The sequence below is a fragment of the Eublepharis macularius genome, chromosome 18 (genome assembly GCF_028583425.1).
Source record: "Eublepharis macularius isolate TG4126 chromosome 18, MPM_Emac_v1.0, whole genome shotgun sequence".
Classification (NCBI taxonomy): Eukaryota; Metazoa; Chordata; class Lepidosauria; order Squamata; family Eublepharidae; genus Eublepharis; species Eublepharis macularius.
The window spans coordinates 36,527,221-36,671,399 of record NC_072807.1 but is presented as its reverse complement, the minus strand read 5'-3'; the positions used below and the strand labels follow the sequence as shown (position 1 = coordinate 36,671,399).

The 144,179-nt window shown below is 44.8% G+C and overlaps 1 protein-coding gene across 1 annotated transcript; it reads right to left on the bottom strand.

Annotated features, from left to right (window-relative positions):
- Positions 1 to 77,047: 77,047 nt before the first annotated feature.
- On the bottom strand, positions 77,048 to 142,359 carry CHRFAM7A (CHRNA7 (exons 5-10) and FAM7A (exons A-E) fusion). Its single transcript, XM_055002825.1, has 10 exons — positions 142,305 to 142,359; positions 134,053 to 134,192; positions 110,639 to 110,683; positions 102,229 to 102,338; positions 87,244 to 87,323; positions 85,332 to 85,499; positions 82,785 to 82,979; positions 80,152 to 80,238; positions 78,664 to 78,773; positions 77,048 to 77,643 (listed from the first exon to the last, which is right to left on the bottom strand). Exons 1-10 carry the CDS (start codon positions 142,357 to 142,359, stop codon positions 77,128 to 77,130), a joined length of 1,506 nt encoding a protein of 501 aa, XP_054858800.1. The 3' UTR covers positions 77,048 to 77,127.
- Between the last annotated feature and the right edge of the window lie 1,820 nt (positions 142,360 to 144,179).

Sequence of the window (144,179 nt, the reverse complement as noted above, 5' to 3'; positions counted from 1 at the left end):
ACTTATCTCTGTGTTCCACTGGAACAAATCATTTCTGGTGCCCTTGTGAAGCCGCAATTTAAGGCCCATAGCAGGCGTCCCTCATCAATTAAATATCATAAAGGACGACAAGGTTTAATTTGTTGTAAAGTATTCTTTGACTTCCTATTTCTGCTTAGGACACTCTGGCTGCCTTCCAAGTGCGTAAAGCGTCTCTGTCTCGGAGACAGTTCCCATGGCAACATGAATCAAATCTAACATGCAGTGGTCATTTGACAGGAGGGATGCCTGAAAAGGGGGTAACGGATTGGCTACCCTGGAATCAGGTGGCTCGGAGCTCTCTGATCACACAAATGCACTCCGTGTCAGCGGTGGGGTAAGCCTGTCATTTGACAACCAGCTCTTCAGTGGAGCGTGTGAACTAATTGGAGAAGGGGGCTATTTAACAAATGCCAACCTACATTCTTCTTGGTTGGATGGAAAGTTAAACCCACTAATCAGGGATGCAGGAAAGAAGAGTATCAGCCTACCTCTGAGTGCTGGATGCTGTGAATAGCTGCCCTATAGATCGTAAGCCAAACACAAGACAAGCTGCAGGCTTTAATAAGCCGTGGGGCACAAAACAGTCACCGCTATTCCCTTCCACCTCTACCCTTAATTTGCAGTTACATTAAATGAGAATAGAGCATGCTTATTTTTATTCCCACTTGGTCTGAACCAGCATTAGAATGGGATGGGATCTCCTTTAAAAGGAGATAGATCCAGAGGAGTTAGCCGTGTTAGTCTGTAGTAGCAAAATAAAAAAAGAGTCCAGTAGCACCTTTAAGATTAACCAATTTTATTGTAGCATAAGCTTTTGAGAATCACAGTTCTCTTCGTCAGATCATGCATGGAGGGCAAAAAGAAACTGGTCAGATATAGAGGAGGAGAGGGGAGGGCGGAGTAGATGCAAACAACTCCTTCTGATACGGAGATGCAAACAGCTCCTTCTGATATGGAGATCAGTTTGCTTCTGTTAAGGAAATCAGTTACCTCTGATAATGAGATAACCATTCATAGTCCCTATTCAGTCCCAGCTTGACAGAGTCAAATTTACATATGAATTCCAATTCAGCAGCTTCCCCTTGGATTTTGTTTTTGAAAGGTTTCTGTTGAACTACAGTGACCTTTAAGTCTTTGATGGAATGTCCTGGTAGATTGAAGTGTTCTCCCACTGGTTTCTGGACGTTGCCATTTCTAATGTCAGATTTGTGTCCATTTATTCTTTTGCGTAGAGGTTGGCTGGTTTGTCCAATGTACAGAGCAGATGGATATTGTTGGCACATGAGGGCATATATCACATTGGAGGATGAGCAGCTGTAAGAGCCAGAGACAGTGTAGTTGATGCCATTGGGTCCTGTAATTGTATTCCCTGGGCAGATATAAGGGCAGAGCTGGCATCTGGGTCTGTGGCAGGGCCTGGTACCTGTGCTGGTGACTCTGCTAGCCGATTCATGATTGTAAGTGAGAAGTTGTTTAAGGTTGGGGGGGCTGTCTGTAGGCAAGGAGAGGTCTTCCACCCAGGGCTTCTGAGAGAGAGGTATCATTTTCCAGGATGGGTTGTAGCTCCCTGATGAAAAGGAAGATCTTCATGCAGCCTAGAGGTTCAAATCAACCATTCCTAATTGAGAGCAGTGAAACTGACGTCTGACACTTGGACATATCTGGGCTCCCATACAGGTGATAGGAAGATCCAAATGCATGAACACAGCACCTGGTTCTTTGTTCTTTGGTTCTTTGCGGGACCATCTCTCACCCTATATATTCCCCGGAGGTTGCTTCAATCAACAGACAAACATCTACAGGTGATCCCTGGCCCCAAGGGGGTTTGCCTTGTCTCAACCAGGACCAGGGCTTTCTCCCCACCTACCTGGTGGAACTCTCTGTCCACGGAGGCCCAGTCTCAACAAGACTTATCATTTTGCTGGGCCTGTAAGATAGAGATGTTCTTCCAGGCTTATAGGGGTTGAGGCAGGCAAATATCCAACCAACCCTTCCCATGCGGGGGGGATACGTGCCCTGACCCTGTATTTATTCAATGTCAGCCACCCTGCCCCACAGATCCTGAGGATGTTGAGATGTAGGCTGCCATGTGGGCTGTCTTAGTGTGTTTTTATTGCTGAATTTATATGATTGCTACCAGTGTTTTATTATAGGAATTTCTATGCTCTTACTCCACTCTGAGCCTGCTTGTGGGGAGAGCGGACTACAAATTAAATTAAATAAATAACTAAAATTTGTGTGGCAAAAAGATCTGGTTTGGAGGACCTCCTCCTTCCATATGTAACCTGCCTGTGCAAAGAGGTCCTTCTTGGGAGCCCCCCCCCCTCCACAGGTGAGGCAGGAGGCAACTGGGCACATTGGCCACGCCCCCTACCTGTGATTGAGCACACTGGCTCCACCTCCAGCCTGTGTGTGTTTGCCGGGTATGTGCACAGTGCCAGCCTAGCTAAAAACTCTACAGTTTGATGCTCATAGCTGATGGATCCAACACATATATGTGGCAGGGGGCTTTTACTTAGGAGGGACGTGGCCAGCAGGTTTGGTCCTCCTTTCCTGCCACTCATGCTGACGTTGTAGACAGAAAGGCCATGTATGCGAGGTTAACGTTTATCTACGTGCAGCACAAATTTGATTGTCAGCCCTGTACAGAGTTCCTGAGACACACTAGTAAGCTCAGAGACATCTCGGTTCCCCAGCCGAAGCATAAAATATGAGCATCTTAGATTTAGAGGAAGAAAAATGGAGTTCTTTGTGCTCCGTTAGAGCTGAATCATAAAATATGACTCTGCAGCAGAGGTGAAGGAAGACTTTATGGGGGATAGACTCATTCCTTTTGTTGACGTCTCACCACGCGCAAATCCAACCCCGGTATCATTTAAATGCACCTCACAATAAGCAGAATATTTGTTTGTCAGTGAGTCGGCTGTCAGCAGGAGTAATCTCTGATCTTATTAGATCAAACTTCTGTTATGCTAATTAGTACAAAACGACATCCCAGCTTGGCGGTTAGAGCTTCAATTGTATTTTACTATTAGCAGAGGCTGCAAAATATGCCTGAAAAGCATATTTCTTTTTCTCCTCTGCAAGAAAGAGAAGAAAAATGTAGCACTGACTCCAGCTGAAGGAGCAATAGAATATTAAAGAGTTTTGCTTTATGTCAAAGAGAGAGAATACATCTGATTCCAGAGCGCATTGTTCCCTTTCAGGGGCAGGAAATCAACCGTATTTAAGGTGTGCAACTAGCAAAGGAATCAAGCTTCTTATCTGCTTGCAAACACCCTTTTAAATAAAAATCCCGCTAACAAGTCCAGTTGGATGTTCGCTTTCCAGGAAGATGGTGAATAATCTTCTTAGCAGCACCTTGCCGAGAGGGTTTTTACATGTGAGTGCATTCTCCTACACAATAGTTTTGGTAACCTTTTCCTGCTCACCTGAATGAACCTGCAACCCTTTCCATGATATTTTGCATTTAATCACTGTTATTACGATGTCAACCCTGTTATTTTTTTTTAAGTTGAGCTTAGTACTTACAAAGTGATAGTTTAGAGGCAAGAAGAAGAGAGAGGGTCTCAGACCTACCTGCTCTGTCGCAAATCCTCCCTCACCGCAAAGGCCATATGTGACTAAATGCCCTACTGAGAGAATGCCCTACCCAAGAAAAGTCACCTGTTATGAAATGAATTGATCATTGCCACGTCTCTTGCCCTATGTTATAAGGGAAAAAAGGGACACCTTTTGGATATGCAAAGACAACGTCCATGTAGCCAGGTCTGGGACATCTTAACTCAATTTCTTGAACTAGATCAAAACCACTTAAGGTTCCAAAATAGATACTAGACAAGAACTCAGGCACAGGACCAGAAGTTAGGGAATGTGAGGTCCATGTTGTCCTATATAGGATGAGAAGACACCTCCAAAGGTGATGCCTAGGGAAAGGAAGCAGGTATAAAATACTGATTTTTAAAAAAAATTATTGATTGAGACAATGTATATGCCACCTTTCTAGAGACCTGCTAGATAATAACCCAACACATCAGGGGCATAAAAACACCCAGCAGCTTAACATAATCTCCACAAAACAGTTCTCAGGCTAGAAGGAGACATTTTTAAAAGGTGGGATCCTCCAGTTAAAAGCCTGGGGGGAAGAGTATAGAGAACCCCAGGCAACCTCCAAGAGGAGGACATTGTAAAGGGTGAGATGCCACCACTGAAAAGGCCCTGTCTCAGATCGTCATCTGCATCACCTCTGCTGGGAGAGTCACAGAGAGCTAGGGTAGGGAAGAGAATCTTAACTGGTGGGCTGGACAATATGAGGGGATGAGGTCTTTTGAGTACCCCTGCCCCAAACTTTTCAGGGCCTTAAAGATACGATCCAGGACTTCCAAAGCAGAATAGAACACACCAAAGTAAACTCTACCATGAAGTAAAAGGAGACCAGATTTTGAAAACCATCTGGTTGGGTCTGAATTCCTCATTTCTGATTTTCCTTCTCCCTTGTGAGAAAAGAACTTGTGAGTCTGTTTTCGCACCCGTTTCTCTTTCCCCGCTCCAAATGTTTCCTGTTAAGACCGAGCACATTTCTCGATGTTCTTTTTGGGGTTTTTTGCATCGGTGGTGTAAGAATGGAGAGTAGCCGATTGACAGCATAAAAAAATCATCAACCATGATGAATATGGAGAGATTGAAACGGTGTACGAAATCCAGAAAAAGGGGGGGGGGACACTCCAGCTCATTTCTTAGAGAAACTGAGAGCCAAAAGAAACAAGAGGCTGGAAGATCTATGGATAAAAGGCTAACAGGGCTGGGTGGTGGGCACTGTGTGGGGAAAGAACCCTTCTTCCCCTGCGTATTTTGCTAATTGAAACTGGCTCCTCCCTTAAGCTTCCATTTGCCCTGGAAAGAAAGAAAAAGACAGGCATCCTGTCTTGGCCCATCTTTTCCCCTCCTTGGAGCTCATAACATTGGTTGATCTTACCACTCTACTGAGAAAAATTTGGAGCCTTCCTTTAATGGAAGAGCCACTTAAATTAAGGCTGGAGCGACTTCCTCCAGCCCGTGGCTGGATCATGAAGAAGTCATTTTGGTGAGTGTGGAGATATTCCTCCCCTTCACACTGCAACATGGCCCCAATCTGAATTGAAGTCCATCGCAGTAGCAATTCATTGGGATCATCTGGTCATGAATCAGTCCCATGCGCACTTCCATATTGTCTCTGTTTTCCATTTGCGTGAGCGAGGCCATTTCCGCAAGACATGGAATGGAACCCTCATTCTGGAAAATGGTCAACTCTCCCAATTGTGTTGTCCATCGCTCTGTTTGTGTGGCATGAAACTTTCAGTGAATGCATGAAGGGGAAAGTCAGCATCACAACCAGTAGCTTGTCCATGAGATATGTCCCCTGCATTTATGGAGGGTACCGACCATGTGTACACAAAGGTGATCTGTATATGGTCTGTTCACAGCTTATGTTGAGAGAGGGCCAGAGAGCCACTGGGCACAATCCTCACTCTACAAGATGCATGACGTGACACATGAACAGGGTGTTCATGCTTTACAGGTCATCCCACTAATAAGTTACATAGCCTGTTTGTTAAAGTCTCTTGTCATTTTCTCAGCAGCTAGTAACTCTGCTGAAATAACAGAGTGTAGGTGTTCAGTTTCTCAAATGCCTTCCCTTTAGCCATGTCTCTCTTTGTGTGTGTGTGTGTGTTTATTTTTGCCATAATTCATAGGAGTTCCTCTTCATCATCATGGAATGAAACAATGAGCCAAGTTCAAAGGCGACTCTGTTCCATTCATTAATCCAATTAAAATGAGCGAATTGCATTTCCTGCCTAACCAGTGAACAGCAATGCACCAAGCCCAGCTAGATTTTTTGTGCATCACCATGTGGCTTGTGATTGGCCACCTGTAAGGTGGAAGGAATCTTCAGCGAGCGTCAGGCAACTTCCGGGTGCATGCAACGCTATTGATGTACGCAGGCTAGAAAGAGAAAAAATTGAAAAACTGGAAGCGACCCAACAGAGATGTGGATGGAAATAAGAAATAAGCAAGAAGGTCCCACCCATTGTACAACGGAAAGGAAACTTCTCTAGAAATAAAATGAGGCAGCTTGTCGGATCTCAAAAGCTAAACAGGGTCAGCCTTAGTTAGTATTTGGATGGGAGACCTCCAAAGAAGACCAAGGTTGCAGAGGCAGGCAATGACAAACCACCTCTGTTTGCCTCTTGCCATGAAAACTCCATTCGAGGTCGCCATAGGTCAGCTATGACTTGACAGCACTCTCCACCACCACATTAGAAAGATACTGAGCACCTGTATTTAGATATTATGGGGAGAGAGGGGTAGCCCCCTAGAAGTTGCCATAGAAACACTTGCCATTCGTTCCTGTAAGAACCAACCTTCTCTGTATAAGCAGGATGAGATGGTCAAATTCTGGACTGTACGACTTTGAACCATGAAGGAAGTTATATTTTTGAATGGTTCCAAAAAACCTTCTACATTGGGTGTGGGGGGAGGCCCTAGGATAGTCCCCTTTCTAGTGCACTAATTTATATGTTAATGATCACCTTCTTGACAAGGGAGGAGTCAGAGATAAATGCCACAAACAAACATTCAAGGCCATGGAATTTCTAGCTCTTGTGGGATATTTGTTTGTTTGTTTGTTCGATTTCTAGCAAATGGGCTCAGGGCAGGTTACAGTAAAATGCTCAATAAGCATTGAAACATATAAAAACATTAAAACCAAAAAAACTCCCACCACAAATACATACAGACAGCCTTTTGGATGGCCAGCCCCCTCCAATTTCCCCAATTGTGGTATAAACCAAAGCAGAGGGGCGGGGCCACAGTTTATAATAATCTGGTGACTGCGCTTATAGGGGGGCAGATGATTACATTGCCCCCCCCCCCGGTAGGAGACCAGTAGGGAGGCTCCTAAAACGATCAAAGACTGGCCTCAACCGTATGCCTGGCAGAACATCTCTTTCTTACAGGCCTGCCGAAAAGATATAAGATCTTGCCAGGCCTGGGTGTCCTCCGACAGAGAGCTCCACCAGGTTGGGGCCAGGACTGAAAAGGCCCTGGCCCTCGTCGAGGCCAGCTGGGCCTACCTGGGGCCACGGACCACCAGTAAGTTCTTATTTGCTGATAGATGCTCACCTGGATAGAGTAACCTGCTGATCCTAACACCAAAGGTAGCCTTGGAAAGCAGATGAAAGCAAACTTTCCTTCGTAGTCTTCCCTTCCAAAGTGCTTTCCTCTCCCTATCCCACTCTAGGATGGCTTCCAGTGGAGCAAATTTAAGATTTGGGATGTGGCACTTGGCGATCACACCCTCCATGCGGGAAATGCTGATGCTTTGGGGTCATCTGAGCGAATACGTTGGCAATTGGGATTTAACAAGGATTTTTCCTGCTGTGGTTTATAAGAAATTCAGGGCAAGCAGACATCGATGATTTGTCAGGAAGGTGATGTACTGCAGAGTCCTGGAAAAGGAGGAACTGCCACCACAGAAAGAGTGATAGTTCTTCAAACTATTCTTCACCCAATCCGGGGGAAATTTTCAGGCAGTCATACCAAAAAAGGCATGCAGGCTTTTAATCATCTTAGCAATAGCTTCCCTGGTGCTAGCCAAGATGGAAAAGAGAAACCTGCATACCCTTGGCACAACAGTGACGCAGAAAAATCTGCCTGTTCCTGAATCCAGAGGTTTTAACACATCTCTGCATCAGTTTGGAAGGGAACCAGACCCATTTATCACTCTGTAACCCATAAGTTAATCATAAAACTTTGCATTTATATTGCACTCGTTGAGAGTTTACCTTATTTCATACACACAGTATCTCAATGAGACTTTCAGCAATCCTGTAAGCAAAGTGGTATTTTTAGTCCCCTTTTGGGGGGTAGACTTGAGTGTTTTTAAATCTCAGCAGAGGGATGAAGCATTTGGACGGTCTCCGTAGCAACAGTTGCCGGATGGCTCATCCAGCTGTACTCTTCTTATCTTCTTGGCTGAACTGTTCGTAGAAGAAGACAAAGTCTCAAATCCTCACTGCTTCATCCAACAGAGTCTACTCTTCCATGTGAATAAGCTATTATCAGCTCCCTTTCTGCAAACAAGTTTCTGGAAAATCGATGGTCCTATAATGTGAGTCACTTAGTGTATAATACCTCGAGAGTCATAGAACGAAATGCCCGTTACCGCTGATATCAGAATTAATTAATGCTGCACCATAACTTTTACAGTCTGCCATTATTCTTAACCATGTTCAAGGACTGAGTTCTGCAAAAAAAGATTTTTGGTCTCCTTCCTCCTTGGCCTCGGGACGCAGCAAATTGACATGAGAAAAGTTGTTCTTCTTTCATAATGAACTGTGCAATAAAATGTCACTGAAATGCTACTCTGTGATCAGCCAGCTTTATGGAGTCCCATAACCAAAGTCATAATATAGATTAAATTTGTGAGGTTTTTTTAAAAAAATGCAAACAAATCTCTGAGTATTAAAAAACTGAAAAGGAATCGGAAAAGTAGAAGCAGACAGCTTTTTAATGTATATCCAATGGTCTTCGTTTCCTGTGCTGGCTTGACTAATTGTGGTAGCCTAGAAATTCCATAAAAATAATTTTTTTCAGTGGTTGGTAGAAGACAAGTTATGAAGCTACTGCCACGTAGCAGTAGCCATGAAATCAGACAGCCTAGCATTTATACACCACCAATTCTGCAGTGGTTTACAACTCCAAATTACTCCAATTTACTCTCCAGTTATAAAAGGACCAGGTTAATAGGTGATGTGGATGACTTGGACCTGAAACCCTGAAAACCAGATGGCAGTCTGAGGGCCAAGCTACAAGTGATGAATGAAACTTGAAGAGCAAGTGGATTGAGTGGAGGGCAAGTGAACAGGGAGAAATACACTTGCCGTTCAAGTGTCATTCATCACTTGTAGCTTGGCCCTGAGTAGACAATACCGACCTTGATGAGCCAATAGATTCATAGAATCATAGAATCACAGAGTTGGAAGGGGCCATACAGACCAGCTAGTCCAACCCCCTGCCCAGTGCAGGATCAGCCTAAAGCATCTCTGACAAAGTGCAGGATCAGCCTAAAGATTCGGTTTAAGGCAGCTTCATGGGCTTGAGTGGCTGATCCTGAGAAATACTTTTCTTTACCTGGAGTACTCCTACCAATTAGAATAGACAACAACGAGACAGGTGGACCAATGGTCTCACCTGGGAGAGGGTAGCGTCATGCATTCATGGCAGCCTACAATATAATCCGCATGACCACAAAAAAGGATGGCAAAGGAAGAGGGAAAACGCGCAGATTCAGGGCCAAGCTACACATGACGAATGACACTTGAATGGCAAGTGGATTGAGTGGAGGGCAAGTGAACAGGGAGAAATACACTTGCTGTTCAAGTGTCATTCGTCATGTGTAGCTTGGCCCTCAGAGATCAACATTTAAATGACTTGATACAACTAGTCCGTAGTGACCGGATAGAAGGGCTACTGCAGGAGACGTTTTTGGAGGAGAGAGTCTAGCGGCATTTGTTCCCTGGCAGGTCCACAAAGGAACACTTCCAGTTTCACCTCTTCCCTTGACGCAGCTGGATGGAATCGCTGGTGAGTTACCTGGGGAGATCTGTGAGTTTGTCAAAGCTTCGAGAAAGGACTGGATCAGGGCCACGAAGCTAGGAAATTGCTCCTTCATTGGTTCTTCTCTCAAAGCGTTTCCTCACTCCCATGCTGCTATCAGATCAGTCTTATTTCTTCTCCCCCCATGGAGTCGCCAGGGACGGTTCTTCCACTTAGACGTCTAGTTCCATCTCTACTAATTATCCGGTCAGTGGCAAAGTTTGCCTTTGGGGAAGCACATCTAAGAAAAGAGCCGCCCTCAAGGACATCCTTTTTTAATTGGCTTATTAGCTTTAGCTCAGAATATATACACACAGGCAAGCTGAAACTCATGAAGAATTTCACAAGGGAGGAGAATTTGCAAATCCCTTCCTACTAGGATTCTCTGGGGCTTAAGAAAGGTGATTCCTTCCTCCTTCCACCCTTTCTCTTAATATTTATTCTGGTTATTCCTCATCAGGCTCCCCCCCCCAGATATATCTGCATACTTGAGCACCCCCCTCCCAAGTATGTAAAGATCTCTGCTTTGTCTGCACATTGCCTGGTTTTGATGCTTTCCTTGTCCATGCAATGGCTATCGTTTTATTGCTAGGGTTGATTTCAAGAATGTGATGGCCTCTGGCTAATAAACTTTGTTGTTGTTGTTATTGCTAGGGATGGATGAATAGAAGATGTATATATGAAGGTGGCTATGGCTGCTTGATAGATGAAAAACGGTAGCGTTCGTTGTACATCGTGCAGTGATCCATCCCAGTGTTGACTCTGCAAAAATGCATAGGTCGTTCCCGGTTCGAGAGAATCTTGATACAGCCGATGCAACGGGGGCTGCCATACGGCTCTAATGAACGATGCAGTAAAAAGAAATTGTTTGGGGCCTAGACACCATTTTTCCTAAGTTGTCTTGTCAGCATCAACATGCTTCATGGGCAAATGGGTTCTGAACTGCTGATAACATGGATCAGTTTTTATGGGCCTTCTGCTCCTGGTCAAACACCTTTGGTACAACCAGGTAGGAAGCTGTGCTCCACAAAAATGAACAGGGGCTTTATATTAGAGTATGTTCATCTTTGTCTTCTGCTCCTTGGGGAGGTGTGGTTGCTAAACTAAGAGCACAGGGCGGTGACTTATGAGGGAGTAACATTTCAGCTCAGCTCTACTTTCCAGGACTCGGTTGAGAATCTCTAAGGCTCTATGACAATCTGGAAAGGATTTCTGGAAAAGCGTTCTGTCTTCTTTGGTCTTCCTCTTTTTGAAAGTCAAACACTTTAGCTGTCAAGTCTCATCAGGCTCGTTCAATTCTAACAACCCGTCTTATGTATCTGGAAGCCGTTTATCTCAAGAAATAAAAGGACACTCACCAGAGGAGATTTACTGTGCAAATGTTTGCAGGAAGGCTGTAACGTTTATTCCGAATTATCAAGTTTATGAATAAATGTTTGTGACTTTTAGCTCTCTGCCTTGGGTTAACTTACTTGCTTTTGATCTTAACCTTTACCCTAACTGATCTCGACCTAGAATTGGAGCCATTTGCCCAATTGTGACAGGGTGTCAAGTTCTGAGTGTCTCTGACTGCCTTCTGATTTTAACGGGGTTTGTTTGCTCGTGTCTGTGTTAGAAGAGTTTATGATATAAACTAGCGAGGCTGTGAAGTTTGAAAATAATAGGCTCATAAGATGAATTTTTCCAAATGGTAATGCTCATTTTTATTTTCAGTCAGTCCCTCTTGCTTGCAAATTATCACTCCATTTACAATTTTTTTAGAAATGTTGTATTTCAAGCTTACAGGCTGCTTTTATACCCACACAGTTGGCATTCATCAAATTAATCAGACAGGGCTGGTAGCTGCTGTTGACACATGCTCAGAAATAGGAAGTTGTAACCTCTTACTAGCTCATAATGAAACTGTCCTGTAGGGTATGCAGGGAAAAAAAACAGTTTTGTTTGGATCTGGGTATCTGTAATACCATAAATATTCAATATTACAGATATTTGGGCCCAAATATACTGATATGGTATCCAGATTTTTTTCCCCAAGCAATCTCCTCCCAAACTGCAGGAAACCGTGTCCTGGCTTTCCACTAAAGAGCCCTCAAGATTGAAGAAGATTGGTCCCAGAGGTCCAATTCCAGGGGGCCCTGAACAAGCTGCCCCTACCACAATCTCCTTAAGGAGGGGAAAATTCCAAGCTGGCTTTTAGGCAAAAAAACACACAGGGGCAAGTCAGCACTGGCCAAAGGGCTTGTCCCAATGCAAGCTGAACCAAGAAAGCCCACAGAACCAGGGCTTTTTTTCAGGGGGAACGCGGGGGAACGGAGTTGCGGAACCTCTTGAAAATGGTCACATGGCTGGTGGCTCCGCCCCCTGATCTCCAGACAGAAGGGAATTGAGATTGCCCTTTGCGCCACTGAGCGGCGCAGAGGGCAATCTAAGCTCCCCTCTGTCTGGAGATCAGGGGGTGGGGCCACCAGCCATGTGACCATTTTCTCCGAGGGCAACCCACTGAGTTCCACCACCTCTTTTCCCAGAAAAAAAGCCCTGCACAGAACCAATGTTAAACCAGAGAATCCTAGCAAAATCAAAGTGAAACAAGGGGCAATTCTGCAAGCCCAACAGAACCAGCGCCATTCACAGAAGCCAGGCAAAATCCAGGGCTAATGACACACCAGAATAGAAGCAAGTACCAACACATCACTCGGGGCTAAAGACCAGCAGTCTTGGAAGGAAAAGGCGGCTTGGAAGAGTACAGCGTTGCCTGTCCCCATATGCATACTACAATTCTCAAACAGCAGGATGAAAATGTACGTCTGCAAAAAAAAGAGAGAGAGAGAGAGAGCCAATTTCGTGCTCTAAATTGAAAATCAATCTTCTTTGAGTGTTCGCAGATGCCACTTGCAATTAGGGATGTGCCAATATGGCTGTTTTATTTCTTTTTGATTTGGGATGTTGCCGTTGTCATCACTTTGCTTCAGTTTCCTTGTTGTCGTTGATACACATGAACATATGAAGCTGCTGAGTCAGCTTGCCAAGGTCAGTTTTGTCTCCTCTGAGAGCAGAACCACAAGTGACAAAAGGCACAGATTGGACACTTGCCAGCTTCCCTCAAGTTTTGATGGGAAATGTAGGCAGCTGGGCGGAATGTTGGACAAGTGACAGTTGAAAAGTCCGTTGGACAGCAGTCGGAGAGCCGAGCTGCAAGACCAGGATGCCTACATTTCCCATCAAAACTTGAGGGAAGCTGACAAGTGTCCAACCTGTGTCAGGCGTCACTTGTGGTCCCGCTCTGAGTGACAGTGCGTCAAGCTGGGTCTTTCACACCAACTGCTTCCTGATCTTTTTTACAGGGTTTAACGGGGGCCTTCTGCGTGCAAAGCAGATGCTGTGCCATCGAGCTACAGTCCCTTCCTCATGTTTCTTTCTTGACACTTCTTTCGTGCCATGTCCACACCATTTTACATATACTAGTGGACACAATAGGGCTTGTTTATGAGGATATCAAACCATCCATGTTATTGCGGCAGGATTTCTTTCTATGGCTGCTTCCACACACACTGGATAATCTACTTTCAATACTCTTTAGTGAACATTTGGAACTGCTTTTCCATGGCCATTTCCACACACGTTGAATAATGCACTTTCAATGCACTTTCGCAATCCTTTTGAAGTGGATTTTTTTGTTCCACACGTGGAAAATCAGTCTCAAATGTTCACTAAAGAGTATTGAAAGTGGATTATCCAACGTGTGTGGAAGCAGCCCTTGTGTGGAACAAAAAATCCACTTCCAAAGGATTGCTAAAGTGCATTGAAAGTGCATTATTCAACGTGTGTGGAAATGGCCTATCGTTCTTCGGTGCTCAGAACCCTTTTCAAGCTGTCTTTTCAATATATGCATTATTTTTGTAAGGCAATGAACCATCCTTCAGCCCAAATGGCTGCAATCAGACAATGTTATACAATGCAATGTACAGGGCTTATATATATTATATATAGTTTTCTCTTTTAGTGTATTTTTCCCCCAGTCTTAATTCACAGTTTGCAGCCAAAGCAAGCTGTTTTTCCTGGCAATCAGTGGGAAGGGGGGGGGGGCTTGCTTCTGCCCCTGTTTAAACTCACATTGCAAATGAGCTTTATTATACAAGGAAAGCTCCATCAAGTTAGCAATAAAAGATAAAGATGAGTAATTCATGATATTCAAAAGGAAGAACCCCTCCTCCCAGCACAGCTCACTGATTTTATGTCGAGGTTCTGCAATTTTTAAGCCACCATTGGCAACGCTGACCAAGGAATGTCTCTTGCACAAGCATGGAGGAAAAGAAAACGCAAAAAAGCTTCCATCTTTCACTTTCCTTAATTACACCATTTCACAGATAGCGAGATAGGTGTATTTACAAGGCTTGGGAATGGCATATAAAAATCCCATTATATACTTCTCCCATTTTGATGACCAGTTCCAAACTGAGAGTTAATATATGTAGTGCCCACACCAACTGCAATTCCTTGCTTTATGATGTGTGGAAAATAATCTATTGCTGCCCCTGTCGACAGGTTTGTAATGAGGGAGGCGTCGGCAGATAGTAGCCACAGTCCACCAAACATGCAAAGATTGTATTATGACCCAAATACATCGTTGTTAAGTTTATTTTCTCATAGTCTAGTTATTGATTTTTAAACAGTGTTGCAAACTGTGAGCACGGATGATAGATGTTTGTTTTCGGGGCTTCAAGGAACTTCACTCTTTGGAGTTCTGAAAATGAACTCAGCCGTATACGCACAAGTGTCCGTAGTCCTTTCCACTGCAGCTTGCAGAAGAGAACTTCCAAGAGTGTGGGTCAGATCTGTCCCATATCCTAGTTCCTCCCCCCTTAATGTGTGTGTGTTACGTGCTGTCAAGTCACCTCCGACCTCTGGTGACCTTATGAATGAAAGACCTTCCAAACATCCTATCGTTAACAGACTTGCTCAGATCCTGCAAACTGGAGGACGTGGCTTCTTTTATTGAGTCCAGCCATCTCATTTTAGGTCTTCCTTTTTCCCTACTGCCTTCTACTTTTCCTAGCATTATTGACTTTTCCAGAGCACCAGTCTGTGTTTTATAGATTATAGCAAACCTTTTGATTGTGTGGATCATGAAAAGCTATGGATAGTGTTAAAAGAACCACAACATCTGATTGTTTTGATGCGCAACCTGTACTCTGGGCAAGAGGCTACTGTCAGGACAGAATATGGGGAAACAGACTGGTTTCCAATTGGCAAGGGTGTCAGACAAGGATGCATATTATCTCCCTACCTGTTCAACCTCTATGCAGAGTATATTTCTGGTTCTGGTTCTTTTTTTTCTTTTAATAAACTTTTTTATTGAGAAATCAAGAACTGAACATACAAACAAACAAACAACCATCAATTTAACACACATGACTACGATGTTCAAATACAAAAAGAGCATGCATATCGGTCTTAATCTAACAACAACAACAACAACAACAACAACAACAACAACAACAACAACAACAACAACAACAACAACAACAACAACAATAATAATATGTTTATTGCTTTTCTGGCCGAAGCCATAAGCCATACAAACACCAACAAAATATGAACTGTACACTTGAACATACCCAATTCACACAGACATAACTCGTCATTATCACTTTAAACTATCTAAACTCCTGAAGATTTTGTTTCTTTATCACCATGGCTAAAAAGGAAGCCACTATAGCAGAGGTTTGATTGTCAGGAAAGTTATCAGACAATAACACTGAGATTGCCCAAGGAAGGAAGGGAAGCTTTTCTTTTAACATAATAGGAATAATAAATCTCTCTCTTTCCTTACTCCACTTAGGGCAAAAAACTATTATATGATCCAAGGTCTCTAACTTTCCTTGTCCACAGTCACAAACTCGTTCCTTAATCTAATTACAGAGGCAAAAATGAGCAAATAAAACCTTACAGCAATCAAGTTTACAAGGTGAAATATCCAGCATTTGTTACAGATTGCAATATTTTCGATTTGGGTTGGATCTTGTTTGTGTCTATAAACTCAAAAAACAGAAACCTTTTTCCAACAAAGTTAGAATCATTCGGAAAGTGTGGTTCTGGCCTATAAAGTCCTAAATGGACTGGGACCAGCATACCTGAGGGACTGCCTCTCCCCATATCTACCTTGGAGGGCTCTTAGATCTTCAGGTAAACACCTACTGGTGGTCCCTGGCCCCAGGGAGGCTCAGCTGGCCTCAACCAGGGTCAAGGCATTTTTGGTCCTGGCCCCAACCTAGTGGAACTCTCTTTTGGAAGACACTCAGGCCCACCAAGATCTTGTATCTTTTCAGTGGGCCTGTAAGACGGAGATGTTCCGCCAGGCATATGGTTGAGGTCAGCACTGGATCCATCTAATTAGCCTCCCTGCCGGTCTCCTGCCAGTGGGGGGGGGGAAGCATATGGTCCATCTGCCTCCCCATGCTTGAGGAGTTAGAGGTTCACCAACACACACCTCCACCCTTTTCTTCCCTTGTGTATGGTGGGCAGGGACAGAGGGAAGGGTACACCATCTGGAATGCTGAAATCCATGTTGGTACTGAGATGTACTTTATTGGTTTTATTTATTGTAATTTATTTATGATTGTAACCCGCCCTGAGCCTGCTTGCAGGGAGAGAGGGCTGAAAATCTAATCAATCAATCAATATCATAAGGAAAGCTGGATTAGATCTAGAAGCTGGAGTAAAAATTGGCGGAAGGAATATTAACCATTTGAGAAGGTTTTATGACTGAGTTGAAGGCCATACTAGAGCAGTAATTACATCCTCTGAACATGATAACACAATATAGTCAGTGATATAACTTAGATTAGAACAGTGGTGATATACCTGTTGTACAACATCTGTATCAGTGTTTGCGTCCTTGAGTCCATAAGCTGGACATCTGTATTAAGCCCATTCAGTACTGTATACGCATGAACATAACATAGGCTTTGTACGCACAAAGAACCCTTCTGGCAGGACCCTTTTTCTGGCAGTGCTCCTGATGATTTGTGCAAGCCTATAGGTGGTATTTAGGAAGCCAGTGGGCCAAGCTACAAGTGACAAATGACACTTGAACGGCAAGTGTATTTCTCCCTGTTCACTTGCCCTCCATTCAATCCACTTGCCATTCAAGTGTCATTCGTCACTTGTAGCTTGGCCCTGAGAACTTTGCAGTGATTATGTTTTGGTAGAAGAGCCTACCATTTTTGACAGCCACGATCACTCATCTGAGCCTCAAATCTCCTTATGCCACAGCTGTCTGACTCAAGCAGCACATCAAACTGCTTTGCGGCAGCGCAGTAGCTGTGGCCATGGCAGGGTTTCATTTCTTCCTGCCTTGCAGCCAATTCTCCACCTGCATAGTAAGTGAAATGGATTTTGTCCCGAGGCTTGTGGATGGTTGGGTCAGGGTGAGGAAATGGGTCTCGTATAGGACTGTGCAGAATATTATATACAGTAGATATTAAATACTAACGTTACTTGACTAGATGCCAAGATTGGGACAGTATCAAAGAGGTTTCATATCTTGGGACCCAAGCTTGTAAAAAGTTTATCATCCGTGCTGGCTCAGTATGTTTTCTTCATATGGAGTTGGTGCGTGGATAGAATGTTAAACAGTGCAGAGCAGACGGATGTATGAAAAGACACCCAACTTGGTATAGGGCTAAATAACTGGCCAGAATATTATTCAGTACAGAAAAGGTCCATGAAAGGGGCCATATAAGCTATTTATAATTCAGCTCAGGGCAGTGCAGGAAACATGGGACTGAAAGAATTTGGCATCCTCAAAATCCGGGCAGAGGAGCCCTTGAAGATTTGGGGCAAATTTTTATTCATTTAACAAAAAAGATACACTATGGATGTTGATTTAGTTCATTCTTTTTCATGGCTGTCTTTGCACATTTGTGTGACTTTGAGCAATAAACATCATTAACGGTAGAACCCCCAAATCCACCAATTCCCTAACCCACATTTCAAAACCAGCAGTCAAGAATAACTCAGGTCTATATAGACACCCCTCTTATTGCTTCGCGGAACTGTGAGTAGGAAAGCGTTTTCAATTCAATTCGGACTCAACAGTTTTCCTAATAATGGCTAATGTTAAGGGGAAAGGAAAGGAGTTGTTGCTCCAGGCACTTCATTCAAGCAAAATCGAAGCAAATCCCAATTCCCTAGTTTCAAGCAGTTGTCTTCTTGATGTACAGGTTTTATACTATGTGTCAGACTGTGGCTAGATAATGTCTTTCCTACAGGTCCTCCTTTACAAGCAAACAAGAGTCCATTGTTTGAATAAGGAAACTTTACTGCAGAAATAGTTCATTATAGTCCACTGGCCTGAATAGGAGATTCAGGATGGTACAAGAGCATTGTTACCAATGAAGAGAAAAGCATGAGGTACAAAGTAACAGTTCCCAGCTGAACCAGCCTCCCCCCACAGTTCTCAAAACAACATCTTTCAGACTTGGGAAGCTGGTCTCTCTCAAGGCCAATCTTGGGTGGAACGTTGATAGTCATAACAATCTCTTTCGGTGAGAAGTCTGCTTGGGAACTTGTGCACCTGTGGAGAAAGCACTTAAACACTAGAAGCATTAGAAAATGGAGTCAGTACAGCTCATATACACACTGAACCTGACATTCTGCCCCCTTTAAAATAAATCCCCCCCAGGTTTATATGGATAGCGAGCATGAAAAGCTTTGGTTAGTCTAGGGGCATGAACATGTACAGAATTCACCCATTCATCGAACCCAGAGTCAAAGTCCTTCCATCTGATGAGGTAAAACAACTGATTGCGTTTGATTTTAGAGTCCAAAATTTGTTGTACCTCGTAGTGTATTTGGTCATCTATCAAGGTAGGGATGGGTGGTGCTTTGACGTGCCATTTATCATCTGTTGGGGCCTTCTTCAGCAGGCTGACATGGAAGGTGTCGTGGACATGGCGAAGATTTTTGGGTAAATTTACAGCAACAGTCACTTTGTTGATTACTTTGCGCACCGTAAAAGGTCCGAGGAACTTCAATGCCAGTTTGCGGCTGACTTGTGCTAGTTTTAAATTTTTGGTGGAAATATACACATGATCTCCTGGTTGCAAATCCCATTCAGCCGCACGGTGGCGATCTGCGTACTTCTTGTAATCCTGTTTGGCTTTCTCTAGGTGTTTTTTAATGAGAGTCCATTGCTGGGCTGCCTCCTCCCACCATGACGACACATCTGGCGAAGTCGGTGCGAGGGAAGGGGGAGCGTCTAATGAAAAAGGATTGAAGTGGGTCCCATACACAACCTTAAAAGGGGCTTCTCCTGTAGATGCATGTACACTGTTGTTGTATGAAAACTCTGCCAGAGGGAGGAGGTCTACCCAGTTATAGGGGTGTGCAAGCCAAAAATTTTCGGCTATAGCCGAAAGTAGAAAGCCGAAAGAAGATTCTCTATCGTTAAAGCCGAAAGCCGAAACAAGAATCTCTTTCGGCTTTCGACTTTCGGGATTCTTTCGGCATTATTTCGGCATTCTTTCGGCTTTTTTCTATGGGAAAATGCCTCCGTCTTCCAGGACGCCTGGAGGAGGCATTTTCCCACCGAATAAGCCCAAAATTGGTGGGGACCTTCCTCTAACCCTTCTCTAACAACCACCCAAGTTTCAGACAGATTGGACTTTGGGGGGCCATGTTATGGCCCCCCAAAGCAGGTCCCCCCATCCTCCCATAAGAAAGCGAAGGAGCAGCATATTGTTAGCATGCTGCTGCTCATCTTTCTTCATTATTTCCTATGGGGAAAAAATGAAGAGGCAGGCTTCCTTTGCCAGGGGTGGCATTTTGCATGCAAAATGCCCCCTTACCCTCAGGGGCCCTTCTCCCACCCCTCCTCCCACCCCCCACCAAGGCTCAGCCTGCTCCCACTTGGGGGGGCCATTTCATGGCCTCCCCAAGTAGGTGCTCTAATCTCTACCACTGACAGCTGGGGGAGGCTTGTGTTGCCAGGGGTGGCATTTTGCATGCAAAATGCCCCCCAACCCTCTGGGGCCCTTCTCCCACCCCTCCTCCCACCCCCCACCAAGGCTCAGCCTGCTCCCACTTGGGGGGGCCATTTCATGGCCTCCCCAAGTAGGTGCTCTAATCTCTACCACTGACAGCTGGGGGAGGCTTGTGTTGCCAGGGGTGGCATTTTGCATGCAAAATGCCCCCCAACCCTCTGGGGCCCTTCTCCCACCCCTCCTCCCACCCCCCACCAAGGCTCAGCCTGCTCCCACTTGGGGGGGCCATTTCATGGCCTCCCCAAGTAGGTGCTCTAATCTCTACCACTGACAGCTGGGGGAGGCTTGTGTTGCCAGGGGTGGCATTTTGCATGCAAAATGCCCCCCAACCCTCTGGGGCCCTTCTCCCACCCTTCCTCCCACCCCCCACCAAGGCTCAGACTGCTCCCACTTGGGGGGGCCATTTCATGGCCTCCCCAAGTAGGTCCTCTCAGCCCCTAAAGTCCACCCCTTACAGCCCCACACAAACCCAATTCCCCCCCAGCTGCCACACACAGACCCAAATCCCCACATTAGCCCCTCACAGACCCAAATCCACCCCCACCTGCCCCACACCCATAACCCCAGGAACAGGCTGGCAAAGGCCAGCCCTCTCCCTTTGTTCCCTATGCTGGGAACTTCTAAACTCTCTTTCCCTGGGCAATTCTGCACAGCCCAGGGGTGCCACAATGGTGGGCACACTTCTGAGTGCCAGCTGGTCCCTGTGAAAGAGCACCTGAACCACAGACACCCTCCCTCAAATTCCCCCACCACCTACAGAGATGGCTGGCCAGCCAGCCCCATTGTTCCCTATGATGGGAACCAACTGCACAACAAAGAATAAAACAAGAACAACACAAAATAAAGTTTTAAAAAAATTATTTTCTCCCTTCCAAAGTACAAGTAGGCAAAGCATTATGACACATTACACCAGCAGTCCCCCACACAGAAAAATTAAAACAAAACTCACTTAACATCAGAGAATCACAAAACACGATTCCTGTCAAAAACACTTTATTTCTTGAACAGCTTTAGGTTACACAGCAGGGGGGAACACCAAAGGGCATGGCAGCACTATCTTACACAAAAATAACACAACTCACTTAACATCAGAGAATCACAAAAGCACAATTCCTGTCAAAAACACTTTATTTCTTGAACAGCTTTAGGCTACACAGCAGGGGGGGAACACCAAAGGGCATGGAAGCAGTATCTTACACAAAAATAACACAACTCACTTCACATTAAAGAATCACCCCAAAAATTGCTGTCAAAAGCACTTTATTTCTGTAACTGCTTTAGGTTACACAGTAGGAAGGCACCACAGAGAAGGAAAGCAGTGTACTACACAAAAATAACACAACTCACTTCACATCAGAGAATCACACAAACACAATTGCTGTCAAAAACGGTGAAGTGGGTTGTATTATTTTTTGTAGTACATTGCTATCATGTCCTGTTGTGCCCTCCTACTGTGTAACCTAAAGCTGTTCAAGAAATAAAGTGTTTTTGCCAGGAATTGTGTTTTTGTGATTCTCTGATGTTAAGTGAGTTGTGTTATTTTTGTGTAAGATAGTGCTGCCATGCCCTTTGGTGTTCCCCCCTGCTGTGTAACCTAAAGCTGTTCAAGAAATAAAGTGTTTTTGACAGGAATTGTGCTTTGTGATTCTCTGATGTTAAGTGAGTTTTGTTTTAATTTTTCTGTGTGGGGGACTGCTGGTGTAATGTGTCATAATGCTTTGCCTACTTGTACTTTGGAAGGGAGAAAAAAAAATTTAAAACTTTATTTTGTGTTGTTCTTGTTTTATTCTTTGTTGTGCAGTTGGTTCCCATCATAGGGAACAATGGGGCTGGCTGGCCAGCCATCTCTGTAGGTGGTGGGGGAATTTGAGGGAGGGTGTCTGTGGTTCAGGTGCTCTTTCACAGGGACCAGCTGGCACTCAGAAGTGGCCCACCATTGTGGCACCCCTGGGCTGTGCAGAATTGCCCAGGGAAAGAGAGTTTAGAAGTTCCCAGCATAGGGAACAAAGGGAGAGGGCTGGCCTTTGCCAGCCTGTTCCTGGGGTTATGGGTGTGGGGCAGGTGGGGGTGGATTTGGGTCTGTGAGGGGCTAATGTGGGGATTTGGGTCTGTGTGTGGCAGCTGGGGGGGAATTGGGTTTGTGTGGGGCTGTAAGGGGTGGACTTTAGGGGCTGAGAGGACCTACTTGGGGAGGCCATGAAATGCCCCCCCTAAGTGGGAGCAGTCTGAGCCTTGGTGGGGGGTGGGAGGAAGGGTGGGAGAAGGGCCCCAGAGGGCTGGGGGGCATTTTGCATGCAAAATGCCACCCCTGGCAAGACAAGCCTTCCCCAGCTGTCAGTGGTAGAGAAAAGAGCACCTACTTGGGGAGGCCATGAAACGCCCCCCCCCAAGTGGGAGCAGTCTGAGCCTTGGTGGGGGGTGGGGGGAAGGGTGGGAGAAGGGCCCCTGAGGGCTTGGGGGCATTTTGCATGCAAAATGCCACCCCTGGCAACACAAGCCTCCCCCAGCTGTCAGTGGTAGAGATTAGAGCACCTACTTGGGGAGGCCATGAAATGGCCCCCCCCCAAGTGGGAGCAGGCTGAACCTTGGTGGGGGGTGGGAGGAAGGGTGGGAGAAGGGCCCCTGAGGGTAAGGGGGCATTTTGCATGCAAAATGCCACCCCTGGCAAAGGAAGCCTGCCTCTTCATTTTTTCCCCATAGGAAATAATGAAGAAAGATCAGCAGCAGCATGCTAACAATATGCTGCTCCTTCGCTTTCTTATGGGAGGATGGGGGGACCTGCTTTGGGGGGCCATAACATGGCCCCCCAAAGTCCAATCTGTCTGAAACTTGGGTGGTTGTTAGAGAAGGGTTAGAGGAAGGTCCCCACCAATTTTGGGCTTATTCGGTGGGAAAATGCCTCCCCCAGACGTCCGGGAAGACGGAGGCATTTTCCCATTGAAAAGCCGAAAGAAAGCCGAAAGAATCCCGAAACGTTTCGGCTTTTTTCTTTCGGCTACCCGAAACGTTTCGGCATTCCCCAAAACGTTTCGGCATTCCCCGAAAGAAGCCGAAACACTTTTGTTTCGGCATTCTTTTGGCATTCTGAATGCCGAAACGCACATCCCTACCCAGTTATCTTGTTGGAAATTGATGTAACAACGAAGGAATTTTTCTAGGATTTGATTAGTTTTTTCCGACTGCCCGTCGGTTTGCGGGTGGTGGCTTGAACTGATTCCTTGCTCAATATTCAACATCTGTAAAAGCTCCCGCCAGAAGTTGGCAACGAATTGTCCGCCGCGATCCGAAATCACCTTGGACGGAAAAGAATGTAATTTTACAATGTGTTTTAGGAATAGGTCTGCCAGTTTCCGAGCGGTGGGTATAGTGGTACATGGGACGAAATGAGCTTGCTTGGAAAACAGATCCACTACCACTAAAATGCAGTTGTGTCCCTTGGATACTGGTAAATCAGTGATAAAGTCCATGGATATCGCCTCCCAGGGTCTACTGGGCGTTTCCAGGGGTTGCAACAGACCCGGAGGCTTCCCTTTACGGGTTTTGGCGCTGAGGCAAATGGGGCAGGAGGCTACATATTGGGAAATGTCTTTGCGCATGCCCGGCCACCAGAACTGCCGTTGTATTAAATGTAGCGTTTTTAAGTAACCATAGTGTCCTGCGGTGGGGGCATCATGACACCGCTGCAAAACCTCCTTCCGCATACTGTCAGGCACATAAAAGCGATTTCCTGATAACCAATCCCCCTGCTGGGATTGATTCAGCTTGGATTTGAGTGCTTTATCCCCCTCCTTTTCCACCTCAGCCTTAAGTTTCGATTTCCATTCTTGGGAACTGGCCGGGAGGGGCTGGATTGTGCGGCTGTGTGTAGCTACCACACCTCCCAATTGCGTAGGTGAGAAGACTGTATCTATAGTCTCCTCCCGTTTGCTTTTATGTTGGGGCATGCGCGATAGGGCGTCTGCAAGAAAATTGGTTTTGCCCGGTAGGTAGTTTAAAGTGAAATTGAATTTGGAGAAAAATTCGGCCCACCGCAATTGTTTGGCATTTAATCGGCGGGGACTTCGGAGGGCTTCCAAATTTTTATGGTCTGTCCAAACTTCGAATGGGTGGCGTGCCCCCTCCAACCAATGCCACCAATTCGTGAGGGCTGCCTTTACTGCAAAGGCTTCCTTCTCCCACACATTCCAATTTCTTTCAGCTTCAGAAAACTTTCTCGATAGGAATGCACAAGGTCGAAGCTTCCCGTCCTCCCCCTCCTGCAATAAGACTCCTCCAATTGCAGTATCGCTGGCATCGACCTGCACTATGAAGGGGTAGTTATCATCGGGGTGGCGGAGAATGGGTTCTGTTATGAACTGCATTTTTAAGCGTTCAAAGGCTATTTGGCAATCAGGTGTCCACGGTAATTTGGAGCTGGGCTTTTTTGCTTGATCCCCTTTGTCTTTGGTTTTTAACAGTTCTGTCAGGGGAAGTGCGATCTGCGCGAAATTGGCAATGAATTCCTGGTAAAAGTTGGCAAATCCCAAGAAAGATTGCAGTTCTTTACGGGTAGTGGGAGTTTGCCATTCTTGGATCGCCTGTATTTTAGCTGGATCCATTTTTAAGCCATCTCGGGATATACAGTAACCCAGGTAAGTGAGCTCAGTTTTATGGAATTCGCATTTAGACAACTTGATAGGCAGTTTGTTATTCATTAGGGTTGCCAGGACCTTTTTGACCAATTGTACATGGTCTTCCTCCGATTCTGAATAAATTAACACATCATCCAGATACACCACCACTCCTTTATACAGAAATTCATGTAGCACTTCATTTATCATGGACATGAATACAGACGGGGCTCCAGTTAATCCAAAAGGCATAACTAAGTATTCATACTGTCCAAGAGATGTATTAAAAGCGGTTTTCCACTCGTCCCCGGCTTTGATACGAACATGGAAGTAAGCATCTTTCAAATCTAATTTTGTAAAGATCTTACCTTGAGCCACGACGTTGAGAAGATCTCGGACGAGTGGGATGGGGTAGGCGTTGTTGGTTGAAACAGCATTAAGTCCTCTAAAGTCTGTGCATAGTCGGAGTCCTCCATCTTTTTTCTTTACGAAAAGAACTGGTGCCGCATGGGGACTATTGGCTGGACGAATGAATCCTCTCTGGAGATTGGTGTCAATGAACTTTCTGAGTTCTTCCCTTTCCTGGAGACTCATAGGGTAGAGTCGGCCCTTTGGTAGCGAGGCTCCAGGTAAAATCTCTACCGCACAATCAGTCCGTCTGTGCGGGGGTAGGGTATCGGCTTCCTCTTCAGAGAAGGCCGGTAAGTAAGCCCAGTAGTGTTCAGGTATTTGGTTTATTTCCTCCTGTGTAAGGAGGGCCTTTTCGGTGTGGGTCGGATTGGTACCCCAATTTTGATTCCACCGATGGTCTTTGCAATTGGCGTGACTGAAGGTGACGCTTCCTTCTGCCCAATTTATGTAGGGGTTGTGATCGCATAGCCACTTGCTGCCCAGAATTAACGGGTATTTGGCGGTGGTACTAATAACAAAAGATCGTTTTTCCCAGTGTTGGCCCATGCCCGTCACCACCGGGATTGTTTCAGTGGTGACGGGGTTCATGTTGGTGCCATCCATTTGTTCGAAAATGACTGGGTTTTTTAATTCCCGCACTGGTAATACCAGTCCATTAACCAGGGCTGGGGCAATGATGTCTCTAGAGCAGCCTGAGTCAATTAGGGCTTGTACACGGATATGCATCTTTCTTTCAGGGTTTAACAAAATCACTGGTATAAACAATATGGACCCTTGTGGCCGGTCCCTTGTTGGGACGGACCGAGGGTGGATCTGCCGTTTGGGTCCCTTTACGACAGATCCATCTCGTTTCCCGACTGGGGGCTTTCTGGATTCTCCTCTCCGTTTAAGGCTGTAGGGTCGTATTCCATGAGTTCTTCCACCTCTAACCCTCTGTCGGGGACATTTCGTTGAGAAGTGCCACGGCCCCTGCCCAATCTGGGAGCTGGTATTGGGCGTTGCGATGGGGGAAACGGAGCTGGGGTTGGACGCCGTAATTGGAGCGGAGGTCTCTGCACAGGCCGGTATGGACATTGTGCTGCAAAGTGACCACTTTGCCCGCATTGCAAGCACAAACCTTGTTGCCATCTAGCATCTCTTGCTCCTCGGGTAGCATATCCAGCGCCCCGTCCTCCCTTCTGCAAAGTTAGGGGCCGTCTTTGTCCCGATTGTTGTTGTTGTTCAACTAATCGGACTTCTAATATACGATTCTCAACTTCACAGGTTAGTTGAATCCATCCTAAGAGTGTAGGAGGATTGTCTTGCATGAGAGCTCTGTCCAAAAGTTTCGGGTTTAATCCCTGTTTGAACAATATTATTTTAGTGGATTCCTCACACCTGGGGCATTTGGCAGCTAGTTGTCAGAATTTTGTAACATAGTCTCTGGCTGACATGCTGCCTTGCTTAATAGCTTGCAACTCCGTTCTGGCTCTAGTCTCTTCCAACGGGTCTTCGTATTGTGCCCTTAGCGCATCCACCAACCCTTGTAAGGTATTAAGTTCCGGGGCCCCCATATTATATAGTCCCACATACCAGTCTGCCGCTCTGCCTTGAAGCCGAGATCCGAGATGTTCGATCTGGCTGGCCTCGCTTCCGAACAGATGTCCCCACCGATTGAAGAACTGTACCATTTGTACTAGGAAAAATCCCAACTTGGAGGGGTCTCCGTCAAAAGTGGCTTCCAGTTTCACCCAGCCCATTGGGAGATCTTGTCTCGGGACTGGGGTGGTGGTGGGGTAGTAGTCCATCGGAATGGATAGCTGCGTTTGCGGTGGGACAGGAGGTTGCTGGGGGGGTGGGGGTCGTTGGGGCCAGGGTTGTGGCTGCGGTAATGGTTGCCCGGGCCCCCCCGGCTGCGGCGGCAGATGCGGGGTCGGTTGAATTGGTGACGGTCTTATTGGTTGGGTTGGTGGCGGTATCGCCGGCTGAACTGGCGGTGGGCGTACCGGTTGGGTTGGGGGTGGCCGCACAGGTTGGGCTGGAGATGGTTGCTGGGGTGCGGGTCGAAGCGGTCGAAGTGGGGGAGGCCTTACCGGTTGATCGGGAGGTGGTAACATCGGTTGAGCTGGTGGTAGCCTTATAGGCTGCTGTGGTGGTATTTGTTGAGGTCGGAGTGGAAGGGGCCGCTGCGGTGAGGGCCTGATAGGTGCCGGACCGCGCGGGCTTGCCCCTCCCGGCGTCGCCAATCTCGGACCTGGAAGTAGTCCTCGGGGTATGGTCTGCAGAGGTTGACCCCCCCTGGAGGTTGTTGCAAGGGGGTTGTTGTAGGTGTTTGGTGTGGTGTCTCCCCCCTTGGAGGAGCTGGAAGTTCTTCTTGCTGATCCGGTTGGAGAATTACCAGAGAAGTTGGGGGGGGTATTACCGGAGTAGTTGATCCCGTCGGGTGGATTGGCTCACCTTCACCCGCTCCCGGGACCTCTGTCGGAGTATCTCCAGGGCACGGGTCTCCAGGGACTTCTGTCGGAGTATCTCCAGGGCAGGGATCTTCCTCTTCCTCCGAGTCTGATGTAGACCCCTCAGGATCGTCTGGGACCAGGTTATCGGAGCAGGAATCCCCTTCACCTCCTGTCCCTTGTTCGACCGTGGGTGTCGGCTGGAATGGGGCGGGCTCCGGCGGGTTGGAAATAACGCTTTGGAGGGTAGCTATTTGTAGAGCCATTTCTTCGGGTGATGGCCTCTCTCCGTTTCCCGCTACCATTACTGAGAGTAGATGTATGGCATGAGCTAGGCTTTCTTCCATATCGGCTAACCTACCTTCCAGTAATTGAACTCTACTTGGACCCGGTTGGTCCGTCGGTCTTTCACTCAGAGTCGTTGAGTCTCCGGCGGTGGTGGCCACCGGGGTACTCGGCCTCCATGGTGGAGGGTCTCCCTGATCGTCTTGCGACCTCGCTGCTAGAATTCCTTTGGCCAGTCCTGTAACTGCAGAAATGCCGGAATCCACAGCCAGGGTACGACTTTGCATTTGTACCCAACGTTGTTCGGAAATCTCTGGTTGTCCCATCCACGGGGTGACTTCCGAGTAATCCCAGCTTAGGACGCCGCGGCGGGACGTTTCCCATTCCATCTGTTCGGTCATCCTGTTCCAAAATAGCCATGGTTGGCTGCTGTCCTGCTCAGGGACTGTCTCTAGGCTTCGGCGCCCATCCATGGGTAACGGATGGAGCATCCCGCTGGCCCTGCGTTCTCTCGTTTCCCGAGGTCTGGGTCCCCACTCCGAGGGTGTAGGCACCGAGAACAGTGGGATGGTGATGGCCATCGGCTTTTCACCCTCACTGTCGAGATCGATGATAGGAGGGGTGGTAGTTGAAGCTCCGTTCCCCGCCAGTGCAGGGCCTTGAGGTTGCAACTGTTGTTCGCCGGGAGAAGCATACGGATCAAACAAAGGATCCCTGTCCGGGACTGCTTTGGATTCCGATGAACCCGGCTTAGACATGATTGGTAACAAAATGTCAGACTGTGGCTAGATAATGTCTTTCCTACAGGTCCTCCTTTACAAGCAAACAAGAGTCCATTGTTTGAATAAGGAAACTTTACTGCAGAAGTAGTTCATTATAGTCCACTGGCCTGAATAGGAGATTCAGGATGGTACAAGAGCATTGTTACCAATGAAGAGAAAAGCATGAGGTACAAAGTAACAGTTCCCAGCTGAACCAGCCTCCCCCCACAGTTCTCAAAACAACATCTTTCAGACTTGGGAAGCTGGTCTCTCTCAAGGCCAATCTTGGGTGGAACGTTGATAGTCATAACAATCTCTTTCGGTGAGAAGGCTGCTTGGGAACTTGTGCACCTGTGGAGAAAGCACTTAAACACTAGAAGCATTAGAAAATGGAGTCAGTACAGCTCATATACACACTGAACCTGACACTATGCACTTCAGAAAGGTAGTTGCACAGTTCTTTGGGGAATGGAGGAACTGTTCTTCCTCCATGAGATAATCACATGTTTCTGCTGTCATTTTCATTTCATTGGAAACACAATTAAGAGGGCAGGAAGTTGAGAACTTAACTCTGTGCTTGTGTGTGTGTGTGTGTGTGAGAGAGAGAGAGAGAGAGAGAGAGAGAGAGACTTTTACTCAGATAGCGGGGTCAAATTAATCAAGGAGGAGGCAAGAAATGTGTTGATTTTACCCTGCGTTTGGAGAAGCTCCATTTAACTACATCGTTGCCAAGGAAGCCAGCAGAACTTCCTTAGTGAATTTGTCAAAACAAGATTGATTTGTCTACGTTGAAGGCACACTGCAAAGATCAAAGAACTGTTGAGCTCGGGGAAAAATATTTTACTTTAAAAAAATCACTTTTCACAGATGAGTGATGACCACACATCCAAATCAATCTCAAAACAGTCTAAAATAAATGCAGCTGGAAAGAAGAAATAATAGTGAGTTGTTTCTGAAGCTATATTTCCATAAATAGTTAATGCTGATTAGTGATTCCTCCAATAACCATGTCATCCTATTTATTTACTACAGCATAAGTCTGTTGGTGTCATTGGATTTAGACTGCAATAACTCTGTTTAGGATTGCAGTGTAAATCTGCTCAAAGCAGAACTGGAGTAGATTGGGAAGAATACAGTTATTTAGCTAGGCTAGGAGGTGTGGGAGGAGACATTGAACTTGGTAAGAGCCCCATAAGAATGTGCAGCAGAAAAAAGAAATACACCTCTCTGTAGTAGTGCAGTTGACCAAGCAACCATGAGTTAGGATAATTGTGAACATTACTTCTTTTACAAATTTGCCACAGAGCCAACCCATGCTCAGTGCAGTCACACAGCAGCTCTGAGGAATGGCTTTTGAGAGCCCAAATGAGCTCAGAAAACTGCCACCAAGGGAGGGAGCGCTCCTGCCTTTCTCCCAAGCTTTTTTCCCCTGTGTGAGGGGGGAGTTTTCCCATTTCCACCGCCACACGCGCACACAATACCTCCAGATGGTGCAGCAGAAACTGGAAAACTTTCCCACCCCACGCACTGTTTTTGCACGGAGGAAAAAGCTTAAGAGAAAGGGAGGAGCTCTCCCTCCTCCAAAGGCAGCTTGCCAAGCCGATTTGGGCTCTCCTTTTTTTAAAATAGAAGCCATTCCCCAGAGCTGCTGTGTGACAGCATGGAGCATGGGTTGGCTCCATGACAAGCTCATAAAAGAAGTAATGTTTAGAGTGGCCATTAGAGAACTGCAATACATGCTCATCTGGTCACCTGTATTCTCCCTTCCCCAACCTATGAAAATGTGTAGATTTCCGCTCTGAGTCAGCAGGGCTGTCTAATGCTGTTGATTTTGCATTGCTCAGCCAGGAACCAGGGATAAGCCTACAAATAGCACACCTGACATTTAACCAGGCATGGCTAAGAAATGAATTAAGTCTATTCCAGAAACATAATCCAAATTTTAAGAACTGTCCTTTAAAAGACACACAAAATGTTCATAGATAATAAAGCATTTGCATGAAATGTCATAAAGAACCAAATTCAACTGAACAGTCTACTTCGGGGATCTCTAACACATAAATGCCTTACTCTTTTATTTTAAAAGTGTGTGTGTGCGCTCAGAATCAATACAAAGAGAAAAGGTATCAAAAACTCTCTGTCTGAGGATACTAAGGCCCGGCAGGATTTGTTATCTTTCCACCGGGCCTGCAAGATGGAGATGTTCCGCCAGGCATTTGGTGGAGGCTAGGCTGCCCTCTTGCCGGCCATACCACCACCCATGCAGGAGCTCATAAAATGTGACGCAGGTCATTATGTAAGAACTAAGCCCTGCGCCTAAAATGCTGAATTTTAATACTTATATCCGCCATTTGAGAAATTTTATTGCACATGGAATAATGTTTTAAATGTTTATTTATAATGTTTTTATTGTTTTAAATTGTATGTTATAAATTGTATGTTGTTACACTGCCCTGAGCCCGTCCGAAGGGGAGGGTGGTCTAGAAATGTAATAATAATAAATACATAAATAAATAAATAAATAAATAAATAAATAAAATACTAATACATAATACCCCATTGAACTATGCCCTTTCAAATATCCTTTACAGGCTTTTTTGGAAACCTCAAAATAAGGGTTGTTTTTTTCCAGACAGAATCGTTTATTTTCACTCGTCATTTTTACACATTTCCAAACAACCAGGGGGAAGCTGATTTTCATTAATAGGGCAACATCCTCTCTCTCTCAAGTCTGGCCTCTCATCTGATTGCATTGAAGATTTACTTCACCATTCAAAACAAGCTGAATTTTCTACGTCTGAGAAATGGAAGCGTTCTGCATTGCTATAGGCTGTGTTGGTGCGTGCTCATGCACTGACTGGCTTGTTTGACTGCCTGTACCTCGGGGTCAACCCAAGCAGGTCATGAGACATTTAAAATGAGTTGCATTTCAAGTGTCTGTACTGATTTTGCTCCTGCACCATTTCAGAGGCAGTTTAGAAGACTGGATGGACCCTGTGGGGAGAGCCTTGGTAGAATAGCTAGAATTCTTGTGCATTGAGCTGTACAACTTCTCTTCCCTGCCCCTGGTCCCAACGAAGCTGGAGACAATTCTGGAATTCATATCTTGATAATGTGGGCAGATAGCACACGGACAGCAGAAGTAATGTGGGAAGAACATGTGAAAAACACTTGCAAGATAATTTGTAACAGCAGGCTTGGGGTCCAGTGGCACCTTAGAAACCAAGAAGACTTTTAGGGTATAAGCTTTTGAGAGTTAAAGCTCCCTTCTTCATAGATCACAATTTGAAACCATTCTAAGGTTGTCAGGCCCCTTGAAGCCCAAACCACAGGATTGCGGGCATGCAGGGGCATGCACGGGGCAGGGGGGATTATCTTTCTCGCACATACTCTGGAGCTCTGCCTTGTCATGTTGAGAATGAAGTGGCAAGGAGAGGAGACCGGGAGCAAGGTATCCCCCGTTCCCACCTGGGGACTGTCTCCCTAAACCAATCTGAGCATTCAGGGGAACGAGTGAACATTTTTGGAGTATTGTGCTGTTTCCAATCTGTGATTTAGACAGGAGGCTGTTTTACTGTATTACTCGCGCAGGCTATGTGGTTGAACGACAATTCTTTGATTAATTACAGTCAATAATTCAAAGAGCACTGAGACAGGGAAAAGACACCCATGGGCATCGCTACATACCCAGGACAGGATTGCAACTTCCTAATGAAATGAAATATTGTTTACAGATTTTTATGTTGACAAGAGGAGTCGTCTTTTCATACATTTCTGTGAAAGACAGAAACAGAAAACAGCTTGGGTGTCATAGCTATAGCAGGCAGATTTAGATTAGATAGATAGATAGATAGATAGATAGATAGATAGATAGATAGATAGATAGATAGATAGATAGATAGATAGATAGATAGATAGATAGATAGATAGATAGATAGATAGATAGATAGATAGATAGATAGATAGATAGATAGATAGATAGATAGATAGATAGATTCAATCCCGGCGGAAGCTGGGTTCGGGTAGCTGGCACAATGTTGACTCAGCCTTCCATCCTTCCGAGGTCGGTAAAATGAGTACCACCCAGTTTCCTGGGGGTAAAGTGTAGATTACTGGGGAAGGCAACGGCAAACCACCCCGTAACAAAAAGTCTGCCAAGAAAACATCGACTCGTGATGCAACGTCCCCCCATGGGTCAGTAACAACTCGGTGCTTGCACAGGGGACTACCGTTACCTTTCACCTAATAAATAGAAAGACTTTATTTAGTGGGTTAGTCGGACAGGGGTAGGATCCATCACGCTGGTAGACATGCACAAAGGCAACTTTTGTTTCCCGATTTAATTGCTTTCCAACACTACAGTGGGTGCAGAACCTGTCCAAGGCAAACTCCCTACGCTTTTGTTTTCGAAGATGTCACATTATGAGTGACGGATAAACATCTCTAAAGAAACCCAATTAATATGCGTTGCATCTAGCTCCAGCTACAACCCCAGCAGGAAGCGGCAGCTCCCCAGTTACACCCTCGGGCGGGGGAAAGCACAAAATATCAAATTAGACTCTTAGGATCGTTTGGTAGTGGGTGGCTTAAACGAGTCGCATTTGCATTAGCTGCTATAATTTTTTCCAACCTTCTCTCTGCAGTTTGTCACAGAAATGCACAAGCAGAATTTTAATTACAAATATATTTCCGGTTGCGGAAAGAGTAGTCACATCACTCTGACCTCTCCATTTTTCTGCAGCTGTGTTTTTTTTGGCGGGGGGGGGGGCGGATATCCTTTTCTGTCTCTCTGTACTGAGCAAGTTCAAATTTAAACATTTGCTGAATTAATTTCATAACAAGATATGAAACGGATGCAGAATTGATTTACCTCCCTCATCCAGTGCAGCTCCTCTCTGTTGGCTATTAAATACAAAGAAGTTAGAGACAATACAGTCCTCAAGTGGAAGATATAACATAAGTATAAAGTGAAACGTCTTCATGAGCACATTTTGCAAAGCCCAACAATCAGCTGCTGAGTTAGAGACACTGTGGTGAGGTGTAAGGTCCAGTAGCACCTTACAGACCAACTAGATTTCCAGGGTATGAGCTTTCGATAGTCAAAGCATCTGTATCTTTCTAGAACTGAGCCAAGACAACTCAGCTTTGTTGGGAAATGCTGGAAACATTTCCGCAAACTATTGGGGAATTTTTTCAGAGCTCCTTGAAAAAATATTTGCTTACCCATTGATAGCATTATACTGCCAACTCTGACTGGATATGGGCAATGGTGGTGTCATTCCATTTGCTCTGTGATCCCTGATAGGGTAGGACCGCCTCAGGATGGAGAAAACTGATGCAGCCGGAGTGCTTTTCCTGACATGCAAAAGGAGCAACACTGAGGGTCAGAACACACGAGACAGACTTCACGAGAAGAGCACTTGATTGGTCCCACAATCTCTGCTGGGAATGATAGTCTAACACTGCCCCCCGAAGTGGATTTTCTTTCAAAGAGATTGGCCGTTTCCGCACGGTTTACCTCAACCCAGAACGCTGCGCAACATGCCAAAAAAATGCAGAAGATCGCATTTTCTTGCGCGAGTTTTGAGTGATGTTGAGTAACATTGCGCAAAACTCGCGCAAGAAAACACGCTCTTCCGCTGTATTTTTGGCATGTTGCGCAACGTTCCGGGTTGAGGTAAACCATGCGGAAATGGCCATTCTCTCAAAGAGAGACTGATTCTCTTTCAAAAATCAAATCAGCTGGTTTTGCTCAGAAGTGGGGCGGGGTGGGGGGAATCCAAGCTGCAAGTGTCTGCCGGGAGAAGAAGAATGGGAGGGAGGGATTTCTTTCCTCAGCTTTTTTCCTGTCTCTTGTTATCTTCCCCCACACACACCCCCATCCCAAGTTTTTTGAAAGTGAGTGAGTGAACGAGCGAGCGAGCATACGTTCATGCATGTGTGTGTGTGTGAAACTCCCCCCTGTCCCTCCCCAGCTGAGAATCACATTGAGTGGATGGTTTTTTGAACTACAATTCCCAGGGATCATTGCAGGATCCAACGTTTGCCCATGAATATCGTGTGTTTTGACCCTGAGTCTGGAGAGCTCAAAGAGTGTGTGTCCCATTACTTGATTCTTCATACAGAGTCCACCAAAGTCTTAACATGATCCAGAAAGCAGCCCAAAGATACTACAAGATCCCTGCAGTTTTCTCCCCACCCAGCATCGTTACTTTCCTGGCCAAGGATTCAGGGACAAATAGAGATTCTGGCGGTGCGTATTTTGTTACTTAGGCTCATCCAAGCACTTATCCCAAACCTACCTTCCATTCAGTTCTTTCCAATGTACTTTCCGTTGGGCGCAGGAACTTTTGCACAAAGTGGCTGAGAAATGTCACGTAGAGTACAGCACGCAGGGCAAATAACAATTCAAATCCCCACTCAGCCAGGAAGTTCACCTGGGGACTCACTTCCAGCCAGATCTATTTCACGGGGGCATTGTGAAATTAAAACAGGAAAGGGAAGGAGAGTTATGAGTGACACTCTGTGCAGTTCCTGTGAATGTCTGAAATAAACAGCTGAGAAATGGGACTCTCTCCAAACCTGGGGTGCAGGCGAGGGTAAATTTGTCTCCACTTCTTTGGAAGGAATGAGGCAGGAAATGCAAATCTGGTTAGGAGCTGTTGTACCTCATATGGTCTATCTAATCTAAACTGCAGCTGGTTCAGAATGCAGCTGCACGGGTGGTTGCCAGAGCACCAACCATGGCTCATATAACACCTATACTCCATCAGCTGCAGTGGTTACCGGTGGAGTACCGGGTCCGGTTCAAGGTTCTGGTGCTGACCTATAAAGCCCTATGAGGACTGGGCCCAGCATACCTTCGAGACCGCCATATCTCCCCATATGTTCCCCAGAGGTCACTTCAATCAGCCACTAAGCACTTGCTGATGGTCCCTGGCCCCAGGGAGGTCCTCCTGGCCTCTATCAGAGCGGTCCTGGCTCCAACCTGGTGGAACTCTCTGTCTGAGGAAACTAAGACCCGGCAGGATTTGTTATCTTTCCGCTGGGCCTGCAAGATGGAGATGTTCCACCAGGCATTTGTTGGGGGCTTGGCTGTCCTCTCACCAGCCATACCACTGAAGACCTTCCACCACCCATGCAGGAAAATGCTGTATTTTAATATTTTATACCTGCCAATTTTAATTGTTTATGATATAATGTTTTAATGTTTTTATAATTTTTTTTTGTTTTAAACTGTTGTTAAACTGCCCTGAGCCTGTCTGACAGGGAGGGCGGTCTAGAAATGTGATAAAATAAAAATAAAATAAATAATCAAGGAATTATGCTTATGAAAGCTTATGAAAAGCTTATGAAAGCTTATGAAAAAGCATAACCTTCAAGCAGTATTCAGACCCACCCAAAAATACAACAGATGCTACGATCAGCAAAAGACAGTAGAGACCCCCTCACCTCTGCAGGAGTATACCGTATATCCTGCAGCTGTGGACAAGTTTACATCGGGACCACAAAGCGTAGCATCCAGACAAGAATAAAAGAACATGAAAGACACTGCAGACTTGGACAACCTGAAAAATCAGCAGTGGCTGAACATAGCCTGACTCAAACAGGGCACAGTATCTTATTCCAGGACACCAAAATACTGGACAACACTTCCAACTACTTTGTCAGACTGCACAGGGAAGCCATTGAAATTCACAAGCATAAGCAAAACTTCAACAGGAAAGAAGAAACCTTAAGAATGAACAGAGCATGGTTTCCAGTTCTGAAAAACACCAGGCTAACAAAACACTCTATACTCGACAATAGCCCTGCAGAGAAGATTAGCACATCAAGCACCAATCCATATGCAAAAGAACCTCCTCAGGATACAGTGAAGCCTCCCGCCATTAGCATTCCACACCCTGGGAAACTCTTACAGGATGACACAGCTCAACCCCACCCCTCCTGAGTAGATACAAATGACCTACATCTTTTCCACACTGTGACACTGAGAGATCTCTGTCTTTTGGTGCTACTCCTCTGAAGATGCCAGTCACAGCTGCTGGCGAAACGTCAGGAACTACAATGCCAAGACCACGGCAATACAGCCCGGAAAACCCACAACAACCATCATTCTCCGGCCGTGAAAGCCTTCGACAATACAATTATGCCTACGCTAATACTATTTGACCCCATCTTCTCCATGCTTCAGTCTAAGGGCTACAGCATCTCACCTGCAAGAAGGTGAGATGGCCTGCAAGAACAGCTGGCCATCTTCCGGGGGTGAGCAGGAATTTTGGGACATGAGTGGTGCATTCCTTTTGCCTGCTAGAATTTGGGGAAAACGTGAGCTGATTCAGTCATTTATTTAAATGACTAAGCCCTAGAGATTAGTGGGCGCAGAACAGGCGGGGTGGAAAACATAGATGCTAGTGCACACCCTGAGAAACTGGACTGATGATGTAAAGGCTTGGTCAAACCAACCTTCTCAAGGCCTACTGGCTTGGGAGGTCCTGTAGAAATTCGCTGGACTCGTTGTCTCCTTGATCTTTGAGATGTTCCAACTTGAAAAAGGTAGTAATTCTGGGGTCTTTGGTACTGAAGGAAGTGTGCTATTGATGATCCAAAGAATGTTTACTGTTCAGGGCTTGAGCCAAGCTCTAGTTAGCCCCTTTATGGGAGATGGTAGAAAAATGGGGTTTGTCAGTCTCTCCAAGAGGAAAGGGTGGGGCTGTAAAAACCCTACTGGCTGACAATCGATGTGGCTTGTGTATTAATATAGATTTTTTTCTTTCAAAATTTAATGTCTCTTTATGAGAGATTCATCGTCCATTCTGGTCATTTTCATCCGCAGCTGTGATTGCTTTGATTCTCCTCCCCCGTATTCTGACTGAAAGGTCTCAGATAATTATTTAAAACAAACTAGTATCAGCTCTTTGGCAAGCAACATAAATTATTTAAAACTTGACACGAGTCACGCTGAAGGCAAAGACATGACTAGGTCGATAAATAAAAAGGAGGAAAAATTGCCAGATGGTACTGTACATCAAAATGTAAATTTCTTCCAAAGATCCCACTGGTGTGTTAATTCAAAGTTGTTTACTTTATAAAGACCTATTAAAAATAACAAACGGTCAGCGAATGATTAATCTCTCAGAGACAGAGAAGAGGCTTACCATTGGGTGGGAAATTAAATATTTTTTGTGAAGCCTCTCTGCTTATATAAGATTTTTTTTTACTTGATTGATCCATAGCCTTTTAACTAATTGATCGATTCATCCACTGATTAAACAATTGTGCTTCTTACAAATCCTCAATATAGATGAGTGTTTGAGATTCTGAAGAAGTATGAGAGACAATGCAATTTAGTACGCTAGAGACCTCCACGATCTATTTTATTTATTTATTTAGGATATTTTTGGTTAGCCTCGTCAAAGTTTTCCTTAAGGTGGCTTACCATTAAAACAACGTCACAATACAGAAACAAGCCCTTGGACATAAACCGTATAAAAACTGTAAAATAGAAACAGTCTGTTAAAAAGCTGGCAATATAAAACCCCTATTTTTATGATAATGATAGAGAACAATGGCTAAGAGACATGGGTTTCTTAGTGCGTTCTGCTATGGGCTGAAGAGGGAAGCCATTTTGGAGTGAACATACCAAACCTTGCTAAAGAGGCAAGCCAGCTGGAAAATGGCAGTCCTTCTGAGTGCTGCCAACAACTATAAGGGGATCTTCAAGAATAATGAATACATCCAAACTGAAGAAATTAGTTTCCAGAATAGGCAGCCATTGGGAAGAGGATCTTTTGGTTATGTGAAGACTGTAAGGGCCAAGCTACAAGTGATGAATGACACTTGAACGGCAAGTGGATTGAGTGGAGGGCAAGTGAACAGGGAGAAATACACTTGCTGTTCAAGTGTCATTCGTCATGTGTAGCTTGGCCCTAAGTTAAGACAAATGTGTTCTATGATCCAAAATACAGCAAAGTTTAAGGACTACTTTTCAATAGGATCAAAGACCTGATAAAGTCAATGGCCCTAGGAAATGATTAAATCAGCTCATTTGCCTTTCATTGGGGGAGGAATCGAGGATTGCCCATCAAAGCTACAAACTTAGCGCCCTTGGCCATACCATGCCGTAGTCCATCTAATCCAGGGTTCTATTTCTCACAGTGGCCAACCAGAAGCCCCGGAAGGGTCTACAAGTAGCAAAACCTCTGTTGTGGTCGCCATCCCCAGCCACTCATATTCAGACACATACTGCCTCTGGATTTGGAGGCTCCATTTAGCCAGCATAGTTAGTAGCCATTGATGGGCCACGCCTCCTTGAATTTCTCTAAACTTATTCAGCTAGTGGACATTGCGGACTTGACAAGTTAATTGAGCATTGTCTTCTCTTTGGATTGTCCTGATTCTACTGCCCATCTCTTTAATCGAATGCTCTGAGCTCTAGCATTATGGGAGATGGTGGGAGGGGGGGGTTCTGTTCCCATTTTTCCATGCACCATTTCATAGACCTTGATCAGTCTGGGCAACGGAGCACGTTCACAGGTCACAATACAGCCCTTGCATCCTACCTGTACGTGCATACCTCTAATATTAAGAAAAAGCCAAGACGTGGAGTTTACAAATGAAACTGGAGTAGGGTTGCCAAGTCTGGGTTGGGAAATTCCTGGAGGTTTTGAGGGTTGAACCTAAGGAGGATGTGGTTCGGGGAGTGGAGAAACCCTCTGTGGTTTCCTCTGTGGTCTTGCAAAACAGCCATTTTCTTCAGGAGAACTGATCTCTGTGGCCTGGAGATGTTTTAATTCTGGGAGATCTCCAGCTAACACCTGGAGGCTGGCAACCCTAAACTGGAGACCAGTGCTTGAATAAATGTAGGGTTTCAATCACACGTGTTGAGCATAACATGAGAACTACAGAACATACATATAAAGAAAAATCCAGAGTACAGTAGGCAGATTGTAGCTCGAGAACAGGTCTAGTGAGATCTTTATTCCAAAGCAGGCCAGAATGCTGGAAGGATTTTCTTATTTTGCTGAAAAGCCGACAAAATGTTTCATATAACTGTAATCAGTACCTGTTATCATGACTTTCTCTAAGCAGTGCCCTCTTTAACAATTTCACAATACCCCCACTTAGCATTCAAATTCACATCTGGTTTAATCCTAAAAGACGTAACTTCTTTCACAATATCAGGAAATCTTTTCACTTAAGGAAAGGCACTTTTCAGAAAATGACAAAGGGCAACTCCACCACCCGCCCACCCCAGAAACATCTCTGAAAAGATTCTTTCAGTGACAAAGAATTAATATTAGGACCACCAGCCGCACTGTGGTGCCAAATGAGAAATGATAAGAAAAATTCCAAGATACCGTCAATAATGTAAAAGTTCTTCCCATCCTTTTAAAGCATGCTTTGGTTTCATTTCATTGCTAATTCAGGTACTCTTAGAAAAGGATTTTTTTCTGTATCAAAGAGATTTTGCTTGGAGGTTGATCCTCCAGAGAGCCGTAGCTTTTCTCTGTGGCTGTGATTAAGCAGATTTTCATATAAATTGCTTTGCTTCTTTCCCCAAAACTTCAGTGTTGTGTAGGTTATGGAAGACTGACCTTACAGAGAGAGAGAGAGAGAGAGAGAGAGAGAGAGAGCTGACCTTACATACACACACACATTCACTATTCTGGATTATTCCGTTGTCCAATTCCTTTTTGATTTCCAAGCCTTCTGTGAACCTGAGACATCCTTCCACCCAAACCACTGTGTATAACAAGTGGGTCTAGGATCTTGCTGCTTCGTTTTCATTCCAAAGATCATTCTCCAATTGTTTTCTCATGAGCAACTACAGCCAGTGGGCCATACCAGGCCCTCTAAAGGCCATTCTTTGATCTGTCAATTGTATACCCTTTTATATTAGCTAAATACAGCATTCTAATTCCAGGCTAAGCTTCTCATAACGGCTTTCTGACGGGAGGGCCACAGTCTGAAAGAAAAAGGCTGTCCACATACAGGATTCCTAGAGGTTTTATTTCTCATTCCTAAGCAATCAATTTTTAGTTTGTAATGCAAACTTTCTTTTATTGTAACCTGCTCTGAGCTTTAGATGGGCAGGGTAAAAAAAAAAACACACAAAACCTTGAAATAAATAAGTATTCATCATTCCTTTCTGTTTCTTGTGATCTTCTTTTTTCTCATCCATTTTTTAAAAAAAGAAACACTCTTCCTATTAAAACCAATGGGCTCAACTGCATGCAAAGTTAGCACCTGCTGTGCAGTTATTTTCCCGATGCAGAAAAATATGTCCAGTTATGCAGAAGAACAACAAGTACAGTTAATAGCATTAAAATCAACATGGAATGGAAATCTTTTGTCATTTATTGCCATACTTCCTGATAACTGTGACCCCATTGGTGACATTTACCTTATTTCTTCTCCCCATCTGGGGATTCTAATGGAATGGAAGGAGACAACAATACTCTATCCCACTCTCATCATTTTATTCTCTTTCTTCACTGTGTTAATCCTTTGCTCATCTGTCACACCTCTCCCAAAAGGCTGCTGAAATTCTTCATAAACTTTAATTAAAGTTTCATAATATTTTATATGAAATATGCTAAGGTTATTCTTTCCAAAGACCTTGAGGCTGAAAGACTTGAGTGTGTGGAATGAATGGCGAAATGCCCCTTATCTATGCAGAGTTCAGGGATACAGAAGCTCCTGGCTAATCACATTTCCATATTCAAAGCTATGCCGTTATCACATCTGACCTGTACCACCGGCTACATATTGTAACTCTAATTTGAACCTTTGGGGGGTTGGGAGGGCACGGAACTTTTGTTCCTTTCAAGTGCCCCAGAGAATGGCAGGGGTCTCCAATTTCCTCAACAGATGTGGCACATCAGGTATACAGAGCTGAGCGGTATTATCCTACTGCAAACTGTCCAAAAGGAAAGTTTGCCTTATTGATAAAGGTGGTTTGTAGGAAAATGTGCATTTCCAAGTTAATAACTCAAGCCACCTTTAGGCAAGGCTGGGGACACTAAACATACCCTCTGAACTCTGGAATAGCTGATTTCATAGAATCATAGGGTTGGAAGGTACCTCTAGGGTCATCTAGTCCAACCCCCTGCACAATGCAGGAAATTCACAACTACCTACCTTCCCCCCCCACACACACACACACTCCCAGTGACCCCTGCTCCATGTCCAGAAGATGGCAAAACACTTCTAGGATCCCAAGCCAAACTGGCCTGGGGGAAATTGCTCCTTGACCACGAAGTGGCAATCGGCATTACCCTGGGCATGTAAGAAGGTGCCATGAGAACTAAGCACTGATGTAACCCTTCCTTCCCTCCCTCTCATGATCTGCTCAGGTTCACAGAATCTGCATTGCTGTCAGATGGCCATCTAGCCTCTGCTTAAAAACCTCCAAAGAAGGAGAGCCCACCACCTCCCGAGGAAGCCTGTTCCACTGAGGGACCACTCTAACTGTCAGGAAGTTCTTCCTAATGTTTAGCCAAAAGTTCTTTTGATTTCATTTCAACCCATTGATTCTGGTCCAACCTTCTGGGGCAACGGAAAACAACTCTGAGCCATCCTTTATATGACCGCCTTCAAGAAGATGGTTATCATGTCACCTCTCAGTCGTGTCCTCTCCAGGCTAAACATACCGAGCTCCTTGATGATTTAGTTTCTAAACGTCGACCTTTAAAATATGTCCGCATCGGGTAACAGATAGTGGTGTACTAGAATGTTCTATTACAGCCTTTTATTTGATTCTGATGCCTTACTTACTGTCTGTTTTTATATGTTTTTAATTGTACGTTTTAACTTCTGTATTTAACTGCTCTTGCGTACCGCCCTGAGCCTGCTTGTGGAGAGGGTGTGATATAAATGTAATAAACGGAAACAGTAATAATAAATTGAAACTGAGAATCAGGGGAAGTCCGTTTTGAATCCTACCCTGCTGTGGAAATTTGCTGAATGACCTCTGGCCAGTCATATTCTCGGTTAACCTAACCTACCTCAAAGGGTTGTTGTGGTGAGGATAAAATGAAGTAGGGAAGAATGATGTAAGCTGCTTTGGTTTGCATTAGGGAGAAAGGTGGTATACAAGCGATGTAAACAAATAAATAATGCTTTATTGGGGCTTATAAATCCCACACAGTCAGTCCTTGGGTTGTGTATTGATTTAATGACTTTATTTCTAATCCCAAGACCGATTACACAATTAAACACAATGCAATACACACAACCGACAGTGGAATGGGATTGTGTTACAGAAGTTAGTGAGCAAATCACTAAAAACCTGATTGTGGAATTAGAGAGCAATACAGTGAAGTCATGAAAACTTACTAAATCCAAGTTCTGACAAAATATTTCTACCAACAATAAAGTTTATATGAAAAAAATATATATTTGTGAATTATTTAAAGTGGTATATATTAATTCAATATCACAGATAATTGAATTATCAGATAATTTACACATAACCCTGAGAACTATACAAGTGCTAGCGCTTAACTGTATTCCATAAAACCATTTACAATTCCTATGTCTTATATTCTTAAAGTATTGCAGTAGTATTGCAGTAGCCCATTCAAAGTGCTAATATTCCATAAGCAAAATTTCACAATAATCTATGCAATGGCTATATACAAAGTTCCATCAAGGTGGGGAAAGTATTGTATGTTTAACGAATAATGCAAGGACAATGCCCTAAAATTTCACAGATCTTGTACAAGAGATGGCTGAGCTTTGCCTCTAGTCTGGTTTGACCAAAAGAAAGAACCGGAGGAAAGCTAATTAAAGAGGCAGTCAATAAATATGCCAAATTAATAAGGACAATAGAGACGTTATCAAACACAATTGTAATGGTAAATCAATAGATGAATCACCCAAAAACAGTGAAACACAACAAGCAATAGTGTCCAAAATGGTCCAAAAATCAAAGTGCACGCAGGCACACAATGAAGCTACAACATAAGGGTGCACGCAGGCACTCCCCTGTACAAAAAGTACAGATAACAAATAGATAACAGTGAAAAGTCCAAAGCGGCAACAGTGTCCCAAAAAGGAGTCAAATATAAATAAACACTTTCTGAAGATATGAGGCTGTGCTGTGGGAAGATGTCCGACGTCCAGTCAGCCACGCCTACGGGGTTTGCCAGCATACGTAAGTAACACCCGTTTCGTGAATAATTCACTTCTTCAAAGACACGTTACTCTCATATTGCCAATTTCCAGCTGATATTGCACAGAGTATTTTTCTGACGCAGTCCTAACAGTCATAACGATCCAAATGCTAGTCTGGTTTGAGCATTACTCCAGTGTTTAATGCCACTTATACGAATTTAAAAAAAAATGGAAAAAAGTGGGGAAACGAGAAGTGCAAGGAGAATTTAGGCTGTTGAAGAATCCTGAAAGGGAATTTCCAAATTGTCACACACCCACACAATTCCCGTGGACCCCTTAGCTTATTTTGTCTCTAATGCATCAGATGTGTGCACATGAACAGTAAGGCCCTATGTCATGAAGAGAGATTAGAGAGAACTCCTGATAACGTAAAATACGGTTTCCCAGTATAGCCTTCGCCCAGAAGCAAACGCTCGTTTGTCTTTTAGATTGCAGCGGAGAGGTAACGTGGTTTCAGCAATGTGTAACAGGAGCAGTTGAAGCAGGAATCAGTGTGTGAGAATTGGAGTGTTATAAGCACATTCCAATTTTCACCTGTGAAACATTGGAAAAGATGAGTTTATGAACAGTAATATTTCTGACCTGTTTCCCTGCACATCCTGGAGAAATCTTTGACTGCCCCAAAAGACTTCTGTCAGATATACTAGTTTGTTTCCCCTTGCGTCCTCTAAAGATAAATACAATAATATTTGTTGACTTTTTTAAAAGCCAAGAAACACTAGGCCTGCTGTTTCAGGTTATTAAACGCAAGGACCGTCCTATATTGAATTATCTCTGACATGATAAATAACACCATTATCGTTGGTCTTTTCCCATTGCAAACATCCTTCGAGAGCCTTAAAAAAACTCTAAATAATTTAAATGAAAACTAACTGGTTTCGACTTTGATAAATAGGGATAAACAAATCAGTCTTTGCAGAGTTTGCTACACATTTTCCCTTTTTGGGTTGCTGTAACCTTTTAAGTTGCCTTCCATTTGCCCATCTGCAACCTGCACCGTAAATGTTTCTCCAGGGGATTGAAAATGCCATGAGCAATAAAGTTCTTGAGTCCCATAAAAAAGTATATCAAGAAATGTGAACAGGAAGCCCTATTTGTCACCAGCATGAAATCCCATTTTTAAAACCCTCTCAATTCACATGGATGTCTCTCTCCGCCCACCCACCGCCCATTCGCTTTGTGAATAACTGTTCCATCGCTGCTTCAGTTCAGTGTCACAATTAGGATTTCCTCTTATTCCTTCAGATTTCCTTTTGTAAAAATGGAGAGAAGAGGCACGAAGCAGTTTCCATAGTCACTGAAGGCCGGCAGACTCTCCTTCATGAAAGGGTTTTGTAATGTTCTGGTGGTGGGAGCTGGGAAGCCTCTCTGTTGTGATGTCCCGGGGAAAGCAAAAGGGACAGGGCCAGTAGAATGGCTCTGAATGAATTGCCACAAGGGACAAAATAAAGGAAGGGCCACAAGGAAAAATAAAGTGGAAAGGCACAGAATACAACGGGAGTAAGATAAAAGAAAGGTTTATTTGCCACGGGTGAGAGTGGGACAGTTAATAGACTCATAGAGTTGGAAGGCGCCTTACAGACCATCTCGTCCAACCCCCTGCCAATGCAGGAACAGCCTAAAGCAGGGGTCCCCAACCCCTGGGCTATGGACTGGTACCGGTCCATGGCCTGTCAGCAACCAGGCTGCACAGGAGGTGAGTGGCGGGCGAGCGCAGAGCCAGCTCCAGGGATCAAGCAAGGTAGGGGCCATTTACTTGCAGGAAAACAAGCTCAGGGCTCCCACTGATTCTGCATTGTGGTGAGTTGTATAATTCTTTCATTATACCTTATAATGTAATAGTAGAAATAAAGTTCACAGTTGTATCATTCCGAAACCACCACCACCACCCCCTGGTCCGTGGAAAAATTGTCTTCCATGAAACCGGTCCCTGGTGCCAAAAAAGTTGGGAACCGCTGGTCTAAAGCATCGCCAACAAGTATTTGTCCAGCCACTCCTCAAAGACTGCTAATGAGGGGGAACCCACCACATCCCTAGGCAGCTGATTCCTGCTTAACCTACCTGTTAGGGTTGTTGTGAGGATAAAAAGGGGACCTAAAATGACACCCTGAACTCCTTGTAGAATAAAGATGTAATATTTATGAAGAAACTTAGACAAATGTATACATTTGCAGGCTCTGATCATCTGATTTGTCCCATTTGGCAAACTAAGTGACAGAAGGAATAAGGATATATCAGGGCATGAAACAAATGGGACTTGGCTGTTTACCCAGAGGACTCAAATCAGCCATCCGTTTTGTTCAGTCCTGCCTCTTACATGTGGAGAAAATGCGCATTATCAGCTCACCAAGTCCATTAATTTTAAAGATTTTGTGTTTTAAGTGAGGGCAGTACTACGAGTCCCTGTGGGGCCGCACGTGATGTGTGTGCATACTTAAAAAGGAACATAAATCGGTCTTGCGAAAGGATGTTGCATAATATTGCATGGCTTGTAGCAATTTTGGTAACAAGTGAATTCAATACTGCATGAGCTACTTTGTGTTAAAATTCACTCCCTAGACTTTTAAAGAAGCATTTTTTAAAAAAGCTTTCTTCAACCATGACACTGATAAACTTACAGATTTTCTGTCTCCCTTCAACAGCAAATCCTATTTCACAGTTTAAAAGAAGCATAGCTGTGTCACTGTGTTCTTACATATCTATGAACTGTGTCACTCGAAGTGAATTCAGGCAAAAATGGCGACCAAACCAGGGAAACAAATATTTTTTTTAAAAAAATATTTATTTGATGCTCTCTCTCTGAGGGCCAAGCTACACATGATGAATGACACTTGAACGGCAAGTGGATTGAGTGGAGGGCAAGTGAACAGGGAGAAATACACTTGCTGTTCAAGTGTCATTCGTCACTTGTAGCTTGGCCCTAAGTTTCAATACACAGTTTGGAACTGGGGTAATTCTAGTATGTGTTACTTTTTCATCACAGGTTTGGTATTATCACGATCGCCTAAGACGATATTGTTCCGCTTCGTAAAGTATTCACTGTGCTGAGTTTTCAATTCAGACTTGTCTCAAAGCCTGGGCCAATTCCACACAACTTACCTGAAGCCGGGACGTTGCGGAACATTGCGGATCATGCTGGAAAAAAGGTGGAAGATCGCGTTTTCTCGCGTGACTTTTGCGCGATGTCGCACAAAACTCGTGCGAGAAAACGCGATCTTCCGCCTTTTTTCTGGGATGATTCTCAACGTCCCGGCTTCAGGTAAGCCATGTGGAATCAGCCCTGATTACCGAGGCTGGCCAGGTAGACAAACTTAGTTTGCTCACAAGGAAAGCTTTTTGAAGGTTGCCCTAAAAATGAAAGGAGCCTCTGCTATTGAATGGAAAGGAAGCATCATGTTAACTGGCTTCTAAAATCTCCACATCTGGGCCGTTTCCACACATCTTACCTGCCTGTGGAACATCGTGCGAAAGACCCGGAAGACAGCGTCTTCTCATGCGAAATAGCGCCAGGAAGATGCTGTTATCTGGGAGTTTTGCACGATTTCACGCAAAACTCCCAGATAACAGCGTCTTCCTGGCGCAATTTTGCACAAGAAAACGCTGTCTTCTGTGGGCGAAGCTGGCCCTGTGTCTTTCATGTGATGTTCCGCAGGCAGGTAAGACATGTGGAAACAGCCCTGGTCTTCTACAGCTGCCACGATGGAATATGAAGGGCTTTTGAAGCGCTTATCAATTTTTATTTTAAAATCATTCCTTTAGAATTCATAGTAAGCAAAACATTCATTCTACTGAACAGGAGAAGCATCAAAGTCATAGTTCACCTTCAACACCAAAAGACTTTGGGCCAACTCTGCTTATTGCTTTGTCAGAAATGATTCCATAGTTTTTTGTGTGTGCTTCCCCGCTCCCAGAGGGAAATCCTAAACAACCTCCTTTAAATAATAATGAGAGGTGGACGGAAGGTTCCTTCCCTATATTTGGATGTCCCAAGAATGAACCTGGAGCAGATTGGAAAGTTGACATACACGGAGTTGTGTAATATTTGTGTGTCCTTCTGATCACACATGGTAACAATGTGCTAGTGATGTTAGCTTGGGGGAGGGATTAGACTGTATGACATCACCTCCCTGCTGCATCCCCTCCCCTCCCAGACTCAACTCTTCCTAGTTCTGCCCCCAAATCTCCCGAACTTCCCAACCCAGAACTGGCAGCTCTAAAACAAATGGATGTTGCTTCCTTTTGATGGGCTTGTGTGTCCTTAGGAATCCCTGACTTTGAATGTGGATCTCTACATTCTGATACTGTTTGGTTACAAGAGACTCTCTCTGCCAGAGTATTAAAATCTGGCCTTCTTAAATAGCAGTTAATGACAACAGTTCTTGAACTGATAGATGATGACTGTAATTAAGAGTCTGTTGAATAAACAGGCAGTATATCGCAGACCTCTCGGCCAGCTGCTCTACAGAACGGCAAGAAAAACCCCTTCGTTTGGGGGAAGGAGTTGCCTTAGTCTCCAGGAGATAGATAGAAAATCAGAAGTATGTATCTTTCTTCGGTTATAACGGGAAATTTTCTGTGGCCCTGGCCCTGATCCCCTCACGTGTGCAACCCGAAAATAAATAATAAACTCTTTGCCGTGAAGATAAATGTCTTAAGCAAAAATAATTCCCTCCAGTAATGTTTGCTGCTGTTATTTGGGAGGTCCTGGGGGGGGGGCTGGGCTGGAAGTGACCAGTGCTGCTGACCAGCTGCTCTCTACCCCTCGTCCCATGAAGGTCTGCAGAGGAGAAAGACAGAAGAGCAGAACCCTTGGAAGGAGGAAAGCCATCCGTCCTCTTCAAAGCTCTGAACCCACAGAAAATCCCTCAACTAGTCCTCTGGGGCTTATCTTTCCTCTCAGTGTAGTTCAAGGTGTAAGAGGGATAGGTTGCCTATTCCAGGTGGAAAATTCCTGGACATTTAGGAGTAGAGCTTGAGGAGGGGGAACTACCTCCCCCACACCCCCAGTGACCCCTGCTCCATGCCCAGAAGATGGCAAAAAACCTTCAGGATCCCTAGCCAAACTGGCCTGGAGAAAATTGCTTCCTGACCACAAAGTAGCGATCAGCATTACCCTGGCCATGTAAGAAAGAGCCACAAGAACTAAGCACTGATGTAGCCCTTCCTGCCCTCCCTCTCATGATCTGCCCAGGTTCACAGAATCAGCATTGCTGTCAGATGGCCATCTAGCCTCTGCTTAAAAACCTCCAAAGAACGAGAATCCACCACATCCAGAGGAAGCCTATATCACTGAGGGATTGCGCTAACTAAGGTTTACCCAAAAACTCTTTTGACTTAATTTCAGCCTGTTGGTCCTGGTCCCACCTTCTGGGGCAGCAGAGAACAACATCCTCTATATGGAAGTCTTTCAAGTACTTGAAGATGGTTATCATATCACCTCTCAGTCGTCTCCCCTCTAGGCTAAACATACCGAGCTCCTTCAACCTTTTCTCATAGGACTTGGTCTCCAGACTCTTCTCCATCTTCATTGCCCTCCTCTGGACACGCTCCAGTTTGTCTACATCCTTCTTAAGTTGTGGTGCCCAAAACAATACTCTATGTGTGGTCTAACCCATCATGTCATAGATTCACAGCTAGAACTTATTTCAGACCTGCCTGCACAGACACCAGCCAGTGATGTAGGAGAGTAATACGCATGTCTGTTTAAGCACCAGAAACACCCTTGGAAGTTATTCCAGCCCACGGCTGTACATATTGTTGTTAAGTTTACAAAGCATGGTAGCTTTTTTCCACCTTGGAGTAGGTTTTTTTCTATAGTCTTCAGATTATTTAATAGCCAGAAGATATGCAAATAACTGAAATGATCTTCACTAGGGAGAAAGAACCGTCTTTGAGAGTTTTGCCTCGATGATAGAACTTCCTTCTGACCAAAAAAGGTGTTCACCTGGCTGAGTTATCTTCTAGGTTCCAAGATACATTTGTTCCTGTGTCTTGTGTTTTGGGCAGCTGGCAAAGATCTGTTTGATTTTTTTAAAGGACTTATGATTGCAGCTTTATTGGCTGCTTTAATTCCATTTCCCTGCTGTTTCATTGTATCCCAGGCTGTGTATTTTAGAGCCGGTCAGACTGGCTGTTTTTAACTGATTTTTGTGGCTGTTCAATTACTTGTTTGATCCTGGAACGATCACTTTCCTGTTGTTATTTTATGGATTTGTGGTAAGCTACCTTCAAGGCTGCGTTCACTGAAAAAATAAAACAAATGGAGGTTGGGGAAAAGCAACTTGGGCAAGTGGTCTGCCCTGCTAGGCAGTTCGTTCTTGACCTTAGGACAAGGGACACTTACCTTACATCTTTGGGAGCCTCATCAGGTCAGCTGTAGAGCTGGCAAACTGTCTTGTACCCCAAATGTAATTTGGGTAGATCTCCAGACTTAAATGAAAGATGCTTTAATGGTTAGACTGGTGATAAGCAAGCTCCACCTGCCCCCAGGTTTTGGAATTCAATCAATCATGTTTGCTGAACTTTCCCATTGAAATTACGGTCTTTCTGAATCCCAGACATACATTGAAATCAATGGGTTTGGACTGGAGTAACTCTGCTTAAGATTTCACTGATAGTCCGTTTTGATTTAGTCCTCCCTGAGGACTAAATCAGTTTCCTGAACATGACACTCCCCTCCTCAAAATGCCATTCAAAAGCAGCAGTGAGCAGGACTCTCTAGAGAGAAGAAAGTCTTTGCCAGTAGCTCCTTGACACTATTTGACACTCTTAAGAACATCAGTTAACTCCCAGGAGCATGGGATTTGTAGTTCCTCTCCGAAATACTCATTATTGGTGGTAAAACACATAAGTTAAGATTCTGATTTGAAGATGTTTGAGCTGGTTCATAATGGAGAAGAGTTATGGTTGTCAACTCTGGCTTGGGAAATTCCTGGAGATTTGGGGACAGAGTCGGGAGGACAGAATTTGGGGAGGGGCTGAAACTCAGAGGGATGTGATGCCATAGAGGCCACCCTCTAAAGCCACCATTTTGTTCAGGGAAACTGATCTCTGTACTCCAGTTGGAATCCCAGGAGAACTCCAGGCCACACTTTGAAATTGCCAACCCTAAGTCGAGTGAAATTGCCCACCCGAAATCGAGAGCTTTCAGAACCTAAACTTCTGCATTCCCACAACTTGAAATATCCTCCCATCACTACAGTAAATGGCTTGCTTTGAAAAAAAAGTCAAATTTGATGTTATTCGATCTTAACTACTTAACTATAAATGGCACATCGGAGCATGCTCAGAAACATCATTGCCTACCCATATTCATGGAAACTGTAGTCTGGCAGGCACAAGAAAGCCCTTTACAAGGTGAGCTTGATCTGGTTGTGATGGGTTGCAGGATTTCTAGACAGAGGTATTTGTCTCCTGAACTCCCACAATTTGAAATTCTCTCCCAAAACTATCTTAGGGGTTTTTTTCCTCTTTAAAAAATAGTTTGGAAAAAAAATGATGATAAATGGAACTTCCATGTATGGAATCAGTGTACCTCTGGAGGACAAATGCTGGTGACAAACAACAGGAGAGAGTCATTATCTTTAAGCTCTGCTTCTGAGCTTCCCAGAGATGCCAGGCCAACAGGCAAGGCAGGTTTTGGTACAGGCCAGCAAGACAAACCTTCCTTTTTCTATACACTCTTCAACAAAGATAAGATATCCCCACTTTTTGGCATGTCTGTCTGAACAAACAAACACAGATCAATAGGATGTGCGGGGTGAAGTTTCAAATCTCTGGCACCTTGTTAGCATTTACTAACTTTGAGAGGAAGTCGCTGCCATACACCCGGGACTTGGATTGATTGGAATTTACAGATAGGAAGTGCCAGTCTCAGCAAATTGCAGGGCGTTTGTATTCAAGTCAGGTCACTGATTGAGAAACAGAAGATTTCTCTTTATCCCATCTCCTACAGTTCAAGTATCTCCATTAAAGCCAGAGATTGTTTTCATTAGATCGCCAGATCTGTTTACATGGATGAAAACGTTACTCACCTCCACTAACCTTCAGATGGAAATAGAGATTAGAAAGTGTTCCAGTTGCTCCTGGAAAATGGAGCTCTCCCCTCTGCCCCATTTGAGAGATAAATCTGAGTTTTCAGGTCGCTATTGTTCATCTGTGAGTGCAAGGTGCTGTCTATTTCTTCTGCGGGAAGTGTTGGTGCTGTTTTAGGTCTGTTTGATTTTCAAAATCTGTTTGAGAATGCTTGGATTTTCTATCGAGCTGCCTGGGGGGGTGGTACTTTCTAAATAAATAAACAATATATTCAAGTGCAGAGAACTGAAATGGTGTGCAAACATGCATGGTTCAGCTTTGATGAGATTCTACCGATTGTGCGTAATAAGAAAGTGGATACAAGATGCATAATCAATATTCAGACCGAGGGTGAATATTGCCTGCTGCTCCATTCATGTGAGTCGGACTCCAAGATCACCACTTTTCTTTGTTCAGATTTGGAATCACTTGCCACCTTGGGCAGCTTTGTGCTCCAGCAGCTTACAGCTTTCTGCCTAGCAGGCGTCTGTAAATTCGTACCTGCAGGATCTCCTGTATAAATTGCTTAGTATATTAAAAACACACAAGAAGGTCATAGTAAGTGAGCTACACTAATAACAGCCAATCAGAGAAACTCTTTGTTATAATGCAGGGTCAGAGCTGTGTGGTTATCTAGGGAATGAAAAAGTGACTACAATTCCTATGAGGCAGCGTAAGAATGTTCATGATTGTTCCATATATGATTGCAACTGTGTATTATCCATGAACAATGCCACAGGGTGACTCAGCATCCCTGAGATATTTATTCAGTTACACCCCATTTTTCTCCCTGGTAGAGACCCAAAGTGGCCCACCATATTCTCCCCTCCTGCGTTTTATCCTTACAACAACCCTGTGAGGTAGGTTCGGCTGCGAGTGTGCAACAGGCTCAAGGGCCCCAGGCAAGTTTCCACGGCGGTGTGGTAATTTGAACCAGATCCTAACCCAGCGCTCTAATCCCTGTATATATACTACTATACCACTCTTGCAAAGCATTAGGTTTAAATATGATGGTTGACATAAAAGTTTTGCTTTTGGTAACTGATCTGTGATAGCGCGTTCAAGCACACTCATCAATGAATGACAGATCAATGGTCCCTGAATATTAAGTAATTTGAAAGCCCAGTAAGTAAAAAAAAAATGAAAGTAATCAAACAAAAAAGAGAATGAAAAGACTCCAAAGAGCTTCTCTCTCTATTTATCTATCCATGAATCACCGTCTCTTTAAATTACTTCTGTCCATTTGAGCTGATAATGCTACTAAATTCTTTATCACATTCCATAACAGCTTGCGGCTCTTTAGTGCATAATAGCAACGCAGTTTTAAGAATTTGTCAGTAAAATATCTGTCTCCATTTTCCAGTCAAAGCATGTGAATATCTTCTATTAAATTTGAGTATATGTTCGTTGCATGGCATATAGCTCCTTGGGGGAACAGAAGAACTGGATTTCATTTTTTTTAGAAAAGATGCGGGCTGTGATCTCCATATGTATTTAAACCTTTATATCTCTTGATGCAGAACCACACGGCAGATGCTGCCGGAAATTTTTCATGGTTTGGAACCACAGAAGAAGAGAATCACAGGCGTGTAAGAGCAAAATTGGGGTGAAAGGAGCTTTGACTTTTGAAAGTTTCCACCCTGGGAATCTAGTTGGTCTTTAAGGGGCTACTGGACCCAGATGTTGCTCTTCTACTACAGACCAACATGACTATCTATCTGTGTCTCTGCATGAAACTGACACTGTAAGCAGGGTTAGATTTTGGAACACGTTGGCCTGTATCCTACATCTCTCCACAAAGCAAAGTTTAAAGCCTTCTTCCAACTCCTGTGGGGGCTCAGTACCTGCAAAAATTGAAGCATTGCTACTTAACTTGAGTCACTTTCAAGCTACCCACCTGACACAGAAATGAAAGTGTTCCTGGAGGCCATCTAGACCAACCCCTTGTTCAGTGCAGGAAATCTACTCTATCATCCTGGACGGATGTTTATCCAACATCTGTTTGAAGACCTTTAGCAGAGCTATCTACCACCCTCCTTCATATTGCCCAGCTCTTCTTTCAATGTTCAATTGAAATCTACCCTCCTGTATCCTAAGTCCTCGGCATGTTTCTTTTACCTTTCTTTAGACACTGAGCAACCTGAACCCAGACGAGTCCACCCCTAGCAAATAGTGGACCCTCTTAGGGCCAAGCTACACATGACGAATGACACTTGAATGGCAAGTGGATTGAGTGGAGGGCAAGTGAACAGGGAAAAATACACTTGCCATTCAAGTGTCATTCGTCATGTGTAGCTTGGCCCTCAGAGAGGCTCATTCCAGGAAACCTGGAAGTGATGTCACAACATCAAGGGATGCTTCCTGTCCCTAAGCCCTCCCCGTTAACTACCTGGGAGTTGAGGGCAGCAACCTAGCAGCCCTAATACAAAACAATGACAATTTAAAATCACCTCTTCTATTTTCAGTTGTGGGACCAGACACGCTGTGGCAAAGCGATTTCTTCTTGGGTTGTCTAAACAACACATCCTTTCCTGTCCTGCACTTGTAGCTTGAAATCCAGAGAGTAAGTGCAGCAGAAATTGTTCCAACTGCAGCTGTCCTATAATAAGTGATCCATGAGATAATAGATTCAAAAAATGTTCTTATTTCATTTTTATATAAGAAAGGCATTATTGGGGTTATATGCTTCCAGCACCACAAACAGAATGAAAATAACATTATTTACGGGAAAACACTGGTAAGGTTTTTCCACAGCCCCAGCAATGGTGAGAAAGAGCCTCTTCTGGTATAAAGAGTGGAAAACAGGTAATTTAGATATTAATAAAGATTGAATCATGCATATATCAGATGCTTAACAAGGCGAAGGTCACGCATCCCAAGAGCAGATGGCTGGCGCCATTTCCTGATAGTGTTGGTTGCGAGGAGGGGATCCACAAATGTGTATACAGACCAAATCTAAAGTGAAGGTAATGAAACATGAAGAATTGACTGGAGTAATTAAAGCCAGGGGGATTTGCATGAGGCCCCTGAAGGACACAGCTGCCAACTTTTCCTCACATCAGTGTCAAAATGCTTATTCAAAAAGACAGAGACCCATCTGAGAAGGACAAGAGATTTCTTCGGAGCTCTAACTCTCTACCGTCGGGCCTAGGTAATCTAATCTAGGCCTAGGTAATCTAATCTAGTCTCTTTAAAACACAGCATTAAGCCTCTCATAAAACGGCAAAAGTTCTCCGTCTTCCCTGGCTTTTTAAAAATGCATACAGTAATACTTATGTTTAGCCATTATAAATCATTTCTTTTGCCTCCGTACTTGTAGAATAGAACTTGCCCATACTAGTACAGTAAATTTGATGGGATGGATCTAGCAGAAGCACTGGTGGCGCTTTCCTTCGGCGCAAGTGGAGAACCGGAAGGTAGCATAGCAAATATTTGTTCATCTCTACTTCCTTTGCGGTGAAGGTTCTTCATCTAGGCCTCTTATGACTCCGTGGAAACAGAGAGACAAGCAAAGTGAGAAAGGGGTTTGAAGGGGAAAAACCTAATCCCAAAGACGACTTCACATCAGATACGATCAAGAGACATAAAATGCAGTTCCAAAGAGATTTTTTTTCCGGAGGAGAGCTATTCACTTGTTTAGTGTTGCGGTTTTGCTTTACTGTAACTCATGTCAGAAAGAAAGATGGTGTCACTAGAATATCTTTGTGCTTCGACAGATAAATGAGACTCCTGCCTAGGAGAACATGACACCCGACAACCCAACACAAGGGCAGTTGTTGCCATGGACATATGCCTGCAACTTGTGGTTTGCATATTCCTTGAGCTGCAGTGCTAGTTGAGAAGTTCCATCTCTGAAAAACATTTGTTGCAGGTGATGGTGGGGTGGGGGGGAATTGCCATTATTGCTGAATCATTGGGATGATACGATATCACAGGTGGTCCATGTTCCACAATGAAGACTATTGTAACTGCTGCAAAGCAAAGAAGAGATGAGAAGCAGCAACCCTGCCTCCCAGTATGGCCCTGATCCGATAGCCTTATGAGAGTACTGTACCACTGGAGATTCTTCTTAAGTGACTACATGGATTGGGTCCATGTGTGATTCAACTGATACTCCCCGTTTTATGCATGTTGGGTGAATTGCACATACATTTAATGCATGTATGGTTTAGTGGTTTAATTGGATTTAAATTCTTATGCTACCACGATGCTAATCTTGGCAGCAAGTGAAATTGACAGAGCCTTCAGGGAGGCAAAGGTGAAATTAACAAACCCTCTGAGGACTGATCTCTGTGGGCTCTGTCTTTTTAAACTACAGTTCCCAGCTAACATTGCATTTCCCTACACTTGAGCATCCCTGTGTAAGATGGCTTCGGTAGAGAGGCTCTGAACATTCAATTCATTCCTATCCATGCCATGCATAAGATGTTACCATATTTCTGAACTAGGCTCCATCTTAAAGGATCGCAGTCCTGAGCTCCTCTGCAGTTAAAAATACTGCAGGGCTTTATGGTAAGGTTGCCAACCTCCATTTGGGGCCTGGAGATGTCCCAGAATTACAGCTGATCTCCAGATGACAGAGTGTCCCCCTGGAGAAAATAGCTGCTTCTTAGGGTTGCATTATACTTTCTTCCCCAAATGCCACCCTCCCCAGGTTCCATACCGAAATCTCCAGGAATTTTGCAACTTAGAATTGGCAACCCAACTTTATGGACTCCTCTTTTGGATAGTTCTCTGTGCTGCATATTAATTATTTGTCTGCAGAATGGAATTTGCTTCAGCTTAATTTCTTTTTTAAAAAATTTAGGGAGGGGTAGAAACTGTTGACAGAATGTGGTTGTGGCGGGCAAAATGAAAATGCTGTAGAGGAGAGGTTTGCTTTGGTAACGCTGGATTTAAACCCTGACTTTGTGTCTTCCTTGGATTGACAAATGTACATGAGTAACATGGAAAGCTACCATGTGTAAACAGTTTTTGCTCTTTGTCTGAAATGTGAAGGCACTTCAGGAAAAGGCTTGTACTGTTTGTTTGCTAACTATCAGGCAACTGATTCTTCCATTATTTGGAGAACAGAAGACGGTAGATGTAGCCTTCAAAACTTATTTACCTTGAGTCATCAGAAGCAGCTTCGAGAGAGACAGGATAAATGTATTCTCCCCTTTTTTGTGTGTGACAGATCAAATCTTTAAGGGTTTTTCCCCCCTCCCCTTGCCTTGCGTAAAGTGTAGGATTTCCTTATGCCCACTGGGGATAGGAAATCTCCCACCCCCAATGGTCTTACCTGCTGGTGCTCAAGCAGCCAGTGGGAGAAATATAAAATTAAAAAATTCACTGTCAGCAATGGTGTAACATCACTTCTGGAAAAAAAACTTGGAAGTGACATCATGCCCCTCTAGGAATCATCAGAAACTCTATGGTCAGTAACCCTACTTGGAATCTCAGCACTTTTTGACTGAAGTGAGCTCCCAATACATTTCGTGCGGGGTTCACACTACCTTAACTTTAACTTTAACTTTAATTGAATTTTTATACCGTCCATCTCCCGAAGGACTCAGGGCGGTGTACAGCCAAAATAAAACATACAAATATAAAACAGTAAGGATATAAAATATAAACATGTTGAATAATTTAACTCAGAACAGGACAACTCAATTAAAACACATTTAGGCCAGCCCCGCTTGTTGGAATAATAGTGTCTTCAGGGCACGGCGAAAGGTGTGTAGGTCAGGGACCATACGGATCTCCGGGGGCAATTCATCCCAGAGGGCAGGGGCCCCGACAGAGAAGGCTCTCCCCCTGGGGGTCACCAGCCTGTTCTCAACATCACAAAAGTACCCGCTGACTCCGAGTTCCTTGGAGAAAAGGAGGAGTCAAAGGGATGGGATGTTTATTTATTCTCTGTCTTAATTTATACCCCACCTTTCTTCTCAGTGGGAGCCCAAAGCCACTTACATCATTCTCTTCTCCTCCATTTTACCCTCACAACAACTCTGCGAGGTAGGTTAGGCTGCGAGTGTGTAACTGGCCCATGGTCACCCAGCGAGCTTCCACGGCTATAAATCTGCATCAGGTTATGTTATCATCCTATACTGAGGGCCAAGCTACACATGACGAATGACACTTGAACGGCAAGTGGATTGAGTGGAGGGCAAGTGAACACGGAGAAATACACTTGCTGTTCAAGTGTCATTCGTCACTTGTAGCTTGGCCCTCAGACCTTCACATGTTCAGAGGATGTGTAAAGATGGATTATCTTTATCCTTGGTAAGCCACTCTTCTCAGCCCCAGCTCCCCAGCTGTATAGTGGGGATAATAAGAACACTGGCTTTGTTCACTGAGTGGCGTACTAATCTGTCTAGAAGAGCAGTATAGAAGCACAGTTATTATAGCATACTGAGGGCCAAGCTACATATGACGAATGACACTTGAACGGCAAGTGGATTGAGTGGAGGGCAAGTGAACAGGGAGAAATACACTTGCCGTTCAAGTGTCATTCGTCATGTGTAGCTTGGCCCTTAGTGGTTGGGCGGTGAATCAGCATTCTGCTGGTTCGACTCCCACTACAGCCATGAGCAAAGCAGGTGGCCTTCTAATCCTATTTCCATTTTAATTGCTCACAACTGGAACTTTCTTTTTTGGTCTGAGTTTTTTTGTTTTGTTTTGGCTTAAGCAGCTTGATGGTGTGTGCGAGAGAGAGAGAGAAAATAGGACAATCTTAAAACGAAAGCCATTCCAATAATTCTCCATTTCATCTTTCTGCGTTTCTCCTTCTCCCTCCATTACTTGAAATAAAGTAGTTTTAAAGGGAAATTTTCTTTTTGGCGGATTCAATGAGATTGTTGATAAAAGCTCTGGAAATATTGTGCTTTTTTAAAAAAATAGATCTGCCTTGAAATATAAACTGGCAAAGAGGAAAACGGCAAAAAAAGCACTTGGATATTATTTTAATACTTAATACTCTATTTGCAACTGCTATGTGGGTTTTTTTTAAAAAAGATAATTATTTTGAATGGGATGCCACTGACGTTCCTAAAAATTACACAGTTTAAATGAAGCAGTTGGGTTTTTTTTTTAAGTTTAACATATCCCATGATTTCATTTCATTTTATTTATTTTCCTCCGAGCAAATTGGAAAATTATATATGGGTAACTAGTTCTTTTGACCTTTCCAATGCTGCATTTATATATCAACTTTATTTCAGGGTTTCTTTTGCTGGGAATTAGCACTTTTTTATTCAACCTTCCCAAAAGAAAGATGCTGGCCCCTGTTTTACTTTAATTTTAAGGAGATTTATGCCCTACGTCTCCATGTACACATATTTGACGGGACTTAACGATACAAAATCAGTGCAGCAACAATAAGATGAGCGTGTTACGTGCTTTTCTTCTGTAGTCGTTCCCCTCCTCTGCCCCCTCAGGTCATTGCGAGGAAGGAACCAGGTGTCCAGTATTTTTACTCAGGGCCAAGCTACAAGTGACGAATGGCACTTGAACGGCAAGTGTATTTCTCCCTGTCCACTTGCCCTCCACTCAATCCACTTGCCGTTCAAGTGTCATTCGTCACTTGTAGCTTGGCCCTCAGTTTCACCTTGGGTGAAAACCAGACACCTGGCATCCCTAGATACATGTGTCAGGGCTTACTGTGGGCACTGCGGGGCGGGGCGCCGGCAGGCCTGGCCCTGATGTCAAAGGGGTGTCAGGGATACTGCAGGACCCTGCTCTGTGGAAGGAGGGGCGGTATACCTCACCCAGACTCCCTCTCAGGGCCAAGCTACACATGATGAATGACACTTGAACAGCAAGTGGATTGAGTGGAGGGCAAGTGAACAGGGAGAAATACACTTGCCATTCAAGTGTCATTCGTCATGTGTAGCTTGGCCCTCAGTCCACTCGCTGGCCTGCTCAACCTGACCCCGTCGTCACTCTTACTCTCCTCCTTCGTCAGCTTTCCTCCTCCCCTCCTTGCACTTGCACTCGCACTCGCACTCGCACTCGCACTCGCACTCGCACTCGCACTCGCACTCGCACTCGCACTCGCACTCGCACTCGCACTCGCACTCGCACTCGCACTCGCACTCGCACTCGCACTCGCACTCGCACTCGCACTCGCACTCGCACTCGCACTCGCACTCGCACTCGCACTCGCACTCGCACTCGCACTCGCACTCGCACTCGCACTCGCACTCGCACTCGCACTCGCACTCGCACTCGCACTCGCACTCGCTCACTTCTCTCCACTCCATCACTCCTACATAGCTCACCGCAAACACTCTCCTGAGTCAGCTTTTATAGGGTTTCCTTTTGCTGCCTCCGCCCTTCCTTCCATGCTCTTTCCCTCTCCTGATGCCGCCCAGCTGTGTCTGCTCCCAGGTGTTCCTTCTCTTTCACTAACTCCTGGCCTTCCTTGCCTTTCTAGCAGGGTGGGGCTGAATGTGAATGTGTCCCAGCTGAGGCTTCCTACAGGTGTGCCTCCTTTTCCTTCTCCTCCCTTCTCCTTCAGTCTTGGGCTGGCAGGGCCTTTCCAGGTGATGCACCTCTGCCGTCTCTGCCTCTGCTCCTGAGGTGCCGCCCTGGCCAGCATCTGAGCTACCTGTCCATTGGGGCTGGACCTGGCTATCCTTCCCTGGCTGGCTTCCCCCTCTGGCTCTCCCCCTCCCACACTTGCTGCTGGCTGTGTTGCCTTCTCTGGAGCCTCTGGGCACCCTGACTCTACTGTTGGGGTGCCGTGACTGCTCAACCCTGGACAACTGGCTATTGAGGCAGCTGGGCAGTTGTCTCCCAGGGGTCACCCGTACTTTTCTCCAGGTAAGTCCAAAGGCTGGGCAGTGGACCGTGGACAACATGTGTACTCAGCCATGCTCACAGGATACAACCAATACAGTCCCCATAATCCTGTCCATTTCATTATGCAAACAGAACTTTCTTTATAATCTTAGACCAAAGTTTTATTCTTCCTGCGTGTTCTTATTTCTACACCACAGATTTGTTAGTTCTAACTTATTGATAATTCATACTATGGTATTCCCTAGCAGTATGTATGGATGTGCCTTAGGTGCCAGTAGGAGGAAATGGGGAAGGGAAGGAGCATGCATCAGTGCTGCACTGGCATCATGCCAGCACGCTTATGTCATTTCTGGTAAGAACTCAATGTGACCTGTGGACACTCTAGCATTTTACAAAAACTCTATGGTAAAATCAGAGAGGTTTTTTTGTAAACCCTATAAAGATGTCACCTCCAGGTCCCATCCCCAATTCCTCTGGGAAGGTCACTGGCAGCAGTTAGGGTTGCCAGATGGGGTCCAGAGTAACGTCATCATGCTGTCCTACTTCTAGGGTGGGCGGCTTGGACAACCACTCCTGAGCAGGGCTACAGAGGAGGTCACCCTGCAGGCCACTACCAGGCCCTGATGATGTTGCATAGCTGCAGGAGGCCAGCCAGGCACCTGGGCTGGGCTGAGAGAGGCAGCGCTGCCACTAGGGGGAGGGACTAGCCAGCCAGGTGTCCGGTATTTGAGGGATGTCTTCCATTATTACCAGATTGTCCAAGTAAAAACTGGACACCTGGCAACCCTAGCACCATAGCCTGGCAACTCTAAACTTTCCTTTTGTTTGGTCTCCTGCTATCCTTTTGCTTATCCCAATTGCTACTCTTAGGAGTTCCTCACTTCCTGCTACCTCACTTCCTTTCATCCACCATAAAGGCTGGACATGCTCTCTGGAATATCTCTCCATCCTAGCTTAGAAAGATAGCTAGAAACCTTAATCTTTTCTGCCAAATGTAGGCTGATTCCGCACACGTTGGATAATGCACTTCCAATCCTTTTTATAGATCATTTGGAACAGATTTTTTTTGTGCGCGGAACAAAAAATCCACCTCAAACGATTGATAAAGTGCATTGAAAGTGCATTATCCAATGTGTGTGGAATCATCCATGGATTGTTCAAACAATAAAGGGTTTCTATTTCCTTTCTGTAGTCGCAAGCCTCAATCCGAACTTGTTCCTAAGCAGCCAGAGCGTAACTCTATCAAGCAAAGCTAGCTCTGCTTTTGCGATCAAACAATCCTCAGGGGGTTGCAAGCAATAAAATACAACTATGCATGCACAAGCAAACATATATGGGCTACTTAAACGCTGTTGGGCCTCTCGGCTCGGCTTGCTTCAAGGCATTTTTAACGTCCCGGTCGCCCCCTGAAGAGCACCTATTGACACTGGCAAACGGGATGATTGGCAGGAATCGCTCTCATCGGGCCATGGTGTGTATCTGTGTGCATCTGTGTATACACACCAATGCTTCTCTACATGTCTTCTTTTATGTGGTTGATGAGTCCTATACCGGAGACGAGAACAGAATCCCTGCCTATGCCATCCCCGCATCTGACCTTGAAAGTCATCGGTTAAGCAGCCGAGTCCCGCCAACGATAAAGTGCTGAAATCCAAAAAAGTGTCTCTGAAATGAATAATTGGTTTGTGTCATCGGCCCATGAATTATTTAGCTCTCGGACGAGTTTACTGCACACATGTGAATGAAATGGGCTTTAACTGTTATTTTACTAGGCTGTTTAAAATTCTGCCTTCGCCCAGTCTGATATCCGTCTTTTTTTTTATGATTCACAGGTGTCAGCAGCCCTTGTTCGAGCGATACATCACGACTGCGTACTTTGCAAGAAGGCCGCTAACAAGACAGATCTGGAACAATTTGAAGGCAAAGGCTAGAAATAAAACTGGTGTAAAGGATCATCCTTGGGGACCTGGTTGGTGGCAAGGTGAGAACAAAAGACAACCCGTACCGAAAGTTTGGCGACAGGCCTGTAGCTGGGACTTTGAGGGCGAATGGTTCAAAGATCACTGGTGGGAACAGGAGTCAATACAGGAGTCAATACAGTGTTTGAAGCCATTTAATGGTCTACAATATTAATTTAACAGTCTACAATATTGACATCCTTACTGTGCTGTTGTGGCACAGTGGATAAGTGGTTTGGCTGCGAATCAGCACTCTACTGGTTCAAATCCCACTACTGCCATGAGCTCAGTAGGTGGCCTTGGGTCAGCCACTCTTCTCAGCCCCAGCTCCCCAGATGTATAGTGGGGATAATAAGAACACTGGCTTTGTTCACTGCTCTGAGTGGCGTACTAATCTGTCTAGAAGAGCGGTATAGAAGCACAGTTATTATAGCATAGTGAGTGGTTGGGCAGTGAATCAGCATTCTGCTGGTTCAACTCCCACTACAGCCATGAGCAAAGCAGGTGGCCTTGGGGAAGCCACTCCTCTCAGCCCGAGCTTCCCAGCTGAATTGTGGGGATAACAATAACACTAACTTGTTCACTGCTCTGGGTGAGGCATTAATCTGTGTAGAAGAGCTGTATATAAGCACAGTTGTTGTTGTTGTTGTTGTTGTTAAGACTGATTTTATAACAATAAAAACCTATTAATTGTACCTGAGGACCAGTTGGATGGAACCCTGCTTCCATGTTTCCCAGTATTTCTTCATAAGTCAAAGAACTAGAGACAGTTATTATTTAAAAAACATTAATGAAAATTCAGATACGGCCAGTGTGGTGCAGTGGTTAGAATGAGACAGACTCAGACCTGGGGGTCGGGTGGCCAGGTTTCCTGTTATATTGGGGGACCTCCTGCCCAGTACCCCCTGCTCCCCGTAACTACCCAACAGGGCAGTGGAGGAAAAATGGAAAGGGGGGGCATTCAATGTCACACCTATGCCACAATGTTGCGAACCAGAAGTGAGATCTTTGCCTTGGCACAGTGCTGTAGGAGTTTTTGTTGAATTCTAGCATGTCACACCGACACAATGGCACCACTTCCAGATCCTAACAGAAGTGATGCTGTAGCCTTGGTGTGACATTTACTGAGTAGCTTCCCACCCCCAATCACCCAGTGGCCCTGCGATGGCTCCCTTACTGGGAGACCCAAGTACAAATCCCCATTCTGCCATGAAGCTTACTGGGTGACCACCAGTCACAAGTTCTCGGCCTAACGTAGCTTACAGGAGGGTTATGAGGGTAAAATTGGGCAAGGAGGACGATGTATGTTATCTGAAGCTCATTGGAGAGGAGGAAGGTAGACAGACTACCCCAAAGGGCAAGACAGACCCCCTACCGTCAGCCACCCTATGACCTAGGATTGCCAACTTCCGGGTGGTGGCTGGTGATCTCCTGAAATTACAACTGATCTCCAGGCTACATGGAGCAGTTCCTCTGGAGAAAATGGCTATTTTGGAAGGTAGAAACTATGACATGATACCCCAGTGAGGTTCCTCACTTCCCCAAACTTTGGCTTCCCCCGACTCCTCCCCACCCCCCCAAATCTCCAGGAATTTCCTGGAGCTGGCAACCCTACATAGTGGGGTCATGAGTCAGATCGGAGACGAGGTTGTTTTCTTAAACAAACAAAAAGAACATTTGTCAAGACCGTCTCCGAGAGGAGGGAACACATTTGCGCTGTTGATTGATCTCTGAGATGTGAGCTGGCTCACGCTTTGAAGATCACAGCAGCAAACAGCTATTGAGTTTTCCTTCCTCTGCCGTTCAGTGAAAGCCTGCTTAATAGCAGCACATATTCGCTTATATTTCATATTATTAGGCATACATCAGACCACCTGATCCCAACTCTATTTACTTGGAAGGCCTCCCAGGAAAATCAATGTAACGCATACGTGGTGCTTTAGATTTGCCACTTCCCTCTCTGTAACCAAAGGAGATTCTATTTACACAACATAAATAGATGGTACACACACACACACACACTGCGTGGACCACAAAGTAGTTGCAAGGCCATGTTAGGAGTCGCTAAGCAACCTAATGAGCTTCTTCTCTTCCACCCATATTCTCCCACCTCCACTTTGGTGTTGTAATACGGCTGAGATTTGAGTTGATAGACACCAGGCAAGGGTTGGGAGTAGAGATGGGCATGAACCAAAATACGAACCACAATTCATGACGAACCAGGCCGGTTCCCGGTTTGTCACTGCAGACAGCCTGGTGCTGATCAATCAGTTTCCTAGGAAACGGGATGGACTTCCTGCAGACCTTCTGCTGACCCGGAAGTGACCTTCTGCTGGCCTGGAAGTGATGATTTTCTGACCTGGATGTGGCGTTTTCACAAACCAAACAAACCAGTTTGTGAACTGGGAGCAGGTTCGTAAAAGTCCGTGGTTCATGAAATTTGACGAACCACGAACCTCATGGTTCGGTTTTTGTCCGGTTCGTGCCCATCTCTACTTGGGAGGATGATTCCCACGGGTGTTTATGCAGGGGTAGATGTGACTTTTTGGAGTTGTCCCCCAAGGAGCTAGACTGGGGCAACTGCAGCTTTTGCTGAGCAGAACTGCAATTCCGAAGCAGGGAAAGCCATAGCGTCACCAGCCGCATGGAAGAATACACAGAATCTAAGTTGGGAGAATCAGTTCGCTCCCAGCAGAGGGTGTATTTGAGGACTTGTTTTTGTATTTCTGACTTAATTTAATTGCATTTTTACTTTGCAGGCAGATTTTGCCAACTGGCTCATAATGGTTTCTGGTGGCCAGCTGTCTGTGCCACCCTCTCCTATTTCTGAGCATATGCTAACTCAGCAAAAGTCTGTTCCATGCACCATTGGAAAAGAATAGCCTGGCAACATCCTTTTTTCTTTTTTTTCTTTGCAAATCAGTAACTGAATTGTATCACTAAATCATTTCTTTGGATTACATTTCTGATGGGGGGGGAGTTTGTATGTTTTTTTAAAAAATTAAAGAATCCCTCTGTTTCAGAACTGGGTCTCGAGAATTTTTATCACCTGGTCAGACATCAACACAAGTTAGAAAAAGATTGTGGATTGCAGAAACGTTTACTTTGTAAAGGGTTTGGGGAAGGAAAGAACCTCTGCAGGGATGTAATGCAATAGAGTCCACCCTTCAAAGCAGCCGTTTTGTCCAGAAGAATTGATCTCTGTAGTTTGGGGATCAGCTATGATTCCAGGAGATTTCCTAGCCTCACTCTAACACCAATACTATCTCCTAGGACACACACAGGGCTCATTTCGAGGGGGAACGTGCCAGAATGCAGTTCCGGCAGTTCCCCAAAGAGGTCACGTGTCAGGTGACCCTGCCCACATGACTCTTGGCCATTTGGGGCCCGTTTCAGCCTGGATTAGGGCTGAAACTGCCCAGATTGGGCCTCTGACGGGTGGTGTATCACTCTCCCACTCAGCAGCGGCCCAATCCTGACCATTTTGGGCCCCTTTTCGGCCATTTTCAGCCCCTTTTTTGCCATTTTGGGCCCAATTTCAGCCCTGAATGGCCAGGATTGGGTCCAAAACAGCCAGGATAGGTGATGTCAGGGGATGTGGCATATGCAAATCAGTTATGCTAATGATACACTTCCAGTGATGGCAAGGGGCGTGGCATATGCTAATGAGTTATGCTAATGAGTTCCTCCAGCTCTTTTTCTACGAAATGACCCCTGGACACACATATTAAATGGAAGAGGAAAATATGAAACTCTAGTAGATTAGATGCAAAGTCAGTCTATCCAGCAGCAGCCAGCCAAATGTTTCCAGAGAACCCCAAGTAGGGTGTGATCTTCTCCTTTCGCTCCCCAGCACCTGGCATGCAGAGATAAACTGCCTCTGCATATGGATGCTCCTTTTAGCCATCATAGCTAATAGCCCTCCTTTCATTCAGCAGCACAAGAGACCGCTGAAGCCCTTCTTCCCACACTACAGTCTCAATCCAAATTGAGTTCATGTGGCTCTTGGGAACTAATGGGGTCTGGACTAATACTAGACCCTGGGGAGCGATGGGGGGGGACTTACTTTTTTGTTTTAATAATGCATGTGCACAGTGCGTGCATGCTCCTGGGCTGCATGATGACATCACTGCAGGGAGTGACATCATCACACCGACCCACTTCCAGGCACCTGAACTGGCCAGCCAGACAATCCTGGGTGGTGCCTCACAACCGCAAAAGACTGGCTGGGCACCTGGGCTGGCTAGCCATTTTCCTAGCCCGGAGGCAGTGTTGTGCAGCTGCAGGAGGCTGGACAACTGACAGGGGAGGAAGAGGGGCCAGGCATCCAGTATTTGGGGGACATTTTTCCTCAGCAGTCCTCCCCAAATACTGGGCTGTTCGGGCAAAAACCTGGCAACCCTAACAAGGTTCCTGATGCTGTTGCTATTGCATTTCAGTTGGGAAAGAGCGGGGGAGAAGAGTTTGGTAGGGAATGGACTTTTCTCCCCCCTCCCACCTAGGGATCCCAGGTGCCCCAGTGGGGGCAGGGAATCCCCCACTCCCACCTTCCACCCCCTGCCACCACTCACCTGGCCAGCAGGGGTGAATGGTGGGCCAAATCAGGCCTGTTTGCGGCCCAAATCAGCCCTGTGCGAAGCGTGTGTTCTAGCCCAGCCCCTGCACAATTACATCACTTCCCGGAAGTGATGTCTTGTTGTTGTTGTTGTTGTTGTTATTTTGATTTATAAACCACCCATCCTCAGGGGCTCTGGGCGGTGAACAACAGTTAAAATCAATAAAAACAAGAGAACAGTAATTCTAAAATCAGCATACAATAATAAAATAAATTAACCAAATACATTAAGGTGCAATGGTGGGGAGAACCCCCCACCCCACCCCAAAGGTGGGAGGCCGACATGGCACTGCCCCCTTCAACCACCGAACACCTGGCGGAACAGCTCTGTCTTACAGGCCCAGCGGAACAATAATATGTCCTGTTGGGCCCGGGGCTCCATTGACAGAGCATTCCACCAGGCTGGGGCCAGGACTGAAAAGACCCTGGCCCTGGTTGAAGTGAGGCGGGCTTCCTTAGGGCCGGGGACCACCAGGAGCGTGTGTGTGCTTTGCACTGGTGAAGCCATTGAAGAAGGGATGGGGTAAATGGACCGGACAACCTTGTTCCCATCACTGGAGGAGAAGTTACTGCTACAGCCACAGCATCTACCACCAAGTAAAGGGGCTTATGGGAGGGTGAAAGGGACTGGAGTATCTTGAAAGGATAAGTGAGATATTGGACTCTATCATACTCCCAACAGTATTGTCTGGAGGCCCCATTACTTTCATAATTGCAATGAACTAAAAACTATTTTTGTTTTGTTGTAAAATAGTTTGGCTTTCTGAGCCCAATTACAAATTTAATTCGAGGGCAAAGGGGAGTTCACCCACCCCCAGTTATTGTTCCTTCAAACTCCTCAGGATGGACCACCAGCAATATCCAAAAAGGCCCCTGGATCAGGGTCCAGTCAAGCCCTTTGTTACTGACCATGATCGATGGCATTTTCTCGTCCCGTCTGAGTTTTAGTCAGACAAATAAATTTGACGTATCCCTTATTTAAGAAGAAGGGAAACATTTTTAAATGGGTTTTTACGGCATGTCCATTTTTCTCCCCCTCCGGAGAATGGGAAATCAATGTTGCTACGGTCTGCAGAAAGGGGCCATAGATTATCTGTAGGCTTGTGACAGTTCTTGGCAGATGTCATTTTGCAAATCAATTATGCGGTTTGTGATTCTCCAATAAGGGATATTGATGGCTTGTGAGCTCAGCTCGCCCGGCTCGAGCAGGGGAAGAGGGCGGTTATTCTGAACAGTCAGCAAATTCCGTGGTTATGAAGCATTTTGGTAGAGATTTTTCTGCACAGCGTTGTTTGCTGTCCTTGTTGCAGACATGGATTACTCTTAGGGCCATTTAATATGTAGGGAAGAAAGGCTAAAGGGGGAGGGAAGTACACTGAATATTTTAATTTTTAATAATAATAATAACAACATTATGTACTGCCCTTCAGGACAACTTAACGCCCACTCAGAGCAGTTTACAAAGGCCATATCCACATGGCCAAAGCCTCTGGAAGATGGTGCGAAACTCATGGAAAGAAGCATCTTCCTAGAGCAATTTCCCAGCACGATCCCATTTAATGGCACGATGACATCAGAAATCACACCATTAAAGGGGATCGTGCTAGGAAATCGTGCTAGGAAGATGCTTCGTTCCATGAGTTTTGCGCAATCTTACATGTGCATGTGAAAATAGCCAAAGTATGTTAATTAGTATCCTCACAACGGCTGATTCCACACATGTTGGATAATGCACTTTCAATGCACATTATCAATCGTTTGAGGTGAATTTTTTGTTCCGCACACAAAAAAATCCATTCCAAATGATCTATAAAGAGGATTGGAAGTGAATTATCCAACATGTGCAGAATCACTGAACGATTACCCTGTGAAGTGGGTACGGCTGAGAGAGTTCCAAGAAGCTCTGATTGACCCAAGGTCACCAGCTGGCTTCAAGCAGAGGAGTGGGGAATCAAACCCAGTTCTCTAGATTAAAGTCCTGCCTCTTTTAAGTTAACCACTACACCAAACTGGCTCCATTATGTGAACGGATTGAAGGTTTTAGTAATGGCATATGACTTTCATATTCCCTGGTGGAAGAGCTCAACTAATCAAAACACACCGGGAAATGTGATAAACAATTGGTTTTTTTAAAAAATCTCCTTCTCATTATCATCAATGCCTTTTTGTTATTATTGCTAATGCTGTTCTGAAAGAGAGTGTGTGTTTGGCTCATCCAAAGCTAAGCAAGAAATGCATGGGACTTTCAGACCACTTTTTATTGTTCTGCTTTTCCTGGTGATAAGAAAGATGTGGGAAATGGAACCTAAGCTCTTAGTAGGAACACGGCACCCCTGACAAACTACAATTCCCAAGAGTCTTTGTGCTGCCAGTCTATTGATGTGTGTTTAGGTATCAGTGAACATTTGAAGTCTATTCCTCGAAATGCCTTGTGGGGGAAAGACGGGATCCTACTTACTGTGTAGGCACAAAGTTATTCGGCAGAATGTTCAAGCCAGGCTTTAAGATCATGGAATCGGGATCAACTCACATGTCAACAAGGTGTTTGGTCCTGATAAACTTGACTGCTGAATACATTTATGTCAAAGTTCTCTGCGCCGTGGTTTTGAAGTAGTATGCTGAGATCATCAACCCAGATGCAATCGCCCGGCAAACTTAACATTGCTTCTGTGAATAGTGACCTCTAAATCAGACCTCCAGAGTGTTTTTTTAAAAATCAATATTCATCTTGAGAACTATGCCGCACAGCTTTTTGTGTTCCCCGGAGGTCGCTTCGATCAGCTAATAAACAGCGGCTGATGGTCCGTGGCCCCAGGAAGATCCGTCTGGCCTCTACCAGAGCCAGGGCCTTTTCGGTCCTGGCTCCAACCTGGTGGAACTCTCTATCTGAGGAAACTAGGGCCCGGTGGGATTTGTTATCTTTCCGCCAAGCCTGCAAGATGGAGATGTTCCACCAGGCATTTGGTGGGGGCTAGGCTGTCCTCTTGCTGGTCATACCACTGAAGACCATCCACCACCCATGCAGGAGCTCATAAGTGTGACGCAGGGCATGATGCAAGAGCCAAGCCCTGTGCCTAAAAAGCTGTATTTTAATATTTATGTCTGCCAATTGAGAAATTCTTATTGTATGGAATAGTGTTTTAATGTTTATTTATAATGTTTTTACTGTTTTTAGAGTGTATGTTGCAAATTGTGTGTTGTCACACCGCCCTGATCCCATCTGACAGGGAGGGCGGTCTAGAAGTGCAATAAATAAATAAATAAATGCTTGTGTTTCGGGGCCTGCTCAAACCTTGGTAATAAATAGCAAATGTTTGTTGCAACCTACAATCCCTTTTGTGCTTGCACACTGTATATGCTAAATCTTCTAAATTACAGAAGAAAAGGCAACTATCCGCCTGGGTCATAGCGAGGCCATTCAACTGGCTACCATGGCCGATTCCAGACGGCCGTCTGCCTCCCGAAACGTTGCGTGTCGTCGCGCGGAAAACGCGAAATATCACGTTTTCTCGCGCGAGTTTTGCGCGACCTCGCGCAAAACTCGAGCGAGAAAACACGATATTTCGCGTTTTCCACGCGACGACGCGTGACGACACGCAACGTTTCGGGAGGCAGACGGCCGTCTGGAATCGGCCCATGTCATTTGTGCTGTGTCACCTCTTAGCGCCTGCGCAGTCAATAGCATCTCCTTGTGAACGTATCATGAGAACAGACTTCAAGATTTGCTAGCTCGGTGGGCAGAATCAATGGCACACGGAGACACCAAAGGAATAAAGGAATTCCCTTCAAACAATGTGGCTTTTTATCAACTGGTGATGGTGGCAGCTGTGAGAAAGCAGTTTAATCATGCCAATGTACGTATTTGAATTGGTTCTGACACATGCAAATGACTTGGCAAATAATTGGCTCCCTGGTTGCCTCTGGCAAACACTGAGCAAACTGAACTGTTTTGAAGTGCATTTTTTTTGTCTTGCGGTTTACCCAACTCTGTCCCTTGTAGCTGATGGACTAGGGCTGCCAGATCCCCCTGTGGGGGCAGGGGATTTCTTGTCCCAAACCTCTGCCCCCTGCCGCCACTCACTTAGCCGGCAGGGAGAAAATGTCTAGGGAACAGAAAGATTTTTGCCTCCCGGGCCAGCACACAGCAGGCACACTTCCACCAGCCACAACAACATCACTTCCTTAAGTAATGTCATCACACGCAGCGGCGGCCATGTACCTGCATTTCACAGGGGCCCCAACTGGTCCCTGTGAAATGTGGGAGCATGCCTGCCACTGGGCACAATGACATCACTTCCAGAAATGACATCATCATGCCCTGCCGGGAGCGAGCATGCACAAAATGCATGCGCAAGAAGATGCTCAACGTAAGTGCCATGTCTCTCTCTTCCTGCCAGGAGGGTAAGGGGACCCGGCAACCCTACGATGGATTGAAGAGGGAGAGTTAAAGAGCCTTGCTTGGAGTCAAGTAACATCTTCAGACTCTAAAGCCAGACAGTTTGAATAGAGAGTTGTGCTTCTGGCCCTCTCTCTTGATACATCTTTATACGTATAGTCAGGGCTTTTTTTTCAGCGGGAACGCGGTGGAACGGAGTTCCAGAACCTCTTGAAAATGGTCACATGCTGCTTGGCGGCATGGAGGGCAATCTCAACTCCCCTCTGTCTAGAGATCAGGGGGCGGGGCCACCAGCCATGTGACCATTTTCTCCGAGGGCGACCCACTGAGTTCTACCACCTCTTTCCCCAGAAAAAAAGCCCTGCATATAGTCAATGAAAAGGGAGACATTTCACAATAGATCCAGAAGATCCAGAGGAGTTCGCCATGTTAGTCTGTAGTAGCAAAATAGAAATAGAAAAGAGTCCAGTAGCACCTTTAAGACTAACCAACTTTACTGTAATATAAGCTTTCAAGAATCACATCTGACGAAGAAAAATGTGACGAAGAGAACTGTGATTCTTGAAAGCTTATACTACAGTAAAGTTGGTTAGTCTTAAAGGTGCTACTGGACTCTTTTCTATTTCACAGTAGCTGCACTAAAGTTTGAGCCAGGTTGGGGTTGGTTGGATGCTAGAGACTAGAGGAAACCACCCATTTTCCAAGCGACCTAAAATATGAAGTAACCCTCCCTGGGAAATGTGGGAGGAAAATTCTTAACTAAGACTGTTCTTGTAGATCAGTTGTTTAATAAAGTTGTCCCTCATTTAACTCAGCAATTTGAGTCTTGTGTTTTCGTTCCCGAGCGGGTGAGCAAATAATAATGGAGCAGAAACAAAAAACAAAAAAATAAGAGTTTGCTCTCTCTCTCTCTCTCTCTCTCTGGTTCTTTTTATTACAGAATAAAAAAGTGGAGCAGCTGTGTCTCTAAGAAGATTAATCTCTTCAGCTGCATTCAGCACAAAGGGAATTGGAACAATCGTTACATGTTTCAGAAGTCATCCCACAATATTGTTTTCCTGTATCAAATAAGTTGCAGTTTTAAATATTAGCTATGATCCTCTAAGCTTTTTAAAATGTGGTCATTATAGATTCGTGGCATCGTTCCATTTACCTTCCCCACCCACCCCATTTTTTGCAAGTATCAAAATGTCTTTTTGTATTTAATACAGTGGATGTAACACAAAAAGAACCCAGAGGAAAGAATATACATTATTGGCATGAAATATTGTACATAATGTTTCTTCTCTACCCCAAGCTTGCTAGGTTTATCTGATCTCACAGACAACCAATTATTTAACACAGTAGCTCTAGCATGACCCTAGATCCAGTGGAGTTAGCCATACTAAAGAGTCCAGTAGCACCTTTAAGACTAACCAACATTATTGTAGCATAAGCTTTTGAGAGCCCCAGCTTTCAAAATTACAAAATTGCACCTATCTCTAGATAGCAGAAATTACAAATTCCCACTTTCTACCCGTCATTCCACCATTTCAATGTTACTCTAAGCAACTGCTTCACGTAGTTTCGTGGTACGGCTGGCTCTGGCATGCCCAACCTACTCACTTATGTGTGCACACTTAGGGCCAAACTACAAGTGAGGAATGACACAGGTTGGACACTTGTCAGCTTCCCTCAAGATTTGATGGGAAATGTAGGCAGCTTGGTGGAATGTTGGACAAGTGACAGTTGAAAAGTCCATTGGACAGCAGTCGGAGAGCCAAGCTGCAAGACCAAGACGCCTACATTTCTCATCAAAACTTGAGAGAAGCTGACAAGTGTCCAACCTGTGTCAGGCGTCCCTTGTGGCTTGGCTCTCCTTTTCACTCCCTTTTCAATGCATCCAAACTGTCTATATTTCAAATATTAAGAACATCATTGCACCATTAAATGGGATCATGACGGGAAATCATGCTAGGAAGATGCTTCGTGCCGTGAGTTTTGCTCGATTTTCCGGAGGGTTACGGCGACATATGAAAATGGCCCTGGGGTCTCAACTGGTCTTCAGATAGCAGGAAAGAATCCCGCTGGAGGAAATGGCAGCTTTAAAAGGTAGATTCTGTGGCGTCATATCCCCACTGAGTTTTTTCTCCTCCCCAAACTTCACATCCCCAGGCTCTACCCCCAAACCTCCCGGAAGCCAGAGTTAGCAGCGTTCAGGACAAGGTAATTTTTCCTGTTTATAGCTACCCATTTCACTCTTCTCTTTTTCACTGATAGTTTGTAGCTCTCTTTGCATGGGGCACACATGTTTTTTTACATTTTTTTCTAATGCAATTTGTATGGTAATTGTGCATTTAACAATGTACATCATTTACACACATCATATACATCATGTAGATAATACTGATTTATTGAAATACAAATTGAAATACGTTGAAAATGTGTACATTATATGGGGAAACTTGCTGCATGGAAGCAGGGGAAATGAGCAGAAAGAACAAGAATCGTAGACCCTATTTGCACAAGGGAGAAACAGGATGGGTGCGTGGGTGGGGGGAGGAAATTCTAGGTCAGAACAGCAGAGATGAGAAATTCAAAGTCACCCCTCATCCCCACTTGGGTTGCCACCTCTGGTTTGGAATATGAGGGTGGAGCCTGGGGCGAGCAGATCTTGGGGAAGAGAGGGACCTCAGTGGGATATAATGCCATACAGTCCAACTTCAATAGCTGCCATTTTCTCTAATGGAACTGATCTCTCTAGTTGCGGAGATAGGTGTAATTTTGGGAGATCTGCATGCCCCACCTGGAAGTTGGCAACCCTCTACCCCACTCACACACTCACAGTTCTACACATTATATCTGATGGTGGGATCTGCATCTCCCATCATATCTTCCATTGGAGTTTAATGTTCGTAGAACACAAGATCAGCCCTGTTGGATCAGACCAGCGATCCATCTAGTCCCACTACCAGCTTCACACAAGGGCCAACCAAGTTCCCTTGGAAGGGTCAGAAACAAGGCACAGAGGACAAAACCTCTTACTTTGTTGTCTGCCCCCCCCCCCATACTGGTATTCTGCCTCTGAACATGGAGGTTCCATTTAAAAGTCATGGCCAATAGCTGTTGCTGGACCTGTCACCATAAATTAATCCAATCCCCTCTTAGGACCATCTAAACAAGGGACCCCCGCTGCATCCTACAGCAGTAGATTCCATACTCATGTAGTGAATTTCCACATTCCTTTGCTGGTTAGGAAATTCCTAGAGATTTGTGGGGGGGAACCTGCAGAGGGCAGGGTTTAGGGAGGAGAAGGACCTCAGCAGGGTATGATGCCATAGAGTCCATCTTCCAATGCAGCCATTTTCTCTTAACGTCCAGTCAGAGTGGTTTACAAAGTGTGTTGTTATTATCCTCATGACAATCACACTGTGAGGAGGGTGGGACTGAGAGAGCTCTAAGAGAGCTATGACTGACCCAAGGTCACCCAGCTTGCTTCAAGCAGAGGAGTGGGGAATCAAACCTGGCTCTCAAGATTAGAGTCCTGCTGCTCTTAATCACTACACCAAACTGGCTCTCAAAGAGGCAGAGAGGGGATTCAAACCTCAGTCTCCTTGGTCTCAGTTCAACAGTCTACTATCTCACCCTGAGCTCCATCGAGGACAGACCAGGATAAAATGTAAGAATACTAAACAGCAATGGGTTGGCTCAGAAAACCATCTCAGCAGACTGAGAGAGCTCTGAGAGAGCTGTGACTGACCCACGGTCACCCAGCTGGCCTACAAGTCGAGAAGTGGAGAATCAAACCCGGCTCTCCAGATTAGAGTCCTGCCACTCTTAATCACTACACCAAACTGGTTCTCAAAATGGTGGAGGAGGAAAGCAGCATTAATAAGAAGGCACTGCAGAAGGTTTGAGGTTTGGTCTTACCATGAGTCATTTTTAAAAATCCCTCGGGCCCTTAAGCTGGCTCTAGAAAGCATCTCACACATTCTGTCACTGGACCATCAGGCTGTTTTGAATTTGGAGGAAAGCCCTTATATTAGGAAGAGAAGTCCAGACAATACATCTGAAAACGTTTCTGATGGCTGATCATGCCAGGGCTGTCCAATTCTTTTTAGTTAGTTATAACGGAAGGACCGAGGAGTGGTGAGCGGTAATTTCTCCAGGGCAATACGGTTAGATTTGATTTCCCCCTATTTCTTTCTCCTGGGCAACCGGTAACTCTTTAATGAGAGAGAATGAAGGAAACAGCAAAGAGGGATAGGACGCAGCAGAATATTTTGTGCCTAATTAGTTTATCATACGGTTTGGGCCTCAGGACAAAATCCCATAGCAGAGAGTCAATTAAAACGTGACAAAAGTTTACAATGGTAGCCAGAGACAAATCCCTCTGGAGTGAATTTGTGATTGTTTTCATTCATGAGATTCCTTAGGATGATGGACAGTTCTGACTTTGTATTTTTTTGTTGTTGTTGTGGTCTGCTGAAGATAAATTTAAGCAGCTGCTTAGGGAATTTCTAAAGGATGTTAACTTCAGGACCCAAAATTAGAAGCCACAATCCTTGATTCAATGAAGGGATACGTGCACCTAAGCAGGCTTGGGGAGGACTCAAAAAGATAAGCAAAATGCATTAGGCTTCCCCACCTCCATGATATCGGCACCTAGTTAAATCTCATCGGCTATGTAGCATTGTGACATCATCCCATTTACTAGAGGATCCCTGACTGGCTATTCCAGGGAGCATTGCCTTTACTCACAGCTGGATTGAGGGGCCGTTTCCACACAGCTTATTTTATTCTGCAAAATAGTGAAATCTCGCACGAAATCTCACGAGAAGATGCTGTCTTCTCGCGCAATAACACATCTTCTCGCGAGATTTTGTGCAAGATTTCGTTATTTTGCAGAATAAGGTAAGCCGTGTGGAAACGACCCTAGTGTTATCACATAACCAAATCTGATTGGCTACGTACTGTCATGGTGTCCTCCCATTCATTAGGTGATGCCCAATTCGCTGGGATCACCCATGCGATGGAACTGGGATAAGATAGTAATGTGAAAGTGGGAAATGAGACAGCAGCTACGGAAATTGAAGGCAGTAGACAGGATCTGAAAAGCTGACGGTTCTCCCAACTGGGTGTTCTTCTGGGGAAGTATTTCTCCCACCATCAACAAAAATTCTGCTTTCATCTTGGAGTCCGAAACAGTAAAACAATTAGCATGATCCTAGTGTAAGTAAAAACATGTTAATGAGATAGGGTAGGTTGATGTATGCTGTACACAGTATACCTCATTTAATGAATTTCCTCTAAACAGCATCCAAGACAAAACTAGTAACGGGTTGTCCTAAAAAAATGACTAGAGCTGTAGTGTGAGCCTGCTTTGGATCTGTACATTAATTTCATAAAGAATGAAACTAGTACCTGTTACTGAATTTGCTGGCCCATGGATATCTAATATCCTTTTATTTGGGATAAAGTAAATCTTTAGTCCTCAAAGCAGAAAAAATGTGAAGGCATATAGACAGTTACTGATGGAGAATTCCAAAACCAGAGGCAGGGCAGGGCTGTTTCTGGTGAGGGACTGAGGCCTTTTGCACATTTCCAAGTGTGTTTCAGCCAGTCCTTACCTTCAAAAAATCTGAATTCACTGGAAACCTAACTATTGGAGGCAAAATAAATAATGCAAAGTTGCAAATTGATTTAATTTAAATAATTTATTCTGGACACCAAATTTGGTGAGTGCATGAAAGATTGTTGGACTATACACGCAGCCCTGGTGATTGCAAAGGCTATTTTCATTAAACTGTCCTTTTCTAATACTGTACCCCTTGATACTTTGCATCCACATAACATGTCTATGCAAAGTGCCCCGTATATGCTATTGCTACGTAACATGTTTTTCTTTGAGCGCTGACATTTTGCAAGCCCCAGGAGCTCAGGTCAAGCAAAATCTTTAGAAACGGCCTCTACAAAATTGGGTGCAGACATTAAAATGCCGATCGTACAAATGATTGTGAAGACCGAAAAGGCCATCAGGCAAAGGCGGTCCACCACAGAAGCAGCAAACTTCCACTCGTTGCAAATGGCTTCCGCTTCATCCTGGTCTCTGAATCGATTGGCGATGTAGCGGACCTCCTCCAGGATCTTAGCCAGATCCGGATCAGTTTCAGAAGGGTGTCCACTGTGAAGAAGATGGTCCTCGTCTGTCGTGGAGCAAGTCATTCTCCCGCAGATCACCCCGGAATCGGTTGTCGGAGTGCAGTGGACCCCTTCCAGCCCCCGGAATCCAATGTAGAGCATGTTCCCATTACTGGATTGTTGTCCGCTCACGGTGTTCATCTCAACGCTTGATAAGCTACACCGCCTTTTGTGCTGGCACGCCGGACGGACTTTATCCTCCCCAGGTCTTTTCATCCGTAGGAACCAGGCGCACCAGTTGAGAAGGATAATTCTGGTCTGGGAAATAAGAGAATATCTGCTTTTACATACAGCAAGTGTCACAACTTGGGATGAACCTTCTCTCAGACCTGCTTAGCCTAAGCTCATTGCTATCCCCTCTTCCATTTTATCTTCATAAGACAAGCCCCATGAGGAAGGTTGGTATTAGGGAGAAAGTGATGGGCGAAGGTCACACAGCAAGCTTCCATAATGATGATGATGATGATGATATTCATCTGGTAACTGGCCACCCTGCCCCATGGATTTGTTTTAATGTCCTATGGATGTGCAATACGGGTGACGGCCTTAGTAGATTTTAATGATTGCTGTTTCAATTTGCTATCATGTTTTTATTGTATATTTGTATTTATTACATTTTGTGATCCGCTTGAGCCCATGTGAGGGAGAGCAGAATATAAATTCAATCAAATCAAATAAATAATAATAACAATAGCATTTGATTTATATTCCGCCCTTCAACTTAACGCCTACTCAGAGCAGTTTACAAAGTATGTAACATAACAATCACCCTGTGAGGTGGGTGGGGCTGAGAGAGCTCCGAGAAGCTATGACTGACCCAAGGTCACCCAGCTGGCTTCAAGTGGAGGAGTGGGGAATCAAACCCGGCTCTCCAGATTAGAGTTCTTAACCGCTACACCAAAGAGGCGGAGAGGGGATTCAAACCATAGACTCCTTGATCTTAGTTCAACACTCTAACCACTATAAGCTCCATGGAGGATGGACCAGGATAAAACATAACAATTCTGAACATCAATGGATTGGCTCAGAAAAACCATCTCAGCAGACTACCCATTATACCTCACTGCTTATAAAATTTGACAACGCTCCATGTGCAGAGCTTAGTCAGGTCAGCTGTAGGGGTGTGTGGGTGTAATTACAGCATCTGTGCCAAAATGATTTTCCTTCTTTTCCTTATTGATACAACACTTTGGGGGAGGAAAATAGGTCACCTGCCCCTACGGCCAAACTCTGATCTGAGAATTGATACAGAGGAAACAAGCTGTGCTTGGCCCTTACCCACTTTGGCATTTTCCCTCCATCTGGATCATGGTGGTGATATTGCAGAACGATCACAGTGACGACGACGGAAAGGCCAACGATAATCATGGTGCTAGCGAAATATTGAGCTGTAAGAAAAGAAAGTGGACGAGGATATTAAAAAAGAATAGACTCATGTTTTGTTTTATTTTAAGTACTATCTAAATATTTCCTGGGCATGTCCCGCATATTCCCCAGTTACAATGTTTGGGTTGAAAATAGCCATTTCAGTCAGGGGAAAGCATTGATCCTTTTCAGGTTCACTGTTTCTTCCTGGCAGCACTGCTTCACACCACTGATTTTCCTTGACCGCTGCTTCCTTTTTCCTTCCCCGGTTAGCCAATCAGGGATCTCAACCTGAACAAAACAACATGACTGTGGTGCCTAGCTGATCAGAGTTAGCTATGCAATGACATCCCTGGGGCAGGAGAAGTCAGCATAGAGCTCACTCGAGAGATACAGCGATAGCAATATAAATGAACATTTCTCAAGGGATGTCAAATCAACGAAAAAGGAAGCATTTCTTCCTAACATTGTTGAAAATCATTGCAAAATCCTGCAAGTGTGTATGCACTCTGCTATAAATTTTAATGCAGTGTTGGCTCCTGAAAATCGGGATGGCGCAACTCAACAGATATTAAAGCTGCTTTTCCTGAGCGGGAACATCAATTTGTCTAGCCTTATGCTATGTGGTCCATCGTCACAAAATCTTCCAGAATCTGCTCAAAGATCTTCCCTAGCTTTCTACCTGACACACTTTTACACACACACAAACACACATGAAACAGCCTTATACTGAATCAGACCATTCCATTGTTCTGTCAAGATCAGAATTGTCTAGCCTGATGGGCAGTCGTTCTCTGGGGGCTCAGGCAGAGGTTTTTCTTATCCCCTATCGGCTGGTCCTCTTTAACTGGAAATGCCGGGCATTGAACTTGGGACCTTCTGCATGCCAAGCAGACGCTCCACCACTGAGCCCTGGGGTTAAGAACATAAGTTCTATAAGATAATAGGGCACTTGTGAATGCAATCAGATCCAAGGGGGCGTGCAGTTTTATAGAACAGTTTGATGCTTGTATGAGACTCTGAGTCCCGGCAATGGAATTAGCAGCATGTTTATCTGAGGGAGTACAGTGTTTTCCTTTTGTCTCCACTATTTCCCACTTACGGTTTCCCCAGCTGCTGTTTCCTTTTCCATCCCAGCTGAATTCTATGGTTGATCCCAACCTATCAGCGATCACATACTGATTGTCTCCAACCTCTGATTCTAATGATTGCTGGGTTTCTGTTGCTGAAAAGTATTTCCTTTATGGTTGAGAGTTTACTTCATTTTAAAAATTTTCAGTGCTGTACTTGGGCTGCTCAAACTGCACAAAATATCCACTGCCAAACTCGAATTATTGTGCGGCAGAGCTTCCTGTCTGAAACTAAATGAGCAAGTTGAAAAGAAATATCCCCTCCACTTACCTATTAATGGCACCGAATCTGAGGTGGCTGGCATAATTTCTGCAACCAGGAGCATAAAAACGGTGAGAGACAATAAAACTGTTATCCCTGGAAAACAAACAGTGCAGGACAGGATTAGGGCGAAAAGAACTTGGTGCTTGGAAAAGGAGAGAGGAAATATGCAAGAAACGCCTTTGCAAAAATGTATTCTCTTGTTCCTTTGTGTTATTTGGAGCTCAGCTATTTGGAACTCAACTAGATTGACTCAGCAATGGCTGACCTTTGGATGCAAATCCCACTGTTTCTTAAACTGTAAATTGTACCCAAGCGATTGATTGGGGAGACATCTCAGACAGAAGAAGTTTTAACTCTTTCCCTTGAGCTATTTCCCATGTTGCACTTAGGCAAAAAAGGATCAAGTTCATAGGTAATAAGATGGGTGATATTTATTATTATGTAATTATTTATTTGCTTAATACATTTTTATTCTATCCTTCCTCCATGGAGCTCCAGGTGGTGTGTACATTCTTCCCTTCTCCTTTCCATCCTCTCAACAACCTGGAGAAATAGACAGGTGACTGGCCCAAGTTCACCCAGCAAATTTTATGGACAAATGGGGTTTGGAGCCTGGGTTTCCCAGGCAGCTGGTGTAGCGAGGGTTGCCAGGTCCCTATACCCTTCCAATAGAATGGGGGGATCTGGCATTACCTGGTGGTTGTTCCTCTCAGATCTGATGCAATGACATCACTTCCAGGAAGTGACATCATTGTGCTAGCAGCGGGAATGCTCCCACAATTTGCACAGGGCCAGCTCAGCCCATTTGGGGCCAAAATTGGCCCCAGCAATGCTCAGAAACACTCCTGTGGCCGGCACAATGACATCATTTTGGGAAGTGACATTGTCACGCTCCGTCAGGAGTGCACCTGGCATGCCTGCCCAGGTTGCCTGCTTGTAGTGAGTGATCACTGGGTGGTTTGCCACTTCCTGCTGATTGCAAACAATTGGCAGGCAATGGATAAAGCCTTGGAAGATTGCCCCACCACTGGTGAGCAACTGGGAACCTTAGGTGTAGCATGTTATATAAAGATCCTGGGATTGTAATCAATCACAAGCTAACTAAGAATTCAGTTTATTCTAGGTACACACTGAACTAGTCAAATGAAAGGAAAATATGGGAAAGACCTGTTTTTCTGGTCCACAGAGTTGTGTTCTTCAGCCACACAGGCTGCAAAAAAACCCTTCTGAAATCCTTGCAACATTTTGCCAGCCATTTTGATTACAAGAATGGCTGCAGCCAACTTCCAGATACAGCCTGACATAAACTGCTTGGCAAAGAGAGGTCTGGGGGATTGCTTTGGTATAGAGAAATACCTTTGTGAACAACCAACCCTGCCATTTCGTGTTGTATGGCAACCAGTTTCCATAAAGTATTTTTTTTAAAGGCCAACTTTAGAATCCTATCGGTGGCACAAAAATGTCGGAGAGGAATTAAAGTACAATGTTGTTGTCATTGTCACTGGCATCTTCCCATGGAATATTTACTTGGAAAGAACTCGTGAGGTTTTTTTATTTTTTCCGCAGCGTTGCAAAAACTGACCCCTGGCTCTCCGTTTTGCATCGCTCATCACTTGCGCCATGCCAATTTGGAGCGACAAAATGCACCACGGTTTCCAGCTGTGCCCTTTTCACTAAAGGCCCTCCTAATGTCACTTATAAACTTTTTGCCAAAAAGAAGGCTTGACGGAGCAGATACTTAGGTAATGGGAAATTTTGTAGGGGGGGGGGATTCAGTAGTTCTTTTTTAAAAAATGGTTTTTGCAGAATGCTTTGGAAATCTTTCTCTGCCAAACGGCCTTCTAGATTTGGGCAGAAGAGCAAAACTGAAGGTAATGAGCTATGGTGTGACTGGAATTTACGGTGGTGCTAATATTATGAGAGTAAGTGAGAAGTTAATCATAATAAAATACTACCAGATATTATTACCAGGCGTTGTAAGAAATTAATCATTTTAAAAAACAGCCCCTGAGAAAGCTACAAAATCCAGAATGCTTAGGTTGAGATATCCTGCCGTAGCTCCTTCTCCCTAGGATTTTGAGGGACAGTGTTGGACAGTGGTTAGAGTGCTAGCCTTAGCCAAGGGAATCTCCCCCTCAGCAATGGAAGTTTGTGTAGGTGACTTTGGGCCAGTCACATACTGTCAGCCTAATCTATATCAGGGGGTTGTTGTGAGCATAAAATGAAAGAGGGGGAAATTCTGGTCTATAGACTGAGCAGGGGGACATACAAAAATGTAATAAATAAGTGGGCCTATCTCACTTTCCAGGATTATTGGATCAGTGGGGTATTGTGCAGTGGCTACTGTGCTGAACTGGGATATCGGAGCTTTGTGTTCACCACTCTGCCATGAAACTCACTGGGTGACCTTGGGCAAGATAATGATGCACTGAAAGATCTGTCACGGGAGGGTGGGAGGGAGTTAGTTCATAGGGGGAACTTTGCACTACCCAAATCAGGCTGTTTTGTGAACCCATTTGGACCACCTTCCCACGAACTTCTCTCCCCTCAGTCTCTTCTTGAGAATTTCAACTTGTACTTGTCTTTCTGCACTAGGAACTGAGCGGGACATTTAAACTGTTCTTAGACTCGGAATTTACCTAATGAGATTTTCTCCCCTGAGTCTGCCGGGAGCAGGAAAACCAGAAGGGCCAAAGCAGAGATCAGCACGCATGGAATGAGGAGGTTGAGTCCATAATATAGAGTCCTGCGTCGCATCGTCACTGTAAAAGTCACATCCGGATAAGGCTCTTTGCAGCAGTCATAAAACGACTCCGTCCTTTTCCCGGGGACTCCTGTGTGGGCAGGATGGAAGAAAGCAGAGGTTTTTATTCTGGAACAGGATACTGGTATGTTACTGGGCACAGGGCATGGCTGAAGGATGCAGGGCGCTGCCATTTTGCCCAAGTAAGAGTAGGCTGGCTCTGGTTAGTGCCTGAATTGGAGATCTCCTGGGAATTTTAGGAAAGCCACCTTAAGTTCCATGATGAGACAAAAATGAAAATGGTGACAGTAATGAATCTTACCCCCCCCCCCAAGTTTATTTTACCCAGGGTCACTTCCATACGTCCTAATGCCATGCATGGAATGAAGGCATCTTCATGGTGCGATTTCTGACATCATCGTGCCACAAAAACAGAATCATGGTGCAATGATGTCAGAAACTGCACCATGATGCCGTAAGTGTTGCGCGATGTTAGGACGTGTGGAAACGACAGGTGAGATTAGTCAGGGCAAGGGATATGAACCTATCAAGTTGCCTTTAGTCCACCTAGTACAGCATGCTCTGTTCTCATTGACAAAGAAATGTCTTTTCTATCCTCTAATACTTTCTCTTGAAATGCTGGGGACTGGAGAGGCACTGTTATGCCAGATCTGTTTTAACTGGCGATACCAGGAACTAAATCTGGAACATTTAGCATGCTCAACTTGCGCATCACAGGTCCTCCCTTTATGTATTATACCATCTCAACATCTACCCTGAGCAACAGAGATCCCCCCCCAGATATTTTTGAACATAGCATACTGAGAAAGCATATGCTCTACCTCTGAGCTACAAGATTCCTAGCCAAGAGTAGGTCCTTTCAATGGTGGCACTTATGTTCCGTTCCAAATAAAATAAAGATCTTGTCATTTTTATTCCAGCATAAGCTTTTATGGACCAGAATCTGCTTCTTGAAGTGGAATGAGACAGTGGAATGTAGTGGAATGTAGCTGAAGTGGAATGTATCCCAGGCTAGCCCATGCCCATCAAAACTTAGAAGCTAATTAGGGTCGGTGCTGGCTAATACTTGGATGGGACCAAGGAAGTCCAGAATTGCTCTGGAGACGCAGGCAATGGTAAACCAGCTCTGTTAGTCTCTTGCCTTAAAACCCTGTGACTTGATGGTACTTTACACACACACATGAAGAACAAACAAATAGCAGAGCCAAGGGTCCTTGAAATGAAGGAATGAAATTTCACATTGAAATTCAGAATGAAATTTAATGATACAAAAAACGCAGAGATTGTCCGCCAATCGTGTCAAGCTAGTTAACATCCTGTGAGGGGTGGGAATACCCAGATTTTGTTAAAACAGTGAGATAAAAATCCCAAATCCTTGTTCAACCCAAGAGGAGAATTAGTATAAAACCTCGGAAGCTGTTCTTCCTGTCTATATTTTCTGTAGGTGTTTCATTATCAGGTAAAGAAGATTTTCTCATTTCTAAAGGTGTTTGGGGACAATTTCCATGTTTTATTACCACTGCTGTGACAGAACAAGTTTGCAACGCAGATAGGCTGGTTAAAACGGCTAGCCTGTTTGAAAGACTAACATAAGTTACTGGACTAAATTCAAATTCACGCTTATGGGAATTAATAGTTCCTAATGAGAGCAACCTAAAAGAGCATTAGCTGAGATTTTGCTAATCCATCAGGTGCTTCAGGCAAGAACAGCTCCCTTGTCGTCCTAAATCCCTTAGATACTTGGGGAAATCTCCCCTTACGGCATCTTTTCAACGTTTTTAAATGTACTGTTGGTTTTATTCTCCCAAAGTCGTCTGAAAGAACTGGCATCTCCTTTCTGCCTTTCCATGTAGAAGGGCATACGCTCAAGAAAATTACGCTGCCTCATTTATCCTGTAAACACTTTCCCAATTTTTATAATCCAAGAAACCCAGGCTCACCTGGGTGGCCCAGGTTGCATCATGCAGGCAGCAGTGGGGTACGGGACACGGCGGACCCCATGCTTGCAGGCCCACCCAGCTTCTTTGCAGTTTAAACCAGCAAATTGGTTTAAACTTCCCAGCTGTCCAATCAGGGCAGCTGGAAGGCTTGCCAGTGGGCGGGGCCTGGCTCCAGACCTAAGGGATACAGTTTCCCCTCTGATCCAACCGCCGGGGATATAATGCTCATTCAGACCCGCCTCACCTCACTTCGTTCTCGGCTGGCAATTTTTATAATCCAAGAAACAGAAATATACGAGAACCATGTCATGGCATCGTCTGCTTCTAGCTGTGTGCAACCAGTCATGTACAGTAACTAGTAGAGAGATATGACTCCATCTCAAAATATTCATCCAACTGATGCAACATTTAGATGTACACAAGCAAATCTCCTTTGTTAGACTGCAGCAGCCGCGTTTAAGAAGGTGATCCCTTGAGCTTACCTACTAAATCCCATTCGCCATTTGAAATATATCCTGATATATCTGCTTCTTGCATTTGTAGATCCAAAGACCATCCGCCATAAGTCCAGGACCCAAATTTCAATTTACACTTCTGGACATCAAAGGGAAACCAGCGCACATCAATTTCGCAAGAGCTCTTGAATATCCCTGGGTTAAAGTTTAAGACGAAAAGATAGATGGATGATTCACAATAACTCACTTTTGAAAAAATAACAGCACAGAGGAAAAAGCTTCGCCCCTTGACATCTACAATATCTGATCTCTTTGGAAGTGTTTTTACCATACTGAGTTGCAAATAGAGGTATCGATATTGCTGTTCTCTGACCGATAACATTCTGTTATCCAAGTCTTTTGAAAAATTCCAGCGAGAGGATTATTTGCTGCAAAAACAATAGAGTCTTGCGGCTCCCTAAGGTCTATCCAGTTTATCATAGCGAAGCTTTTGTGAGCCAGTGCCCACTCTGTCGGATGCCACAGACACTTGTGCCACCACATATCTGCTAGTCTTTGAAGTGCTACAAGCTTCTCTAGTCTATCTTCCAAGGTTCTTTCCATTCTATGGATGTTACCAAACTTCCTGAATATTCCGATTTGACTGAAAAGTCGGAATTTCTTTTTACAGAGTCTTAGCAGTCATGAAATTGAGGTTTTCTCTTCCTTCACCAAACTGATGGGTTTCGATAGTGAAATTGATATTAAAATTGGCTTAGATACTTTCAAAAACAGAGCCAAAAATTCTGTTAGAATCCAATGAAAGGGGGACTGTCGCTGAGCTTGGAGCCAGAAATGCTGACAGCTAGCAGATATGCCCTCCACTATAACCTGCAATAAAACCAAATGTTTAATAATACTCAGCTCGGCTATTAATAAACCCATAATTTGGTATCTCATTAGAGCAGCAACAAGAGAAAAGTGGCATATGTGTATATCCCCTAATCAGCTCCACCTCTACTTTCATGAAGCAACTTCTGTGGGAAATCTTTCAAAGGTGCTATTGGGCAGATACCAAATGGTTTCACTCAGCATCCAGCTCCAATGTTGGACAAACCACAGAGGGCAAATTGATCATGGATTTGACTCAAGCCTTTTCCATACATCCTTATAGGCACAGCCCACCCATGGAACTCTGGCGTCTTTTCCTCAGGCTTCCTCGTATCTATATTTGCAAAATGTATGCATACTGTTTTGTTTCCGCCTTTTCTGCATGTTTACTGGGAACACAGATTCTCTAGTGTTTTCTTCTGTCGTGGGTTGAGAGAGCAGCTCTTTCCCATTCTTTGGCATATGAGCGCTTGAAGAGTGTTGAAGAATCCTCCCCTCTCTGCCCAGTTCTTCCCCTGAAGTTCTTTCCCTTTCAGTTCAGCCACAGAAAGCTCCTTGCAAAACGAGCTGAATGCAATCGTGCAATTTTTTAAAAAAAATGAAAGGGAAGCGGGCGATTTCAGGCTACGATGACGAAAGTGCCCGACCTCCCCTCCAAAACTGCTTTTGTTTGGAGGCCGTCCTGTGACCTCACAGTGCAAGGTACGCACTTGTGGGGAGTGTGTGTGGAGGATGAGTTGTCAGAGCGGCTCAGCAAAACACACACCGAAAGCGGGAAAAGGGTGGGAATGATGGGCTGTGTGGAAACAGCCTCAGATGTAGACACCCAAATTCAAATTTATTATGGTCCCAGACTAGCAAAAATATTACAGTGGTAAAAGTAGAGCATACAAGTTGGTAAATGAGTAGATCAGTAATAATATTACAGATGTAAACAGTCTGTTTATTCACAGGAAGTTCAACTGGAAAACATGTTCCTACCGAATTTCTCAGCATCTTTTACCATAATATCGATATACTAAAAGTAGGCTCCAATACATTTGCCACATCTATGACATCTGCTTCTTACCTGGGGGGAGATACTGGCAGTAACCTGAAGAGTTCACCAGAACATTGGTGTGGAATGTTGCGTCAAAGCGCTCATCAGCACTGGAATGAAAAACAAATGAAAATGAAGTTATTCTATCTATCTGAAGGGAAAGGAGCCATTATTTTGTTGCCAAGTGCAATGGCTTTCCAGAATTGAGAATCATTTGGAACATCAGATCTACTCTTTAAAAACTCTTTAACACAGTTTCTGTGTCTGTTTTATGGGTGGTTTTAGTGATTCTGGGGCCCTACACAAAAATCCAAGACAGGGCCCCGGAATCACGGCCACCAGTCCCATGGGATCACCTTGAGTTCAAGTAAGGGGCATCCTTTGCCCCAGGAAATGTGGGTGGTCACGCATGGTGGCCAGGACCCAAAGGGTTGAGCAGGAGCACACATGCAGCCTGGGCCCCACCTGAGTCCCAGAGGTGGGTGCGCATGAACATCAACCACCAAGCCAGAAACCCAACAGCCAGAATGGCACACCTACTTCTGGGACTCAGGCAGGGGCCAGGCTGCCATGTGTGCAGTGGGGAGCAGCATTGGGGAGAAGCTGTGGCTCAGCGGTAGAGCATCTGCTTGGCATGCAGAAGTTCCCAGGTTCAATCCTTGAAATCTCCAGTTAAAAGGACCAAGCAGTAGGTGATGTGAAAGACCTCTGCCTGAGACCCTGGAAAGCTGCTGCCAGACTGATTAGACAATATTTTTAAATGTTTTTAAAAAATTATTTTATTTATGTCATTTATAGTCCGCCTTTCTCACTGAGGGCCAAGCTACACATGACGAAAGACACTTGCCTGGCAAGTGGATTGAGTGGAGGGCAAGTGAACAGGGAGAAATACACTTGCCATTCAAGCGTCATTCGTCACTTGTAGCTTGGCCCTCAGACTCAAGGCAGATTACACAGTGTGAGACCAGTACGGTCAGTTTCAAGGATATTTCCATAAACAATGCCATAGGGTAAATATGCACAATTTTACAAAGACATAGCATTAGCAAGGATCCAATCCAGAGATGAAGAAATGCTGAACCAGAACATAAGCAATACTAGGGCTGACATGCATCTGACGAAGAGAGCTGTGGTTCTCGAAAGCTTATGCTACGGTAAAGTTGGTTAGTCTTAAAGGTGCTACTAGACTCTTTTCTATAGGGCTGACATTAGACCACGTGAAGCAAAAGTAGCTCATAGGAGCACATATTTAAGACAACAGTTAGTATGTAAGGCAACATAGTGGTGAAGTCTACGGTCCTTAACTCATTAGCAAAGCATCTGAGACCCTCTCTCCACAATACAAAAGCCTTTTTGAATAATTCAGTTTTGCATCATTTGCGGAAAGCTAGAAGAGTGGGGGCTTTCCTGACCTCCTCAGGCAGGCCGTTCCACAGGGTAGGGGCCACCACAGAGAAAGCCCGTGTACGGGCTGCTGTTGATTTCACCCATATGTAGGGCAGCACCTTCAGGAGACCCAACATGGACTATGATGGATCAGTAGTCTGATTATAAGACAGCTTCATATGTGTTCAAGCCCTACTGGGAGCAGATGAGCAGTGGTCCCAGGGCATCTGGGGCAGCTGCCCTGGGCTCTGGTTGGGAATCTCCAGTTGCTGTTGGCCCTGACCTCCAAAGGAGGAAGAAAGAAGGGGAAGAGCATGCAGGCTGTCACCACAGCCGTCCCCACTGCTGCTCCTGGCTATCCCTCTGCTGTTGTCCCAGCTGTGGAAAGTCTTTCAAGGCTGCATAAAGAGGACTGGGAACAAAAAGAAAACCTTTAAAAAGTAAATAGTGACATTGTTCCAAGTGAGACTAGCCCAAGGCCATAATCTGCCAACTGAAGGCCAATATTCTAAAACACAACAGGGGCACTCAGCTGTCCATCAACTGGGGAAGATTTCAAATTTTGCATCCTATTTTGGTTTCCGTACGTCCTTTTGCAAATAAAATCCATGATTATTTGCATGCTGTCTTCTGGCACCAAATTTTCCCTATACACTGTGTGCATTATTCATATGCCAATAAATCAGCACATATTCTACATATAAACGATGTGTATTGTATGTGCATGTATAAATCCTATGATTAATTCCAGTTAATCTCCAAGCCAACCGGGGGAAATGAAAGATCGAAACGGCTGGCGAAAACAAAAATGAATGGGAAACAATATGAAATGGGGAACGTTTTCTCATCCCTAATGTCAACTGGGCATGCAATTATATTTTTTAAAATTGAAATTACCAAAAAAAGATTTTCAACACGAGTAAATAGAAGAGTCCTGATGAATATCGGTGCACAGAGGAAGATCCACTTTTCAGGCTTCATCCCAACCAATTCAACTTCAGATTAAGAAGAGTTCTGTAATAAGATCTCTTGCAATAACCTGAGTGCATGTCACTAAGGTGATAGGGAGGTCATTAGGAGAAGATAGTTTCCGGTGGGTGGTCATGTTGATCTGTAGTAGAAGAGCAAGATTCCAGTTCTGTTGCACCTTAAAAACCAACTAGATTTCCAAGGTATGAGCTTTTGAGAGTCAAAGCTAAGTTCATCAAAAGGTTCTCTCCAGGGCTTTTTTTCTGGGAAAAGAGGTGGTGGAACTCAGTGGGATGCCCTTGGTGAAAATGATCACATGGCTGGTGGCCCCGCCTCCTGATCTCCACACAGAGGGGAGTTGAGATTGCCCTCCGCGCCGTTCCAGCGGCACGGAGGGCAATCTCAACTCCCCTCTGTCTGGAGATCAGGGGGCGGGGCCACCAGCCATGTGACCATTTTCAAGAGGTTCCGGGACTCTGTTCCCCCACGTTCCCCCTGAAAAAAAAGCCCTGGTTCTCTCCCCCTGCCCTTAATTGATCATTACAGTCTACCGACATCATGGTTAGAAAAGCGTAATGTTTGCTCTGCGGCTTTGGATGCCATCTTCCCCCAAAAGAAACTTTGGAAAGTTGTACATCTTTGAGTGCTCACATATACAAAACCATTTTAGAGGAAAACGGGATTGATTTACGAACAGTTTGCAATAGAACGAAGAGCTAAACTCTAAAGGAATCAAGTTCCCCAGCTGTCGCTCTCTGATTTCTCGAGTTGTGCGCAGAAGGGCTGCCAATGGTTGCGCTTAATATATTTGTCACTTCCTCGGCAAGACTTGCATTTGAAATCAGCAGCCGGAGGAGGCTGCAAGCTACAGCTGTGCCTGCAAGCTGGGAAAGTTGGCTTCTGTGGGACAGCGGGAGATAATTCTCTCGCTCAGCTTTCCTTGAGTTCACAAGAGTTGGGTAGGTACTCCACAATGCCTGGTTTACATGATGGAGGCTTTCCCACCCTTCCAGTGAGTAGGATGGTTGATTGATTGGTTTTGGTTCTGATTGTTTGATTGATTTTGATTGATTTATTCGATTTTCAGCCCTCTCTCCCCGCAAGCAGGCTCAGGGCGGGTTACAATCATAAATAAGGTACAATAGATAAAACCAATAAAATAACATCTCAGTGCAAACATGAAAATCAGCATTCCAGATGGGGCACCCTTCCCCCTTTCCCTGCCCACCATACACAAGGGAAGAAAAGGGTGGTGTGGGTTGGTGAACCTCTAACTCCTCAAGCATGGGGAGGCAGATGGACCATATGCTCCCCCCCCCACTGGCAGGAGACCGGAAGGGAGACTAATTAGATGGATCCAGTGCTGGTCTCAACCATATGCCTGGCAGAACATCTCCGTCTTACAGGCCCGCTGAAAAGATACAAGATCTTGGTGGGCCCGAGTGTCTTCCGAAAGAGAGTTCCGCCAGGTTGGGCCCAGGACAGAAAATGCCCTGGCCCTGGTCGAGGCCAGCCGAGCCTCCCTGGGGCCGTGGACCACCAGTAGGTGTTTACCTGCAGATCTAAGAGCTCTCTGCGGTACATGCAAGGAGAGGTGGTCCCTCAAATATGCTGGCCCCAGTCCATTTAGGACTTTAGGTCAGAACCAGAACCTTGAACCTGATCTGGAATTCCATGGGGAGCCTATGTAGATGCTGCAGAATTGGGGTCACATGTGCCCTGAATGAAATTCCTGTCAGGACACGAGCAGCAGCATTTTGGACCCACTGCAGTTTCTGGGTCAGACCCAAGGGAAGCCCTGCGTAGAGCGAGTTACAATAATCTAATCTGGAGGTGACCATTGCATGGATCACTGTCATTAGGTCATGGGTTGACTCTTCAATGTTCCAGGTAGACCCACTTTATACATGGGATGAGATCTAGAAAGGACCACGCCACTTCAGCCAGCAGGTGGGTGGGCGAGTTCTGTTTTGGATGTTCCTCCATATAAAATAGAAAACGGGCATTGCAGGGATAAAACGTTCATCCCTAATCATTGCTTCTCAAATTGGGGAGGGGGGAAAAACTAAACTAAAGATTAAGTCTATTGGCAGCAAAACTGGGAACAATGGACAGCCCCTGTTCTAGACATTCTCCAATGCGCCAACGTGAATCATCACATTTGCAAGGGAAATAATGCATTATGTGATATTGACATTGAAGAAAACAACTATTCTGGGCATGTACTGATTTTTCTTGTGCCTGGAAAATAGGGAAGGTGGGTAATCCCCCCTTTTGATATATGCACGGCTCAGATCCTGACTTCAGTTGCTTCCGCCAAGAACAATAATCAAGCTTGACAGGCAGACGCAGTTGGCACAACGAACTACGGCGCAGGGTTCATCCCAAACAATTTAACATTAAATGCACTGCAGAGTGGGGAGAGACTCTCGATCTATGTGGTAAGCAAAATGGCTTTGGCAGGCCAGTAGAAGAAGCACTCAGGTGGTTGACAAGAGCCTCGTCTTCTGGGCGGATGGCTAAAGCAATATTATGAGTCAATCCCACCTGCAACAGGCACATTAATCATTCAGTGGACCGATGAGAGGAGGGGTAGCAACTGTAGCTGACATATCAGCTGCTCCATGTGTGTTTAAAACAAAAAGAGAGATGCTCTTGGGGGGGGGGGGTTAATGCAAGCAATCTGGTTTCTCTGTAGTCAGCAGGGATGCATTTAATCAACAGACATATGGCAAAGAGAATTGAGACCTCCACCGGGCACCAAAGCAGTTGTATGGCTGCCATTCATCAAGAACAGCGGGAGAGATCAGAAATCTCTGCTATACAAGCTGACCAAGGAAAAGCATGGCGCAAAGCCAGCGGCCCTGATTGTTTAACCTGTAGAGGCAAGATCTAACACTCTGAGATGCGGGAGATGGAAAGAGGCGAGGCAGCGATCATTGTTTAGGACCTTGGCATGATTCTGTGGGTGGAGAGGCCAACCAACTGCGCCTCTGGTTTTGGAAGCGCAACTCTGTTTCACACCTGCTCTGAAAACTTTATCGAGCCAGTCTGACGTGGAGGACCAAGGGCTGGGTTTGAATGAGGTTGAGGATAAGTGTAATTCCATTCTGGAAAGTTTTGGTGGAGACAAGAAGACATCCGTTCTGCTCCACTGTGGAGTGGATTGTGGAGATGGCATCCTAGCATGGTCCAAGGTGAGCCACAAGCCATTCTAGACTCCACCTTACACATCCCAGTGAAAAGGCCTTTGCGAACAGACACAGAGGGAGATAAGGAAGAAGGTATATACCGGCAGTTGCTCAGGACCGTGGCATTGTTCCTCACTCAGCTGGAGAGGCCCACTAGAAATCTCTCCCATCTTGGAAGCACAGCCCTACATTGTGTAGGGACATTCTAGCATTTGCCCAAAAATCTATGGTTTACCCATAAAGCATTGCCTAATGTGATGATGCCACTTCCTCTTTGCACCAGAAGTGACCTCATGGCGTCAGGGCAATATCAATCGGCTCCCATTTTACCCAGCAACTTCCCCTTGCCATTTAACTGACTGGTGGTGGGCAGACCCAGCTGGGGGTGGGGGGTAGCCCACTGAAGTGGGAGACCTGACCTCACTATTAGATGGAGTATGTTTTGACTCAGAATGAGGTCTAAACGATAACCCCACCATCACTGCAACAGATAGAAGCCACCCTATGGTGTAGTGGTTGGAATGTCAGAAAGGGATCTAAGAGATGCCAGTTGGAATCTCCACTCTGCTGTGGAAGCACGGTGGGTGACCTTGGGCCAGTCACACACCCGAAGCCTTACCTACCTCGCATGGTTGTTGTTAGGCTAAAATTGAGCAGGAGAGAATGTTGCAAGCCACTTTGTACCTCCCCGGGGACAAAAGTGGGGTATAAATGAAGAAAATAAAAAATAGAAAATTTAAAATGTTCCTTGGTGCCCACAGAGTGCCATATCCCAGTAGAAAGCCTTGGAAAGAACTGGCTCGTGTTTTGCCCTGCATGTGCTTGAGTCCGAATTTGTAGCAAGCAGTTCGCCTGATCTTCAACATGTTTTGACTTGCAAGTACACCCTGCTGAGATCAACGGGACATGCTCCTTAGTAAGTACAGTTGGGAATGTAGAACTAATTGCTCATTATGGAAGAACAAGGATGAAAGTGACTCATAATGAAAACCCCTGCTGCTACCTGTGGTGCCGACACTTTTTGCCAAAACTGCCGTGTAAAATAACAGACACGTTTGATCTCCAGCCATTCAAAGTCCATCAAAAAAACTTCAACATACAGGGCAAGCTACTAATAAAACAAGTGTTATGCTGCTATGGAAACTAGTTGAATCGCAAAAGGGAAAGAAGAAGCCCTTTGAAGCTTCTCAAAAAGTCCATATCCAATAAGTTCAGAAGTATATGATGGAGTCGGAGGGAGTGGCCAGTTGCCCTGCTAGAGTCCCTAGATCTCGATCTCAAGGCCTCCCGGGAATCTTCTGTTGTGTCTCATTTCTAACAGCATTTTAAATTGCTGCAAAATTGGGAGCCATTTTTTGGGTTTTTCAAAAGCACAGTTGAGTGTAGTGGTTAGAGCATCAGGCTAGGACTGGCAAAACCCAGGTTTAAATCTCTGCTCATCCGTGATATGTGATTGTTTGACCTGGGGGGGAGGTTGTTCTCTGTCAGCCTCATGCACCTCACAGAGCTGTTGTGAGGATAAAATAAAGAAGGGGAGAAATTTGTACCCTGTCCCCAGCTCCTTAGAGGAAGGGCAGGATAAAGACTAGAGATGGGCATGAACTGCATTACAAGTATCAAACCCCCATGAAAATGGTGATCACGTGATCGTGACCCGGCGGATCGTGATCGTCCACAGTCAACGATCCAGCGGTCGGGAGAGGCCTGGATCGTGGCATTCGGGCACAGTTCGGGAATCCAGACACTCAGGCGCCAGCAATCTATTCCCCTGGCAACAGAGCCAGGGGAATGCCTGAGCTCTGTCTGCTCTCCTTCTGTCGCCCTGGAAACCCAAATGGAAGCCCAGCTTTCCTTGATCAGCAGGGCTTCCTTCCAACCACGGAGCTGCAAAGCAGTTACAAGTTGGGAGAAGACACCCAGGGGAGGGAGGGGGAGGGGGTGTTCTGTAGCCATGGGCACTCCAATCTCATCCCTGCAAACCCTGATAGGCAGCTCTGATGCCGCCACCAAGCGGGCAGACCCCCCACCTCCTCCCCTGCCAGGCCTGGCAGCTGCTGGCATAATCCACCATTCCTGTATCGCTGGGAACAGTGGCGCGCCCTGCTGCGTTTTCCACAATCCACGATCCACGATCCGGGTTCGGGGACAGGAGATGGTTGTTGCTGTTCGAGAATTCGGGAACATGGTCCACACCGAACCACGATCCACTGGTTCGATAATTTTTTTTGGTTCGTGCCCATGTCTAATAAAGACTGTAGAAAAGGAATGTTGAAGGCTTGTCCAAGCTGGGGGACTGAATGCAGCCCTGCCGGCCATGCAAAGTAGCCCCCTCAGTGGTGTTTCTGCATCCTGCCTGTTGGCAGTCAAACCCCTGGGTAGGTCACCCTAGGCAGCAGGCGCCCCTTGGCTGGAGGGTGAGTGTATAAATTCGCGGCCCACCACCCAAATAGTCTGCTGTATTGTGAGCTCATCGTGACCTGGATAGCCCAGGCAAGGCCACCTCATCAGATCTCAAAAGCTAAGCAGGGTTGGATTTGGTTAGTAATTGGAAGGGGGACCTCCAACAAAGACCAGGGTTGCTACGCAGAGGCAAGCAATGGCAAATCACCTTTGTTAGTCTTCTTGCCTTGAAAATCCCAGCAGGGGTCGCCATAAGTCAGAGATGACTTGATGGCACTCTCTTCCACATCGTGAGCACAAGAAGAAGCAATGGGGCGTAGCGTCCCTTAACAGGCTTTTAAATGATGGCAAGTTGTAGTTTCTTTACTTCTAAGAAGCCACTTTCTGGGAGTCAAGGATTCAGGGACTCTAAAATTAACCCCCTTCTCCACTCTATAACAGACTCACCCGTGATGCTCTTCCCTCTACCATCATATCCATAAACTCAGGAAACACTAGTAATAACATGCCCCGTTTTTACTACTACTACCTTCACTAGTGGAAAGACCAGAGGGAATTTTAAAATGATGTCTTCTCTTTTCAGACTGTTCACGCTCAAAAGAGGGTTCTAGTCCCTTGGAAAGTGCCAGCACCCATATATATCAGGCTTGCCTGCAGTGGGCAACTCCCTGCCCTTGGCCATAATCTCCTGCCCTCAAAGAATTAAAGAGTAGAAGAAAAAAATGGCAGGAAAATGGCTTCCATACCGTCGCGGTAAGAATTTCCCCGTATTTCTATGGTTTTTACCATGGAAATTATGGAAAATTCTAGCTTTTTACTCTTTTAAATGGTAGCTCAGGTGGTGAACCCTGTTACTGAGCACTGCTATCTATTTTATACTATTTTTATACTATGTTGTCTTATATTGTTATTTGAACTGTTTTAATATAATTTATATTGTAAAAGTTTTTTATCATACTGTAATCCGCCCTGAGCCTGCTTGTGTGGAGAGGGCGGAATATACATCAAAAATATAAATAAAAATAAATAAATAAAATTCCTAGAGCATTTCCCAGAAATGACATCATATCCTCTCCATTGCCCACTTTCCCCAGGCACCATCCTCAAAATTTCCCAGCATTTGCCGAAGCAGTGATTTGACAGCTCTAACGCTTATTGACTTAGCTAGCTTTGTGGTTTGGGCCAGGGTTTGGATGTAGAGTGTAGGAGCAAGCAAATAGACACATATGCCATAAAACAGGCCCCTTGTTATCTAGCTTGTTTGGGGTAATCTAGTATTCTCCATTTGATCTATCCACTGGGCACTACTTCCTATAGAGGAAAAGAGATGATTATGTCAGATGCTAAGCTTACGGGCAGGGTGCATTTGGCTAGGAAGGCTGCTGTTAACTGCAGCAATCAGAAACAATCCACAGGCTTTAGCAACTGTTTTTCAGCTGAGAATGGTACATGGAATTCCGCAACCGCTGAGGCTGTCAACGGGAATCGGGCGAGTCGAGCCGAACAAGAGGGCGAAAACAAAAATGACAAGTGACCTGGGAATATTCAAACATGCTGTCTAGCTTAATACTTCTCTCTGCTACAGTCACCAAGAAAGCCCTTCTCTCGGGCACATAAATATCAGTTCCCACACATGGATCCAGTGGCCAGCTCTGCAAGATAAATGGGCACGGACAGCCATGAATACAAAACATCATATTCAAGTGGCAATTTGCCAGCAGACGCAGCAGGAGGCCGGGGAACTTCTGAGAGAGGACTGTGAGAGCTCTTTAGCAATTTGCATATTGTTTTATATATAAAAATGATGACACTTTGTAGTTTCTCGGCTCCCCGCAAGCAGCATTCTGAGAGTCAAGGATGTTATGTAGAACACTGGGGCTCTGTACAGAACTCCTGCTTCACTCCCAATTGTAGGGCCATTATTGATGCTCTTTCATCTACCGCTGTACAGATAAACATAGAATACACTTGAAATAATTACATACACTTCTACCACCCTCCACACACCAGTGCTAACATACAGACCAAACTAGATTTCCCTATACACTCTCACGCTTAGTACATTCCATTTGCAAGTCACAAGTGCGACAGCAGGATGGGGTGCAGTTGCCACAATCCTCGCAAAGAATGTGCTTGAAAATCGAGCTCTTTGATCTTGTCCTGCCCATTTTTTTCTCTCTCTCAAATTGCTGGTAGGCTTCAGTTTATGTGCAAGCCCAACTGCTTGCATGCTGCTTTTGCACGTGCAAAAGTTGTCTGTTACTCATCATGTTAGGGGTGCAATTGACAGCTGTTGGTAGAGCATAACTGGAAGTTAATGGATTTCAGGCAAAGTCAGATATGTCCCCAAAGCTGGAGCAGATTGTGGCCATTTCCACACGTCCTTATAGGGACGGCCAACTTGTGGAGCGCTGGCAGCTTTTCCCCATGATTCCAGATGTCTCAGTTTGCAAAACAGTTGCAGGCAGCTTGGTTTCAGTTCTTTTGGCGCCTTTTCTGGGACTGCACTTTCCCTGGTCTTTTCTTTTGCCGTGGGATGACGGAGCGCTTCTTCTGTGTTCTTGGGCATGTGAATGGTTAAAGCGCTCTGGGGAATCGTCCAATCCCAGCCCAGCTCCTCCCCCAAAGCTCTCAGCATGCAATCGCGCATGTGCAGAGGAAAAAAAAACATTTTAAAGGGAAGTGAGTGATGATGACGAAAGTGCCCGATCTCCCCTCCCAAGCTGCAAGGTAAGTGCTTTTGGGGAGTGTGTGTGGAGGCTGAGTTTTTGGAGCGACTCAGCAAAACACACACAAAAAGCAGGCAAGGATGGGAACGGCCGGGTGTGTGGAAATGGCCCAAGTGTTGTTTGAAAACGTGAAGTATTTTATGTGCTGCTTTGGCAACAGGGCCATTAATGGCATTCACCATTCATCCTCACTCTCTGCTGTGGGTGCATGGGCTCAGAATTGTGGGACAACATGCTGTGATGCTCAACATATGCAAAGTATCCCCCAGTGGTCTAGGCAATGCAGTGTCTTCCTCCGTGCATGGGGGAGCACCAGAAATATGACACACACACCCCGTTCTAGTCTACACACGCTTTGAAAACACTGGGCTAGAATTCATCTCCTGGCATTCCTGCTTTGCTATTTTCAGGGTAATTTTTTTAAAATGTATGTTGGGGAGCGTCTAATGTGCTACTCTGGCCATCTCTCCCGCCTTATTATACCATGTGGATTGCTTTCAGATAGATAATAGAGTTGAGAGTGATCACTGCCCTTTGAGACTTCTTCTTAATTTTAAGCAGGGTATTTATCTAAGTCCTACTTTAGATCCTCCAGATGATATTCTTCCTGGGGCTAGAAGAATTAAGTGGTTTGACCAGTTGCTCATGGACTTGGCACAGGTATTGACAAATGATGCACTATTGTCCCGGCGTCAGACTTTATTGCAACCTGGTAGTAACACTATCAAACTTTTTGATGAGATTGTTAGCTCCTTAAAACCCATGATTTCTAACAACAGACCATTAAATTCTTAAAAAACTCGTGGCAGTGGATGGTTTGACCAGGAGTGTAAAATGGCCAAGAAAGAGTTCAGTAACTGTACACGTTTGATTCATTACCGCAAAGATGAAGCATCTGTAACCCAACTCTTACTCCTTAGATCTAAATATAAAAATCTTTACCCTACCCACATCACCTCTCACAGTCAGAAGTGATATAGTCCAGAATTCTTGCAGTTTCCATCTATGGCCCAAAACATTTGTCATTATAAGCATTGTTTGTCACCAAGTTAATTGCTTGTTTTCAACTTTTACAGGAAGTGGCTAGAGGAAAAAAATGTTTTAAATGATTTGCAGAGAAATGGACATTGTAAAGTTCCATTACTGAACCAAAGATGAATTAGTGCATTGTATTATATTCATATACATTTTCATGAGAATGGTTCACCATTTTATAGGTACTAAGACTGCAATCCTAAGTAGAGTTACACCCTTTTGTGCCTGTTAAAGTCAATGAACTTAGAAGGGTGTAAATCTGGGTAGGATTGCACCCATAAGCTTTTTGCATTTTGGGCCACTGTCAGGCCTAGATTTATTTTCCCATTAATAACCACAGAGTTGTTTAATTTGCTCTTTCTTGTTTTTTAATATTCTGACTGCTTGTTTTGGTGAGATATCCACATTTACTTTGGAGCCTGCTCATTTTGCAAAGATTGTGTGAGAGGAGCGGTGATTAACAGAGCATATAAAGTTACATATGCATATTGCTTTAGCTCTTGTCTCTTTTATTTTCATATTATTTCTTACAGTGCTAGCACAAGGCTGTGTAACTTCATTTGCCTTGATCTAACAAAGAACATCATCTTTTATCAAAAGGCTTGTGTGCATGTATTTGGATATGTTTCCAAATGAACAGAACAAGTGAACGAGAAAAGGCCAGGGTTTATCTTCATTTGAACAAGAACAAAGGGAATTAGCACAATTCACGGAAAGCCATTCATTTCCTAATCTTTTGCCTTCATTTGCCATGCATGTTGCCTTTAGTTGCCCACCTTTAATTGCTGTCATATCTGTCTGAAAACCAGGAGGATCCTTAGGGCGAGAGCTACTATTTCTGATAAGAAACTAAAACCAAAGACTCAAAAATGAATCTGAATGCACATCATAAAGCAAGTGTGGGGTAGTGATGAGTAGAGATGGGCACGATCCGCATTACGATTGAAAAAAACCCACAATAATGGCGATCGCATGATCACAATCCAACGGATCATGATCGTCCATGGCCAACAATCCAGCGATCGGAAGAGGCCTGGATCGGGGTGATCGGGCTCGGTTCGGGAAGCCAGACAGGCGCCAGCAATCTATTCCCCTGGCAATGGAGCCAGGGGAAGGCCTGAGCTCTGTTTGCCCTCCTTCTGTTGTCCTGGAAACCCAAATGGAAGCCCAGCTTTCCTTGATCAGCAGGGCTTCCTTCCAACCACGGAGCAGCAAAGCAGTCACAAGTTGGGAGAAGACACCCAGGGGAGGGAGGGGGAAGGGGGTGTTCTGTAGCCATGGTCACTTCAATCTCATCCCTGCAAACCCTGATAGGCAGCTCTGACGGCCAAACACAGACCTCGTTGCCGCCTCCCCATGCCCGCCAGGTCCGGCGGCCACTGCCAACACCCACCTTCCCACATAATACCAGCGTGCTCCGCTTTGGCCTCCACGATCCACGATCCACGATGCACAGCTCGGGAATGGGAGATGATTGGAGCAGATCGTTAATTCGGGATCATCGTAGGCACCGATCTACAATCCGCTGGATCGTTAAAAATTTTTGGATCGTGCCCATCTCTGGTGATGATCCCTGAAAGACCCAGGTTCGAATCCCCACTTTTGCTGATACACTTTTTCCGGATACACACTCTCAGCCTTAGCCTTACTTAACAAGGTTGTTGTGAGAATAAAATGAAGGAGAGGAGAATGGTATAGGCCTCTTCGGGGTCCCCATGGGGGAGAGAGGTATAAACGAATAAGAAACAACAAATAGAACGAAAACAAAATGAAAATGACTGCAAAAGTGAAAATGACACAGGTGCTGAACTCTGCTATTAAAAGGGGGGTGAAATCTTGGGGAACATTTGCCCTCCAAACTTATAGCTGGTTTGCAGCTAGGCGTGTCTGTATAATTTGCAAAATTTTATAATCTCACCTGCGGCTGGACTGGAGCCATTCTGAAAATTGTTTTTTTGTGGGCAGCATTATCAAAGGCTAATGAGATTTCCCAGTTCACAAATGAGATACGTATTTATTAGTCTCTGTTTAAGTCTCTTCAGGCAGCGGCTGCTGTTGCTATTAAAGAAGCGACATTTCTAGGATAGACTTGAATTATATTGAATAAAAAAAAAATTAAGTGCTTTCTTTCACTTCCTCTTTTCTTAATGAAATGTGCCTTTGTAATTAAGGCTGGGATGAAAGCATTATTATAACGGTAATAATATTGTGGCATTAAGGGACAAGTTTGTGCTGTTTTGCACATATCATTTTTAAAACATTATCAGTGCAATCTTAAAGAGAGCTTGTGGTTGCCAGCTCTGGGTTAGGAAATTCCTGGAGATTTCAAGGTGGAGCCTGGAGAAGGTGGGGTTTGGGGAGGGGAGGAGGGGGGCTCAGTAGGGATGTGATGCCGTTGAGCCCACCCTCCAAAGCAGCCATTTTCTCTAGGGGAAATGATCTCTATAGTCTGGAAACCAGAAGAAATTCTGGGGAGATATCCAGATCCCACCTGGAGGTTGGCAACCAGAGCAGCGTCACATCCTTCTATGTCTATTGACATTAATGGATATTAAATAAACAAAATTAATTAAGAGGGGCTCGCTCTTGCAATGTAGAATTGCCCTGCTGTGGTTTGCCCTCTCTTAGGTGCCGGAGTTGTTTATAACGACCTTCGGGAAGAACTGGACTGCTGATGTCCAGTTCTTCCCATTGCCCAAGGAGGAGAAGCGGAGAGCTTGGGTGGGATATAGCACAAAATTTCCACTGGTGCTAGCGCTTTTGTGCAAGCGGAAAGTCTGCAGTAGCTGCTTGCACGAAGTCTGAGTTTTTGTATTCCTACTTGTGCTTCTGTTTGCACGTAATCTGGTGCAACCAATTTCTGGTCCATATAGTTTACGGGGCTGGCCTGGATAGCACAGGCATGCCCAATCTCATCAGATCTCGGAAGCTAAGCAGAGCGGGCCTTGGTTAGTAATTGGATGGGAGACCTCCAATGAAGACCAGAGTTGCGGAGGCAGGCAATGGCAAAACCACCTCTGTTAGTCTCTTGCCTTGAAAACCCCAGCAAGGGTTGCCATAAGGCAGCTATGACTTGACGGCACTCTCCACCACCACCATAGTATATACGGAGGGAAGAAGTAGATGTTGTAAAAGATCTTGCCCAAGCAGAACTTCACTGTTTTTGTTTCCGTTTGCATTTCATTAGATCCAGGCCTTCGTCTGCACCAGATTTGAGAGCTTTTCTGTTGCCTCTCTGTCCCTTTTCTTCCAGCCCATAGAAGAAACATTGAGGTTCTTCCTCCCACCCTCCTGTGTATGCCTACCTGTTATATAGAAGAATATCAGGTTTCCATATCTGGCCATCAGGAAATCGTACGTTCTTCACACCGGGGTAATCAGACATATTCCACTGTAAGTAATAGTCTGTCCAATACTGGCAAAGGAAAAAGAAGTTTAATTTAACTTTCACTAATATTAGCTAGCTCGTTTTTAGAGCACTGTGTAATTTACCCTCCCCTGCATTCCACATTTCTCAAAACAAAATTTTTGCCATTGGGATCCAGTATGGTGAAGGAGTTGGAGCGCACAGCTAAGGAGACCGGGGTTCATAATCCTGCTTTCCTTGAAAACTCACTCTGTGATCTTTGGACACTCCCTCTCTCCCAACCTGGCCTCCCTTGCAAGGTTGTTGTGAGGATAAAATAGAGGAGGGCAAGAGCCATGTCTGCCATTTTGAACTCCTTGGAGTAAAAGCACATTTTTTAAAAATTGTGTTAGCCATAGAGGGGAGTTAACTCTTTGCAAATTTTGTGTTTAGCCTGAGGGGGGGGGGGCGGCTTTCAAAACATTAAAATTGCATTTTTTAAAAAACACTCACTGTACACCATAGTCTGTGGAAGAAATGTCAATGTTTGTGGCCTATAGTTCATGCCGTCTCAAGCATAAAATTGGAATATAGCAGTATTTTTAAAAGACACTGCATTCACTACAATTACATCTCTCTTTAGAGCCATAACAGGTAGTCCTTTTTGAGTAGGAAATGATTAAACTGTAATAACCTATTAGAAGCGAATGAGCCGGATGGCCAAAGGTCTCTCTGCTGATAAGATTCGTGATCAAATTCACTTCTCCAAAGGAACAACGTTGGTCTATTACTAGAAAAAAATGCCTATGGTGACAATCGCACTCCTTTTATATTTCCCTTTCATTGTGGGCTCAAGAAAGAACAGTTTAGGAACAGTTAAAGCTTAAAGGGAGAGCTCTCAATTAACATGACATGTTTTTTTTTTAATTTATTTAAATATTTATACCCCGCCTTTCTCCCCAGTGAGGACACAAAGTGGCTTACACCCTCATTCTCTCCTCCATTCCGCTCCCACAACAACCCTGCAAGGTAGGTTAGGTTGAGAATATGTAAGTGACCCATGGTCACTCAGTAAGCTTCCATGACAGAGTGGGGATTTGAACCTGCGTCGCCCAGACCCAAGTTTCACACTCTAATCTCTATTATTGTTGTTGTTGTTGTTGTTGTTGTTGTTGTTAATAATAATAATATTTATTAGTACAGTCTAGGACCAGCACAGAACATCCAAAACTGTTCCTTTGAATAAAAATAATTACATAATAAATAATAATAATGAATAAACATAAAATTACAGCACATAAAACATAGTTTATACATAATTTACACATAAAATTCTTCGGAAATAGATAATATTCGTTAAAAATCAGACTATACTTCTTACTATATCCTTATGAATTTTACATGCTGCAGCAAGAAATCTACCACAGGGAGCAGTAATCAATGGGTTATCACCTAAACGCAGTTTTCTGGTAAGTTCCAAGTCAGAACAGCCCGAAAACCTACCTAGCAAAGGAAAAATAAACTTTGTTCGGATATCCAAATAGAATTTACAATGGAGCAAAACATGCTCACGAATGAGCTAAATGAATCACATTGACTCTGATGACCTGCAATGTAAGTGTGTGTGTGTGTGTGTGTGTGTGTGTGGTACCCTCAAGTCATAGCTCACTCATGGTGACCCCTGCTGGGGTTTTCAAGGCAAGAGACTAACAGAGGTGGTTTTGCCATTGCCTGCCTCTGCAGCCCTGGTCTTCGTTGGAGGTCTCCCATCCAATTACTAACCAAGGCCCACCCTGCTTAGCTTCTGAGATTTGATGAGATCAAGGTCACCTGGGCTATCCAGGTCAGGGCAACCTGTAACTTGAGGGTGGCCAAATCAGAGTTTACAGTGCTAGCCTAGTGATTATGGCAAATTTCAGAATTCCCTCAGTTCAATCATTCGCAGCCCATTATGTGTCAAGTCCAAAGCACTCAAAGTTTGGGACCAGCCCAAACTTTATTGACAGTTTTCCTCTTTCATTCCCCAGCAAAAATACCCTTCTGGTTTCAGGGACTACTGGCTTAAGACTGGGCTCATGGCCTCCTCCTAAAGGCCCAGATCCTGCTACACCTGATCAAACACATTTAATTTCTGAACAAGACAGGTCCAGCAGCACCTTAAAGACCAAATAGATTTCCAGGGTATGAGCTTTCAAGAGTCAGAGCTCTCTTCATCAGATCTGAAATCAAGTTGATCTTGAAGATGCTCCTGGACCCAAATCTGATGCTTTGACTACAGACCAACACAGCTACCCACCTGACAGAGATGGGCACGAACCAAAATACGAACCAAAGTTTGTCATGAACCAGGCTGGGTTTTTTTAGTTCACAAACCGGCAGTTCGTCAGAGAGCATTTCTGACGAACTTTGACGAACCACTATGATTTTTAGGCCAGTTCATTTGGTTCATTTTTCAGTTTGTCACTGCAGACAGTCTGATGCCAATCAATCAGTTTCCTAGGCAACTGGGAGGATGGGCTTTCTGCAGACCTTCTTCTGCCCTGGAAGTGACATGTTCACAAACTAAACAAACCAGTTCGCAAACCTGGCAATTTCATGCCAGTTCATGGTTTGTGAAACGCGACGAACCATGAACTGCAATGAACCGTTGTTCTCCCAGTTTGTGCCCACTTCTAATCTTTAATTTTTGATAGGATGAAGAAGAATTTTCATTTCCTGTACATGCTGGTCCAAGGCACTAAACCATAGAGTGTCCCAAATGACAACTGCTATACACCCTCGCAGTAGAGTTGCCCACTGGACAGGAGGGAAAAAAATATTGTGTCCCTTTAAGAGAGGCTTTGTGAATGGAAACAGACAGTAGACGTTTTCATTGGCACACAGGTAAACAGCAACTCCTAATACTGGCTGCAGATCAAACTGACATTTAAGGGACAGCTAGAGGGACCCATTTAAAAGTTGGCAACCGTACCTAGCAAGAACACATCACTCTTGTGAAAATTCTACATTGGCTCACTTTTTATTTTCCTCACTTGCATGATTCCTGAGTAGTTTCTTGCAAACTGTAGAGTAAGGAATGGATGAGGGAGGCAGTTGTTGCTCAGGCAACTGTGTGATACTTCCAAACTCACCGTTTGCTTGTTTAAAAGATTGCTCTTACATTATTGGTGCCCTCATCTTGCACTGTATGTGACTTTTTTCCCCTTCTTATTTGGAAATTACAGGTGAATTCCCCGTTCAAGTCAGGAACCAGAGTATTGGATTTTAAAAAAAGTTTCACTTCTGTTTTAAAAAGTTCTAGTCCATTTCAGCTATCAAGGGCACTTGTAGATTAAGTAAAGGGTTAGAGTGACTGGTAGGTTTGCCAGGTGCCTGCCTGTAGCTGGCAAACTAACACCCCCCACCTGTCTGATGCCCATGTTCGATCCAGTGAGCCAAAAGAGAAATTGGAAACTGAGCTCAGACGCTTGCCCGTGTTTTGTGTCATTTTGGCTGCTCTCCCCCATAAAAGGTACAACTAAGCAACAGGTTTGATTGGACTTGAATGAAACAGCTAATTTTGGAGGCGGCAGGCTTTTAGACAATGCATGTCTTCTGAGTTCCCTTTATAGCCATGTCATTTCTCCAGTTATATATTTTTAGAGCAAGTCAGAAATTACTGTTTGGCTCTATGCTACTGAAAGCCCAACCTCTTATCTCACCCCTGCTTGCACGGTTTGCATCAACGAAGGCTGTTTTCTCCCCTTTTTACTTGTGTTAGGGTCTGCTTTTGCAGTTCAGCTCTCTGTTTTCATCACCATTAAACCAGCAAATGATCAAAGCAGTGTTCCCAATGCTTCCTCCAGCTCTACAGATGTCAGTTGCAAGGAGTTGATTTAAATCCGGAAACGTGATTTGTTAGCTGTTGTCTTTTAGCAATACTCTGTCCTTAAATAAACTGCTGGGGTGTTCTAGTCCCGATTTCACAAGCCAAGGAACCATATTTATTTATTTTCCCCTAAAGAACTCATTTTATACTCCCCATATCTTCTTTTTAAAAAACACAATGGTAATAAAACTTGGTCTTCCTAAAGGTCTGTAGATCTTTTTTATTGCTGAACGTAGGACTACATCAAAATGACTCACTTTTCCGAGAACATTTTTGGTTGCATCAAAAATAAATACATTCCCTTTCCTGCCAATTTTGCACATCCTTTGCAAAAAGGTTCTATTAAGATGTCCTCAGATATCCCTCATTTACCCTCAGGCATATCAACACATCACCAAATCTGATTGGTCATGTGATATTGTGATATCATCTCGTTCATAATGGGATTCCTAATGAGGACTGGGATCGAAACCAGAAAAATCAGTTGCTTGAAGAAAGGAGGAATCATGCTGAAGAAATAATGGTGCCAACAAATTTTTAAAGAGGTGATTTACAGTGCAATCCTATGCAGAATTTCTCTAGTCTAAGCCCCTTGATTTCCACCCCAACCAAGTAACAATGGGGACTTCCAACCCAATCAGGGCTTGGGGATTTCCACCCCAAACAAGCAGATGTATTCAACCAAAAACTGAGAGCAGAAGACATTCAGTGCAGACCTACTTTTGAGTCTTGGTTTTAAATCTCACTGGTGGGGACCAAGCTGTAACTCCGAAGCACACAGATTGCACTTGACAGTTTTAATGCTGCAGTAAACAGCTTGCGCTAAACATTCCAAATATGTCATCCTCGTTTTGCGACGACAATCTTTGCATTGCTGGGAGCAATCTATGGACTGCAGCCCCCTTCCTCCCCCTCCAAAAGTGGCATGTGTGGAGAGATGAAAAATCACACACCTCCCATGCTGTCCTAATTCGCGTGTTTATGAATTTGTTTAGGGAGCGTATTTTTTTAAAAAAACACTCAAGTAAAAGCTGTCCAAAAACATCCATCGCAATTAAAAACCCAAAAATAAACACAGTACCACAATCTCCCAACCAGCCTTATAAAAATTAAGAGCTTGTGTGGAGCTTAGAGTGTTGAACTGTTTATTTTCTTTATTTACTCAAGTTGTATCCCTTCTTTTCTCTCTGGTGGGGACCCAAAGCATCTTACATCATTCTCCTCTCCTCCGTCTTTATCCTCACAACAATCTTGTGATGAAGACTAGGATAAGAGAGTTAATTCATTTATGCACCCTGCCTCTCTCCCCAATGAGGACTCAAAGTGGCTCGCATCATTCTCTTCTCCTCCATTTTATCTTCACAATAGCCCTGCGAGGCAGGTTAGGCTGAGAGCAGGTGACTGGCTCAAGGTCACCTAGCAAGCTTCGATGGCAGAGTAGGGATTCAAACCTGAGCCTCCCAGATCCTAGTCGGACATCCTGTTCATTACACCATGCTGGTTCTCTAGCATCTCTTCTGATATCCCACGAAGCTTTTTGAGCCAACCACTCCCTCTTGGCTTTACACTATTCTGTGTTCTCCTATGACTGACACGAGATAATAATAATGATAAATAATAATAACATTCTATTGATATACCGCCCTTCAGGACAACTTGATGTCCACTCAGAGCAGTTTACAAAGCATGTTATCATTATCCCCACAACAAAACACCCTGTGAGGTGGATGGGGCTGAGAGAGCTCTGAGAGAGCTGTGACTGACCCAAGGTCAACCAGCTGGCTTCAAGGGGAGGAGTGGGGAAAACCCGGCTCTCCAGATTAGAGTCCCACGCTCATAACTACTACACCAAACTGGCACCAAGATGGCAGCCCTAGGCAGGGACTTCTCTTTGGCAGCCCCAAAGTTGCCCTCCCAAGGGAGACTGGAACGGCCTCTTCACTGAGATCAGTTAGAGGTGAAACTGTTTGGTACCATTGGGTATTGAGTTTAAGGTTTGGCTGATTTTATTTTTGCTTTTTTAGAAGCTCTTCGGACTGCCTGCCCTGAGATTTCCTTGGGGTGGCTGAGCAACTCCTCCAGTGCAATCCTAAGCAGAGTCATGCCCTTCTAAGCCTATGGACATGAATGCATTTAGAAGGGTATGAGTCAGCATAGGATGGCACAACTGGTTTTCCTAATGCTGATACCCAGTTAATAGAAACATAGACTTGGAAGGAACCCCCAAGGTCATCTAGTCCAACCCCCTTCACCATGCAGGGAATACACAACTATCTCTCCCTCACCTCCCCCACTGATCCTTGCTGTATGCTCAGAGGACAGCAAAAAAACCTCCAGGGATCAGGCCAATCTGTCTTGGAAGAAAATTCCTTCCTGACTCCAAAGTGGCAATTAGAAAGGGCTACGAGAGGCTAGCTCATCTCTTCAGGCCTTCCCTCTCCTGGGAGAGAGGGCATTAAGGGGAAGCACATACATTTTGCCGAAAATTTCCAGTGTAAAGAAATGAAAAAACCAGCATGGAAATAAAGAGCCTTCAGCTCAAAGGAGAAGTGAAATTGGTGGTTGGAAGGTCAAATATGCAGTGCTGAGAAACTGGATATCCCCCAACCTCTGGGGTTTAGATTGTATCATTTTATATTGTTGTCAGTTTACGGAAGGATCTATCTGGTCAGAAAATGGGGAAGTATACAGATGCTTTAAATACATTTTTTAAAAAGCAATTACTGCATCTGGGCGCCAGTTTTTAAGCGCAGGAGAACTTAAAACTCCACTGGACAGCTTTGCTAAGAGAATGTGGATTCAGAAAGAGGGGAAACAGGCTTGCACTGACATCTCTCAAAGGCCAACATGGGTGGTAAATTATATTGCAGAACCACTTCTTTAATTAGCCCATTTTGTGGGCAAAGTTTTTAATTGGTGTCCTAAACATCACCCCCCCCCCACCCCTTCCACTGCTCTTTCTGGATCACTGATGCTTCAATAATTTGTTTCAGAAGCTCTTGCAATAAGGCCAACACCCACACACTGACAAATTGAATTAATATCCCCTTCCAGTGTTTTTTTTGACAAAGGAGGCAGGCCGAGAGAGATTGGTATGCCCACTGTTCAAAAGAATGGCAACAGATCAAACAGAAAATAAACCCCTCCTTCAGGATAACGCTTTCCTCTGAAACAGAAACCATCTGGACAGAATCTCTGAACACTGGCTGTAAGATATGGGATCAGGTCTCAGGTGGGATGTATCTGTCAACTGCATCCTTCTTTCACGTAAAAAAAAATTAGTTTAGGAAAGGATGCAAAGTTTATTAGAATAATTGCTGTTGCGTAGTATGCATACAGGAAGCTGCCTTCTCCATCCTGAGCCAGACACTTGGTCAATCAAAGTCAGTATTGTCTACTCTGACTGGCAGCTGCTCTACAGGTTCTCAGGCAGAGGGCTTTCACATCACGCCCCTCTTGGTCCTTTTAACTGGCATCACCAGAGATTGAACCAGGTAGCTTCTCATGCCAAGCAGATGTTCTACCAACTGTGTGGCCCTTCCTAAGGAAGTCACCCTAGTTTCTGAAGAGGGTGGGATAAAAAATGCACCAAAAGTAGCGTATGCTCTACTTTGTGTTAAGGTTATTTTTGCCCACCTACCCAGCCATCACAATACAGAGACACCTGTGCAGATAGGGAGATTATATGTATTGAAAACTTGCAGACACCTCCTCAATACTAGGCATTAGGACTGGTGCTAAGGAACCAGTTCCATAGCCAGTTGGTGAGAGCCAGTTTGGTGTAGAGGTTAAGAGCGGCAGGACTCTAATGTGGAGAACCAGGTTTGATTCCCCACTCCTCCACTTGATGTCAGCTGAGTGACCTTGGGTCAGTCACAGCTCTCTCAGAGATCTCTCAGCACCACCCACCTCACAGCATGATTGTTGTGGGGATAATAATAGCATACTCTGTAAACCATTCTGAGTGGGCGTTAAGTTGTCCTGAAGGGCGGTATATAAATCGAAAACAATAACGATAACGATAACAATAACGATAACAACAACAACAACAACAACAACAACAACAACAACAAATCAGCTTTCCCATGCTGTTCTGGAATGGCGTGATTATATTTCATGAACTGCTCTTTTTCCATGGATCCGCTCATTATAATCAGCCTATGCACGTTACATTTTTTAAAATCAATTTTTTTCTTTTTACAGTAAGTGCTTTTAATTCTTTGTGTATGTGTGCTACAAACAGATTAATGTTAATACTTCCTTAAGAAAGTATTTGACAAGGTGTATCACGGAAAAGCAGCCGGTATTTGACAGGTAACACCCCAAAGGGGCCATCTCTTGACAATATTCAATTAATGGCTTGCAGTCAAATTTAGTATCTTTTCTTAGCAACTGCCTTCATTCATTTGAACAAGACACAACAGGCCAATATCGAAGCTGGGTTTAAATTTCTGTCGGCCTATAGGGTCACAGGGTCCGTGGTTGATTTTGGAAAACTCACCATGTGTAGCCAAATGTTGGTGGTTAACACCTGATTCTTTTCATCCTGTGAAACGAAAGAAATGGAACAAATCAACGTCTGAATTAAGAAAAAGTAGATCTAACGGCTGTCGCGGAAAGGTGAAGCACTCATTTTTTGTCCGCTATGTTTGTTAAGCGCAGTGTTCAATCTACTCAATGAGTATAACAGTGGTTATAAGAGCAAGATTTGAGATCAAGAAGATTTCCAGGGTATAAGCTTTTATATTTTTTTTTTCCAAAACAAAGCAGGGTACAGAAGAAAGAAGGGAGGGGATAACAGGGTCCAAGGAATGGTAAAATGTTGCACTACAAGGGTTGTTAAAACACAATGTACACAACAACATACCTTCATCAGAGTTCATCAATGTTAAGATGAAGATTGCATCTAATATTCCAGCTTCCGTGTACCTTACTAACCAAATACATTCTTTTTCTACAGAGTGTTCACTTTTAGATCAACTAAAGATCATAACGAGTGGTCTCCACGCACATTCTTACTGCTATATCTTAATATAGTCTAATGCCTCTATACAGATCATTTCTATTTCTTTTAACTATTATACCAAAGTTTCCATATCTTGTGTTCTACCCCATCACTGATATTAAAGCATTTTTCATCTTATCGGATCCTAACCTTATATTCAGTTTAGAACAATATATCAATATACTATCTTATTCAGATTTCTGAAACTAAAACATTTTATGCATTTTCTCCTTTGCAAGTAAAGTAATTCCCCCATTTCTCTTCGACAGGGTATAAGCTTTTGAGAGCCAAGCTCCCTTAGTCAGGTAACAGTAGTTAGAAAGTTGTGTGTCTAAATCAAACCTGCCCTTCTGTATATTCTTGCCATTTTCTCTCTCTTCGCACTGTTTCTCCCCAGATCAAATGTGCTAATTTCCTCTCATGTTTTGCATGTTACTAAATCAACATGCTACTTTACACATACACCAAGCATATGCTGCACATATATGTCACATACAAAGACCACGCCACATGCATAACCCAGTTGCAAATAAGAAGGGAAAGTGGAGCCCCCCAAACCCCATTGATAAAAATATCAAAATATAAAAGGAGACAAAAATAGGGAACATTTCTTAAGCATTGGCATCTGAGCCCCCTGTAAGCAAGCCATTCCCTTTTGTGGACATGGCATCCATAAAAGTTTACTAGAATGGCATCCCCTGACCAATGGAATACTTGTCGATTTCCTTGCCTCTTTCTCTCTTTCATTAGCGAATGCCAACTTTCCAGCCAAACGGTGATTTAAGGACTTGGGTGAATACAGGCTCCCTTTCCCACTAAAGCTTTGCCTTGATGGTGTGCAAAAACAAGCCATTAGTCATAATCAGCACGCGGCTTCCTCGGAGGCTTTCTTAATGGATTCATAAAGGTGCTGCTTGCAACCGTGCAAGCTTCAAGTAATACCTCATCAGCGTTAATGGCAACGCTCTTACTTCCAAGCCACACAAACATTTGTGTAATGCATCGCTGGCTGAATGATCTGCATATTAAAAAAAATTAAAACCTCCTCAAAGAGGGCATAAATCCATGCTGTGAGCGTATGCCCGCTGGAGTCGATGGTAAAAGCTACACTGATTTTCCCCAAGTGGGACCCCAGGCCAGGCTGGAAGAAATGAGCCCAATGGACTTCTCTACATAAGCGCTCTTTAAACGGGGATGTGAGTTTTAAATCAAGCAAAAGCCAAAACTTCCTTACTAGTCGGTTGGGCTGGTGTGACTGCAAGTCCCAATCCCAAACCTATGAATTAAATTAGTTCCTCGCATAGGATCAAAAGCAACCTCTGCTGCCGCAACTTGGTGATGTGGGGTGGAAAGAAAGCCATTTCCACACTTCGATAAAGCTGAGGATGTTTCTTTGGCAGCTGGTAGCTCCCAATGAGTGAACACTCGATCTGTTTGGATGGAAATTGGAGGGTCGGAAATCCCACTCTCGGTCCTGAGCATGTTGCTAGCAAAGCAAACAGAAATCTGACCTTCTGCAGCTGGTTTTGAGGCCTCTAGACAATCAAGCTTCTTTGAAACGTTATTACAGGCATTCTGTCTGCCTATCTAAGCTAGGATGGAGAGAGCATGTCTTGCCCTCATAGGGGTTAGAGAAGCAGGAAGAGAAAAGCCCTGTTCGTAAATTAACACATTCAAAAAGAGCAAGAGTCCAGTAGCACCTATAAGATTAACAAAATGTGTGGTAGCTGTGTACAATGAGTGCATGTAAAATCTGTGTACAGTGTGCATTTGTTTTTGTTTTTTAAAAATGTTGTGAGTAATTATCATTTTACATTCAAGGTACGTACAGCTGGGCATGTGATTGAAATTCCCAACACAGAGCTGGCAACCCTAAACCGCACATTTATCTAGATATTGGCCCCCCACTTTTGTAAAGCTGACTTATGGTGACCCCCTGCTGGCGTTTTCAAGGCAAGAGACTAACAGAGGTGGTTTTGCCATTGCCTGCCTCTGCAACCCGGGTCTTCCTTGGAGGTCTCCCATCCAGTTACTATCCAGGGCCATCCCTGCTTAGCTTCTGAGATCTGATGAGATCAGGCTCACCTGGGTCAAATCCACATTACTCATTCTAAGTCGCATGTTCCCCGCATTCCCCACGCAATCCCGAGTGCCGGTCACATTACCTCATTAAACAGACGCATTTCATTCGCATTTCTCCCAAATATGTGGTCACAGGTTTTCAACGGGAGTTTCATGGTGGCCGTGAACGGGCCAATGCGCAATTTACGTGGTTTTTTTAAAAACCACCCCCCTTCCTGTCTCTTTGGCCGTTCCGAGAGTTCCTATTGGCTGATTCAACTTGCAAGTGCTCCGTAGTCTGCAAAAGACTGTTTTTGACTTCATAGCATTGGATTTATTGATTATGCTGTTGCTGAATCAAATCTGGTAGTTTGAAAAATCATTTTGGGGTGAATCCATCCTCAGAACGGACTCGCGAAACTTCCTTTTTAACTGTTTTTTATTTTTTTTATTTTATATTACTGTAATATCGAAATTATGAAATATTGAAATAATGACACTCCAAGGAAGTGAAACTTCAGTAAAATTCAGGCACTGAACTGTCCTGCGTAGGAAATGCCCATGAAAGCTTCCCACATGCTTCCAAATTCCCCAAAAAGAAACGGGAGAGAGCCATCAGTGCTGTCAGTGGGGGAAAGAGAGGCATCATTATCTTCAATGATGTTTCTTTATAAGGCAAGATCGAAATAACGGAAAAGTGCGCTCAAAAAAATAAAAAAAAATGGGCGGGAAAAAAGGTCCCGCCCAAAAAAGCGGTTTTCGAGCGGCTGTGTGACCAGAGGGACGCGCGAGAAAGACGGATTGGAAGCAGGAATGTGAACGAAGAGGAAAAAATCACGGATTGGAGGCAAACGGAAGATATCCGATAAACATGCGGGTAATGGGTGAATGTGGATTCGACCCTGGACTATCCAGGCCAGGCCAAACATATGTTGGCTCATTCTTATACACATATGTGCAAGATGTACGTACATACATTTACTGTACCTTGTGAACATAGCTAAAGATTTAGCCAGAAGGAAGGAACCCCTAAAGAGCAGCATTCTGGGGAAACAAAGAGGCAGTGGCAGAGCAGGTGGGAGGAAAAATACTAGAAACTGACCTTGCTAGCCTGGCTAGCTATAATCACAGCCGGATCTAGGGGCTGGATCTAGGGGCGCGGGCACCTGGTGCAACCCTTGCCTGGGTATGTGCATGTGTGCGCAGCACCGGCACTGTGTGATGATGTCACTTTCATGACATTATCACGCAGGGCAGGAGGCATGCCCACCTCACACGGCAAGCTGGCCGCCTCAGTGCCTGATGAGCCATGGAGCTGGCAGCGGCAGCTGGTTTGCCGCGTGCACAGGACCTCCCAGTCCTATGCTCAGCTACCTGCGCGGCAAGCCAACTGCCCCAGCATACGCCCTCACTGCCACTGCCAGCTCCGTGGTGCACCGTACACTGTGGCAGCCAGCTGAGCACAGGGCTAGGGGGCCCTCTGCGTGGTTTGCGTGCCCCACTGCCCTGTGCTGCCCGCGTGGTAAGCTGGCCGCCCCAGTGCATGGTGTGCCGTGGAGCTAGCGGTGGCAGCGGCAGCAAGGGCATGCGCTGGGGCAGCTGGCTTGCCACGCGGGTGGCTGAGCGCAGGGCTGGGAGGTCCTGCATGCATGGCAAGCCAGACGCCCCATCGGAAGGGCTGGTAAGGGCCTCCCAAACCTGTGTTCAGCCTCCTGTGCGGCAAGCCGCGGCACGCTCCCAGGTGGCTGGCAGCTGCGGCCGGCACCCCCTCTTTGGTGGCACCGGGGGCAGGCTACCCCCCTGCCCCCCCATCGATCCGGCCCTGGCTATAATGCCCCCTTTTTTGTGCTCTGCACAAATGAACATTGTACGACCCTTCATTGTAGAAACTGGGCCCAGTTCTCCTGGGTTTTTAGTCCATCACTGGGGAATTTTCTCTGCACCAGCTTTCCTCAGCCACTCTGTTCAAAAGCTAAGAACTGAACCAGAAAGAAGGAAGCCAAGACCCCTGATCTGTTTTTCCCATCCTGAAAATTTAACCTGTCTTGTCTAGCAAAGCAGTTCAAGCAAAGAGAAAGCATCTTCCAATAAATGGCTGGTTTCCTCTTGTGCATTTTGTCACTTAGAGAATTCAAAATGCATGAGTGTTTTTGGACATAAAAGCTCCCCTTTGGATTGCTGCACTGGAGATTCCTTCCCTCTCAAACCCCATCTCCCAAGCGGTTGTTACCCAGCCGTAAAAATATCCCCGCATACCAGTGCTCTGAGAGTATGGTTTCTGCAGAACAGAGACTGGATTTTCAGGGCTTATGCTAAAGGTGCTTTGGCAGTTTCTCATCAAGACAAGAGAGAGATTGGCAGGCCTCTGCTTCCAGAAGCTTTGTTCCTCTCTGCTGCCTTTCCAACAGCTTCATTGGGAAACAAAAGGGACTGACTTCAGGTTGTTAGTGTCTCCCACTGAACAATGAGAATGATGGATCCATCTGCAAAATAGCAATCTTTCACATTTACAAGGAAAGGGATATATCATGCCTTTCTGCAGGAAAAACAGAAGTTTCTTAGGAAAATTCCGAAAAATTTCTATCGTTTCGCTTTGTTTTTAGCCACAATTAACAACAAGCAAGTAGATGGAAGAGGAAATTGTTTTCCAAATACTCACTCGTTTTGGTTCCTTTTGCCCCATAGTATCAGCTCCAACTTGTCTCATGACAGCAGATTTGTCTCTTGAGCCAATATTAGGAGCATGCTCTAGGGCAAGGATGTGCAACTGGTTGTTCAGTATCCAGATTGTTAATTGCTGGGGGAAGTGGTGGCTTTGGAGGGCAGATGCTACGGCATTATTCCCTGCTGAGTAAACTCCACCCCCACCCCACCCCACCCCACCCCCACCCTGCTATCCCCAGGGTGCACCCTAAATCTCCAGGAATTTCCCAGCCAAGAGTTGGCAAGCTTATATTCCTCAGGTAACAGTTTTCCCCAGGATAACCTATCCCATAATATTAAAATTGTGCAACCCTGGACACCTTACAATTTCTCTACTGGGTTAATAGTACATCAGATCACAAAGATCTCTGTGCCCCTTTCTTAGGGTTGCCAGCTCCAAGTTGGGGAATTCCTGGAGATCTGAGGGGTGAAACCTGGAGAAATTTGGAGAAAGTGGGGTTTGGGGACAGAAAGACCTTGGCATGGCATAATTCCCCCCCAAAGTAGCCATTTTCTCCAGGTAAACTGATCTCTGTGGCCTGGAGACCAGTTGCAATTCTGGAAGATCTCCAGCCACTACCTGGAGGATAGCAACTCTACCCTTTCTATTTCCAGGTAGTTTGAATTTCCAAAAAATTAGAGGTTGTCCCATCTTTATGAAGGGGTTGGGGTTGGCTGAAGAAGCATTCTAGCTTATCGGTAAGAAAAGGACTTCTTGGGAAAAAGGAGATAGGTGCTTGTTTACCTGTAAGGAGGAAGGTCTACTCCTTTGGATAATAGCTAGCTTTAAATCAAAAAAGAATTATGGGTGAGAGCAGCTGGGGAGAAATGAATGGTCAACCCATTTAGCTGACTAGAGCAGCGTTTAATTGACACGGTTTTTCTTTTCTCCTTTGCCCCAGCTGTTCTTGGAATTGAGCTAACCCTTTCTCCTCCATCTTTCGTTGGTCAAGCGAACCCTTAGAGGTTGAATTGTTGCAGTAATAAGTGAAGTTAATTGCAGTAGCAGGTGAAGACCAAATAACTAAGGAAGAGAAGGTAGTTGACGCTGGGAAGGGAAGCTGTAAATTTCTTTCTACCAGAGCTGATTGCTATGGTGGGGGCAGGGGGCAGTTCTGTAATGTACTGGTCACTAAAGACCCCCGGCATCCTTTCTTTTTCTTGCATCAATTTTATTGAAAGGTTTTTAAAAAGCAGATACAGGTTTTAAAAAAGATAAGTAAAAAAGAACCAAAATGAAAGAAGAAAGAAACAAGAAAGAAACAAAAGGAATATATAGAAAAAACTTTCAATTTTCTCTACGACCAATATTGGCAGGAACAGGCATCGTTTGGGAGGGGAGGGGAGAGGATAAAAAATTCAAGCACGACTGTTTTCCTGAAAGATGTCTGTATGCTTCTCCAGAACCTTTCCACCAAATCCAGTGTAACTAGAAGGGGTGAAACGTTTCCGTACGTAGGCAAGAAACAGAATCCTCTTGTATGTATTAGGGCTGTCGCAAGCAACCTTTCTTTGGAAAATAAACAATTGCAATAGCAAATTTTATTAGTCATTTCCCAGCCAGTTTGGTGTAGTGCTTAAGAGCGCAGGACTCCCATCTGGAGAACCGTGTTTGATTCCCACTCCTCCACTTGAAGCCAGCTGGATGACCTCGGGTCAATCACAGCTCTTCCAGAGCTCTCTCAGCCCCTCCCACCTCATAGAATCATAGAGTTGGATGGGGCCATACAGACCATCTAGTCCAACCCCCTGCCCAGTGCAGGATCAGCCTAAAGCATCTCTGACAAGTATTCATCCAGCCTCTTCTTGAAAACTGCCATAAGGTGATTGTTGTGGGGATAATAATAACATACTTTGTAAACCGCTCTGAGTGGATGTTAAGTCATCCTGAAGGGCAGTATATAAATCCAATGTTGTTGTTGTTGTTGTTACCACTTGTTTTTAGGATCACTGATCTCCACTTGGTCCATTGTCATCATCTGTACCTAGAGTTGCCAACTCCAGTCTGGAAAACTCCTGGAGATTGGGAGGCAGTGCTTGGGGTGGGTGGAGTTTGGGATGCAGAGTGCGAGGCCCCTTCCCAGCACACAGCAATGCTGCTTAAGCCGGGGGCCGTTGATTGCCATCCTGGAAGGATGGAGGCAGCACCACCACCACCCTTTCCAATTAAGGGTTGTCTGGGAGGGCGGAGTTAAGGGGCCTTAGGAGGCCTCTCCGCCCTGCCTAGCTGCAGTTGCAGAATACACGGTACCATGCCATAGAGTCCACCCTCCAAAGCTGCCCTTTCCTCCAAGGGAACTACTCTCTATTGTCTGGAGAACTGCTGTAATTTCAGGAGAACTCCAGGCCCCGCCAAGAAGTTGGAAACCCTATCTGTACTCCCCCCAATCTCTCAGCCTAAAGATGCTTTCCCGCTCCCTCTCCCAGGCTTATTGCAATGCTTAAAAATGCTACTCTGAATTCCTCAGAAGGAAGCTTGGATATAAATGAAATAAATAAGTACCCAAATACATTCCTTATTGCCACTGGCTTGCCAGCCTGCAGAGCAGAGTTCTATAATGAGACCAGTATGTGCCGTTTAATCCCTGTATTAAGGAGCAGAGTTGTTGAAACTGTTTCCTTTCTCACCCCGCAGAGACTTGCTGTTATTTACTTGATTGTTGCGCTATTGAAAACCAGGAGGTTAATCAGTTCATTATCTCATATCTGATTTGTCTCAACGCTTCCAAGGTAATTATTCTACCCTTCATCGGATTTTGCAAGGTTAAATTCCCGGGTGCTTGGCAAAGGTTTGATCCAGGTGCTGGATGATGGACTAGGCACTGGTTATTTTATTTATTGGAAATGAAATAAAATGCGTTCTGCAGTTCTGGTAATCTCAGCCCAGGAATGGCCGTCTACCAATGAGAGCAGCAGTTCTCCAAATAATGCCAACTTCAGAGAACCGATTGTACTTTTTGCCCTACTATCCTTCGTTTCTTTAACCATGGAAAATCGGTGTATTTAGAGTTTCCAAATACTGACCCAATGTGCTTAGCATCAGTCAGGTTGCTGTCTCGGGTGCCTTCAGTCTCTTCTATATGAGCTCACATACCAATTATGTCCAGGAACATAGGAAGGAGTAAACTGTTTTGAAGCGGATTTCTTTGATTTCTAATTGACAGGTTTTTCCCATTGCAGGTCAACTTCTCATTAGAAAGCTTAGATGTATGAAAGATGTCAGGATGTACAAGACACATGCAAATTGCTCTTGTCCCAGCAAAGTTTGGGAAGTAATTGCTGGGAAATCCTTGTGAGAACTTTTGCTAGAAAACTCAAATGACTTTCCTCTGCACAGATGGGTACCCAAAAGGAAATTAATTTAAAACTTGCAAAAGATACCAGCTCTTGTATAAGATCTCTTTAAATTCCTGGCAGCACACCTCATGCCCTTAGGAAAGAAATCCTTAAAAATCATATGTTTCCATTAACTAAGGCTTCTGCACACGTTTTATGTGTTTATTTAGGGCATTTTTAACCCACTGTTCTCCAAAGAAGGACTTAAGGTTTCTCAATGCTCAGGTGTATTGATCCCTGTCCATTTCGGCCACTTATGTCCTGTCTCAGTATTTTTTCTACTCTGTATTGGATTCTTGCTGATGCTATGTCTTTTAAATTTGTATCTATTTACCCTATGGCATTGTTTATGGAAACGTCCTTGATACTGTATTGAAATATACTTGATACGGATTGTACTAACCTCATACTGTGTAATCCGCCTTGAGTCTCAGTGAGAAAGGCGGACTATAAATGACTAGATAGATAGATAGATAGATAGATAGATAGATAGATAGATAGATAGATAGATAGATAGATAGATAGATAGATAGATAGATAGATAGATAGATAGATAGATAGATAGATAGATAGATAGATAGATAGATAGATAGATAGATAGATTAAACCAAGTGGTGAATAGCCACTCAAGAGAGAAGCCCTGATGGAACAGACCAATGATTTGGTCCAGAACTTGGTTTTCCAAAGTGGACAACTGGATCTCCTGCAAAACCCAGAAATTGGGGCACAAAGTCCTCCCCGCATTGTTGGCCATTGGACAACTGGATTTGGGTTCATTTCCTCTGAACGTAAAGGTCCCATTTACCCAACATGGCTAGTTCTCATTGACAGACCTCTTGCCCTGAATTTGCAAAGCCATTAAGCTGAGCATCCGTTACTCCATCTTTTGTTAGTAAATTCCAAACATCAGTTGCATGAGGAAATGTGGCCTTTCTCTGCCAGACACAAAGCACCATGGGCATTTTCTACGATTGAGCCACCCTGACCCCAGAGAGGTGGAAATTCTTCCTGTCATCAACATTTTAGATTCGCACAGAGGGTGGGAAAACTCTCTTTTGAAATGGGCTTCATACCATGACTTGTAAATTATCAATCGGCCAATGCCGTGAAGGTGTCCCTTCCCTATTCATGAAGGTTTTAGGTTAAAATGGAGGAGTGGGTGAAAATGCTTTCTCTTTCTCTTTCTCTCTCTCTGTGGCGAGGGGATTTTATGCAAAGAGACCCACGTGGATTGACTATCGTTGTTCCAAGTTGGGGGGATTGTCTGGTGGTAACCATGTGGGCAGCATCATTTTGGACTCTTAGAGAGGTCTTAACCTAGGATTGTCAACCGGCTGGTAGGGGCTGGCGTTCTCCCAGAATTACAAGACATCTCCAGAGTACAGAGATCAGTTCCCTGGAGAAAATGACACATTCAGAGGGCGGATTCCTACTGACCTCCTTCCACCTTCCCCCAGGCTCTGTCCCCAAATCTCCAGGAATTTCCCATCCTGGAACTGGCAACCCCACCTTAAGCGAGGGAAGTACTAACATACTCGTTCTCTTTCTCTTTGAGTTCCTCTGTAAGCCTTTTTGTTCAATTAGTTTTCGTTGCTGGCATTCCAGAATCCTTTCTTACCTTTATGCCTTTTTACACCATTTTTATGCCATTGATACATCATATCCCATAATAATAAAAATAACAAAAACAACAACATGTGCTTTATATACCACCCTTCAGGACAACTTAAGGCCCACTCAGAGCAGTTTACAAAGTATGTCATTATTATCCCCGCAACAACAAACACCCTGTGAGGGTGAGTGGGGCTGAGAGAGCTCCTAGAAGCTGTGACTGGCTTCAAGTGGAGGAGTGGGGAATCAAACCCGGCTCTCCAGATTAGAGTTCCACGCTCTTAAGTCTTAACCACTACACCAAACTGGATCTCTCAGCATTAATGCAACAAACAAACCCATAGGTGTTGCCAATTTCACCAGTAATGTTCCTTCTGATTTTTGTCAGTACAATCAGCAGCAGAGGGGAAGATGACTGTAATTTCCTTCCTGTCGTATATGTTAGATTTGACTTCTTGACAGTAGTAGCTAGGCCAAGCACTGAAGAAAGTGCCTCCATCTACTAACTCCTTCATTTTCCTTATTATTTTTGTGCAACATTTTTTCCCGCTTTGTCTCAGTAATGAATGACTTACTTCATTTCCTAAGATTTTTGTCCAGAGGCATCAAGTTTATGCTCAAGTTACACTCAAGAGACTTCTGGGACTTCTTTGATTATTTAGGAAAGCCTTTTGCCCAGCTCAGCCTGGGGCAAGGTAAAGTTGTTCATTTCTTTCATATAAGACGATTGCTTCAGGCTTCCAAAGTGACCCCTTAGAAGTCTCAGGTTGCCTATCACCTGTTATAATTAAAGATGGGATTTAAGAAATGGTCCTTGTTAACGGAGTAAATTGCAAACAGAGAGTTTGGCTTCCTTGCAAGTGGATCCAAGGAGAGCATCACCTGGTAAATAACACCCCATTAAGCGTCTGTTAAAGGGAAAGGCCAGCTGGCAACCTGACTTCCCCCCAGGAGCTCAGAGGAAGCGAACCTGGTTCTCCAGACTGTCTTTCTCTGTAAATGGTCATGCATCTGATAAAAGGTTGTTGTCTTTCTCGTGCTAGTCCTATAGAGTTCAACGGGACTTTCTCCGGCATTGTTTCTCAACAATAAGTCTTGTTTGTTATTCCCAAATATGAGTGGATAGGCTTGAGGCCTCATACTGTGCCATACTAAAAAAAAATCCTTGCATGTAGAAAACTAGTGTCTCATGGACTAGTCTTTTCCTTGAACTGCTACATTTCTAAATGTGTTGATTTTTAGAATGGAAGAACATCAAATTATAAGACCCCCACCGGAAATCTGAAATGGTATAAACTCAGACACCACTTCAGTGAGATCTAGGCCTAGCTAGGATTAGAGTTGCCTCCCGCTATGCTTGGAGACCTGCCAGCATCCTTTGTCTGAGCAGCAGAACAAAAAAAAATTAAAAACCAGTGTGTTGTGCACTGAGGCATCACTTCTGGGGAAAACCCAAATAAGACATCACATAAGACATCACATGGCAATTCTTAGAGTGATGTGACATCACTTCCAGTTTTTCCTGGAAGTGACGTCACTGCATGTGTAACACCAGACCCCCAACCCCACCCCATGTCCCTGCCCTCAAAGATCCCACTGGTTGCAAATCATAGCCTGGAAACTCTAGCTAGGATACATTAGACATCTGAAAATGTTAATCTTTCAGCAATTAACTTCCCGGTACTCACCGTCTGTATCCTTGAAAACTGTGGGTGGTTATTAATCTTGATGGCAAATTTATTTAAGTAACTTTTAAAAATAATGTACAAATAAGTATATGAGACCTTAGTAAAGAAAGTTAATGTGTTTCCTTAATTTATTGGCATGCATTAAGATTGCATTCGAATATGGAAATTTATACCAATGTACTTGTCGTGCAAAGTCAGAGCAGAGATTTTTGGAACGCTTTTCCTTTGGCCTCTGAAATATACTGTTCGGAAGATTTTAAAAGAATTTCACTTAATGTCCGAAGCCTCTACTGATCTTCAGCATTGGAAAGTCTTTTGAATTCTCTCTTCTTACCACGGAGTATGCAGTTGAAGCAAATAAAACCTGACTGCTCAGCTTAATCCTAATGAGATCTTGTTTTTTTAACTGATGCACAACAAATTACCTTTCTTATTAGGCAGTAAAAATAATCAAATAGAATCTGTGGAAAGTATATTTGCAGTTCTAGCCCACAAAAGCTGCCTTCATTTCTGCTCCTTTTTGCATTTTCAGGTCAGAAGATTTTAATCAATTATAGCAATGTGCTGATATGAATGGCGTTTTAAGTTATTCGTTCACTGGGGTTTCCCAAACAGAGACATCAGTATAATAATGTTCAGGCTTCAGATTGTATCTTGGACAGGACTAAGAAATCTATATTGAGTTTCGAAGAAAGTAGTTTATTGAAATAGCTGTATTAGAAGATGGGGTTTACTGGCATTTTACTCCAACAAGACCAAAACCAACAACAGGTAGTATATTGTTATCCATTCCTGCCCTTTCTCTGAGGGTCTCAGGATACTTAATTCCTCATTTTATCCTTACAACAATGCTGTGAGGTAGACAGATAGTGAAATCCTAAACAGATTTACTCCAAGCTAAACTTGATTTCAATGGACTTAGACTGGGGTAACTCTGATTAGGATTTCACTGTAAGAGACGTTGACTAGACAAAGGTAGGGATACCAGACCCCCGGTGGGGGCAGGTGATGCCCCGCCCCACTCCCCACCCCCCGCCCCCACTTACCTAACCAGCAGGGGGCGCACCTTGTGTGTGTGCTCCCCCACAGCACTGCATGCTCCCATGTGCAGCAGCTGCTGGGATTGGGCCTGTTTTGGCCTGGATTGGGGCCACTGCAGAGCGCGGGAGCACTCCTGCACTCCACAGCACTTCAAAACGGACCCATCTGGGCCAAAATCAGGCTCATTTTTAAGGCATTGCAGAGCACAGGAGCACTCCTGCGCTCTGCAGTGCCTCAAAACGGGCCTGATCCATGGCAAAATGGACCCGTTTTCGGGCACTGCAGACCACAGGAGCGCTCCTGCACTCTGCAGTGCCTCAAAATGGGCCTGATCCACGGTAAAATGGGCCCATTTTCAGGCACTACAGAGCACAGGAGCACTCCTGAGCTCTGTAGTGCCTCAAAATGGGCCCAATCCATGGCAAAATGGGCCAGTTTTCAGGCACTGCGGCGTGCAGAAGCTCTCCTCCAGTCCACAGTGCCTCAAAATGGGCCCGTTTCGGCACAGATCGGGCCTGTTTTGAGCCGCTGCGGAGCGTGGGTGCGCTCCCAGGGGTCGTGTGATGACATCACTCCCGAAGTGATGTCATTGTGCTTGTGGGGGGGGTGCGTGTGCACCCCCCCTCCCCCAAGGTGAGTGCCAGGTCCCTATCCCCCCACCGGGAGGTTGAGGGGGCCTGGCAACCCTAGCCCAAGGTCACCCAGCAAGCTTCCATAGCAGAGCGGGAATCCAAACACTCTGTTTCCCATAGTCTGAGACCAAAATGCTAACCAATTCCATACTGGTGGCCATCTTTCAAATACAATTATTAAGATTAATACAGATACAGGTTAGGATGGAATGCCCACATAATCATGTTTTTCTCGTTGTGGGGAGGAAGTTCTTTAGTTTAAACATATTGGATTCAAGGAATATTGTTGAACAGACATCTAGTCAGAAGTTAAGAAGGGAGTCATGGATTTATCAGAAAATAAAAGCAAATAAACTGATGGACCATGAAAAGTTTAACAGCCTTATAAACAATTGAAATTTAGCTAATTTGCATAATTTATGCCGGTCTTGTTAGTCAGAAGCCCTGCCCAAAATTGCCAAAAATCACTTCCAGTCATTTCTCTGGATTCTGAAAATTCAGCCCATACCCTTTCCAAGTAAATCTTTACTTCCATAAAGGCTAAAACCCGGCTTTTTATTTCTAAAAACAGATTTTTTGAAAGCTGAAAGGGTATCAGTGTTCAGAAAATCTCACTCTTGTGCTCTGTTTTTTTTCCCCCTGGATATAAGTCTGTGTGACTAGTGAATTCCCCAAATCTGTGCATGAATCGGGGAGTGTTTTAATGCTGCAAGTCCTAAAATTGTCCTAAACTGCTATTGGAAAACTGTTGTGATCAATTCCAGACAAGTAGAGTGACTGCCCAGGCAGTCAATGATTGGTTGCCTTCCCTCTGTTCATCCATCAATTCTCCATTACCTGTTCTGGCCTAAGTTTCAAGCCTTTTAGTAGCACAATTATCTCATCCATCTGAACAAGGGGTCTGTTTTTTTGGACAGCGATGATGGAAGATTCCCCGGGAATCTTCCTGAGGCATCCCGGCTAAGCAACGCTCGGAAACAGTTCGACACGGAGAACAAACCTATAAAAACAGATAGCTGAGCTGTTCTTGAGATAAACACGTCCCACTGAGCATTGTCCACAACGTTTGGAACGTTGATCGATCAAGTTGCCAGGAGGAACATCCCTTTAAAAATGTACAGAAACAAAACACAGTTGACATCTTTTTCACAAGAGAAAAATCCTCCTGCCGGCACTCTTCTGACAATTATGCATGCCGGAAGGAAGGGAGGGAGGAAGGAAGGAAGGATCTTTATACTGACAACTGAATTCTGAAATGCTAATTTTTGCTTCTGAATTGAAAATGTAGAGCTTAGAAAGTGGAAGCCTTTTTAGGATGTGCATTCCTAAAAAGGCCCGTTCCCTTTCACTAGGGATTGCCCAGTCCACCGGCTGAATTCTGAACCCAGTAAGCTGCATTTTTAAAAACAATATGGGTTATAAATGATCTGAACTGAACCATTTTTGGTAATATCTGGGAGCATTCTGATCCTAACTATTATTCTGACTTGTATCTGTCTGGCTTAGTGTTCAAGACGGGCAGAGGGAGCAAAAGAATGAGGGGAACGTGACTGCAAATGTGGAAGGGACTTTCACACATCAGCAGAGTTTCACACGGTTTGCTCTACTAAAGAGGATTGGACAAACAGTTCTAAGAACGTAAAGGCAGCCCTGCCAGATCACACCAGTGGTCCACCTAGTCCAGCATTCTGTTTCACCCAGTGGCCAATCAGGCCTTAGAGGTCCAACAAAGGGGATAGAGACCAATGCCTTCTCCTTGATGTTGACTAGAGATGGGTATGAACCAGAAAAAAACCGAACCATGTGGTTCATGGTTCATCAAATTTCATGAACCACGGACTTTCATGAACCTGCCCTGGTTCGTGAACCGGTTTGTTTGTTTCATGAAAATGGCACACATCCAGGTCAGAAAATCATCACTTCCGGGCCAGCAGAAGGCCATTTCCAGGCCAGCAGAAGTTCACTTCCGGGTCAGCAGAAGGTTTGCAGGAAGTTTATCCCCTGTTGCCTAGGATTGATTGATTGGCACCTGGCTGTCTGCAGTGACGAACCAAAAAACAAACAAAAATGAACCAGCCTAAAGTTCATGGTGGTTCATCAGAAATGGGATCTGACGAACCGTGGTTCACGAACCACGAACCAGCCTGGTTCGTGCTTAATTTTGGATCGTATTTCAGTTCATGCCCATCTCTAATGTTGACTCTCAGCATTGGGATTTAGAAGGCGATTGTCCAATCAGCCTGCCACAATTGCTACTCTCGTGGTATTGACTCTTGGGCTTACCATTGACTCCAAGTAGGGTTGCTAACTTCCAGGCTTGGAGATCTCCTGGAAAGCCAACTTATCTCCAGACTACAGAGATCAGTTCCCCTGGAGAAAATGGCTGCTTTAGAAGGTGGACTTCAGGCCCTACCTGGAGGTTGACATCCCTCAATAGGATTTATTGAGGGCCCCGTGCTTACATAGCATTTAAAATGACTTGCACAAAGCAATCTGAAGTCACTCACACCCAAATCAGAAAAATGACACACACTGACACACTCTGATGGTTCAGAGTAGAAAGATAAGATTTATGAATATGCATCAATAGCCAGATTAGCTACTTATCTACCTAATAGACCAATAGCCGAATTTTGGGGGAAATGGAAGGATTTATTTGACTAAGGCAGAAATCAACATTAATTAAGTTAACTCAGTATAAAGATAAGAAAATAAAACATAGGGAAATGATTAATAAAAAGTTAATATTATAGTTTGTATAAGTAACTAAGGAGGGGGAAGGAGAGCCATTATATAATTATGTTGAGTTATGTCAAATTTTGAATGTATTTTTCCATTAGTTCATTGTAATTTTAAATGCTGTGCTTGTATAAGTCTTAAACTAATTCCAAATGTACTGTTTATATACGTTTGTATAAGTCTCAATTCAACTTGAAGCGTAAGTTGTATAATCTTTTGATATGCACTTTCTATTTACATGTCTTTTCTTTTAAATAAAATTTCTATTTAAAAAGAAAGAAAAATGACACACACTGGGCTGTGTTTCTATTGCATTCATTGTTTACTTCAAGTTCTGACCAAACTTATTTGGGGACATACATATTTGCTGGCTCCAGTGTTAAATAGGGACACTTGCATCCCAGCCTTGAGAGTCTATTGTGGCAATCCATCATGAGCAATCTTTCTTCGAGGACCCCAGTCATTTTCACAAGGCTTCAGTGAAAACCTCTTTAATCATAGCTGGCACATCACTAAATGCCCACTTAACGTATGTATATGAGAAAGGTGTGTGTTAACTGCTGTACCTTCGGAATTAATGGCGCCTTTGTTCCTGCCTGGGCAATGCAAAGAAAGACCGTGGGTCTCTTGCTTCATTCAACCCTGGTCATTTCTTAATTCATTGCAAATTAGACCTTTGCAATTATGGGCCAAGGAGAAATAAAAGAAACTTTGAGAGCGTGCAACTATTCCTGTGCTGACAAAACAGCTCTTCCTTTAATAATGTATATATTTTTTAAAAAGTCTATCAAAGCGAAGTCCCTTTCCCAAGAATTCTCTCATTTTACATATTTAAAATGGCCTTTGAGACCATTTGTTCAAGCCCCTCCCATCCAGGTACATCAATCATGTTCAACGTCTTATTAGAATAAAAATGAGTCTGCCTGATAACTTTATTTTCAGTAGGAACTTGGGGGGCACAGAGGGTACACGCCCTGAATTTTATTCCCGATATTCTGGCATTTGCATTGTGCCTATAAAACGACAATTTTAAGTTACCGCTTAAAAACTTTTCACCACTTTGCCAGAAGTACTGAGCCTGCCCCTCCCTCTTGCTGTGAAAGGCCTGCCCCTCCAGTAGTTGTTTTAGAAAGCTCTGGGGTTCGTGATCTGGCCTTGTTGGTTTATTCAAGGTATAGAGGATTCAGAGACCGTTGGGACTCTTGGTGTATGGCAAAAGATTCTAGGGTTACCAGCTCCCTGGTTGGACTGGAGGGGTCTCCTGCTCCTGGCCTCTGCCCCCTGCCACCTGGTGTGTGTGGGGGGAGATACAGGAACGGGGCTGGAGATTCCACTCTGAAACCCTCCCATGTTGTATGGGAAATGACTTCATTCTTGGTGTGATGTGGACATGATGGGTTATACCAGGGGCTGATTCAGTAAAAATCTGCCCCAAACAATTATTTGGGGGGGGTCCTTCCCAACAACTCCCCACCCCCAACTTTCATTCCTGGGGGACCTGGGATAGAACTTGTACATCAGAAGAACAGTTCAAGCCTAGCTGGTCTCTTGCCCTTTGGAAGATCCAGAGCGGGGGATGGAAGCTATGGTTGGAAGGGAAATATTGAACAGGCTGCAATAATGGATGTGACATTATACAGGAAATACACCTGCTCCAGTAAGTGTTTTACGGTGCAATCCTAAGCAGAGTTACTCCAGTCTAAGTGCATTGAAATCAATGGACTTAGACTGGAGTAATTCTGCTGAGGATTGCACTGTTAATTACTATTTTATGCGGACAGACAAAATATAAAGCATTTCAGAGTTCATCTTTTGCTTAAAGCAAATAATTGAATACCATTACAGTAGAAATTTGAGTGGAAATCTCGGCACATTATAATCTGTCTTAAGATGTAGATCTTTTTTTAAAAAAACGAATATTACCACCCATTCATTATTTCTATTTAGGCCTTTTCTAGTTGAAGTATCATATAAAATCACCAGTGCATGCCAAAGACAGTTATTTAAATCTATTTAGAATGAGGGAAGTGATTGCGTTTCTAAAGCAATATTGCAGGTTTAGACTTCTCAGTGTGATTCAAGGATATCACACCTAAAATTGCATGAATCTGCATGCTATTTGCATGTTAAGCAAATGTAGATTATATGGAATAAGACCCTTGATTAATGATTTAGCAATCCAGTCTACTGTTCTTACTTGGAAGCAAATTCAGAAGAGTAAATATGTTCTGGATCAGGCCGCAAGTTTGTATGAAATCCTTTGTTGGCATTTAGTTCTGGGCAATTTGTTAAGGATTATTGCCCTGCAATTTACACAATAAGACCCAATAAGCAAACTGATTAAAATAATATGAAGCAGATCCTTCCATAAAATATAATCATAACTGCAAGAAAAATAGTCACATGGATGCCATTAAAGGTACATGAGGAAAGAAAGGATATCAGCCAGTTCACCGTCTATCCACCAGCTCTGAACAGGGAGTCAGTTTTCCACTGATTAGTTTGGCTGTTCACAACATGCCTAAAGCCATCTAATAAGTGCATACCAGAGGTGTGATTCAAACCAGAGATTTCCAGATCTACATCTCCGACTTTGGGACATTACGTATGCTACTTAAAATATCTTATTTGCGTTTCCACATTGGATTTTTAGTTTCTTATTTCACTGATGGTGTTCTATGGTGCCTTGAAGTCTTTAACTGGCTTGACTGCCCATTGGGTAGAATGACATTAGACATTTAGAAAAATGAATAAATATAGAACTCTAAGATGTCTCAGGAAACAGAAATAAGAAGACTCTCTCTCTCTCTCTCTCTCTCTCTCTCTCTCTCTCTCTCTCTCTCTCTCTCTCTCTTTCTCTCTCTGAGTAAAATAACGGAGCAGGAGACAAAGAGAATTTGACCCTCTCCCTTTAATCTACCTACAGAAAGCAAACAATTAAAAGAACAATGCCAATTTGATGGGGTTCTGCTAGGGTTACAGAAAGCAGGAGGCTGCTTATGTTTGATAAGCAGCTTTTATCTATCTTTTGGGTGCCGGTTTCAAAACATGCTTGCTGATTTAACGTCATTTGATTCACTTGTCCAGATTCTTTCCCCCCTTCCTCTTCATTGTGGGAGGGGTATTTTAGTTTTGGAAGAAGCCCATTCTCATCTCAGAGGATGTATAGCATATCCATCTATGCTTTTGCTATTGGGGATGGGTGGGGGAAATGTGCCAAATGAGATAGGGAGGTTGTGGGAAGACTGGGCATAGAATAGAAGTGGGTCAGGGGCAGACACAGGGGCAGACTGGATCTTGGTGCTCCACGGGTCTATATGTACAAAAGGTAGTAAAATCTTAAAAGAAGGATAGCTTTGCAACTGTTTTAGATGGTATCAGAGAGACCTGCTTTTGGTGCTAATTAGAGATGGGCATGAACCAGAAAAAAACCAAACCATGTGGTTCGTGGTTCGCCAAATTTCACGAACCACGAACTTTCACAAACCTGCCCTTGGTTCACGAACCGGTTCGTTTGGTTTGTGAAAACGTCACATCCAGGTCAGCAAATCATCACTTCCAGGTCAGCAGAACATCACTTCTGGGTCAGCAGAAAGTCCTCAGGAAGTCCATCCCCTGTTGCCTAGGAAACTGATTGATTGGCACCAGGCTGCCTGCAGTGACAAACCAAAAAATGAACCAAACGAACCAGCCTAAAAGTTCGTGGCGGTTCATTAGAAATGGGATCTGACGAACCATGGTTCATGAACCACCAACTGGCCTGGTACGTGCTTAATTTTGGTTCATATTTCGGTTCATGCCCGTCTCTAGTGCTAATCAGAGTCCCCACCTGGGGAGACTTGCACTCAATACTCCACTCAGCTATGAAGGCTCACCTTAGACTTCTAGTGAAATCCTAAGCAGAGTTACTCCAGTCTGCTTAGGATTGCACTGTTAGTCAACCTTTCCCAGCCAGGACTGCTACCTGCTCTCTGGGAGCAGAAGATCTCCTGGCCTCCAGCAGGTCTTGCCTGCCAGCACTCCAGGAGAAACAAAATATTTTTAAAATTGCCACGATCAGTGTCGGTGTGGCTTCACTTCTGGGAAAGCTGGAAGGAATTGTTATTCTAATGTAGATGTTTGGAAGAGATTGAGGGTAAAAAAGATTACACTTGGGACTGCTGTTTTCAGCGGCAGTCATGCGTCCTCCTCTGCAATGTCTACTTCCAGCCTAATTGGAAGCAAAGGTGAGAGAGAGTGGGTGGGGAGAGAGCCATTTCTGCGGTTTTCCCTTGCAGTTAAAAGAAAATCCATCCCACAATCTGTCCCTAATGTTTCTTGCTATGAACATCTGTTGAGACAGTTCAGACACAGGGAGGTCTTCGAAAGGCCAGAGGTCCATCTTTAAATAACCATTGTTAATTAACATAGGACTGTGCACATCAGTAACAGATGACAGTTGCATAAAGGGGTGGTGGTGGAACTCTTCATGCCTTCGGATTAGAAATTCTGGCCCTAAGAGGAAATTATTTCAGAGTTCACTTCTTTTAGTTAGAGAGTTCAGATACATAGGTAAATGTTACACTAAAGTTTGAATTTGTGCTCCAAGGTACTTCTGGGGTCTCCCTATCACAGAGGAACTGTGCAGGTTTTCTTTCCACATTCACAAGGACAAACAGGTGGGCCCATTTGGGGCCCAAATTGGCCCACTGCAAAGCGTGAGAGCACTCCCAGGCCTTGTGCAACAGCATCACTTCCAGGAGCGCTGACACTTCCCAGAAGTGATGCCATTGCTCCGCCCCCAGGAGTGCTCCCGCACTTTGCACATGTGTGAAGATGTTGCAAAAGGTGAGTGCTGGGTCTTCCCTTCCACCGGGAGGGTAAGGGGGCGTGGTAATCCTAGCACAGGGGGATGTGCAGTCAAAGTTGGTCAGAGACCAAAATAATGAGTTAGGTAGACCGGTGATCTGACTTATAATAACATTAATAATAACATTCGATTTATATACCACCCTTCAGGACAACTTAATGCCCACTCAGAGCGGTTTACAAAGTATGTCATTATTATCCCCACAACAACACACACCCTGTGAGGTGAGTGGGGCTGAGAGAGCTCTGAGAGAGCTGTGACTGCCCCAAGGTCGCCCAGCTGGCTTCAAGCAGAGGAGTGGGGAATCGAACCCGGCTCTCCAGATTAGAGTCTCGCGCTCTTAACCACTACACCAAACCGGCTCTCATTTTAAGATAATTGTTTATAAACTTGCAATTAATCCTCATGTTTGAAGTAGGGAAGGATTTTTCCTCCTCCAAGGCAACTACCTTACGGCTCATTTTATTGTCTGGGGTTGTTGAAAGATCTTGCTTCCTCTGTGTTCCCTGTGATGCACAGACTGAATTAGGTGGGGTTGAACTCAATGGCATCCAAAAGCGTTTGAAGCCCTGAAATTCCAGGAACGACTCCAGCGGAACAGACAAGAAGCCTTGGCCAATTTTGTGATGTCGGTTGACTTCAAAGGCCGTTTTGCACATTTCAGTGGGTTCCATATGCCAGCCTTCATCGCCGAGAGCAATAACAAATGGCAAAATGCAGAACACACTCTGGGGCTCTTCTGTTCTTAAATAAACCAATAAATCCCCACACTGCATGGAAACTAAACTCTGTATCAATTATGCAACTTACTCCAACACCGCTAACTTTCCTTTTTTGCATGAATCGCCCAGCGGCTGATCAACCAACCACACAAGATGAGGCTTTTCAACACAAGCCTGCGTGCAGACAATCTTAGTCGCCGTAAGTTAAGAACATAAGAACATAAGCAAAGCCATGTTGGATCAGGCCAGTGGCCCATCCAGTCCAACATTCTGTCACACACAGTGGCTAGAAATCCAGTGCCATCTAAAGGACTGTCAGTGAGGCCAGGACACCAGAAGCCCTCCCACTGCCTTCCTTCCAGCACCAAGACAACAGAGCACCACCTCCCCACAAAGAGGGGAGGGTTTTTATTTACTTCTTCATTTTTAAATGATCAGTCCCGACTTTCTCCCACAAAACGGGACCCAAGATACCTTACAGTAAATGACAATCAATGAAAAGGGCATTGTAATTTAAAAACCACTAATGTAATAAAAAATAGGACAGGTCTCAAGCAAGACAGGACACAGAGGAGGGCAGAGATGAGCAGCCCTGGACAGAATATTCTCCCATGCAAGCAGCAGCAAGTTGGGAAGGGGCAATGACTCAGTAGCAGAAGGCCCCGGGTTCAAATGCTGACATATACAGTTCAACAGATCCGGTAGAAAATGACGTGGAAGATCTTTTTCTGCCTAAAAGAGCCAATGTTCCGAATCAGTATAAGGCAACTTCGTGTGTTCATGTGACCTGATAGGAACCTTCACCTTGCCCAACGATTCTTCTTTTTAGCCATCCTGCCATTTAAGGTGGGGGTTCTGAGCCTCTTCAAGATCAGAACTTTGTTGACCCTGGAAGTTCTCCGATTTGTTCTGTTCCATTCAAGACCCGTTAGGGTTTTATCCTCAAGGCTTGAGAACAAGTGGGTGCCACAAAACACATCAGCAGGTGTTACCCACTGGGGGATTCCTAAGCTACGCCAAGTAGAACGTCAGCAAAATCCTGAGATTCTATAGGGCAGAAGCTCCATCCCATAGTCAGGTGTGGTCTTAGTGAAGAGCATCCAAGGCAGCTGTCTGGAACAGGCCAAACCCAACACCCATAGGCTTGCCCCCAATGGAGCGGCCAAAGAACAGGGAAAGCAGCACTGAAGTATGATGTGCTTAATTGTCCCAACTTTGCCTTCTCCACAAGGGCAGACCCTCTCTGCCATTGGGACCAGCCCAGGGGCGTCAATTCCTTTGCCCGTGGCTTTGGGGTCTGCTCCAGAGGCACCCCTGGCCCCAGTGAGTGACTGGCAGGGAGCCTGCTGAGTCCACCCATCCCTCTGTCAATGCAAGAGGTAGGCTAGGACACCCAAAATTCTTGGGCAGGCCCTGCAAAGAAATTATACATGGCTGTCCTGGAAGAATAAACATGAAGCAAGCATGGCACGGCATTGCCCCAAATAATGCACGGATGATTTTTGTTAAAAGGGAAGGAAAGACTTACCACGTCCATAATTTGCATGAGACTGAGACCAAAGGAGACGGTGAGGGGCTGAGAGTCATTGGCCACCGGTCTTTCCAAAGGGTTGTAATTCTTCAGGAGTTCTTTGTAGAGTTTCCTCTGAAATTCTCCTTGCAGGGTCACTGGGAGCATGGAAAGACAGAGAAGATCTTAAGAACAATGGCCCACTGGGTGGCAGGAAAAGAGCTCAAAAATAACTATAAATGTCTATAAAGTGCCGTTAAGTCACAACATAGCGACCTCTGCTGGAGTTTCAAGGCAAGTGAGAAGCAGAGGTGGCTTGCTGTTGCCTTCCTCTGCAGAGCCCTCCTTGGTGGTCTGGCCTCCCATCCAAGTACTGACAGGTCAAATATTTATTGTGAAATCTCCGTTTTTCCAACTTCAAGTAGGATTCTATGGATGGTCAGTAGTAGGGATCCCGCTCCCCACACCCCGCCCCCACTTACCTGAGCAGCAGGGGGGCGCGCATCTTCCTTGAGTGCTCCCTCGCGGCACAGTGCGCTCCCGTGCACCGCAGCCACTGGGATTGGGCCCGTTTTGGCCCAGATCAGGGCCACTGTGGAGTGCAGAAGAGCTCCTGTGCTCTGCAGCACTCAAAATGGGCCTGATCCACGGCAAACCAGGCCCGTTTTCAGCAGCTGCAGAGTGCAAGAGTGCTCCTGCGCTCCACAGTGCCCCAAAATGGGCCCGTTCTGCTGCAGATTGGGCCTGTTTTGAGGCACTGTGGAGCGCAGCGCTCCACAGCGCCCAAAATGGGCCATTTTGGCACGGATTGGGCCTGTTTGAGCTGCTGCGGAGCACAAGAACGCTCCTGCGCTCCGCAGTGCCCAGAACGGGCCCGATCTGTGGCAGAACAGCCCATTTCCAGTGCCATGGAGCGCTGAAAATGGGCCTGCCCAGGGGCCACATGGTGATGTCACTCCTGAACTGACATTATCACGCCTGTGCTCTGTGCACGCACACACCCCTCTTCCCAAAGGTAAGTGCCAGGCCCCTGTCCCCTGCCGGGAGGTTGAGGGAGCCTGGCAACCCTAGTCAGTAGCCATGATGGATACATAGAACCTCAATGTTCAGAAGCAGTGTACCTGGGAAATCAAGTTTTTGCAGGGAAACAGGGTCTCAAAGAGCATCAGGGAAATGGGATGCTGGAATAGATGGACCAGTGGTCTTATCTAGCAAGGTGCTTCCTTCCAACCAAAGATGGCTAGCTTCTAATTGATTGGATGCGGAGCATCAATTTTCCATGTACTTTTTTTTTGTTCACCCAAAACCGAAATGAATCATGCAAAATAGAGCAAATTGTCAGATCTGCCACAAGCAAATATACTTAAGTTCCTGATGTGTGCCAGTTTCAGGATTCTGTTTGAGTTTGGAAATTGAATGTAACATTTTAAAGCACAATATATGTGCTGTTTTAGCCTATCAACAGCTTCCTTCCTAGGCTGCTTCCGAAAAAGTAATCTTTTGAGAGACAAGAATCTAATTCCATTCAGAGTTGTACCTGATGAGATTCAACAGCTTTTACCAGACAAACTATATGGCTCTCCCACACTTTCATATTGCTGCAGCTAAGCATACAATCTAAACCTTCGCAGTAAAGTCCAGAGGGGAAGCTCTGGGGATGGCGCTGCGCGCATTCATCCAAATAATTTGGGCATTACCAGCAAAGAAGGGACTGAGGAGAATGAATGACAAGGTTGGCTGAAGTCAAAATGACCTGCCAAGATCCATTACGCTTCCAAATTCATCTTCCTAATAAATCACCACCAAGTCTTCCCCAAACTTTATTCACAATGGCGTGGGCAATGTGTATACTGCTCCTATAAAATGAAATTTAGCCAGCTCTCAGAGATATGCGTGAAACTGCCTGATACTAGCGTTTTTATGGGGAGGGAAATTTCTTTTTCTGAAGCTCACTTTTGTAGACAGTCATTTCTTCCTCTTATTCTTTTTTTTAAAGGACTTCTCTTTCATTTCTCTTTGAAGAGGAATCAAGGCTCCCTTTTTGAACTTCAATCCTTTGCAGTTGTTTTATGTTACATGCCCCCAAGTGCTTCTCTAACAGATGGACTGCAAGGTTTGGGATCACCTGCCTCTGAGCATCTGCAGAGTGAAATTCTGACATTTGTGTTGCACTTCCCTTCCTGCCCCTCCTCTCTTCAAATTTCTCTTTAGATCAGAAAGGAACTGATTAGAAACTGACGACAAACTCCTAAGAAGAAGAAAAGCGACAGATTGTTGGGTTGCAGGGAGAAATTGGGCAAAGAGGAATTAAGGAAGTTTCTCTTAACTATGCTACCTGATAGCAGCAACTGGTCCATCCAACTGGCAGTGACCCCTTGAGGCCTCATACACAACCAAATCCCAGTCCAGCTATCTGAGAGGAACCAGAAGTGCCTAGAACGTCATGCATGCCCCACAGGGCTTGCTGAACCCTCGTGTCTCTCTGCTGCCTCTCCGAATCCAGCTGCTGTGGCCAACCACCTTGCCTCATGGTAGAACCAGGTGTGCCGTTTATGCTCGGAGAACCTGTCCCCCGAAAAACTTCCTAGCCAATGTAATTAAATCTGCACTCTCTCTCTCTCTCCATGACTCATTCCAAATCCATAAATGTAAAGTCCACAAACTTTTGTGGAAACTAGGAAAAAGGCCCTGTTTTGCTCAGCCTGCCCTTTGCCAAACTAGGAACAAAGTGTCCAAAACAGAAATGTTTTCCACAGGGCCAAGCTACAAGTGACGAATGACACTTGAACGGCAAGTGTACTTCTCCCTGTTCACTTGCCCTCCACTTGTGCTCCACACGATCCACTTGCCGTTCAAGTGTCATTCATCCCTTGTAGCTCGGCCCACAGTCAGCTGTCTGCCAAACTAAGCTTAGCTTATTGCTTTAAGAGTGATAATAGCTTGCACTTCTTGTGTTTGCATCCGCAGGGCTGTATATCTGCACCGTATCATTTCGGACTTCAGGTGTGGAGGAAATAATTTGGAATACTCCTCCTTATAAAAGCCCCTCCCTAAATGTCATAAAGTGGCACATTAAGGTGTAAGATTTAGTGTTGTGTGCTCTTCCTCTCCCCGGCATGCTGGTTTATATGGTGAAGCGTTCAAAAAAATATCACAGGCACGCACATAAATTCCAGATACTGTTCAGGACACAAGCGCAGCAGTTTCCGACCCCATTTCACAGCTCTGAGGCCCCGGCTTGCGCCGGCAGGAAAACAAAGTGGAAGGATGGATTACACCACTGCAGGCTGTCAGCAGGGGGTGCCAGATTTGAGTAGTCCTTTGTACATGCTTGCACGTATGCCTTTTTAAAACCTCCATTTGCGAATGTTTCTTTGCATTAAAAAAAAAACTTCCATTCTAAAGGCAAACCAGCAAAGAGAAACGACTACAAACAAAGGGACGGGGGGAACCTGTGTTTTTAACACAGGGAGCATTCCAAAGTGGAATCTTCCATGAACCTTTACCTGCTCTCTGGAGTAGCACAGTCCATTCTATCAACTACCAGTACCACCATCACCACCCCTAGTTTCTGCTTCCTCATTACCCCATTATTCCCCTGCTTGTGTTACTCAGGCCAAGTGAGAACCAATGTAGCATAGAAGTTAGGATCTTAGAACAGGACCTAGGAGACCCGAGTTCAAGACCCCACTTTGCAATGAAAAGCACTGGGTGGGCAATAACTTTCTCACAGGGCCAAGCTACACATGACGAATGACACTTGAACAGCAAGTATATTTCTCCCTGTTCACTTGCCCTCCACTCAATCCACTTGCCGTTCAAGTGTCATTCGTCACGTGTAGCTTGGCCCTCAGCCTCACCCACTTCCCAGAGTTGCTGTATAGATAAAACCGAAAATACGAGAATGATATTGTATACCTCTTTGAGTCTCCACCGGGTCCCCATGAAGTAAATAAATAAATTAAATGCGCAGAAAGTTTTCAGCAGAATTCTGGAGATGCAGCATATACATTTTCTAAATAATAAGAGATCTCAGCTTTTCACAGAGTGACTTGCCATTTCAGTGTGTTCCATGGTGCCTAAGGATGGGACTCTTGCAATGCACTGAAGTCAATGTGCTCAGAAGAGCATAACTCTACTTAGGACGGCACTGCCAGCCATGTGATTCTTCAAATAACAATGGCAACCAGCTCAGATTGGGCAGAGAGCCAACTTGTAATTATACACTAAATCTTCAGATCTAAAGCCATCCTTTCAACTAGTGTGATTATCAAGTTCTGGCCAAGAGATACCAGGTTGCGCCATGTAAAGATGTGCAGAACATCAGCAGCTAATCAAAGGTCTTCTTAAAGACGGGGTTGCCCTCTCTTACGATTTTGCTGCTAGGTTCTGGGTTTGATTTGACTGTGTTTTTTTTTAAAGGTTTTAACTTTTTCAGTCTAATAGCAGGATGCTGGTCTATGAACCTGAGAGAGAGAAAGAAAAAGAATTTGCAAATGGTTGCATTTGCAATAGAATTTTCCTGCCTTCTTCCCACTGCGTTTCCTGAAATTCCTGGCAAAAAGCCATTCTTGAGGGTCAGGAGACCCTCTCTGGAATTTACGGGGGAGCCATAACTAGGGGGGAACTGGCAGAAATGGAGGGGGGGCTTGCAAGAGCAAAGCTTTCTTCTTTTCATGAAACAGGTTCTCTGGATCCTGCACTGTGTGTTCAAACTTGCCTCCTTCATGAGAAACTTGTATTCCTATGAAGGTCCCACTTCATTCCCACAACAAACCTCGAACGCATGAAGTCACCCTATATTGAGCCCAAACCCTTGGTTTTTTAAGTTAACATCATTGTCTCTGACTGGCAAAAGTTCTCCAGGACCCCACATCGAGGTCTTTCACGTCACCTGCCAATGGAGGTGCCAAAGATCAGACCTGGGGCTTTCTGTATGCCTGATAGATGTTCTGCCACTTAGTCATAGCCCTTCCCCTAACTCCAGGCAGACCACTATGAGCCAAGGTACAAGTGACGCCTGACACAGGTTGGACACTTGTCAGCTTCCCTCAAGTTTTGATGGGAAATGTAGGCGTCCTGGTTTTACAGCTTGGCTCTCCATTACAGCTGCAAGACCAGGATGCCTACATTTCCCATCAAAACTTGAGGGAAGCTGACAAGTGTCCAACCTGTGTCAGGCGTCACTTGTAGCTTGGCTCTATGTCCCCCTCCCTCATTCTTCAAAAGGAAACCTGGGGAAGAGAGAAAGGGGCTTGTCATTGGAGCAAGAACCTTCCCTTTTCTTTTGCAGTTGAGTTGCTCTGCAAAACGTCACATGTAGTGATGTCGTATCTGGCTACAAGCCCACATCAGTTTCCCTGCATGTGATATTAAGAGCGAAGGCCGTGCTTGGCCTTGTAATCATAGATGGATGAGGATCAAAATGTCTGGAACTATTGGGTGAGAATCAGCCCTCCGCTCTGGCCTAAGCAGAGATACTCCCTTCTAACTCCAGATTTAGAAGGGTGAACTCTGCTTAGCATTGCCCTGCCATTCATTCTTGTAACATCAAAGCAAGTCAGTTTATATCGGTCTCATTTCTGGGATAGACCACTGAGTACAAATGAGACACAGTTTCCCATTTGGGGTTCCGCCCTCAGTCCAAATATATGGAGGTGTCCTGCTGGAAAATCCCTTTCCCCCCATTTCTTCCTGTGCTCCACCTTTTGGTTACAGAATAACACAGAAAGCTGCCACCAGCTGAAATGAAGTTTCCTACAAATTTAGGATTTTCAACACCCAACATTTGAATTATGGGTGTCAAACATCAAATTTCTGTTTTTTCGACATTCAACAAGTATCAAACGAGTATTAAAATACACATTAAAGCCAAACAGTGGGTCATATTTCTGAATATAATTGATAAGAACCAGTTATGGGGGTTTTTTTTACTTTGAGGGATACATTAACAAACTTAATTTGTATACGTTTAAATAAGACCAGTGGAACAATGCTAAATTGAATAAGCCCAGTTGCTCTTCTTATGCATTGGGTGCTGATCCAGCCAAACTCTTTTACATCCCCTTGGTTTCAACAAGAGAATTAAAATCTTCCCAATGAGTGGGAAGATTTTCAATGTTTACATTTCATTAGGCCCCCTCAATGGTCATTGAAGGGAAATATAAGAAGATCCCATACGAGGACAGATGCTGCCATTGCTCCATTGGTGAAGTTGAATCGCTTGTTCATATGTTTTTTCACTGTACTTTCCACCAAGTCTATAGGGACAAGTTTATTTCCCCACTCTTAGATAGACCAATTGTAGAGGCAAATAAGGCCTGCCTAGAGAAACTCCTAATTGATGAAAATCCAACGATCTCCAGGCAAATAGCCAAATTCTGTCTCCATTTGGTTAAATTCCATAATAAGAAGTATGGCCATACATAGTCTCTCCTGCTCTTTTTACGATTTTAACTATTTTAATGTCAATATTTTAAATATTAGACTCACTTCTGTTCCTAGAGAACTATATACGTTTTAATGTGTCTTCTAAGATTTTAAATGCTAAATGTATTTTTCAATGTCCTTCTACACTTTTATGCTGGAATTAAGTATTCTATTGACTGTTAAGGATGTATTGCCATTGTAATGGTCTCTGACCGCAAATAAATTCATTCATTCATTCATTCATTCATTCATTCATTCATTCATTAGGCCCTTAAAATTAAATGAGAAATATATGAAATTTTGCAAACAAATTTCAGCTTGGGATGTCCTTCCCCCCTTCACAAGCCCTTTTTGTTCTAATATGGACACATTTCAAGAGAGTTCTAAGAAGAACCGAGATTTCACACCCCACGTTCTGCCTGCAGGAGCCTCCATCAATCCTTAAAGCATCCCTGGCTCTCTGCATTGCTCAGGTAAGCCACTTCTAGCCTTTACCTGGAGAGACTTGTTTATTAAGAGCCATGCAGAGTGAGTCCCAAGTAACACATTAAATGCAAAGTTCCTGCCGGAAACCTAAACATCATAAGGAAAAAGAGAACTAGCTAGGGTCTGAGCCCCTCCCAGCAGACACATGGCTAACTGACAGCGGATAGTTTCAGGTAGGTCACCATGTTGGTCTGCAGTAGAACAGCAAGACTGGAGTCAGTCCAGCAGCACCTTAGAGACCAACAAGATTTTTCATGTATAAGCTCTCAAGAGTTAAAGCTTATCTGCAGACTGTCAAAACCAAAAATCTTGTTGATCTCTAAGGTGCCACTGTGCTCAAATCAGCTTATACACCAAAAATCTTGTTGATCTCTAAGGTGCCACTGTGCTCAAATCCTGCTGGCTGTGAACGATCACTGGTAGTGATGGGAAAGCACTCTGTGCATGCTCAGAAGCACTCCCGGCCAGCCTACAACCAGATAATCCCTGCCAATGTCTGAAACCGGTGCTGTAAAAAAACTAGCATTCCAAAAAATCTTAATAGCACATTAGTTTCTGAAACTGACACCTTCTCCTCTGCTCTGCAAACCCTTTCCTTCAAACATAGGCAAGAACCAGTGGTGTGTAGTGGTTAGAGTGTCGGGCTAGGATCTGAGAGACCCAGGTTCAAACACCCACTCTGTACTGAAAGCTCACTGGGGAAACTTGAGCAATCACACACTCCCAGCCTAACCTACCTCACAGGGTTGTTGTGAGGTTAAAATAGAGGAGGACAGAAGCCACTTTGTGTCACCGCTGAGAAGAAAGGTGGAGTAGAAATGAAGTTAGTAAGTAACATGTTTCAGGTAGGTAGCTGTCTTGGTCTGCAGTAGAATAGCAGTATCTGAGTTCAGTGATACTTTAGAGACTAACCACATTTTCCGGGTATAAACTATACAGTGCAATTCTAAGCAGAGTTACTCCCTTCTAAGTCCATGGAAATCAAAGGAAGACGCCCATTGACTTCCATGGACTTAGAAGGGTGTAACACTCCTTAGGATAGGTTCAGGTAGGTAGCCATATCGTTCGGCAGTAGAACCGCAGGATTTGAGTCCGGTGGCACCTTTGAAACCAACAAGATTTTCAGGATATGAGCCTTGGAGAGTCAGAGCTTCAGATAAAGAAACTGGTGGTGGCTACTGGGCAATGGAAAGGGCACTCTGTGCATGCTCAGAAGCACTCCCCTCTCCCTCCCCGCAGCCAGATCCTCCCCCCGCCTCGTGCCCGAAGGCTAGCTGGGAAGAGACTCCCAAGTCTTGGCCTCGCACCCAAGTCCGGCCAGGCCGGCGGCGCGCAGAGAGAGGCGCTCCACTCACCGCGCACGAGTCCCCCGGCGAGGATCAGCACCACGGACAGCTCCCGGAGCCCCATCCCGGGCGGCGCGCCCGAGGCCGGGGAGGGCAGCGGCGCTTCGGCCCCGGCTCGGGGCTCCCGAGTTGGGCTCCAGGAAGGGGGCAGGCGCCGCGGAGCCCCCGGGCTGGGGCTGCCGCTCGTGGTGCCCGCGCCGGGCCGCCGCCGGAGCTCCGCTTCCCCCAGCTCCGCCGCGGCTCCGGAATGCTAATGGCCCGGCTGCGCCTGCCCCCTCCACGTGATGGATTTCCCTCCTTCCGAGTAATCCTCCGGCGAGAGAAGTTGCCAAGAGGCGCCCGGTGCTGCAGCCGCCGGAGAAATGCGGAGCCCGAGCCGAGCTCGGCGGCGCTTTATAGGGGGAGCGCCCAGCCAAGCTCCCCTCCTCCCTTGCCGGGATCCCACCCACCTCTTCGCCTGGGTCGCGCAGCCTCATCCCGGAGAGCTTCTGCAGCAGCGGCGGTGGCGGCAGGGCTTGGCTGGAGCCCAGGAGGCGCGCAGGGGGCCTTACTCCCGCGTAGACGCGCTCCAGGCTCGTCCTGGCGGAGCTGAGCTCAGCTTAGGGGTTAGTCCATTGGAAGCGGTGCGGCTGGCTCTCGGGTCGAGGCGCACAGCAGACCGGGTTGCCGGGGTGCAAAGGGAAAATGCGAAGCGAGCTCGGGAGGTGGATGGTGAAGACGCACGCAGCGAATGCGTGGGGAGTGTCGCAGGGGGCTCCGCGCGGCTGGAAAGGCGCTCTTGCCATGCTCAGAGGCTCAGAGGCACTCTTCTCTCGGGGCAGCTTGCAGCAAATTTGGAAGGCTGAGCTATGCGTTCAATGAGAAAGAGTAGAGGGTTTTTTTTCTTTAAGGACAGTATTTGTCGACCCTGAACTTTGGTTTTACTTTGGCCGAACTCATACAGCAAGAGAACTAACGTAGCAGTTACTCAAATCTAAATGCTTCGATTGCATTGGGGTGGGATTACTGTTTAGGATTGCGCTGTTAAACTACCAATTTGGCACCCCCGCACAAAAAATTTAAGGTGCTACTCTCGAGCGCCTCCGGTGCCAGAAAGTGGTATTGCAACCTGCTGTCTCTCACGCTAAACTGCTGACTCAGCCTCATGTCAGCTGACATAAGAGACCAATGGAATTTCTCCCTGCCCTATAAACTCTTCCAAGCGGGGCTGATTCGTCAAGGCTGAACAAAGTTTGCAAAGGGAGAGAAACACGTGTAAGGAAGGAATTTTTCCCCTGAAACGCTGCAGGTGTTTTGTTGGGCTGGGTTAAAGATAGCTATAGTTCCCGGTCATGTAGCAGAAGGGGGTGTGGCACAGAAGCTGTGAGCAGGGAGGTTGTGGTTCAGCACTTTCAAGAGCTCCCTAATTGATTTAGACAGTCCCCCACCTCAGCTGTAATCATCTATCTGTAATATTATTTAGTCGTTACTTATTTTTTTACTTTGTTCATAGTCTGCCTTTCTCAATGAGGCTCAGGGCGAATTACAAGATGAGAACCAATGCATCAGTCAGCATAAAGTAACCAAAGAATAATGTAGTGTCACAGAATTAGAGAATAAGGGTGAAAAAACAAAACATCTAAGGCAGAGGTATATTGTGAAGGACACCAAAAGCGGATTGCAAGGTGCAGGGCAATGCAGTAAAAAGCAGGTCGTACAATCATCACTGCGGAGGAATAAATGAATGAATGAACTAACAAATAGCTACAGTCTCATGTCAGTTCTGGCCTACCCTGCAGGGCTGACAGAATCACTGTGATGCTACATAGGAAGAGCTTTAAATTCACAAAGGGCTTCATGCGAAGGGTTGTCATCACCTGATTTGAAACTTGCCCCTCTATGTAT

Coding starts and splice junctions, on each gene's coding strand:
- CHRFAM7A (XM_055002825.1), bottom strand. CDS start 142,359: ATGGGGCTCCGGGAGCTGTCCGTGGTGCTGATCCTCGCCGGGGGACTC. Junction 87,324..102,228: donor GATATTCTTCTATATAACAG/GTAGGCATACAC, acceptor TTTTCATTCCAG/TGCTGATGAGCGCTTTGACG. Junction 80,239..82,784: donor AGGGGAGAAAATCTCATTAG/GTAAATTCCGAG, acceptor TTTGTTTTCCAG/GGATAACAGTTTTATTGTCT.